A 144179-nucleotide genomic window follows, 5' to 3' on the forward strand; every position below is an offset into this window, starting at 1 on the left:
AATCTTAACACTGCTGTTTTGGCCGGCGCAGTGGATTGCTCAGATTTCGGCGCCGGGAATCAACAAGTTGGACGTCCACTCAGAGACCTAATTTGAAAGTCGGTAATCACAAAGACGACAGGTGGATAAATTTACAATGACGGGAAGAAACCAGCATAAAAAGGCTGAGAATACCGAAAATCAGAATGCCTCTCCCTCTGCAGGGGATCACAGTTCCTCATCAGCAATGGAACAAGGCTTGATGGAGAACGAGTGTGTTCCATTAACAGAAGTAGGCTTCAGAAGGTGGATGATAAGAAACTTCTGTGAGTTAAAAGAACTTGTTCTAACCCAATGCAAAGAAACTAAGAACTTTGAAAAAAGGTTTGACAAAATGCTAACCAGAATAGACAATTTAGAGAGGAATATAAGTGAATTAATGGAGCTGAAAAACACAACATGAGAACTTTGCGAAGTATGCAGAAGTTTTAACAGTCGAATTGATCAAGCAGAAGAAAGGATATCAGAGGTCGAAGACCAACTTAATGAAACAAAACGAGAAGTCAAGATTAGAGAAAAAAGGATAAAAAGGAATGAGCAAAGTCTCCAAGAAATATGGGACTATGTGAAAAGACCTAATCTATGTTTGATAGGTGTACCTGAATATGATGAAGAGAATTAATCCAAGTTGGAAAATACTCTTCAGGATATTATTCAGGAAAATTTTCCCAACCTAGTAAGGCAGGACAATATTCAACTCCAGGTAATACAGAGAACACCACAAAGATATTCCTCAAGAAGACCAACCCCAAGGCACATAATCGTCAGATTCATTAGGGTTGAAATGAAGGAGAAAATACTAAGAGCAGCCAGAGAGAAAGGGCAGGTAACCCACAAAGGGAAGCCTATCAGACTTACAGGAGATCTCTCAGCAGAAACCCTACAAGCCAGAAAAGAGTGGGGGCCAATATTCAACATCCTTAAAGAAAAGAACTTTCAACCCAGAATTTCATATCCAGCCAAACTAAGCTTCACAAGCGAAGGAAAAATAAAATCTTTTGCGAACAAGCAAATACTTAGAGATTTCACCATCACCAGGCCTGCTTTACAAGAGCTTCTGAAAGAAGCACCACACATATAAAGGAACAACCAGTATCAGCCTTTCCAAAAATCAAAGAGTGTTAACATAATGAAGAACTTACATCAACTAATGGGCAAAACAGCCAGCTAACATCAAATGGCAATATTAAACTCATATATATTATTAACTGGATAAAAAGCCAAAACCCATCGGTATGCTGTATCCAGACCCATCTCACATGCAACGATACACAAAGACTCAAAGGGACGGAGGAAGATTTACCAACCAAACGGAGAGCAAAAATAAATAAATAAATAAAAAGCAGGAGTTGCAATTCTCACCTCTGATAAAATAGACTTTAAAGCAACAAAGATCAAAAGAGGCAAAGGACATTACATAATGGTAAAAGGATCAATGCGACAAGAAGAGCTAACGATCCTAAATATACACGCACCCAATACAGTAGCACCCAGATACATAAGACAAGTTCTTAATGACTTATAAAGAGACTTAGACTCCCACACAATAATAGTGGGAGACTGTAACATCACATTGTCAATATTAGACTGATCAACAAGATAGAAAATTAACAAGGATATCCAGGACTTGAACTCAGACCCAGAAGAAGTCAACTTAATAAACATTTATAGAACTCTCCACTTCAAATACACAAAACAAACATTCTTATCAGTACCATATCACACCTATTCCAAAAGTGACTACATAATTGGAAGTAAATCACTCCTCAATAATTGCATAGCATTTCCTAGGTTTAAATGAAATATTGGTTGACTGCTTGTTTGTTATTTTCTTCTCTTATTCCTTCCTGTCTCCATTGTTAAGCACAATTATTGACTTAAAAGAGATTTTCAATTCCCATTTTTAGACTGCATTCTAGCCTGGGCAATAAAGCAATACTCCTGTTCTCTCTCCCTCTTTCTCTTCCTTTTTCTTCCTCTTCTTCATTCTTTTTTTTTCTTTTCTTTCTCTCTTTCTTTCTTCCTTTTTTTTTTTTTAAAAAAAAGACCAGCCTGACCAATATGGAGAAACCCTGTCTCTACTAAAAGTACAAAATTAGCCGGTGTGGTATTGCATGCCTGTAATCCCAGCTACTCGGGAGGCAGGAGAATTGCTTGTACCTCAGAGGTGGAGGTTGTGGTGAACTGAGACCGCACCATTGCACTCCAGTCTGGGCAACAAGAGTGGAAATCTGTCTCAAAAAAAATTATATATATATGTATATAAAAATATTTAGAGTTTCCTTTACATCTTACTAGCCAATTCCTTATTATTCCAACCCCATGTTATATTTAGTAATTACTTATATTGGACCCTGACTGATGCATATACACTGTTAATAGATGGAAAATAATACATATTGCTGTATTAATGTAGTGGAATAGAGGAGGAATGAAATCAAATCTTCATGTGTTAACAGAATTTTTAAAAATATGGGTAAAGAAATTTGCAAAGCAGCCAGGTGCATTGGCTCATACCTGTAATCCTGGTACTTTGGGAGGCAGAGGTGGGCGGATCACAAGATCAGGAGTTCGAGACCCACCTGGCCAACATGGTGAAACCCCCATCTCTACTAAAAATACAAAAATTAGCCAGGCATGGTGGTGTGCACCTGTAGTCCCAGCTACTTGGGAGGCTGAGACAGGAAAATCACTTGAAACCAGGAGGTAGAGGTTGCAGTGAGCTGAGATCGAGCCATTGCATTCCAGCATAGGTGACAGAGTGAGACTCCATCTCAAAAAAAAAAAAATCCCAGCACTCTGGGAGGCCAAGGTGGGCGGATCAACTGAGGTCAGGAGTTCGAGACCAGCCTGGCCAATATGGTGATACCCCATCTTTACTAAAAATACAAAAATTAGCCAGGCGTGGTGGTGCATGCCTGTAATACCAGCTACTTGGGAGTCTGAGGCAGGAAAATCACTTAAACCCAGGAGATGGAGGTTACAGTGAGCTGAAATTGCACCACTGCACTTCAGTCTGGATGACAAGAGTGAAACTCCATCTCAAAACAAAAACAAAAACAAAAACTTAGATGGGAAGGATACCTACCAATTTCAGAGTAGTGATTAGTTTTTGGGGGGAATAAGGAAAATGGTGGCAGAAGAAAAGTATAAAAAGGCTTTAAATCAACCTGTAATTTTTTTTTTTTTAGATGATGTCTTGCTCCGTCACCATACTGGAATGCAATAGTGCAATCTCAGCTCACTACGACCTCTGCCTCCCTGGTTCAAGTGATTTTCCTGCCTCAGCTCCCTGAGTAGCTGGAACTACAGGCACGCACCACCACCCCAGCTAATTTTTGTATTTTTAGTAGAGACAGGGTTTCACCATGTTGGCCAGGATGGTCTCGATCTCTTGACCTTGTGATCTACCCACCTCAGCCTCCCAAAATGCTGGGATTACAGGCATGAACCACCACGCCTGGACATGTAATGTTTTGTTTTTAAAGATATGAAGTAAACAACAACAACAACAAAAACCTGTAAGAACATAATGAAAATGAAAGGCGAAAGTCTGTAATCTGCAACTGAAGCAATTTGGCATAAAAAGGTCAGCCTAAATTACACTTGACCATCTTCTCTTCTGGATATTCTAAGCAGGTTAATACAAAGGTAACCTAAGTACACATATCTTGGTAAGAATTTAAGGATAGTTTACCTTATAGTTGATAAGAAAGCCTAAGGTAAGATAAAAATGTCCAGTGCTGAAACACAGGCTCTAACAAGACATTTTATTAATCATTAATTATTAATTAGAAAGGTACATAAGCTATTAGTCTTTTATTCCCAAATAATACCTCGATAGGCTAGCTAATAAGTCCATAGAGGCTAAATGTTGTGTTCTTGAAAGTCTGTAATCAGTGTTTATCTTGCACTACAATAAACTAATGCTTTCACAGATGACCAGAAAATTTCACTAAATCTGAACTAAGTAGATCCATTAATTTTTCTAACTGCTTCAGACAGAAACATTTATACTACATGAAAATATGGCACCTGCAGTTCAAGGCATTAAGCTATTAACACCATATACATGCCAAAATGGTGTTGAAACAAGCAAATGAAAACCAAATGTTAATTAGTTTATTGTTAATAATACACCAGTGTTGGAAAATACTCTTGCTGAAGTACAAAATGCAAATTCTCAATACTGACTCTTTCGGTAGATACAATCCTATGAAATGTGACTTCTAAGTACTACAAATGTACATGTATAGAATCAAGATGAAAAAGAGGGAGGTTGGATGCTGTGGCTTATGCCTGTAATCTCAGCACTTTGGGAGGCCAAGGTGGATGGATTGCTTGAGCTCAGGAGCTCAAGACCAGCCTGGGTAACATGGTGAAACCCTGTCTCTACTAAAATACAAAAAACTGGCTAGCCAGGGCGGCATGCACCTGTAATCCCAGCTACTCGGGAGGCTGAGACAGGAGAATCTCTTGAACCTGGGAGGCAGAGGTTGCAGTGAGCTGAGATTGTGCCACTGCACTAAGACTCCCTGTCAAAAAAAAAAAAAAAAAAAAAAAAAAAAAAAGGAGAGGGTGAGATTTTTTTCAGTAGCAAATTGTAGGAATGCTGTTACAATGTCTGTTTCCATTGAATAAGTCAGAAGATATAATAACTTTGTTGCCATTTTAGGGCGTTGTGTCTCTGCTAATGAGATAAAGATTATATTTTACATTCACTTAATTTTGTTATTAATGAGTTAACCATTTGCAAAATATTAATTCAACACATGCTTTTAATTCTGCTGTGTTATAATATTTAAATAGTTTACTATGGATCAGGGTCAGGGGATGGAAAAAGAGTGTGAATCAATGTATCAAGGGGCAAATATTATCTCTCTCTCTCTCTCTCTTTTGAGACAGAGTCTCACTCTGTCACCCAGGCTGGAGTGCAGTGGTGTGATCTCGGTTCACTGCAACCTTAGCCTCCTGGGTTCAAGCAATTCTCTTGCCTCAGCCTCCCAAGTGGCTGGGATTACAGGTGCCTGCCACCACAACCTGGCTAATTTTTGTATTTTTAGTAGAGATGGGGTTTCACCATGTTGGCCAGGCTGGTTTCCAACTCCTGAGCTCAAGTCATTTGCCCACCCTGGCCTCCCAAAGTGCTGGGATTGTAAGTGTGCACCACCACGTCCTGCCAGAAATTGGATCAATAACTAATAACCTTCCAAGATAGAAAGCATCAGGTCTGGATAGTATTTTTGCTGTTGTTGTTTTGTTTTTTTAGTGGCTTAAAATAACACAAATTCCCCAGGAGTTCAAGATCAGCTTGGGCAATATAGTGAGACCACCATCTCTAAAAAACAAAACAAACAAAATAAAATCACAACAATTTGCTCTCTTACAATTGTGTAGGCCAGAAATCCAATATGAGTCTCACTGGTTAAACATAAGGTGTTTGCAGGACTTTGTTCCTTTTTGGAGGCTCTACAGAAACCATTTCCTTGCCTTTTCCAGTTTCTAGAGGCCACCTGCACTCCTCGGCTCATGGCTGTCTTCCTGTATGTTCAAAGCCAACAACATAACATCCCTCTGACTCTGCTTCTGTCATCCCCAGCTCTTTCTCTTTCTCACTTGCTTCCTTCTTTCTCTTTTATAAAGACCCTGTGTTTACATTAGACCCACCAAGATAATCAAGGATAACCTCCCTATTTTAATGTTTAGCCACCTCAATTCTATGTGTAACTTTAATTCAGTTTTACCTGTAATTTAACACGCTCACAGGTTTTGTGGATGAAGATGTGGACATCCTTGAGGGGCTCTTATTCTCCCTGATACACTATTCCAGCCCCTTCACTATGACTTTTAAGTATATTCCAGTATTTTTGAGAGGCCCAGACAGCTTTACCGGTGAATTCCACCAAACACTTAAGAAAGGATACGTATTCTCTTCCATAGAAACTGAAGCAAAGGGAACACTTCCTAACTCATATCCTATGAGGCCAACATTACTGGAACACTAAAACCAGATACAGATATTACAAAAAGTAAAACTACAGACTAACATATCTTATGAACATAAATTTAAAAATCCCTAACAGAATATTAGTAAATGAAATCCAACAATATATAAAAATACTTATTCACATAGCCAAGAAGGATTTATTCCAAATATGCAATGCTGGTCCAACATTTAAAAATTAGTTAATATAATCCATAACATTAACAGGCTAAAGAAAAAATCATATGATCATATCAGTAAATGTAGGAAATGCATTTGACAAAACCCATTTGTGATCAAAATTCTCAGCAAACTAGGAATACAGGGGATTTTTAACTTAACGAAGAAAGTCTACAAAAAGCTTGTAACTAACATCATATTTGATGGTGAGAAACTAGATGTTTTCCCTTTCTTTTTTTTCTTTTTTTTTTTTTTTGAGACAGAGTTTCACTCTTGTTGCCCAGGCTGGAGTGCAGTGGTTTGATCTCCACTCACTGCAACCACTGCCTCTCGGATTCAAGTGATTCTCCTGCCTCAACCTCCCGAGTAGTTGGGAGTACAGGCATGCGCCACCACACCTGGCTAATTTTGTATTTTTAGTAGAGGTGGGGTTTCTCCATGTTGGTCAGGCTGGTCTCAAACTCCTGACCTCAGGTGATCCCCCCACCTTGGCCTTCCAAAGTGCTGGGATTACAGGCATGAGCCACTGCACCTGGCCTTCCCTTTCTTTAACACTGGGCATGAGGCAAGGATATCCCCTCTCTTATTTGACATTATACTCAAAGTCCTAGCTGATTGGATAAGAAAGGAAAATAAAAGGTATACAGATTGGAAAGGAAGAAATAAAACTGTCTTTGTTCACAGGTGACATGATTGTCAATGCAGAAAATCCCAAAGAATAGGCAAAAAATTCCTGGAACTAAGTAAAGTCACAGAATATAAGGTTAATATACAAAAGTCAATTGCCTTTCTATACGCCAGTACTGAACACTTGGACTTTGAAATTAAAAGCACAATATCATTTATATTAGCATAAAAAATTAAACATTAAGGCATAAATATAATAGTAAATGTACAGGAAAACCACAAAATTCCAATAAAAGAAATCAAAGAAGATCTAAATAAATGGAGAGATATTCCATTCATAGATGGGAAGACTTAATATTGTTAACATGTTAATTCTCCCCAACTTGACTTATAGATTCACTGTAATCCTAAACAAACTCCCAGCAAGTTATTTTGTGGTTATCAACAAACTTATTCAAAAGTTTATACGGAGCAGCAAAAGACCCAGAATAACACCAAACTAAAGAACAAAGTCAGAGGACTAACGCTACTCAAATGTAAGACTTACTATGCAGTAATCAAAACAATGTGGTATTGACAGAATAAAGAGCCCAGACATAGACCCATACAAATGTAGTCAACTAATCTTTGACAAAGGAGCAAAGGAGCAAATGTTACTCAATGGAGGAAGAACAGTCTGTTCAACAAATGGTGCTGGAACGATGGGATATCAATATGCAAAAAAATGAATCTAAACATACAATTTATACTTTTCATAAAAATTAACTCCAAATGGATCATAGACTTACATATAAAACATGAAACTATAAAACTTCTAGAAGATAACGGGAGTATCTAGTGACCTTAGGTTTGGTGATGAGTTTTCAGATATGACAATAAAAGCATGACCCATGAAAGAAAAATTATTAAGGTGGACTTTATTAAAATTAAAAACTTCTCTGTGAAAGGCATTGTTGAAGGAATGAAAAGCTGAAGGAATAAAGAGAAAGATTTTTTTTCATGAAGAATGTGAAAACATATTTGCAAATGTGTATTTAATTAAAAATTTAGAAAAAAAGAAAAAAAAAGATGTCTCCTCTCTCACCTTGTCAGGTGCCAGCTCAAGCTGGTTGGTAATGTTGTCTATGTCTTCTACACCCTTTATGGTTTTTGCACCAGCTGTTCTATCAATTATTGAGAGTTAATTATTGAAATAGCCAATTATTGTTATAAGTTATCTGTCTTCCTTTTAAAAAATTCTTTACATTTTGATTTGAATATTTTGAAGCTCCATTGTTAGGTGCAGATACATTATTTCTTCTTGATGTATTTAACCTGTGTTCATTATGAAATATCCCTTTCATGCTCTCAGAGTAGTACTTGCCTTAACATCTATTTTGCCTAATATCAATATAATCACTTGAATTATATCATAGTTATTGCTTGTATAGTGTCTATAGTTATTTTTACTTTGGGACTATTTGTGTCTTTGAATCTAATGTATGTCTTTGCAGGTAGTAATGGTTGAATTTTTCTTTTTACTCTGACAATTTCTGCCTTTTGATTGCATTATTAGAACTGTAACATTTAACACAATTACATGATTGTACCTAAATTTACCATTTTGCTAATTGTTTTCTGTATTTCCCCTTTTTGTTGTTCTTTCCTTTATCCTTAACTGGCTGCTTTTTTTGTTAAATAATATTTTTTGGCATAGATTTTTAGTTTTTCTGTTTTTGAGTTGTATTATTTCAGTTGTTTTCTTAGTGGTAGTGCTAGTGATTACAATGTGCATATTATCCTATCACAGTCTACTTCAGATTAATACATAAACTTAATTCTAGTAAAATACAGAAACTTGCCTTCAACATTGCTTCACTTTCTCGTCTTTCGTAAGTTATTTTTTTTTGAGATGGAGTCTGGGTCTGTTGCCCAGGCTGGAGGGCAGTGGTGCAATCTCGGCTCACTGCAACCTCTGCCTCTCAGGTTCAAGCGATCCTCCAGCTTCAGCCTCCTGAGTAGCTGGGATTACAGGTGTGTGCCACCATGCCTGGCTAGTCTTTTGTAATTTTATTGCCATATATGTTATATGCATATATGTTGCAATCTATTAATATAGTATTTAATTTATTGTGTTAATAAATGTAATGTCTTTTAAAGTTACTTAGAAAAGAAATTGGAAGATTAACTAAAAAAATTTGTATGTTGTCACTCCTAAGTGGGAGTCAAACAATGAGAAAGCATGGACACAGGGAGGGGAACATCACACACCAGAGATAGGAATATACACACCAGGGACACACAGGTGGGAGCTAGGGGGAGGGATAGCATTATGAGAAATACCTAATGTAGATGATGGGGTGATAGATTCAGCAGCCAATCACCATGGCATGTGTATACCTATTTAACAAACCTGCATGTTCTGCACATGCACCCCAGAACTTAAAGTACAATAAAAAATAATAACTTGACATGTATTACAAACAGTAACATAACAATGACTGGAAAATGGCATTATTCAGTAAGCATTTAAAAGCCAAATTTGTATTAGATTTTATCTAAAACAATGAAATCTAATTGCTCACGCACATAAATAAAATAACATTTGTAACTTAAAAATCAAATGGAACAAACAAGCCAATTAAACATTCACCAAGGAATTTAAATAGACATTTTACTAAAAGACACAGATGGAAAATAAGCATATGAAAATATGCTTAACATCGTTTGTCATATGACAAATAAAAATTCAAACCACACAAACACACACACACACAAATTTGTATCAAAAATATATGAATCCAGCCTGGGTGACAGAGCAAGACTCTGTCTCCTATATATATATTTATTTATATATATGTGTGTGTGTATATATATTTATAAATCTTACTATACATATCATATATATCAAATCTTACTATATATATCATATATAAACCTTACAATAAAATATATATAACAATATGCAAAAAAGAATCTAGACATACAATTTATACTTTTCATTAAAAGTAACTATTGATTTAAAATTTAACATAATTTCAAAAATATTAACTATTTATATATTTATATATACAAAGAACTCTTAGAATTCAATAAGAGCATAAATAACCCAATTAAATAATGGGCAAAGGATCTGAACAGACACCTCACCAAAAAGATTCACAGATGGCAAACAACCATATGAAAAGATATTCAACATCAGATGTCATTACAGAATTGTAAATTAAAACAATAAAATATCACCATACACCTATTAGAATGGCCAAAATTTAAAAAACCTGCCAATACCAAATGCTGGGGAGGATAAGGATAACAGGAATATTTTTTGATTGCTGGTGGGAATGCAAAATGGTAAGCCACTTTGGGAGACAGTATGGCAGTGTCTTATAAAACTGCACGTAGTCACTCTGGCACTCACACTCCTAGGTTATTTACACAATCGGGTTGAAAACTTATGTTCACACAAAAACCTGCACAGAAATGTTTATAGCAGCTTTATTCTTTAATTTTAATTTTAATTTTTATTTTTGAGACGGAGTCTTGCTCTATCGCCAGGCTGGAGTGCAGTGGCGCAATCTCGGCTCACTGCAACCTCCGCCTCCTGGGTTCAAGCGATTCTTCCGCCTCAGCCTCCCGAGTAGCTGGGACCACAGGCACGTGCCACCATGCCCAGCTATTTTTTGTATTTTTAGTAGAGACGGGGTTTCACCATGTCGGCCAGGATGGTCTCCATCTCTTGACCTCGTGATCCGCCCACCTCGGCCTCCCAAAGTGCTGGGATTACAGGCGTGAGCCACTGCACCCGGCCCGCAGCTTTATTCTCAATCACCAAAAACTGGAAGCAACCAAGATTTCCTTTAATGGGTGAATGGATAAACACACTATGCTATATCCATACAGTAATTATTATTCAGCAACAAAAAATGAGCTGTCAAGTCACAAAAAGACATGGAGGAATCTTAAATGCATTAAGAGTTCCACTTATTGCTAAGTGAAAAGAAGCCAGTCCAAAAAGTCTACCTACTGTAGAATTCAAACCAACTACATGACATTTTGGAAAAGGCAAAACTGTAGAGACAGTAAAAAGATCAGTGGTTGCCAGGGTTCGGGGCTGGGTGGGGGCGGGGGTGGGGATGTGTGGGGGTGGGATAAATAAGTGAAGCACAGAGGATTTATAGGGTGAAGAAACTATTCTCTATGAAACTGCAATGGTGCACACATGCCACTATGAATTTGTCAAAACCCACATAACCTTATAACACAAAGAATGAACTACAGACTACAGTTAATAATAAATCAATATTGGTTCATCATTTGTAACAAATGTGCCATACTAATGCAAGATCTTAATAATAGGAAAAATTGTGTGAGGAGGAATAAGGGTATGGGGTGCGGTGGGTATATGGAACTCTATGTATTATCTGCTCAATTATTCTGTAAACCTAAACCTATACTTTAAAAAATACATTCTATTAATTATCTTAAAAAATAAAATCAAAGGGACCAAAATAAATAACTTTTTTGGTTCTAATACAAAGATAATATACATGCCTTTATATCATACAAGAATGATTCCAAACAAATACATAGAAAGTATAAAATTTTTATTTTATTATACTTTGCTACCCTTCTTGACCTTACTATACTCTTAGGTATAGAGCAACATATTGTTTGTAAACAATAAAACATTTCATTAAAAATAATCCATTAATACTTCAGCTTTCCTTTGTACACTGGAGATACTGGATTAAATGCCTTCTTAGAAATGCTAAGTTAACCATTTTTTAAAAAGTTTCTAAAATGCATGTTTTCCAGTGGTTTGGTCTTACTGATTTTACTTGATGGAACTACCTGTGATGCTCTGGGATGTGAACAAATCATCTTATGTCCCCCACTTCCACAAGTAAGTGACAATGCTTTCACCTCTAGTCTTCATATTGCCGATTTTTGTTTGAAGTTTATGGGCAAGATTTAGCTCCGTAGATAAGGACGGAAATGCAGGTCTGACAAGTTACATCAACATCAGGACTAAAAGTCCCAGGACTACAAACCACTGCAGAGGAAAACACATGGAGTAATTATAATTTATAGGTATTTTATGCTTCTCAACTTGGAGGTATTTTATACCAACAATATAAATCTGCCTTCAATATCACACCATTTCAGTACCTATATTATACCAAGTAATGTTCAGCTAATTTAAGTTGTAAAAGATTATTTATGAGTTTCAAACTTTATAATTTGATGATCTTAAAGAGAGGAGAAAGTGAGAATCCTATTTTTTCTTTTACTATCAGCATTTTACAGTATCTTCTGCAGTGCCCCATTTATGAGTTCCTATTTCTAGTTTTGTAGTTCCTATTTCCTAGTTCTCTGCTTTCTAGGTAGGACCATTCTGTTTTTCTTCATTGTACAGTAGCTTAAGACAGAACACTATGGAAATGTATACAAGAGAGTACACCAGGAAGAGTTAATATACATTAAAATAAGTATATTTAGAAATTTGGGCTTTGGCTGGGTGCTGTGACTCATGCCTACCATTCCAGCACTTTGGGAGGCCAAAGTGGGCAGATTGCTTGAGCTCAGGAATTGGAGAACAGTCTGGGCAACGGGGCGAAACACTATCACTACTAAAGATACAAAAATTAGTCAGGTGTGGTGATATACACCTGTAATCCTGGCTATTCAGGAGGCTGAGATTGAAGAATGGCTTAAGCCTGGGAGGCAGAGTTACCATGAGCTAAGACTGTGCCACAATGCACTCTGGCCTGGGTAACAAAGCCAGACTCCATATCAAAAAAAGAAAAAAAGGGGCCAAGTGTGGTAGCCCACATCTGTAATTTCTTTGAGCACTTTGGGAAGCCAAGGCGGATGATCACTTGAGGTCAGGAGTTCAATCGAAACCAGCCTGGCCAACATGGTGGAACTCTGTCTCTACTTTTTACAAAAATTAGTCAGCTGTGGTGGTGGGTGCCTATAGTCCCAGCTACTCAGGAGGCTGAGGCAGGAGAATCGCTTGAACCTGGGAGATGGAGGTTGTGGTGAGCCGAGATCGCGCTGCTGCACTCTAGCCTGGGCAAGAGAGCGAGACTCTGTCTCAAAAGAAATAAAAAATAAAAAATAAATTGGGGCTTTGAATTTTTACTTCCCTTTAGATGAATTTTTTGGTAAGAGAATCAGTGTAAAGATTCTATTCAGTTATGCCAAGTGAATTACTCACGTATTCTTGTGACTATATAACCTAAATATTTAGATATTTATATTTTGTAATTACCACAACAGCTGGCGCAATTACTGTGTAGACCTTCATTTTTTCCAAAGCCTGGTCGACAGCTATCCAGACGTACTACTTGAAAACTGTGGTCCACAAAATGCATTGCTGGTAGAGGTTTATTAAAGTTATGGTAGAAAATATATGCTTGGCTTCGAAAAAATTCTTCTATTCGATCTCTTGCCTAAGGTTTAAAAATACCAGAGAGAGGTACAATTACTAAACCCTGAACCAAATTTATCCTCCAGTATCAGAGGCAATAATGCAGTGTAAGCATGCCATACTTTACATAGATAAATTCCTGAAAAGATGTGTGTTAACACCAAAATTAGTCTAGGCTTGACCTTATCAACTGTTGTCAATTGATATGTGCAATGGTTAAGAAAAATTGGCCAGGCGTGGTGGCTCATGCCTGTAATCCTAGCACTTTGGGAGGCCAAAGTAGGCAGATCACAAGGTCAAGAGATGGAGACCATCCTGGCCAACATGGTGAAACCCCATCTTAACTAAAAATACAAAAATTAGCTGGGCATGGTGGTGCACACCTGTAGTCCCAGCTGCTCGGGAGGTTGAGGCAGGAGAATCACTTGAACTTGGGAGGTGGAGGCTGCAGTGAGCTGATATCGAGCCACTGCATTCCAGCCTGATGACAGATCGAGACTCAGTCACAAAAAAAAAAAAACTTTTCTTTGGTCAGCATTATAAACTGATGATGTGAATTTGGGGTTTTTGACACAAAATTTAATAATAACTAATGTTAACTAAGTGTTTCTCATAAGCCATGCACAACATCAATTCAGGATATGGGCTCAGGAACTAGACCAGAGAGTGAAGGGATTTTTCTTTTTTTCTTCACTGCTTATGTGGGTGTGGAGGGATTTTAAGACTATGTCTTTAGCCTCTGAGGATGGTGGAGGGGAGAGCAACTCTTATGATCAATAGAGATACAGTTTTGGAAGCACCATTGGCTTAACCTAGGGTAACATGTTTGTGAAATCGTCCTTTAAGCTACTATTTAATCATCATTTGAGGAACAAAGACCAGGCATCTGTCTTTCTGTCATAGATAAAATATACAATACTAACCTTGGGAACTATCTAATGTTCCAGATTTACTATTCCAAAATAACACATCTTGATACTCCAGCTCTCTTTTGATAAAAAAAAAAAAATAACATCTTGAAATAACCAAGAATCTCATAATCTCAGTTTAAAAAACTGAAACAAAAAATCAATACTTAAAAAAATCAATGTTAATACTTTATATTTAAAAAAATAATTTAAATTTACTCCTTAGAAATGTCTTTATTATTGATAAATATTCACAAGATAGAGAAATGGATTTTTAAGAAATGTTTTAATAAAACAAAGTATTTACAAAAAATTTTTAAATAGCTTTATTGATTTTCAAATACTTCCACCTTGGCTGAGGCAGGAAGATCACTTGAGCCCAGGAGTTTGAAGCTGCAGTTTGCAGTTTGCTATGGTCGTACCACTGCACTCCAGCCTGGGTGACACCCTGTCTCTAAAAAAAGAAAAAGATAAATAATTCTTCCTTACAATGACAGTCTCACCTGGAGGATATTATGATTAGTGATATCTTCACAGTCAGCAGATCCATTGCAAGCACCTTTCCACCCTGGTGCAAAAGGATTAACTGAAGAGAAAAAAAATGATAGGTTCACAAAGGGATTCTAAAAAGCTTCAAACATTTCAATAAAGGTCCAAGTGCTGAATTCAGTGTGCATGCAGGCATGTTTAGTCCCACTATCTAATCCTAGTACTAAAACAAGGTGCACAATTTGAATAATTTATACTTTATGGTTTCACTCCATCTGGGGGCTAATATAAGTAACTACAAGGCTTTAAAATGAATAGAAATACATTTGGTTTGGTTATTTACTTTTACTAAATTTTCAAAAATACAATTAAAAATTCTATAATAAGTTATAAGTGAAATATTAGCTGCATAAAGGCTGTATTAATAAAATGATAATGATTTTTAAGAAGCAACAATATGCCATATTTGAAAGTAATTAATTAGTGTGTTAAGTTTTAAAACTGTAAACAGGCTAAGATCAACTATATACTTTAGTGCCTAACAAACATTTAAGACCTATTGCTTTAAAAATATCTCATATTAATATGGTAATTAATTTTGAAATTATCATGGTTCAGGACTAAATTCAAAATTAAAGAAATGTTAAAATTTTACCTTGAAATGCTATAAATAGCTCACGTATGAGGCCATGTTCTGGAATTTCAACAGAATGGCATTTATATGATGGCTCTATGACATGGCAGGACAAATCAGATACTAGATTATCCAAGATTTTCTTCAGCACTCTAAAGAGCATATCATTGTATCTCCCTATACAAGACTTTGTGGTAAAACGTACAGCCATCTGATATGAATAATCAGGTTCCCGATAGGCTTTAAAAAAAGAAAGATAAGAGTGAAAACAATGGTGCCTAGCATTAATTTCCTCTACCAAACAATTTTCAAATAACATGTAATACTAAATCCCATCAATCTTGCAATCAGCATAGAAATTTATCTAATAAAATGTTTTATCAGTTAGTCCTCACAAAAATACACCAAACTACTAACTTTAATGAAAAATGTTATTTTCCTCTGATATATTATCTACTTGGCACAAGAGAAATGACTTCTGTGGGACAGCTATATAGATAACAGTATCAAGAAGAAAAAAAGACTTTTTGGGGAGGGACTTAATTCACAGAAAGTATCATTGCCGTCAGCACAGCCCAGTGAAAGAATCGTTAACTTGCTTTTATAGAATTAAAGATCAGTTTTTAAATTACCTGCTAAATTGTGGTAAAGTAGATGTGCTTGCATATCTAGACAGAGGCAAGTAGGGAATTGAAGGAAGATTATTTAGGATAAACTATCTTGATGTCAATTTAAGAGTTTGCCTAGTCAAATACATCCCAAAATATTCTGTAAGTCATAATTAGTGATAGTCACCTATTACAGACTCATTTTCACTAAATGAAGAAACTAAACTTTAATTGTGATCCAAACTAAATGTATAAGTTAAAATGTGCCTAAATTCTTACCAAAGACCATAAAGTCATATCTCTTTTTTACTGTCTTTTCTTCCTGGGTTTCTCCTTTAACAGTCTTATAAGAAAGAGTACATGTGTAAAGTCCAGACAAAGGCTCCAGAAAATCTTTCACCATCAGCTGTCCAGTTTTAGTTATATTTATTCGATTATTTCCTAAACAGAATAGTAAATTACTTATTTAACATATAACATATCAAGCATTATTTAGTAAACTTGGAATTACAAATAGATATAAATTTTTTTTCAAATTAATGAACTATCTCAACTTTAAGAATCCCACAAAATCCCCTTAATTCTGTCATATTACTCTATGGGAGACTACATGATAAAGTATATTTTTGAAATATATTTTGTGTGTTTTTTTGTTTGTTTGTTTCTTGGCATCTAGTTCCAACTGGTTCATACCAATAATTCAGAAAAAGAGATTACATTGTCCTGTAGTGCTATACAATTTCTTCAGACAAGACAGAAACTAATTAATAATACTTATGTTCCAAGGCACGCTAACATCATGAAAAATTATATATTAGATATTTCACCTCCTGTTACTGGTGCTACAATGATAAATTTTAGGTTTTATAAAGACCTTTTAATTAACATAGCTCTGAGAAGTAGGGCACAAAAATTACTGCTTCAGTTTTTGCATGAGGAGAAAATAGGGAAGTGGCCAAGATATAACATGATTTGTCTAAGCAGGGAGCAAGAGAAACTGCCATTAAAACTAAATTTCAATTTGTTCTTTCTAATAAGCAATAGTGATTTTCTAAATATATGTTCGTATCATTAAAAAAGAACATATTAAAATCAGATTTACCTGTTAATATCTTTTCATTAGGCCCAATCCATAAGTAGGTGGGGTCCACTATTTCTTTTTTAGCAAGCTGAAAATCCATACAGGTAAGGACTGGGCTATTTTGATGTAACTTAACATATATTTTCTCTGTGATGAAATAAAATAATGTATAACTACATTATATAGCAAAATTAAATTAAGAAATATACTCCTACCATTTTTGTCCTGAAGACACAAATTATTGTTGGATTTCACTATTTAAAAAATCGATATTTAACATTTAGAATGCTAATATGAAGTTCTTGCTTCTCATAGTAAGTTTTTTGAAACTCTACATTATTAGTCATGAGTCATAACATTTTTCCACATAATTTGTTTATAAAAATATACATTATACATTTAAAGTTCATTTTAATGTACACATTCAGAACTCATTCAAATCATAATTTTTTGGAGGGTTGGTAGAAGCAATTCAAAGTTCAGAAAAGGACTGGGCGGGGTGGCTCACAACTGTAATCCCAACAGTTTGGGAGGCCGAGGTGGCGGATTGCTTGAGTCCAGTTCGAGACCAGCCTGGGGAAAATGGCAAAACCCTGTCTCTACCAAAAAAACAAAACTTAGCTTGGCGTGGTGATGCGGGCCTGTAATCCCAGCTACTCAGGAGGCTGAGGCAGGAGAATTGCCTGAACCCAGGAGGCGGAGGTTGCGGTGAGCCGAGATCGCGCCATTGCACTCCAGCCTCGGTAACAAGAGCAAAACTCCGACTAAAAAAAAAAAAAAAAGTTCAGAAAAGGACTTCAGCAAAACTATTTTAAAGATGATCAGCTGGGCATGGTGGCTCATGCCTGTAATCCTAGCACTTTGGGAGGCCGAGGTGGGTGGATCACCTAGGTCAGGAGTTCGGGACAAGCCTGGCCAACATGGGTGAAACTCCCCTCTCTACTAAAAATACAGAAATTAGGTGGGTGTGGTGGCGGGTGCCTGTAATCCCAGCTACTCAGGAGGCTGAGGCAGGAGAATCTCTTGAACCCGGGAGGGGAAGGTTGCAGTGAGCTGAGATTGTGCCCTTGAATTCCAGCCTGGGTGACAGAGAGAGACTCTATCAAAAACAAACAAACAAACAAAAAAGATCATGATCACCCTAAGGGAAACTTGATGTTTAACTGTAAATTTCCTCCATTGGGAACAATAATTAAGCCTATCTGGGGTATACTAGGAACATGTGTGATTGCTTCTTGTTTCTGGTTTGGTAGAGAAACAACTGTATGCTTGGAAGCACTGCAACCCAGAAAGATACTAATTTTAAAGCCTACTGAATGCCAGGCTCTGAGTACATAAAGACAACGTCCTACAATTTGGTGGGGGTCGGGGAGAGGACCCAAACCTGGAAGGATTCTAAACATAACAAATGCTATCAACTGGCTCAAAGTTATCTAAAATTAGCTATGTGACTAATTTTCCTTGGGAAAGTTTCACTGCAGAGATAAAGGACATTTGAGCTGAGCCTTGAAGGACGCGTAGTTCTTCCAGTTAATAACGGGAGGATTAAAGATATTCCAAACAGAAGGCCTTGGAAATCACTCCTCTGAATGGGTTTCCAGCGCTGCAAAGCAGCAGAGACACCTGGACGTGAGATGGCATCGGAGAAAGAAATTTGGAATGAATCCCAGCCGCTTGGGAGCTGCACCGCTTTAGCAAGGCAACACAACAGGGGTCGCTGTAAGGATGAAAAGATGCGACCTTTGCGAACTGCCAAGCAGATGCTTGGTATAACAGATGCTCAATAAACGCTGACTCGCTCCCCTTCCCTCCAGGTTCCAGGGAAGCTCTTCCGGGAAGAGCTCCGCAGTTGCGGCCCCTCCGCTGGGCCCGCGTGTGCAGACGTCCTTGTTACCTGGGTGTCCTGGCTGGCCATAAATGAAGCCCTTCGTATTGAATAAGGTAGAACGCGGGCATTCGACTGCGGAGGAAAGAAATCACTGACTTTTTAGTTAGAAGAGGAGCGGGGTTCAAGTAGGACAGAGGAGGGCGAGGCGAAGGAGGCAGGGCAGAGGGAGAGGCCTGGGGACCGGGCGGAGGGAGCCCCACCTCCTGGGAGGCACCAGAGCACCGCAGAGAGTAGGACCCACGCTCGCATCGCGGCTCAGGGGCTAGCGTCGCAGGAGGCGTCGAGGGACGGTCTCCTTCCTACCTCAGCCCTGGCCCAACACCTCCCCATCGCCTCCACAGCGCCGAGCAGAACGCCGGGGTCGCCTCCCCTACCCGTCCTTTGCCACCTCGGGAGCGGACGCACAGGAGAGCGCGTGCGTGCTCTGATTCTCGCGCGCGGGGGCGGGGCGGGGGCGCGGGAGGCGAACGCCTGGTCCTTTGGTGCCCACGCGGCCGCAGGCGTGCGAACGCTTCGCGCCTCAAGTCCGGCGCCATTTTCCCGCGCCTGGCGCCCCTTCTCTCTCCTAGCGGAGCGGAAGGGAGGAAGAGAGTAAGGGGAAGGAAGCCACGGCGTCGCGTTCCCGGGATTCCCCAGTCTAGGGGCTGAAGGGATGGAGGAGAGAACACCGCGGGGCCCAAGGACCGTGGTGGGGGTGGGGCGGCCAGGGGATGCGATGAGATTGGGACCTGAGGAAGGCAGAGGCTTGTGACAATTTCCTCCTCACGTGAAACAGAGAGGCCCGCGTGGGGATTTCCTATGCCTCTCATCTCATGAACGCTGAAACGGGGTGTCCAGTCTCTTTCAAACTGACACGCGATTTTTACCTAATTACGTTCTTTACCCGCAAAACCAAGACCCGGAAGAGCCACTGCTGAGCCAAGAAGGTGCCTCCGGGCCTTCCCACTCTAGATGAGCGTTCAATCTTGATTTTCACTACAACTACGAGGCGATGTGAGAGACCTCCCCCAGTGCACACGTATCTAGGTTGGTGAAGTGACCTGGCTTTAAAAATGGGTCCAAGCGTAAGGCAAGAGCCCGATTGACTTTTTCTGTAGGGATGGATGATTAGTTAAGATCAGGGGGCTCCAAAGGGGACCCTGCCCGTGTCGTTGATGGCTCCTTCTTGGCTATTAGTTTGGCGGCCCGAAAGGCCCTGTGTGTTGTCTGTTTCTTAGCAGCGGGGCACCACCCTCAGTAGTGGTTTTGAGTAGGCTGGTTAGCAGAGAGAGCCCAAGGTTCAGACAGGGTGCAGAATGGTTATTTTGGGTGAGATCAAGAGTTTTCGGTTTTATTTCCTTTGAGCCGAGTCAGTACTTGGACTATCTCAGATGGTCCAGGAACGACCTTTGTCAGTAATTTCATTTTTAGTCACCGTTAATTTTACCTATATAGCATAAGCCGTGAAATGTGACTCAGTGAGTCAGATCCACACATTGTCAGTTACCATGTCTGGATTCATGGTCTGGTCTCAACTGTTCCCTTCTTAAGGTAATGATAACGAAGACAGATTTAGGCATTATCTTTGATTCCCTCCAAGTTCATCATTCCAGTTTTAGTCAAAGTACTTTATAAGTCCACGGTGTGTCTTATTGGCTTCTCAGTTATTGCAAGTAATTGATCCTTGTAAATCCTATGTGATAAACTAAATCCTGTGAGAAGAGACTTAACCAAATGAGTAGTAGTTGTCTGTCAAAAGTACCCATCCACTCTTTTTAAATAAACTTTTTATTTTAGAAGAGTTTTAGATTTACAGAAGAATTGCAAAAACAGTACAGAGAGTTTTTACATACTCCCACTCGATTTTCCCTATTATTGACATCTTACATTGGTATGGTACATTGCTTACAATTAATGAGCCAATATTGATATATTACTATTAACTGAAGTCCAAACTTGATTCAGATTTCCTTAGTTTTTTGCCTAATGTCCCCCTGCCACCCTCCCTTTTTTTTTTTTTTGCTCCAGGATCCCATGTGGGATCCTACATTACCTAGAGTCGTCATATCTCCTTAGATTCCTCTTTACTGTGTCAGACTTTTCTTGTAGTTGAAGGTCTTGACCTGGCTTTAACTGGTTAGGTATTTTGTAGAATGCCTCTCTACTGGAATTCGAAGTCTTTCCTCGTGTTAGACTAGAATTATTGGTTCTTGGTAGGAAGATTACAGAGATAAAATGACATCCCCATCACATCATATCAAGGGTACATACTTTTTTTTTTTTTTTTTTTGAGACGGAGTTTCTCTCTTGTTATTCAGGCTGGAGTGCAGTGGCGTGATCTCGGCTCACCGCAACCTCCGTCTCCTGGGTTCAGGCAATTCTCCTGCCTCAGCCTCCTGAGTAGCTGGGATTACAGGCATGCACCACCATGCCCAGCTAATTTTTTGTATTTTTAGTAGAGACAGGGTTTCACCATGTTGACCAGGATGGTCTCAATCTCTTGACCTCGTGATCCACCCGCCTCGGCCTCCCAAAGTGTTGGGATTACAGGCGTGAGCCACCGTGCCCAGTCATCAAGGGTACATACTATCAACGTGCCTTGTCACTTGATGTTAACCTTGGTCTGTTGGCTTAGGTACTGTTTGTCAGGTTTCTCCACTGTCAACTTACTCCCCCACTTTCATACTATACTCTTGGAAGGAAGCCACTATGTGCGCCCACACTTAAAGAGTAGGGATTTATGCTGCACCTCCCTGAGGGTGGAGTAGCTACATAAATTATTTTACCAATCCACTTTTAATCCCCTTAGGTGTCACTCTCGGGAGTCTGAAATATTCAGTTTTGAACTATTTACAGAGTAGTAACATGTTCCACTGTCAAGTATACAGAGTATTGTAATGGAAGATCATAAAGTTTCCTTACAACTTTTTTTTGTTGTTGTTGAGACAGAGTCTTGCTCTGTCATCCAGGCTGGAGTGCAGTGGTGCGACCTCAGCTCACTGCAACCTCTGCCTCCTGGGTTCAAGTGATTCTCCTGCCTCAGCCTCCTGAGTAGCTGGGATTACAGGCATGCGCTACCACGCCCAGCTAATTTAATTTTTGTATTTTTGGTAGAGACAGGATTTCACCATGTTCGTCAGGCTGGCCTCTAACTTCTGACCTCATGATTCTCCTGTCTCGGACTCCCAAAGTGTTGGGATTACAGGCGTAAGCCACTGCGCCAGGCTTACAACTTTTTAATAACCAAATACCTTTTCATCCTCATACCATTCCTGTGAAATTTTACAGTTCCTCTTCTGCTATTTTGATGTGCTATTTTTGCTTTTAGAAACTAACAAACAACAAATTTCCCCTTTCAGTACTAAAATTAGACCTAGTGTTTAGAGTATTTCTCCAAAATGGATATCCTGTATAACTCCCAACTTATAGAGATGCTACCGTGGTGCTTAAAGCCAGTGTAGTTTTTCACCCATTTAAATATATATACACACATCACATAGACTGCCTAAACCAACAACACACTATTGTTTAAAACTACAATTCATAAAATTACAGCATGCATACTTTAACTTGTAAGTGTGGGTTTCTTCTGATATGGTCACCTGATGCACAAATCCTCAACCTTAAGTCTCAAATATATTTGTATACACTAATACGATTTTCTAGTAAGGGTGACAGTGGCCTTTTGAGACTCATTCGTATATTGTCCAGCACACTGGGTGTCTTTAGAAGGGCTCACCTGAACAATGTCCCTTAGACCTCAATGTGAAGAAAAGTTCTGCTTTGAAAACAGTTGTGTGGTCACGTCCCCTTTCCTCTCTCTGCAGTCAAATGTGTGCTTTATCTCTAGACAGTAGGGAGGATGTTGGGAAAAGATGTTGACTGGTACATATCTGTGTACTAACATCTTTAAGTTAATTTTCCTATCTTACTACCCCCACCTTCCACCCTTAGCTCTACTTTCTTTGCTTATTTTTCTGAAACATCATATATGTATTTTTGTAAGGTGTCTATTTGGAAGAAGGCAGGCTGAGAGAAAATAAACACACTCTATTAAACACTCACTCTATTTATGTAGAGTGGGTAGTATTGTGTGAGTGGTGGCAAATAAACCAAGCAGCTCCCGGAGGGAAAACAAAAGTGACATAATTGCTTCCAAAAATCAAACAGTTGGATTGATAAAAGTGCCCAAATCCATTCAGACTGTCTTTCTAAAAACTTGGACCAAAACCTTTTACTATGATGAAAAAGTGAGGAAGGAAAAAAAAAATACTTTGAAAGAAGGGAGTTCCCATGGATACTTTTCACGGCTGTTATCACCAAATCTAGACAAAAAGTTCCAGATCTTCTTCAATTTAAGATAAACGTCTTTGAACTTTAGCTTGCCAAGAAACCAGTGCAGACCCTCCACCCTCCGTGTGATATTACTCTTCTCATCCATTATCCTTCTAAAATAGACATTTTGAGACAATTTAGTGATGCGCCATTTCCATCCTGTCGAGGTTCCTTGGGTTTGACATTCAAAAAGGGGCAGGAGGCGCGGAACCCGTGGCACTCCGCGGACAGCGTCCTTTAAAGCCGCCGCCAGCCAGCGCCGCTGTAACCCCGCGCACCGGCAGGTCGCCGGCTCCTGCCCCTTTCAGTCTGCGCCGACGCGGCGGCCGAATCCCGGGGACTCCCCGCGCCGGGAATCTCCCGCCAGCTGCGAGCTGTGTCCCGGCGACGGCAGGAGCACGTGGAGAGGCCGGGTAGCCACAGCAGCAGCTCCAGCCCGGCCCGGCGGCGACATGGAAGGTGAGCCTGCAGCCCGCTTCTTTTCTCCGGGGTCTTTGAGAAGCTTGACCGGTGCAGGCAGCAGAAAGAGTTTCTTCTGAATCTCGGTTTTGCTTCTATTTATTTCTTTTGTCAAAAGTAAATATGAGGTATTTCCGAGGGCAAAGCTAGACGATTCTCACTTGTCCTTCCTCCGCTCTTTGGAAAGTGATAACTTCTTTGCAATTTTATTTCTAAAGGGTTGTCAGACATGGGGGGTCAACCCTACGTCTGCAGAGGAAGAGCACTTAAGGGGTGTCCCTGAAATGGCTGCAAATCTGGGGTGGAATAACCAACCTTTTGGATATTTTTTTCCTTCGTATAGCCTCAGTGTTCATTGGAATTAGGCTAATCTGAGTGACTTGTTTTCTTCCAAGGGTAAATGGTGTCATACGGGAAAGGTACATTTGAAAGGGCTTGGCACTTACAGTTCCCTTGGAACTTGATCTTCTAATGAGTCTTCTTTACCCAACGCAAAAATCAAGTTCACATCAAGAGTTTCATTTGAATTAATTTTGAAAGTCGTAAAACTGTCCTCGCTTCTCAAACATTTTTTATTCTGTGCTTCCTTGGGATACCTAAAATTTCACACTGCTTCTGTAAACTCTTCAGTGATCTTTTCAACAAGTGTTTCTAAAACCTTGAAAATGGCTAATGCATCTCAACTCGGGGGGATGGTGGTATTTAGAAAATCAGAATTTCATTCTATTAAAAATGAGATATTGACACCTAACTAAAAGGTTACTTTGATAAATATGAAGATTGTGGATATTTTCTTCATAATAATGGAAGGATCTCTAACAATGAACTGATCTTTGGCAGCTTTTTTTTTTAGAGTATATGAAGTTATTAAAATATCAAAAACTTTATGCTTTTAAATTTTTTAATTATTAGGGTTTAAAAACTTAAAAATGTTTGCATTTTATATAGTCTGATTACATTCACTGTTTGTAAAAAAAATTTTTTTTTGCATTTTAACATTTAAATAATGGTTTATTGAAGTGTAACTTTTAACAAAGATTTTATTGGCCAATAGCAAGGGGGAAAAATCGGGCTGTTGTATACTATGGGAAAAATAATTGTTAAAAAGCTCTTATGCTTTATTACAAAATGATTAATTTGTATTTATGAAATTTTAAATCAGTACTTCGACACTATTTTTCCTAGTCTTAACCATACCACTTATTAAGGATAATGTACAGAATCGTGTAAATCCATAGAAACTGGAGTATTTCTTTATAAATGTTAATACTTCCAAATTCGTTTATTTAATGTAAAATAAAGAAACTAAATAGCATATCTTAGGTTATTGGTGTACTAATACAGATATTTAATAAGCCTGGATGAAGACTCCCTGAAGAAGAAAAGAATGAAAACTTGTGTAGAATTTAATTCAGAATGTATAAACTATAAATGGAAAGAGAACATAGATCAGTGATTTTAAAAAGTTGTGTTTACATGATTAGATTAAATTTATAGGTCCATGGAAATAGATAGTATAGAGTATACTTAATGCAAAAACTTTAACATTTAAATTTTAAAAAGAGGTTAATTATGTGAATTTGGCTGTTTTAATGTCAGGTCCTTGAGGATAGAGTATTTGATGTGGTAAAATATCTAGTTCATTATAGCTACCAAAAATTGACTAATCTGACCCATGTTTTTGATATTTAAAACAAAGTATTTTTATATCATCTTGTTGTTTTGATCTCAGTGTAGAATAGAGATTTGGTCTGTAGTGTATACCTCTCTTGGCAATGTAAGAAAGTAGAATACTTCATGGAATACCTTTATTTTCTGCTCAATTTGGAGATCACATTGATTCATAACAGTTTATTGTGCAGTTTATTAATTAATTCCTTCAGCATATAAAGTCATTTAACAAATTCATTTATCTTTTAATTAATTTATTGAGACTTTGTATGAAGATATCAGATGAATACGTTTTTGAAATAGAAATCTTGTCATGTAGAAATGAAGATTTTAATGCATATACTAAATCAGAAGCTGTAACTTTTTAATTTTAATTTCTTTTTAATTTTCTCACAACTTTGACTAATTATTTTCTACCCAAAGATTCTTTATGAATCACTAAATTTTATTATTTGTACTATAACATCTCTTCTGTCTGGTCTGGTTGGGAAATGAGGTGGTTCACAAACATGAATTTCACAGGTAATGGCAGACTTCCTATTTAATGTAAAGCCTTTTTATTTTTAACAATATTGGGTAAAGATTTTTCTAAGTATATTTATTACACAGTCGCCTGCTTTATAAGCAAGGTACACAAGAGATAAGTTTATCTCAGCGACTCTGAGTCACTGTTCTATCATATCATGTATTATTCCATAGTATATTTTCACAGGGGTTTTGAGCTATGTAAAGCTGAATGCCCCTACACCAAATATTCCCAGGATATTGTACAATTTTTGTCTCCTTCTTGATGTCAGCTTCTATTTCTTACCACATGGATTTTGTAGTAGCAGTTTTTTGTTTCAGGTCCCTTTCCATGTTCTGGATGGTTGAGATTAACAGAGATAAGTCCTCTAGCTGATGGAATTTGTTCCCCCTCCATTGTGAGCATATAGAGGATGAAATATGAAGGTTTTAAGGACCAAAAGCCAAAGAAAGGCCATGGGATCCTGGTAGAACATAAATTTTCAAAATTCTTGCTTGTGCTTCCTATAATCCAATATGCTATTTCACACTTCCATGTCTTTGCTATTATGTTCACCCATTCTCTGCCTGGTTATACCTACTCATCTTTCAAGACTGCTCAGACATCATCACCACGAAGGCTGTACGATGACCTTCTTCTGATGACCTCCTCCTAGTGCCTTCTGGCGATCACCCCTATCCAGTCCCTCATGTTCCTCTACCTCGGCTAAAGGCCTCTTCTTTCTGTGGATACTTCTACCACATTGTGTTGAAATTATTTATTGATTTAGGTGTTTATTCCCCTTCTGGCCTTTAAGCTTCTGGAGAGCAGAGACTATGTCCTGTTTTTGTACACTAAGTGCCAAGGACAGTTTTTGGTTCATAGAAGGCCCTCAGAATTTGTTGCATTCAATTAAAATAGTACTGAAAAAATACTCTTTATTATGTTTATTGTGATGAATTTTATTTAAATAAATTTTTAAAGTAGGAGATTGGGGCTAGTAATTCTTCGATAAAAGTCAGTAATTTTTTAATCACCTAAATTGTATAATTGAAAAAGAAAGCTTGGGAAACAAAAATGTTATTGGATATTTTTTGCTAGACTATCATTTAAAGCCAATTTTTTTTTTTTAGATTTAGGAGGTACTTGTGTAGGTTTCTTACATAAGTATATTGTGTGATGCTGAGGTTAGGGCTTCTATTGATCCTGTCACCCAAATAATGAGTGTCATACCCTATAGGTAGTTTTTCAAACCTTGCCCTCCTCCCACCCTTCCCCCTTTTGGAGTTGCCAGTGTTTAATTTGGGGTCACATTAATTCATAACAGTCCATATGTACCCAATGTTTAGCTCCCACTCGTAAGTGAGAACATGCGGTATTTGGTTTTCTGCTTCTGTGTTAATTCACTAAGAATAATGGCCTCCAGCTGCATCTATGTTGTTGCAAAGTATATGATTTCATCTTTTTATGTAAGGCCAAATTTTAACTATTAAATTTACATAAGCAGATTTCAGGATCACAATTAGTTCATTAAAATATCCATTGAATATGAGCAGAATTTGTTTTCTCAATCAGTAAGATATAGATGATGCCATAAAATTAGCATACACTTTTAAGTGATACTTTTAAAATACATTCTTACAAACTTTTCATTTATATATAGATGTATATATATACACTTATTTAGGACTAAAAGATTATTGGTAGATCTTTTATCAGACATCTAACTTTGTTTTCTTTTAGAGACAGGTCTCGCTCTGTTGCTCAGGCTACCACAAACTCCTAAGCTCAAACGATCCTCTTGCCTCGGCCTTTTGAGTAGCTAGGACTACAGGCATGCACCACCATAACCTGCTAATTTATTATACAAACTGTCATGACCCGCTGATTTATTATTTTTTATTTTTTGTAGAAATGGGGGTCTTGCTATGTTGCTCAGGTTGGTCTTGAACTACTGGCCACAAGTGATCCTTCTACCTCAACCTTCCCAAGTGCTGGGATTACAGGAGTGAGCCACTGCATCTGGCCTAGATAGATGTCCAATGACAGTTGGCTCACATGTCAAGCTATAGTTCCAGACCACGTATGAGAAGAACTGAGTGATTAACACAGAAACTTGCCAGTAGTAGGTGCTCAATGAATGTTTTTTGTCCTGAGGATTCATTAATTATTTTGAAAAGAGACCCTACACATCACAAGGGCATAGAATGTGCTCTGCTGTATAGGCTTTATTAAATTTAGCTCCATATTAACTGATACATTTATGATAATTAGAAATCATAAGGATGAGGCTGGGAGTGGTGGTTCACACCTGTAATCCTAGCACTTTGGGAGGCTGAGGTGGGCGGATTGCTTAAGCCTAGGACTTTAAGACCAGCCTGGGCAACATGGTGAAACCCTGACTCTACAAAAAGTACAAAAATTACCCAGGCGTGTCAGCACATGCCTGTAGTAACAGCTACTTGGCAGGCTGAGGTAGGAAGATGGCCTGAGCCTGGGAGGTCAAGGCTACAGTGAGGCATGAGCGCGCCACTGCACTCCAGCCTGGGCAACAGAGTGAAATCCTGTCTCAACAACAACAAAAAATTTAAGTTCAAAGTGGTATAGAGTAAATAAAAATAATATGGAGTTACCATATTATATTAGATACCAATGCCATATGACCATATTATGTTAAATATGTGTCCAATCCAGGAGATATTTTAAAACTAGATACTTGATGGTGGCAGGTTCCTGTAGTCCCGGCTACTCAGGAGATTGAGACAGGAGAATTGCTTGAACCCGGGAGGCAGAGGTTGCAGTGAGCCAAGACCTCGCCACTGCACTCCAGCCTGGGTGATGGAACAAGACTCCGTTTCAAAAAAAAAAAAAAAAAAAGACTAGGTACTTGATAATGGACGTGAAACAAAGAGCATTACTCTTCCTACTTATTATCAGTACTTAAAATCAGCTTACCGTGTGATTTTTTTATAACAATGGAATTGGCGACATGTCACAAATTGTACTTAGTAATGTTCTTAGAGATGAAATTTTTGGCACATCAGGTTATTTGTGGGTTTACAAAGGAAACTTCTTTCTTTCTTTTTTAAATAGAGACAGGGTTTCGCTGTGTTACCCAGGTTGGTCTTGAACTCCTGAGCACAAAAGATTATCCTGCCTTGGCCTCCCAAAGTGCTAAGGTTATAGGCATGAGCCACCAATGCCCGGCCAAGGGAAGAAACTTTTAAAATAAGAAATAGAAAACATTTCAATAGTGTCCTGATGAAACAGTATAAAACCATTATTTTTCTACTCTTTTAACTAGGTTTCTTGTTTATTTTGGTGATTAATACACCTGTAGCCCCTTCTAGACTGTTAATTTCCAAAGTTTAGGGATCTCTCTTTTTTAAATTATTTGAGGTGGGGGTCTCTCTACATTGCAGACTGGTCTCAAACTCCTGGGCTCAAGTAATCCTCCCACCTCATCCTCTTGAGTAGCTGGGACTAAAGGCATGTGCCACCAAGAATAGCTAGGGATCCCAGCACATAGTAGGACTGCGATCATATTTGTTAAATAAATTAATGAATGAGTTGCCTGTGTGTTTGGTCATTTGACTCTTTACTTGCCCAGCTTTTATGAAGGGAAGAAGGAAAATAAAGACATTGAAACTGGTAAATTTCACTGATTAATTTGTTAAAGGTACTGTTAAAGGTTTAGTAGAAGAGATTGAAGTATTGGCTAAATCCAGCAGGTAAATAATGCCATTTTTCTAATCCATGCCCCCCACATAACACAATGCCTTCTAACTTTTGGCTTTATTTAATAATTTTGGTACATTCTTTATTTTAGTGAAGTACAGTTTCCACAATAAACCTTTTCTTCACAATAGATGTTTTGATTCTTAAAATTGTTGAACATAACTTCACTTAATTTGAATTCTCGATCACAGCAACATCAGTTCATTTAAGAAGTAATGTCTATTAGAGAGACTATTAATTTACCAGAATATTTGGCATGTCAGAACAATTTCCTGTTTCCTAGGGTAGTCTGTGGATATGAGAAAAAGATCACTCTCACCAACCTATAACATTTTTATGGATATGGAATTAAATCATAACTGATGGGAAATATTGTCCAGTATGAAAACCGAAAGTAACTAATTTTTATAATATTTAACAAGTAATCATTTTTGCTGTCATCTACCTCTGTGTCTTAGTTAAGAAATCCCTTGATCTAAACTGCTAACAATCACTAATAGTTGATTTTTATGCTTGCATACAGTGTAGGCAGTTCCACAAATATGCTTCAGGGGCCAACTTAATTTAAATTTTATTTGAATTTCACATAAAATTCCAAACTTTAAAGTATTGAAGATTATCAGTGTATAAATTTATCCTCTGACCTCAAAATGAGATTTTTTGCCAAATATTAAAATTTTATAAACATAATGAGTAAAATTGTGGTATTGTACTGGTATTTTTTCTCCTGTGCATATTTTCTCATGTAAAATTATTATTATTATTATTTGAGACAGAGTCTTGCTCTTGTCACCCAGGCTGGGGTGCAGTGGCACGATCTTAGCTCAGTGCAACCTCCGCCTCCCAGGTTCAAGGGATTCTCCTGCCTCAGCCTCCCAAGTAGCTGGGATTACAGGTGACTGCCACCACGCCTGGCTAATTTTTGTAATTTTAGTAGATACAGGGTTTCACCATGTTGGCCAAGCTGGTCTCAAACTCCTGACCTCAGGTGATCCACCTGCCTTGGCCTTCCCAAGTGCTGGGATTACAGGCATGAGCCCCCATGCCCAGCTGTAAAATTATTTAAGTAAGAATATTACTAACAGTTTGTGACCAGCCTGGCCAACATGGTGAAACCTCGTCTCTACTAAAAATACAAAAATTAGCCAGGCATGGTGGCACAAGCCTGTAATCCCAGCTACTCAGGAGGCTGAGACAGGAGAATTGCTTGAATCTGGGAGGCAGAGGTTGCAGTAAGAGATCACATCACTGCACTCCAGCTTGGGCAACAGAGCTAGGCTCTGTGTCAAAAAAAAAAAAAAAGGAATATTACTGTCTAATTCCCTGTACTTAATTAAGTGCCTATAAAGGCTCAGGCTCAGGTGCTTGGGACATACTTTTGTCACAGTATGGTAATCAACTACTCACTAACAAGGACATGTAACATATAACCTTACAAGCATTTAAAAGATTTATAATATACTTGTTATGTACATACAATATACATTGTATATTATAATACATGTTACATCATCATTGTATACTATAAATCTTTTAAATGCTTATGATAAGGTTGGGGCACTTCTTATTTGATTTTTATGTTCAGAATTAAATAAAATGAATGTTGAATATTTGTGTGATTCAACTTTGAAGCAAAGATTATTTATCAGCATTTCTCAAGTTTCTGGGAATAGTTTAATTAAAAACTATTCTGAAATAATAAGGTGAAGCACTCCTGCCTCAGCCTTCTGAGTAGCTGGGATTACAGGTGAACGCCAACACCATCTGGCTAATTTTTCAGTTTGAATTAGTAGGGCTGGGAGACCAGGATGAACAAACAAGTACATAGCTTCTAAGTGTGCCAAGCCAATAGCATAGTATGCACATCTCAATAAAAGGAATTTGGAGATTCTCAAAGGACTTGCAGATATCCATTGCAAATATCAATGGCCTAGTATGGACTTAGTTGCCCAGACCTAAACAACTAGAAAACGTTTACACATAATCCAATTTGGGAAGAGAGATCCAATCTATATAATAGGACAAATCATGATTGAACAAGTTGATATTAGGAATTCATGTAGTGCTTATAGCTTTTATAACTACTACTCTACACAGTGATACTTGATGATTATTTGATGACCTTGAGGTATTTCACTGTTAGTCTCACATTTCAACAAGTATTAGGACTAGACGCAAAAACAAGACAAAAACTTGTGTTTTGCAACAGAACACCATTTACACCAAAATCTTATGTGGGATCAGATGCAAGTGTAATGTTTCAAATGAGAAACTGGAGAAGGAACAAGAGACCACTGCTAAGCCTGTCTTCCCCTTGTGATAGTTCAGCACCTGTGGCAGCCGTCTGCAACCCTGGATTCCATAGAACACATTTTGAAAACTACTGATTTAGTCATGTTTTTCCTACTAGTAACTCTGTAGCTCGACTTGCCTTGCCTCTTTTAATCTGTTTTGAGGATTGCTGCCAGAATGATCTTCCTAAAATATCAAGTTATTCTACTAAACACCATTTTAAATATTTTTTAGTTGGCCATTTAAGATACTCCACAAGGTAGCTTCAGTACCTTTCCAGTGGGATCTTCTGTCCTCTAATGTGACTCTAGACTGCTTAGTGTTCCCTGTTCAGGTATTGCTTTCCGTCACTCCCCATTTTTCTAATGCTGTTCTTCCAACTCAACAAGTCCAAAATTGGACTAGTTTTCTCTCCAACCCAAACCAACTTCTCCTGACTTCCCGACACTGTAATTGCACCACAATCATGCCAGCTAAAATCCTCATTTATTATGGTCTATTTCAAATGGCATCACCTTTAGGAAGCCATCCCTCATTCTAAGAGGAATACCTCCCTTTTCTGAAAGATAGTGAAATTTTGTGCTATCTAATGACTTCTAGGCTCTAATTCCATTTTATGTTCAAACATGAAGCATTTTTGCATGGGTTTCTACACTCTAAATTGTCTAGGATTGCAATTACCATGTACATTGAGAAAGGATGATTTTTTTATTTAGAGCTTAGCCCCTTTTACCATTATTATTCTTGTTTTTCATTTAATCCATGGCTTTATTTTCTTGTTTTTTAAATTTTATTTCCTTGTTTTTTTTTTTAATTGATTCAACATGCATCCTTCTGCATTTAGTTGTTGCATTCATGGTGATTCTACAAATGCATCTATCTACCTTATTATTCTATCTTCTGGAATAATTGTGGTGCATTTACATTTTGAAATACAGAGTATTATTTACTTTGATTTATTTCACCTTTATGTTACAATTGAGAGTTTGTTTATTTTAAATAAAATTTTTTGTTGAAAAGCATTGCCTACAGTTTGAACAGTATCAGCAAAACCTATCATCACTCTGATAGCATACATTGCATCAGTGGTGGGTCATCTTCACATATGTACTTAGCCTATGTTTTTTATTGTTTAATATTCTAAAAGATAGTTCAACAAGACAGTTTTATAACATTTGATTTTGATTAATTTTGTAATACAACATTTGTTATACAATATAATTCAAAAGTCAGAAGTCTTCATTCTTCATTCTAAAACTGTTTATTGAATACCTGTTTTGTGCCACATATGCAAAATACTGGCAATACAGTGGTGAACAAGGCAGACAAAGCTTTGGCCCTTATGGAATTTAAGGTAAGGAAGACAGACCAAAGAACAAATAATAACAATTGAAATAATTAAATTTATGCTAAGTGCTATGAAATAAATAAAAAGAATGCTAACATGGAGAGTAATGGAAGGAGGCAGGGTCAGGGACCTCTCCTCTAAAGAAGAGGTCTGGCTAGTGATAGGAATTTGGCTGTCTTCAGCACATAGATGATATTTAAAGCCAAGGGAATGGATGGGATCACCTAAACAGAGAATATATTGAGAGAAGGGCACTCAGGATAGTGCCTGGAGGCATGTCTCATTTGGTCGGGTAGAGGAGAAGAAGCCAGCAAAAGAGAAAGAGCAGCCACTGAGACAGTAAGAAAACCAGCAGCAGAGTGTGGTATAACGGAATTCAAGAAAGGAGAATGTTTCATGAAGGAGTGGGTGATCAGCTATGTTGAATGTGGCTGAGAAATCAAGCAAGATAAGGACAAAGAGTGTGGTTGGTTTTGGCAACATAACACTTGCTAGTGACCTTGACAAAGTGGTTTCTGTGGAGTGGTAGTGATGGAAACCAAATCGAAGTGGTTAAAGCGGGAATGGGAATAGAGGAAGTAGAAACGTTGATTACAGACCATTTTTTCCAGAAGTTTAGCTATGAGGGTGAAGAAGAAAAATCAGTGGGATGTTGCTGGAGGGAAATGTGGATTAAAAGAGGTTTTTTGTTTGTTTTTGTTTTCCAAAGATGAGTGACATTTATACTATTGGTAGCTTAAGTTTATTGAAAGAAAAATACCAATATTGAAACATTTTGAAATCCCAGTTCGCCGGGAAGTTTGGGGAATTAGTGATCACTGAAAAAATCTTCATATTTAGTTCGTGCATGACATATAAATCAATTTCCATACCACATGATTTTTAAAGCTATATATGGAGCCCATTCAGTTGTTGGTTGGTGTAGATGCAACTTATAAAAGTTCTGTAGCAGAATCATGAGAAACTCTTGAAATTCAAAGTTTTTTCAAAAGCAAGAAGATACTGTTATAATTGCATTTCTTGGGTTTAGGATTTGGATATTTGGGGATGTATGAGTGTTCAATGGATTTTTTAAAAATTAAGGAATAACATACAATTGAAGTGCACATATCTTTTGTATATAGCTTTATTATTTTTCATCTTTATACAACCTTCCAGATCAATATATGAAACATTTGCATCACCTCAGGTTTCCTTGTGTCCATTTATTGTGAATTTCCCCCTTTGCCCCAAATTAATCACTATTCAGACTTCTATCCTCATAGATAGTTTTCCTGTTTTTGAATTTCATGTAAATTAATTATACAGTATATGCTTTTCTGGGGTCTAGCTTCTTTTCCTCAGTAGATTTTTGAGATCCATCTGTTGTTATTTTTATTAGTAGTTCATTCTCTTTTATTATTGAATAGTATGAACATACCACAAGTTATACCTTCTGCCATTGATGGACAATTGATTGTTTCCAGTGTTTGACTGTATTACAAATATTCTTATGTATGTCTTTTGGTAGATATATGTATATTCATGTCTCTTGAATATATACCTAGGTGGCCAGGCATGGTGGCTCATGCAATTCCAGCACTTTGGGAGACCGAGGCAGGCAGATGACTTGAGCCCAGGAGTTCAAGACCACCCTGAGCAACACGGTGAAACCCTGTCTCTACAAAAAAAGTACAAAAATTAGCCAGGTGTTGTAGTGAGGGCCTGTAGTTCCAATACTGGGAGGTGAAGGCTGCAATGAGCCATGATCATACTACTGTACTCCAGCCTAGATGACAGAGGAAGACTCTCTCCTTTTCTCTCTCTCTCCACACACACACACACACACACACACACACACACACACACACACACAGAGAGACACCTAGAACTACTACTTCTGGGTTCTAACGTAGGTGTATGTTTAGCTTTGATACGTATTGCCAAAGAGTTTCCAAAGTGGTTGGATCAGTTTACCCTCCCACGAGCAATGTCTGAGAATTCCACTTGTTCTACGTCTTTTTGTTAACACTTGCTATTATCAGCCTTTTTAATTTTTGCCATTCTTTTTCCCCCCCCAAGTATGCCCTACATATTTGCAAATTTTGCCATTCTTATGGGTGTGTAGTGAGTGGTATTTCATTGAGGTTTTAATTTGCATTTTCCTAATGAGTAACTACATTCAGTGTCTTATGTTTATTGCCATTTGGATATCCTCTTTCCTGAAGTATCTAAGGTCTTCTGGTCATTTAGGGTTTGGTTTTGTTTTGTTTTATGAGATGGAGTTTTGCTCTGTTGCCCAGGCTGGAGTTCAGTGGTGCAATCTCAGCTCACTGCAACCTCCACTTCCCAGGTTCAAGCTATTCTCCTGCCTCAGCCTCCTGAGTAGCTGGGGTTACAGGTGCCTGCCACCACGCCCGGCTAATTTTTGTGTTTTCAGTAGAGATAGGGTTTCACCATGTTGGTCAGGCTGGTCTCAAACTCCTGACCTCAGGTGATCCACCTACCTTAGCCTCCCAAAGTGCTGGGATTACAGATGTGAGTCATGGCACCCAGCTGGATTTTTTTTTAATTGGGTTGTCATTTCTTGTTGATTTTGTAGGCATTTTTATATTTTGGGAATGTGGGGTTTATTTATTTATTTTTTTGAAATGAGGTCTCACTCTGTTGCCCAGGTTGGAGTGCAGTGGCATGATCTCTGCTCACTGCAACCTCTGCCTCCCAGGTTCAAGTGATTCTCCTGCCTTAGCCTCCTGTAGCTGGGATTACAGGCACCTGCCACCATACCTGGTTAAGTTTTGTTTATGTTTAAATAGAGACAGAGTTTCAGCATGTTGGCCAGGCTGGTCTCGAACTCCTAACCTCAGGTGATTCACCCGCCTCGGCATTCCAAAGTGCTGGTATTACAAGCGTGAGTCACCACACCTGGCCAGGAATGTGTACTTTGTCAGATGTGTAATACAAATACTTTCTCCCAGTCTGTAACTTGATTATTTTTCTTAATCCATTTGATGAATAGAATTCTTAATTTTAATGAAGATTAATTTATCAGCTTTTTTTTGGTGACTAAGTGCTGCTTATATCTTGATAAAGAATTCTTTCCTGGGCACAGTGGCTCCCACCTGTAATCCTAGCACTTTGGGAGGGTGAGGTGGGAGGATCACTCAAGGTCAAGAATTCTAAGACCAGCCCGGGCAACATAATGAACCCCATCTCTCCAAAAAATTTTTTTAAAATTAGCTGAAGGTGGTGATGCATACCTGTAGTCCTAGCTACTCAGTAAACTGAGGTGGGCAGATTACTTAAGCCCAGGAGTTCAGGGTTGCAGTGAGTTACGTATGTCAATGCATTGCAGCCTGTGCAACAGAGTGGGAGTCTTCCTGTCTCTAGAAAGAAAAGAAAAATAAATCTTTTTTTTTTTTCTTTTTTTTTGAGACGGAGTTTCGCTCTTGTTACCCAGGCTGGAGTGCAATGGCGTGATCTCGGCTCACCTCAACCTCAGCCTCCCAGGTTCAGGCAATTCTCCTGCCTCAGCCTCCTGAGTAGCAGAGATTACAGGCACGCGCCACCATGCTCAGCTAATTTTTTGTATTTTTAGTAGAGATTGGGTTTCACCATGTTGACCAGGATGGTCTCGATCTCTTGACCTTGTGATCCACCCGTCTCGGCCTCCTAAAGTGCTGGGATTACAGGCGTGAGCCACCGTGCCCGGCTAGAAAAATAAATCTATACCTACGCCAGGACCATGAAAATGTTCTGTTTTTCTCTCCAGAAGTTTGATTATTTTAACTTTCATATTTAGCTCTGTTGCCCACTTCAAAATTGATAAATTTTACAATTACAAAACTAGGCATTTTACAGTTATAAAACAAGTCTTCATTTCAATATGTTGGATTCAATCATTTTATCAGAAACATCTTTTTAAAGTAGCAATGACATGGAATGCCCATTTTTCCTTTTCTCTCTGCATGTTCATTTGGTAGCATGTGATATACAAGGTAAAATTGGAATATATATATTTTTTCTACAACTTAAGGGTAACTGACCTTTTAAGGAAAATAGCATTAGACACTGACTTTGTTGTTTTAACTACAGTTGTCAGCAATTCACCTATGCCTCACAGTCTACAATTTCCTCATTAAACACTTAATCTAGGAGACAAAATGGAACACTTTAATTTTTTTTTTAAGTGGGGAAGGTAGGAAGAACTGGAATAGTAACATGGTTGTATTTGATCTGGTATTTTTAAACAAGTAGTCTTGATGTTTCTTAACATTTACCTTAGTCTAAGGAAATAGGGAAGGAAGTATTTCATGATCGAAGGGATTACTCTCACTTTAACGCATGTCTTTGTTTTTGTTATCTTCCTTTCCCCTCAATCAGCAATAACGCACAGTCAGTTGAGGTGTTTGAAATTAATTGGATCTAAAATCTCTTCTAGTTCTGGCCTTCTAAAATCTATAACCTATATAGGAAGGCATTTGAAATATGATTTAAATTCTCTGAAGCAACAGTAAAACTCAAGAGACAAATCCTGCTTCTCTTTTCAATGTGTCACTGACTTTGTGCCCTCAAGCAATTACTGGCTTTTATGTTTTCTGTCATTATTTGTGTCTTGGATTTTGTCTGTAAAATGGGGAAAATGATAAATACCATTGCCCCTATTTATCGCCCAGAAATGCTGTGAGAAAAAAATCTCATTGCACCATTAGGCCGAGTGCTTGATGCCACGTTTTTGGAGAGCCACAGGCAAATAAAAACAGGTTCAGAAGAAAGTTCTCACCATGGTCAGGAAACTGAGTGGTAACATCTGAGCTATGACTTATCCTGTATGTTCCCAGAAAGCTGAACTAGGACCTGAAATAGACATTTCAGGAAATTTGAGTTCAGCTATATTTAAGAAAGAATGCTTTTAACTACTAGAGTTTTTCTGAAATGGAAAGGAATAACTTCTGTATTATTCAAAGTGTTCAAGCAGAGGCTGTACAACCCAAGTAGGGGGATATTAGAGGACATTCAATCATCAGATGCCAGAGGAAGGAGAGGTAAGCTAGTCACTATAATAATTTCAATTCTAACGTGCTGATTTCATTGGTTATAGGGATCATTTTTCATCCTACAGAACTGTTCTTGTGCTGATGGAATTTGAGGAATGATTATTTATGATGGTAATAAAGAGAACTGATAAAGGATTTTGTAGAAATAACAGCTAACACTTCTCTGCCACATTTACAGTCCCAGGTGTTAATGGTGCAGTTGTGAAAACATTCTTGTAATCACTGCCTCAATTTCTAAAACTTTTAGTTAAAAAGTAAAAGTAAACATTTTAGATAAGAGAAATTTTTTCTTTTTTTAAAAGAGGTATGGGTATAAAGGACACCATTTACTATTATAAAGACAGAATGAAATATCAACATTCAGAGACAGCTTTCTGGCAGCTGTCAGACACCAGAGGTGCTGGCAGCTGGCAAACTCAATACAGGATTCTTTCTGAGACTTGACATTTTGCTTTCCTTTAGTGCTTATACTTCCTAGTGGGAAAACAGACCATAGAGTAGAAATCTGATCTCTGAAATTAAGAGGAAAATTTTGTTAGCTAATATTCTTAATTGAATGGTAATTATTTAATAGTACAGTAGTAGAAATAAAGGCAACTTTATAACCATTCGAATTTAAAACATGATTGCACATTTTTGTTGCTAATGTAAATATTTGGTTTTGTTCATAGATAATTTATATTTGAACTTATAGGTAAAGCATTCATATGTGAACTTTCATGAAATCTCAATTAACTAGTCTCCTGCCATTTCCAAGTTTAAATTCTAATTTATTTTTGAAACAGAGTTTTGCTCTTATTGCCCAGACTGGAGTGCAATGGCATGATCTTGGCTCACCGAAACCTCTGCCTCCTGGGTTCAAGCGATTCTCCTGCCTCAACCTCTCGAGTAGCTGGGATTACAGGCATGCGTTCCCACGCCCAGCTAATTTTGTGTTTTTTAGTAGAGACAGGGTTTCTCCATGTTGGTCAGGCTGGTCTCGAACTCCCAACCTCAGGTGATTGGCCCACCTCGGCCTCCTAAAGTGCTGAGATTACAGACGTGAGCCACCGCGCCAGGCCTCAATTTTGTTTGTAATCTGTCTCCTTTCATTTTACAGCACATGAAATGTTAGAATCTCTGAAAAAAAATACAACTTTGGTATCCTAAAAAAACTAACTGGTGAAAAAATTTATATAGTATTGTTGTCAATGAAAATAGAATCTAAAAGCCTAAAAACAAATTTGAAATTGTCATCTCTCAGTAAGCATGTGATAAAGGCTTGTTTTCCATAATGGTAGAAAACAATTTGAGATTGCTAGTATGGCTGCGAATAGCTACGAATGGGACAGTGCTGTGGAACACTGAAAAGAATTAACCTTTAACTTTTACAGTCTAATGTATATGTCAGCTATCTCAGTAACAGAATGAATAGTTGCGTCCTTTAGAAGATGTGTTAAAGTGTTAATGAAAAACACTTACGTTTTAATTAAACCTTAAAACATACCAGGAGATTGGTTATTTAGTTGTGGGAAGAGCAGACAGACAAATGAAATAGGTGTTAACTAGAGTTTTCTGCTAGATTACAACTTTGGCTTTTAAATGAGGTAAGAAAATGGTTTTATCTAATGATACCAAAAACTCATGATGAAAACATGATGCTAAGTATATATTTGTGTACAAACATGTATGTTCATTTTAAAATATTTTATCTGGATATTTGGCATACTGTGGTGAATATTTTTACCCTCTGAAAAGTCACATTAATTTTTCAGTCAGTGACATTTGTAAAGTGCTTTGTATGAAAGGTGCTGTCTAAATTCTTTATTTCTTTGATTACTGCATCAATGAAAACCACAACTTTCTCTTGAAATTCCAATGCAGGGTTTTGAAAGTAACCATTTAAGTATTAGTAATAGACCTAGAACAGGGCTCCATAAGCCTTTTCTGTAAAGGACTAAATAGTGAACATTTTAGGCTTTGCAGGTCATATAGTCTCTGTCACAACTACTCAGTTGGCTGATACTGTAACAGTACAAAAGCAGCCATAGAAAATATGTAAATGAATGGGTTTAGCTGTGTTCCAATAAAACCTTTTTTTCTGTCGGGGTGGTGCAGGGAACGGAGTCTTGTCCTGTCACCCAGGCTGGAGTGCAATGGAGCCATCTCAGCTCACTGCAACCTCCGCCTCTGGGGTTCAGGTGATTCTCCTACCTCACCCTCCTGAGTAGCTGGGATAGGCGCCTGCTACCAAGCCTGGCTAATTTTTTGTGTGTGTGTGTGTTTTTAGTAAAGACAGAGTTTCACCATGTTGGCCAGGCTGGTCTCGAACTCCTGACCTCAAGTGACCTGCCCACCTCAGCCCTCCAAAGTGCTGGGATTACAGGCATAAGCCACCGTGCCTAGCCTCCAATAAAACTATATTGATAAACACTGCAATTTGAATTTTATAAAATGTTCAAGTGCCACGAAATAGTCTTCTTCTCATTTTTAAAAACCATTTAAAAATGTAAAAACCATTCTTAGTTCACAGGCAGTACAATAACAGGCAGTGAGCCATAGTTTGCAAACCTTGATCTAGAGTGTTTATAGGGATCAACAATAGAGATATAAAACTTCACTTGTTCATTCAACAAATACTTATTGAGTATGCATCATGAGCAGGCACTAGTGTGGGGGCTGAAGATACAGCAATACAAAACAGACAACATCCCTGTTCTCATGGAGCTTACATTCTGGTGGGGAAAGACAGATTTTAAAAAATGAACAATTGTGATAATAAAGAAATTTTATGAGGAAAAATAAAGCAAGGTAAGAGGAAAGAAAATGACAATGAAGGATGACATTTTACGTAGGGTAATTAGGTAAAGCTTGTTTGAAAAGGTGACTTTTAAGCAGATACCTGGATGAAAAGAGAAATTGAGCCGAGTGGCTTCTAGGAGGAAGGCATTACAGTTAGTAGGGAGGGTAAATGCAAAGGCCTTGAGGCAGGAGCATGCTTTCCCTGTTCAAATAACAGGAGAAATGTAGAAAATTGATGAGATTGATATTTCAACAAAATTAACCCCCTCCAAGATTCTTCCATCATTTGCCCCAGATATGTATGAACATCAGTACAGGAAACTATATGTCTATCAAAAGTAATATAGAGACTCTTCCTACTTAGCTTTGTAGAGTATTCTTTTGGAAAATATTTCAAAGCTATGTTGACTGCCTGCACATAAAAAAGACCACAGTAGACCCCATCAAATGGAAACTTTTTGTGGGTTTGTTAGGGGGGACTGAAATGTAAAGAAGCTACAAAATGATTTATTGAAAACTAAGACTTTTTGCTGCATTTAGAAATATCATCAAGTTTCTGGTCTTCAGCTGGGAGTTCCTTCACCATCGATCCATTCCTATCTTTGAATGGGCTTCATGTTCTTAAAAAGTCCTTGAAATTTGGTGGGGAAATGTACTTCAATCTATCTTGTCATTGTGTTTTAACTATTTTTTAGTAGCTAAGAAGAATATTCACGTGGCCTGATCATAGATGGTTTTCCTATCCCTTCTAAGTTATGAATGCTAAGGTAGTCAGAATCTCATTTTTCTCTTAGAAACTACACTCAGTTTCTTCTGGTGTTATTTACAGTACACAAAGGACACTTAAAAATTACTGAGAGCTATTTAAATGTCAGAGGGTTTAAAAGGTTCAGGCGACCAAGACCTTTTGCCTTTAGTTTACCAAATCAAAAGCCATCTAGCTGTGTAGTGACTAAAAGATGTTCCCACATGAAGGTTGCTCATGTGAAAGCTTTGAGCTAGTTTTCTTTCTTTTTTCCCTCCCATTAAGAATCCTTTTAGCATGCAGTTGAAAGTTTCATAGTTAGCGTTTTTAAAAAACACTATCAAACTTATAGAAAAGTTGCAATACAGCACAAAAAACTTTTTTTCTGTAAGTTTTGAGAGTAAGTTGCTGACACGATGCTCTATCCCTCTCCTATGCGTTAGAGTATGTGCCCTGCCTTCACAATAAAATCATCAAAACCAGGAAATCAACACTGATACATTACTACCACTCAATCCTCAGACCCCATTCAGATTTCTCCAGTTGCTTCAGTGATGTTCTTTAACACAAGAGATTTCGGTTCAGAATCACACATTGCTTTTAATTGTCATGTCTCTTTCCTCTCCTTCAGTCTGGAACAGTTTCTCAGTCTTTCATGACCTTGAAACTTTGGAGGATTATAAGCCAGCTGCTTTGTAGAGTATCCCTGCAAATTCAAGTTTGGTTGTTTCTTCATGGTTTGATTGGTGTTTTGCATATTTGGCAGGAATATCACAGAAGTGATGCTGTGTTCTACTCACTATCAGAAGGCACATAATTTTTATTTGTCCCATTACTGATGATGATCACATGTAACTTCATCAGTTACAGTGATATCAAACAGACTTTTCCATTATATAGGTGATCTTTTCTTTCAACCTTGTAATTTATAAGTATTTTTGGAGAGAAGCACTTTGAAACTACATGAATATCCCATTTGTCATCAGACTTTCAATTTATTTAGTTAATATCAGAATGGACTCATGAATTTCTGTTTTTTAAATGGGTCATAATCTAATATTATTATTATTATTATGCTCCCTTGTCCCAGATTTGGCTAATGGAAACCCCTTCAAGATGACTGATATATCCTTTGAAGATATCTTTTTCATTTTGTGAGCACTTCCTTGCTTTCTGACAAAGCAAAATGTTTCCAACTCATACTTTTCAATTCTCATGCCATAGCCACCTCTGTAGCTGGGACTACAGGCATCCGCCACCATGCCTGGCTAATTTTTGTATTTCTAGTAGAGATGGGGTTTCGCCATATTGGCCAGGCTTGTCTTAGACACTTGAGGCTGAGGTGGGCCTCAAATGATCCACCCACCTCAGCCTCCCAAAGTGCTGGGATTATAGGAGTAAGCCACTATGCCCAACTTGGAGTAAACCATTTCTTCAAGGAGCCTGGTTCTTTTAAATGGAGAATAATATTTAGAAGTTAATATCTAGAAACTATTGTAGTTTCACTGTTCTTAAGTGCTCTCAATGGACAGGGAAAGGGACTATATTTATGTATACTCATATGCACACATTTACATATATATTTTATATCTTTTTTTTTTTTTTTGCTTTGTTGTCATCTGGGCTTTAGTGCAGTGACACCATCATAGCCCATTGCAGCCTGAAAGTCCTGGGTTCAAGTGATTCTCTTGCTTCAGCCTATTGAGTAGCTAGGACTACAGGTGCACTTCACTACACCCTTCTAATTTTAATTTTTTTTGGTAGAGACAGGGTCTCACTATGTTGCCCAGGCTGGTCTTGAACTCCTGGCATCAAGCAATCCTCCTGCCTTGGCCTCCCAAAGTGCTGGGATTACAGACATGAGCCACCTTGCCTGGCCTATCTTTTTATACATAGTAGAAGCCATGAGTTCTTGCTAGTACATCCACTTGCAATAGAGTACCACAGGTTTCCATATTTGTAAGTCCCTTCTCTGACAGAGAAACCTGGTTCTCATTATCCTTATTGTATTTACTTCTTTGAGCAGTCCTCCATTATGTAATACAACTAGTTACCCATTGGCACGTGACATCTCCTACTCAGCACAGTTGCTCTCCTTGACTCATTTGGTTTTGATAATCCCACACTGTGGTCTCCACTCTGTGTGGACATTCTTCTCTACTGCTTGAGCTCTGACATCTCCATGCAGGACTGCCCCTGAAATGTAGATGCCCTCTTCACTGCACTCGAGTTTTGGTACTTTGCACTGGACTACTCTCATGCATTGAAGTTCTCCTCATTCCATTTAGGCTCCAGTGGGGGTGGCTGCCCCGACTCTTCTGATGTGGGTGCCCTGCTCACCCTGTTTAGCCTCACCAGACCTCCCCCATAGATGCATAGATGTCCTCCTCACTGTGTTCAGGCTCTGATTCCCCATGCTGACCTATTCCTTAGCTTGGATGCCCTGTTCATTCCCTCTCAGGCTCTAACAGTCCAGGTCAGGCAGTCCTCCTTCCTGCATTTCCTCTTACGCTGGTTGGGCTCTAACTTTTCATGCTGTCTGTCCTTCTACGTGGAAACTTGCTTTTTTTTTGGACAGAGTCTCTCTGTTGCCCAGGCTGGACTGCAGTGGCACCATCTCATCTCACTGCAGCCTTGACCTCCCGGGCTCAAGCGATCCTCCCATCCCAGCCTCCCGAGCAACTGAGACTACAGGCGTGTGCCACCATGCCTGGCTGATTTTTGCATTTTTTTTGTAGAGATGGGGTCTCGCCATGTTGCCCAGGCTGGTCTTGAACTCCTGGGCTTAAGCAACCTGCCCACCTTGGCCTCCCGAAATGTTGGGACTACAGGCATGAGCAACCACACCTAGCCTGAAACCCTCCTTACCTCATTCACACTGCCTCCCATGCATGGACACACTCTTCATGCTGGCTGGTCTCCTACCCTGGGCTGCCCCTATTCATTGCATGGATATTTCTCTCATCCAGCTTGGATTTTGACACCCCATGCCAAACTGCCCCTTTGCTTATTTTAAAACTATATCGATTTCTTCTGCCTTTATGCTTTGTTGCTAACCTCTAATGGCTAGCATATTAAAATTTTTAAATTAGAATACAATGTAAATACAGTGACTGTATTTTTTTTTTTTTTTTTTTTTTTTGAGATGCAGTCTTGCTTTGTCACCCAGGCTGGAGTGCATTGGCACGTTCTCGGCTCACTGTAACCTCTGCCTCCTGGGTTCAAGTGATTCTCCTGCTTCATCCTCCCATGTAGCTGGGACTACAGGCAAGTGCCACCACGCCGGCTAATTTTTTGTATTTTTAGTAGAGACAGGATTTCACTGTGTTGGTCAGGCTGGTCTCAAACTCCTGACCTCGTGATCCACCCACCTTGGCCTCCCAAAGTGCTGGGATTACAGGCGTGAGCCACTGCACCTGGCCAGTGATTGTATTTTTTAAACTAAAAGTTGGAGTATGACCTGATTACTCCATAGACCATTTTAAATCCATACTATTCTAAACAGTTTTGAGTAAATGATCACAGTCAAAAGGAGAGTTTTAATTTCTGTAATGGAATAGTACCTCCTATTGAACCAACCTTTCCACAGATAACAATGATCGATTCTGGACAAAATATTTAAAAAATTATCACCTGAAAGCATTGGAAAAATGACCAGAAGCAGCCTGTTTTATGTCCTTTTATCCAAGGGCAGGCCCTCATTTCAGCTTCCAAGTGGCTAAAACTTTGATAGAAAATCCACGGTTTTATCAAACCACAGCAACCACAGCAGCTTGGAAGTGAGGGGAGACATCCTAGAATGGAGAAAGCCAGAGAGGGCTCTTTAGGATATAAGTTCTTTGGCTGATCCACTAATGTGTGGAGTAACACTCTAAATAGCCCATCTGAGGCTAAAATAACTAAACAGATTTATATTTCTGCAAAGGTGACTAACTCATCCCAGTTTCTTTGGGATGTAGAAAGTTCTAGAAAACCCCTCAATCCAGGCTTATTGGAACATTTGGTCACCCTAGCTGGTGCCCACCACAGATGAAACAGAGTTTGAGTTTAAACCAAGGCAAGTTAGTTGCATGGTTTAAAAAGTAAGAAGTCTGGCCAGCCATGGTAGCTCATACCTATAATCCTAGCACTTTGGGAGGCCAAGGTGGGAGGATTACCTGAGGCCAGGAGTTCGAGACCAGGCTGGGCAACATGACGAGACCCCTTCTCTACAAAAAATACAAAAATTAGCTGGGCATGCTGATGCATACCTGTAGTCCCAGCTCCTTGAGCGACAAAGGTGGGAGGACCACCTGAGCCCAGGGAGGTCAAGGTTGCAGTGAGCTGTGATCGCATCTATAGTCCCGGCTACTCAGGAAGCTGAAGTGGAGGATTGCTTGAGGCTGGGATGCAGAGGGCTCAGGTCATACCACTGCACTCCAGCTTGGGCAACAGAGCAAGACCCTGTCTCAAAAAAAAAATAAAAATTATGCTGTCTGAAGGTCACAATGATGTTACCATATCAAGCTGAAAATGTCACCACTATCTGGAGAGTTGGACATGTTTTATTGGGAATATATATATTTTTTCTCTAAATCTGTTATGAACATGTTAGTTGGCTGGGCTCAGTAATAAATATGTGAGATCTTTCATTTCAAAAAAGAAAAAAGAAAGAAAATTAAAACCAAAAAGTCTAGGCATGATGGCTCATGCCTATACTCACAGCTCTTCTTTGGGAAGCTGAGGCAAGAGGATTGTTTGAGGCCAGGAGTTCAAGGCAAGCCTGGGCAACATAGTGAGAGTCTGTCACTACAAAAACTTTAAAAGCCAGATGTGGTGGCACACACCTGTAGTCCTAGGTACTCAGGAGACTCACGCAGGAGCATTGCTTGAGTCCAGGAATCTAAGGTTACAAGAGAGCTATGATCATGCCACCGCACTCAGGCCTGGAAAACAGTGCAAAATCCTACCTCTTAAAAAAAAAATGTAGGGCCGGGCGCAGTGGCTCAAGCCTGTAATCCCAGCACTTTGGGAGGCCGAAGCGGATGGATCACGAGGTCAAGAGATCGAGACCATCCTGGTCAACATGGTGAAACCCCGTCTCTACTAAAAATACAAAAAATTAGCTGGGCATAGTGGTGCGTGCCTGTAATTCCAGCTACTCAGGAGGCTGAGGCAGGAGAATTGCCTGAACCCAGGAGGCAGAGGTTGTGGTGAGCCGAGATCGCGCCATTGCACTCCAGCCTGGGTAACAAGAGCGAAACTCTGTCTCAAAAAAAAAAAAAAAAAAAAAAAGTAAAACAAAGAAAAATTCCTACATGCTTCAGAGGACCAAATATAATTCAGAATTTATGTAATATATAATTTATGATATCCAGCATAAAATCAAAAATTATGTGGTCATATGAAGAAGCAGGAAAATGTGACCCATACTCAAGAGGAAAGGAAATCAATGGCAGCTGACCTCAGGATGACATACGTCTCAACTACACATGGCACATTCACCAAGAACACAAGTCTTAATACCTTGTTTTTTTTTTTTGAGACAGAGTCTTGCCCTGTTGCCCAGGCTGGAGTGCAATGTATGATCTTGGCTCACTGCAACCTCCATCTCCCTGGTTCAAGCAATTCTCCTGCCTCAGACTCCTGAGTAGCTGGGATTACAGGCACCCACCACCATGCCCAGCTAATTTTTTATATCTTCAGTAGAGATGGGGTTTCACCACATTGGCCAGGCTGGTCTTGAACTCCTGACCTTGTGATCCACCTGCCTCAGCCTCCCAAAGTGCTGGAATTACAGCATGAGCCATCACACTCGGCCAAGTCTTAATACTTTTAAAAGGACTACAATCACACAGACTGTGTTCTCTGACTGTAGTGCAATGGAATTTGAATTCATAACAAGTTAGCTAAAGATCCTTGAATTCCCCCAAATATTTGGAAATTAAACTTATAAATAACCAGTGGATCAAAGAAGTCACAAGGGAAATTAGAACTGAATTATAATGAAAATAAAACAGCATTTTTGAGATGCAGCTAAAGCAATGCTTACAGGAAAACTTATAGCTTTAAATGTTTATAATCAGAAAAGAAGAAAGCAATAAAGTCAGTCACTAAAATTTCACCTTAAGAGGGTAGAAACAGAGCCAATTAAGCCCAAAGTGAAAGGAAAAATCACTTTTGGGGCTGGGCGCGGTGGCTCAAGCCTGTAATCCCAGCACTTTGGGAGGCCGAGGCGGGTGGATCACGAGGTCAAGAGATCGAGACCATCCTGGTCAACATGGTGAAACCCCGTCTCTACTAATACAAAAAATTAGCTGGGCACGGTGGCGCATGCCTGTAATCCCAGCTACTCAGGAGGCTGAGGCAGGAGAATTGCCTGAACCCAGGAGGCGGAGGTTGCGATGAGCCGGGATCGCGCCATTGCACTCCAGCCTGGGTATCAAGAGGGAAACTCCGTCTCAAAAAAAAAAGAAAAAAAAAAAAAAAGGAAAAATCACTTTTGAACAAGTTCTAGTTTAACTGTGTTAAAAATAGATGTATGCCTCCTACCCTCTAACTCAGTAATTCACACCTAGGTATTGACTCAAGAGACACAAAAGCATATGACCACAGAAATACTTGTACAAGGATGATCATACTCTGGTCTAATCATGAGAAAAACAAATCACAATTGAGGGACATTCTACAAAACACCTGACCAGTACTCAAAACTGTCAAGATCATCAAAACAAGGCAAGTCTGAGAAACCATCCCAACCAAGAGAAGCCTAATGCATTTCATTGTATGTAAGGAGGCAAGATGACTAAATGTAATGTGGAATCCTGGAAGGGATCCTGCAACAGAAAAAGGACATTAGATGAAAACTAAGGAAATCTGAATACTTAGTAATAATGTATGAATATGTGTTCATTAATTACAACAAATGTGCCATACTAATATAAGATTTTAATAATAGGGGAAATTGGGTGTGGGGTATATGGGAACTCTCTGTGCTATCTTTGCAATTTTTCCATAAATTTAAAACTACTCTAAAATTTAGAAGTTTATTCGTTCAAAAAGGAATATCATAATAGTTTGATTTATATATAGCCCAAACTGGAAACAGTCTAGGTGTCCATCAACAGGAGAAAGGATAAACAAACTGGGACATTCATATGGAATACTACTTAGCAATAAAAAAGAATGAACTACTGATAAACATCACAGAATGGATGTAACTCAAAACATTATGTTGAATGAAAGAAGCCTCAGGCAAAAGAATTTATACCTTATGTCTGTGTGATTCTGTTTTTATGTAGTTCTAAAATAAGCTAAACTAATCTATGGTGGAAAAAATCAAAACAGTAGTTGTCTCTAGAGTTTGTGGGTGGGAATTGACTAGGAAGAGATGTGAGGAAACTTTTCTGGGATGATGGTAATGTTCTGTATCTTGATAGGGGTTTGCATTACATGAGGATATGCATTTTTAAAAACTCATTGAATGGTACACTTAACATCCGTGCATTTCATTGTATGTAAATTTTACCTTTTAAAATCTTGTAATCAGATATTGAATTCTAGTTAATAATAATCATGCTGAAATGTTAGGACTAAGGTATACTGATATCTGCGACTTATTTTGAAATGCATAGAAAAAGCTGGATCGATGAATGGATTGAGTGATGAATGGGTAGAAAGATATGTGATAAGGAAAAATAGCAAAATGTTAGTTGTAGAATCCAGAAGGTGAGTAATGGGTGTTCAACTATGCACTTTATTTTATTTTATTTTTTATTTTACATATTTATGGGGTACATGTGAAAGTTTGTTACATGCATAGAATATACAGTAATCAAGTCAGGGAATTTGGTGTGTCTATCACCTGAGTATTTATCATTTCTATGTGTTGGAAACAATTCAAGTCCTCTCTTCTAGCTATTTTGAAATATATAATACATCGTTGTTAGCTAAATATATAAATACATCGTTGTCACTCTACTCTGCTGTCGAACATTAGAGCTTATGACTTCTATGTAACTATATGCCTTACCCATTAACTAACCTCTCTTCATCCCCCATTCCCACCCACATACCCTATCATTCTACTTTCCGTCTCCATGAGATCAACATTTTTAGCTCTCACATGTGAATGAGAACACATGATATTTGTCTTTCTGTGCCTGACTTATTTCACTTAACGTAGTGACTTCCATCCATGTTGCTGCAAGTGACATGATTTTATTCTTTTTAATGGCTGGATAGTATTTTATTGTATTATATACCACTTTTAACTCCTTTTTTCTATGTGTTCAACAGTGTTCATAATAAAATATTGGGGGAAGAATAAATATATGAAATTATTTCTAATGGGACCCACTTTTTTGTGTATTGTTCTTGGTATAAGTAGATCTCTGGCAGAAAGTTCTTAGAGTAACATTGCTGCATCAATTTTTTTGTTTCATTCTCTTTGAGAGGCTTTTAGGGAGAGTATAGAGAAAGAGTAGTCTTGCTCTGAAAGAGGAATTCTGCTGCTGAGGTTTCTGAAATGGTATTCCTTATTAAATTTGGAATGCTCAAACTTGTAGAAATGTACCCTAAGTAGCTAATATTTATAACCTCTTTCTTTTCAGATCTACAAACAAATGTGGAACTGAAAAGCACTCAGGAGCAGTCTGTGCCCACAGGTAACATCAGGTCTTTCCTCTCTAGAAATATACCTTTACTAAAAATACCAAAGAAAGAAGAATGTGCTTATTCTGGTTGTAGTAAAAATGCTATGGAAATGTGTGTTTTTTAAAATATGGTTGTCTCTTGCTGGTGAAAAATAACTCATCCATTTAGATCATGTAAGTTCTTTAGCATCTTAGGGCCAAACATATGCTACCTAATGTTGATCACTGCTTTTTTTTAAATTTTTCAGCTCATTGCTCTGAAGACAGTTTTTGTTGAATAATATAGTAGCTTGTATTTGAACGACTTGCAATTTTTACTCTAGAACAGTGGTCTGCAAACTTTTTTGTAAAGGGTCAGATAGTAAATATTTACACTTTGCAGGCCACATATGATCTCCGTCCCACCTTATTCTTTGTATTTCTTACAACCCTTAAAAAATGTAAAAACCATTCCTACCTCCTGGGCCCACACAGAAGCAAGCTATGGTCAGACTTGTCCCTCAGGCCATAGTTTACTGATCCCTGCTTTAGAATAAACTATGAACACTTAAAATAATTTATTTCCTAAAAATAACTTCTGTGTCCTCCATTGATTAACTTACTTTGTGCATTAAAACTTACATTATATTACAGAATTTATCACTGAAGTGCCTTTTTGTGTTACTGTAAGTTGTAATCAAAAAAATTTTTTTTTTTTTGAGGCAGAGACTCACTCTGTCGCTCAGCCTGGAGCGCAGTCGTATGATCTTGGCTCACTGCAACCTGGCGATTCTCCTGCCTCACTCTGGAGTAGCTGGGATTACAGATGTGCACCACCACACCTGGCTAATTTTGTATTTTTAGTAGAGACAGGGTTTCTCCATGTTGGTCAGGCTGATCTCGAAATCCCGACCTCAGGTGATCCACCCACCTCGGCCTCCCAAAGTGCTGGGACTACAGACGTGAGCCACCGGGCCCAGCCAATCATATCTTTTAATTGAACCTAAACCTGGCGTTAATTGTTCAGGTGTGCACTGTATTTTAGCCATTTCAGGTTTGAGAAAAGTGAACCGTTGTTTAGTACAGTGTCATAAAGGTCATAGAGTATATATTATAATATGCAGAAATTAGAAACTTTAGATATTCATAAATCAAACACTGAGTTTGTGGTGACCACATTAGTGATGGGTTTTGTGAAATGTGTTTCTGTTTCACTCCTGTGTGTGTTTGGTCATGGCTCAGCTGAAAGGAGTGCCACTGCAGAGCTTCTAGTTACCTCTCTACTTCAGCCCAGCCTCAGTGCTACAGGATTCAGTGTCTTTGACTATTTTTGTATTAATAGTCAAAAATTAGGAACTCAGCAAATATTTTATTGAAGATTGGGAAGGAGTTAGATAGAAAGAGGGTAACTTTTCACTTCATTTCTTCTGATACCATCTTTTTGTTAAGCTACTATGCTTATATGTGAAAATAATTTCAGCTCTATTGTTCCTTTTTTCTTCTAGTATTATCAATATTTATTATACATTGCTCTTAAATTTATTTTTTAACAAGTTTGCTGTTTATTTAAGCATGTTTTTATTATGTCTGCTCTCTTTCACTTATGGACTTTCATAACACTTTATATTTCCTTTATTTAATCCCTTGTCTGAGCCTACCATGTGTTAGAGTGTGAGGTTCTCTTATCTATATCTCAGAGTATGAGCTCCTTGAAGACAGGCCTAATGACTTATTCATATCTGTAGCCTTGTCAACATTTAGTAAATGTTCAAACAAATAAAGGAACTTGGGGTCCAGTATGTTTTCCACAGAATCACATTTATAATAATGTGAACAGAAGGGGAAAACAGAATTTGGCATACAGAAAGCTTATAGATCTTTCTCTTAGGAAAGCATCTTTCCTAAATTAGATTATGCCAGTGTGTGCAGGCTCAGTATTTCTCATCACTACATATTAGTACTTCTTTGTCATAAATAGCAATGGCATTCTACTGAATATCATGAGATATAACAACAGAGAGATAATTTTTCTCTAGAAGGAACATGAGTGCCTTTTAACTCAGATGAAATAAATATTCAAGAAAGTTGTGTATATTCAAAGGGTACATGAGCCCTGGGAATATTTCTTTTCTCTTTTCTTTTTTTTTCAGATGAAGTCTTACTCTGTCACCCAGGCTGGAGTGCAGTGGTGTGATCTTGGCTCACTGCAACCTCTGCCTCCCAAGTTTAAGTGATTTTCTTGCCTCAGCCTCCTGAGTAGCTGGGATTACAGGCATGCACCACCACATTCAACTGATTTTTGTATTTTTGGTAGAAATGGGGTTTTACCCTGTTGGCCAGGCTGGTCTCGAATTCCTGACCTCAGGTGATCCACCCACCTCGGCCTCCCTAAGTGTTGGGATTACAGGCATGAGCCACTGTGAACTCTGGGCATATTTCTAAACCTCAAGAGTTTTCATGTATATACCCTTTTGCGTATATGTGAAGGGGTACTATCTGTGACTAAAGGATTGCATTAGGCTGAAAGTTAAATGGGGGTCTACTTAATACATATTTATAAAAATCCTTTGAGGTTGAACCACATACTTAAAATTCCCTTTATCTTTTAGAAAGTCCAGCGGTTTTGAATGACTACAGTTTAACACAATCTCATGAAATGGAAAATGTGGACAGTACAGAAGGCCCAGTCAATGAAGATGAAGACATAGGAGGTGAGCCATAGTGTGCAAACTAAACTCTGGTGCTGTAGATATGGCAAGGCTTAGTGTGGAGAAGAAATCAGCTCCAAGGAAAACTTGCATTTGTGGGTTTAGTTAGGAGTAATTCTGTTTTGTTAATTTCACAAATATTTGCATTTCATAGTTGTAGATTATCAGCAAATTTCGAGAATTTAAGGTGCTTATCCAGTGTTCCAATTATATTAACTTCACTTAAAACAATGTTTATTTTACTATTTTTCATTATAAAAGTAATACATGTTTATTGTAGAAAGTTTGTCTGGGTTGTTTTCTGATACCAACAAACCGGTTTTTCAGTTCTCCAGACAATTACTTGGTGTCCAACAGTTAAATTCCTTTTTTTTTTTTTTTTTGAGACGGAGTTTTGCTCTTGTTACCCAGGCTGGAGTGCAATGGCGCGATCCCGGCTCATCGCAACCTCCGCCTCCTGGGTTCAGGCAATTCTCCTGCTTCAGCCTCCCGAGTAGCTGGGATTACAGGCACGCGCCACCATGCCCAGCTAATTTTTTGTATTTTTAGTAGAGACGGGGTTTCACCACGTTGGCCAGGCTGGTCTCGAACTCCTGACCTCAAGTGATCTGCCAAACTCAGCCTTCCAAAGTACTGGGATTACAGGCGTGAACCATCATGCCTGGCCCAATTCAATTCAAATCTGATTCTAATTCCTGATGTTTGTGTAGATCCCACAGGTTACAGGCTCAGTTCCACATTACTGCACAGTACTGCCCCTGCTTCAGACACCAGTCTCAAGTACCAGGTCCCCGAGTTACCTGCACTTCAAAATCAGAGACTCCCCTCCACATGTTTAATAATTTGCTAGGATGACTGACAGTACTTGTTACATAACTCTTTTATTCATTCCTTTACTCTCAGCTACTCTTCCTCCTTCTCACTGTTTATGCCCAAACTTTCCCACCTTTGGGAGGAACATTAGGCCACTGAACCGGTTTAGATCGTAGGCAGCAATACTAGTCTAGCAAGTACCTCTCCCTCAGTCAACTCCCATACATACAGTGTAGGGTTACACAGGTACAGAACTGGTGGGCTATTTCTACAACTAGGCAATATAGCTGCATTCACTATTAACCCCAATTTTGCCCGATGGGGTAAAGACACAGCCTGCCTCATCAGGCCCTTAGAAATTCTGACATAGGCCGGGTGCAGTGGCTTACGCCTATAATCCCAGCACTTTGAGAGGCCGAGGCGGGTGGATCACGAGGTCAAGAGATCGAGAACATCCTGGTCAACATGGAGAAACCCCGTCTCTACCAAAAATACAAAAAATTAGCTGGGCGTGGTGGCGCGTGCCTGTAATCCCAGCTACTCAGGAGGCTGAGGCAGGAGAATTGTCTGAACCCAGGAGGCGGAGGTTACGGTAAGCCGAGATCGCGCCATTGCACTTCAGTCCGAGTAACAACAGCGAAACTCTGCCTCAAAAAAAAGAAAGAAAGAAAGAAAGAAATTCTGACATAAATGTTTAAAGCTATGGATGCAGTTTCTTGCTTTAGGAATCATCTCTGTTTCTGGCACTTGTAGTTGCAGTGCTGGTCTTGCGACCACTGCATCTGGCAGGAAAGAGAGAGCTATGGTGATGATGTAGGGAGGGAAAAAAGCCGTCACACCAACATCCCCCTCTTTGGCGAGAATTGTATAGTCTTATCAGCATCCTCGCCTACCTCCTCTTCCCTAATCCCCCAGAAAAACAGAGGAATCTACCTAGTGGGGACACTCCCTTAGCTCATTTGAGTGTGACCTCACACTTGTGCAAATGCATAAACCAACCCTACATGTCTGTACCTCACCCTGTTTTAGACAACCAGTGTTACAATTGACTGCTCCACTTCTCTATCAAACTATTACTCTGAGGAGGATAGCTCTTTGTCCATTGTTTGACATTATGGGCTGTAAGTAGAGTACTCCTTAGTATGAAGAAATGTGGCTCAGCCATTCAAATTGGTGCAATATCTTCTGTTCTGATTCTTTCATGGTACTGACCATTTGTGTCTACCACCAGATAAGCTAAGTCCTGTCCAGAGTCAGTGTTTATCCCTGTCAAAACCAATTTGTAGGATGGGTGCAGTGGCTCACACCTGTAATCCCAACACTTTGAGAGGCCTAAGCAGGAGGATCACTTGAGCCCAGGAATTCAGGACCAGCCTGGGCAACATGGTGAAACCCTATCTCTATGAAAATAATAATAATAATACAAATAAATTAGCCAAATGTGGTGGTTTGTGCCTGTAGTCCCAGCTACTTGGGAGGCTAAAGCTGGAGGATCACTTGAGCCTGGGAGGTTGAGGCTGCAGTGTGCTGTGATCCCACCATTGCACTCCAGCCTGGGCAACAGAGTGAGATCCTGTCTCAAAAGAACAAAAACAGGCCTGGCGTGCTGACTCATGCCTGTAATTCCAGCACTTGGGAGGCCGAGGCAGGTGGATCATTTGAGGTTGGGAGTTCAAGACCAGCCTGGCCAACTGGTGAAACCCCATCTCTACAAAAAATTCAAAAATTAGCCAGGTGTGGTGGTGCTCTCCTGTAATTCCAGCTGCTAGGGAGACTGAGGCAGGAGAATCACTTGAAGCCGGGAAATGGAAGTTGCAGTGAGCTGAGATTGCAACACTGTGCTCCAGCCTGGGTGACAGAGTGAGACTCCATCTCAGAAAAAGAACAAAAACAAAAATGATTTGTTGTCCTTGGGACTACCAGCATTGGCTCTTCCATGCAATCTACTGGCCAGCCATGTTTGGGATCTTCCCCCTGGGGGTCTTCCCCATAGTCATCTACAATAACTGTCTCTCTTACTGGCAGACAGAATAGTTTGTTGCTATTTTATGCCTCAGGGGATGCAAGAGAAGTATGTCCAAATTCAGCCCATCTTCTGCAGTGGCTGTAGCACCCCTATCCTGCTACTCATTTTATGGACCCACATGCTCACCTCAAACAAGCACACTGTGATACCTACTAATTGGTTCTGATCATCTTCCAATCTGGAAGGAGGGTCTTTTGCTGGGCATTGACATGTCTTACTTTAATGCACCCCTCATTCCCATAGTGATTTCCATAGGGCTTTGTCCCATATGAGAGTCCCTTTAATATGCCAGATTTCCATTGCACTCTTGCCTTACCACATGGCCAGGCTGTTGGCCATTGCCCATGAATCAGAAACTGAAAGATATGAGCATTTATCACTGTTCAATTCTTCCATCACTTCTAGGAAAACAGCAGATTATTCAGCTCACCTAGCTGATTTGTTTTTACCTTCCTTAATTACAGTCGTGATGTTCCAAACAGGATGTTGTCCATTTACCTTAAAACTAACATCCACAGCCCCAGGCATGGTGGCTTATGCCTGTAATCCTAAAACTCTGGGAGGCTGCACAGAGCAGGGGGACTGTGGACGCAGCCCAGGAAACCATTTTTTCTTCCTAGACTTCTGGGCCTGTGATGGGAGGGGCTGCTTTGAAGTCCTCTGATAAATCCTGGAGACATTTTCCCCAGTGTCTTGGTAATTAACATTAGGCTCCTCATTACTTATGCAAATTTATGCAGCTGGTTTGAATTTCTCCTCAGAAAACAAGTTTTTCTTTTCTATCATATTGTCAGACTGCAAATTTTCCAAATTTGTTGCTCTGCTTCCTCTTGAATACTTTGCTGCTTAGAAATTTCTTCCACTAGATGAGTGTAAATTAGTTCAACCATTATGGAAGACAGTGTGGCGATTCCTCAAGGATCTAGAAATAGAAATTCCATTTGACCCAGCAATCCCATTACTGGGTATATACCCAAAGGATTATAAATCATTCTATCCCATAAAGACACATACACACGTATGTTTATTGTGGCGCTGTTTATGATAGCAAAGACCTGGAACCAACCCAAATGCCCATTGATGATAAACTGGACAAAAAAATGTGGCACATATACACCATGGAATACTATGCAGCCATAAAAAAGGATGAGTTCATGTCCTTTGCAGAGACATGGATGAACCTAGAAACCATCATTCTCAGCAAGAACAGAAAACCAAACACTGCAAGTTTTCACTCATAGGCAGGTGATGATCAGTGAGAACACTTGGGCACAGAGAAAGGAACAACATTCACAGGGCTAGGTAAGGGGGTAGAGGGAAGGGGAGGGGAGGGACACCAGTGGGGGGTAGGGAGGATGGGGAGGGATAACACCAGGAGAAATGCCTGATGTAGGTGATGAGGGAAGGGGGAAATGGAGACAGCAAACCACCATGGCATGCATGTACCTATGTAACAATCCTGCAGGATGCAGGACGTGCCCATGTACCCCAGAGCCCAAATACAATAAAAAAAAAAAAGAAAAGAAATTTCTTCCACCAGATACCCTAAATCATCTCTCTCAAGTTCAAAGTTCCACAGATCTCTAGGGTAGGGACAAAATACTGCCAGTCTCTTTGCTAAAGCATACAAAAAGTTACCTTTGCTCCAGTTCCCAAGAAGTTCCTCATCTCCATCTGAGACCACCTCAGCCTGGACTTCATTGTCCATATCACTGTCAGCATTTTGGTCAAAAGCATTCAACAAGTCTCTAGGAAGTTCCAGGGTTTCCCAACATCTTCCTGTCTTCTGAGCCCTCTAAGTCTCTAGGAAGTTCCAAACTTTCCCACACTTTTCTATCGTCCGCTGAGCCCTCCAAACTCTTCCAACCTCTGTCTGTTACCCAGTTCCAAAGTTGCTTCCACATTTTTGGGTATCTTTATAGCAGCACCCCATTCTGTGGTACCAATCTACAGTATTAGTCCACTTTCACACTGCTATGAAGAAATACCCAAGACCGGGTAATTTATAAAGAAAAGAGGTTTAATTGACTCACAGTTATGCATGGCTGGGAAGGCCTCAGGAAACTTACAATCATAGCAGAAGGCATCTCTTCACAGGGCGGCAGAAGAGAGTGAGTGCCAGCAGGGTAAATACCAGATCTTATGAGAACCCACTCACTATCACGAGAACATGGGGAAACTGCCCCCATGATTCAGTTACCTCCCACCAGGTCCCACCCATGACATGGGATTATGGGGCTTACAATTCAAGATGAGATTTGGGTGGGGACACAGCAAACCATATCACCTGGGTAATGGGCATATTCAGTGTGTGAATCCTGATTATCACAAAGCCAGGTCCACATGGTTTGCATATGAAGCATATCAGCTGCTTCATCTGGGTTGTTCCAGTTGGCATTGAAAGGGGAAGTCAGATAGTTCCCCTTCTCAGGGTAAATAGACCTTATAATGGCTCATATCTGGTCCACTAGGTCAGCTGTTCCCTTGGGAACAACTTGCTATGTGTCTGGATTGTGTGTAGCCATCTGTGATTGTTCCATAGTGAGCTGTGGATCCTGTATCAACCCAAACATGCTCTTCCACTCTGAGGCATTTAAAAGCCAAGATACTGCCCTTAAATTAGTTATTCTCACAATCCATTTTAGTAAAAATTCTTTAAGAAGCTGATGGTACTGACCTACAAAATAAAGTAACTCTTTCACACTATACCCCTGGTTTCAGTAGTTTCTTGGTTTTGCCCTCTCCTACCTGGACCCTCTTTTTGGTGACCAGAGATCTTGGAGGTATTTTCTGTTTTTTTTCCTCACATATTTTTTCCCATTAGAGGCAGCTTTGAGTCTAGCATCCAAAGTTCAAGCCCACTGGAATCTGAGCTTGGTCCAACAATAAGTTCCAACCCAACACTCTTTTTAACTTTCATTTTAGCTGTTACAGATAACAATAACCATTGGATTGTGTATTTCACTTTTTTCTTATTAGTTTGCACTTCCTTAAGCATTCAGTGAATCACTTCCCCAGGAGTTGGGTTCATTTCTAAACTTCATTGGTAACTTTTACCTTTAGTAACTGGCCACAGCCCAGTTGCTGCTCCATAGGTGACTATATGGCCACTCAGGAATCAAAGTTTCCTCATTCCCTACCCTTTTATCTTTATCCTTCCAAACTACATGTTTCTGAGTTCCAGGTGACCCACACTTCTTCCAACTTGGACAAATTTGAGGGTTCCCACACCCTTTATCAGGTTTGATAATTTTCTGGAATGATCCACAAAACTCAAAAAATTTCTTTACATACCATTACCAGTTTATTATAAAAGATACAGCTCAGGAACAGCCAAATGGAAGGGAAGCATAGAGCAAAGTAGGGAAGACATGGAGTTTCCATACTTTCTCTGGGCATGCCACACCCCCAGCTCCTCTCTGTATTCACCAACCTGGAAGCTTTCTGAATCTCATTGTTAAGGATGTTTATAGGACTCAGTCTCCAGCCCCTTTCCTCCCTCTTCTTCCCTGAGGTCAGTGGGTGGGGCTGAAAGTCCAACTCTCTAATTACCAGGTCCTTCTAGTGAACAGCTCCATTCTGAGGCTATCTAGGGGCCAGCCTCAGCTACCTCATTAGCATAATCTAAGGTGCTATTGAAAGGGGCTCATTATGAATGCAAAAGACACTCCTGTCCTTGCTACTTAGAGGCTGAGGCAGGAGGATCTAGTGAGGGGAAAAAAAAGACACTCCTATCACTCAGAAAATTCCAAGGGCTTAAGAAGTTCTGTGCCTGGTCCTGGTAGCGGGAACAAAGACCAAATATGCTTTTGTATTATACCATAGTTTGGAAAGTTTATTGAAATAGAAAGAAAAAAAAAACAACCCACCTCTATCCTACCACCCAAAGATAGTCTCTATTAGCATTACAGAATACTTACTTCCAGGCTCTTTTGTGAGTTTTGAGCATTATATTAATATTATTCACATTTTATGGTGATATTTATGTTGATAAATCTAATCACTTTTGCTTTATGAAAGTTACTCCGATCTCATCTTAAATGTCATTTCTTCAGAGAAGTTTTTCCTGACAAAATTCGGTCACTATTTTAACACAGTCCCCTATTTTAATTCATTGCATGACACTGAACACAGATAACTTTGGAGTTTTGTTTAGTGTCTGTTTTCCTTCCAGCCTTGGATCTTGGGCTGTTTTTTAACTTGTTAGATATTTACAGCACCTAGAACAGTACCTGGCCCTACTGTGGTAGGTATGCAATAAATATTTGTTGAGTAGGTGACTAAATGAAAGCCCTAGGTTAGTTATATGTGTGTATATATGTGTTTTTTAAAGGAAGAAAAGAAAATAGGCTGGGCGCAGTGGCTTGGCTTACCCCTGTAATCCCAGCACTTTGGGAGGCCAAGGTAGGTGGATTACTTGAGATCAGGAGTTCAAGACCAGCCTAGGCAACATGGCAAAACCCCATCTTTACAAAAAAAAAAATTTTTTTCCTACACATAAAGAATTGTTTTAATTGGTCAAAAGAATTTTTTTTTTTTTAATTAGCTGTGTGTGTGCCTGTAGTTCTAGCACTTGGGAGGCTGAGGTGGGAGGATCACTTGAGCCCAGGAGGCAGAGGTTGCAGTGAGCCAAGATCGCACCACTGTTCTCCAGCCTGGACAACAGAGTGAGACTCCATCTCGAGAAAAGAAAATCATTTCTCAGAGTCTTTTTCTTTTGTCTTAAATGTCTTAAGAGATCAAGAAATGGAGTTCTTTGTCTAAAACTTCTGAGATTCAAATCACAGCTTCAATTAACATTCCAGCTGTGCCGAGCTATACATTAATTTGTACCACTTTTTAACCACAGAGACAGAAAAATGCTGTGTGGCACAGGATGTGGTCATTTCTGCTGAGGAAAGGCATATGATGTTGTATCAGCTTCATGTAACTTCTTGAAGGTGACATCCATGGAGTCTCACTCAAAATGAGGCAAATGATAGCTGTGCCTGTGGCTCGTTTTTTTTTTTTTCTGAGTTATGGTTTCTGACTTCTGGTAGGTAATACCATTAAGTTTATAGTTGAAATAGTGATCCCTATGCTACTGTTGGTTTGAGAATTTATAATTTATGTTATAAATTTGCTTTGGGTTTAGAGGTAGCCTATGAGTTTTGTATTTTCAGGTAGTTTGTGGTTAATTAAAAAAAAAGATTAAATACCCAAACATAAACAAGAAACCAATAATTTCCATTCAACAATAGGAATTTAATATTGTAAAGACCCAAGTGGTGAAGCACCTTGTTCGGAACCCATATGATAGTAGCACCTTACCTCCAACTGCATCAATGGATTAATAGGATGTCTGTGTAGAGAAATATTTTTCCCAGTTGCTAGGGGTCTGGGAGTGTCATGAGTTCTTGATAGAGAATAGAAGATATGATCAATCATTCTAAATAATTTGGGAAAGAGAAGAAACCGTTATTTACTTTAAGCTTTACTTGGAAAGAAATGAATAGGCTAATTTTGTTGTTGTTTTTGTTGCTGCTCTATTGCCCAGGCTGGAGTGCAGTGGCGCGATCTCACTGTAACCTCCGCCTCCTAATTTCAAGTGATTCTTGTGCCTCAGCCTCCTGAGTAGCTGGGACTACAGGCATGTACCACGATGCCCGACAAATTTTTATATTTTTAGGAGAGACGGGATCTTACCTTATCTACTAGATGGCCAGACTGGTCTCAAACTTCTGACCTCAAGTGGTCTGCCCGCCTTGGCCTCCCAAAGTGCTAGGATTACACCACGCCTGGCCTGAATAGGCAATTTTAATGCTGAAAAATCATTCCATTATTTTGTGATTAATCTGCAAACACATAATAGTAGTCCCCCTTCTCTGCGGTTTCACTTTCTGCAGTTTCAGTTCCATGGTCAAACATTATCCCAAAATAGGTACGTACAGCACAATAAAATATTTTGAGAGAGAGTCAATAATCACATACCTTTTATTATAGTATAATGTTATAATTGCTCTGTTTCATTGTTAGATGTTGTTATTAATCTCTTACTGTGCCAGATTTATAAATTAAACTTTATCATAGGTATAGGAAAAAACACAGTATTCAGTCTTATACCACGTAACATTTTGGTCAATGATGGACTGCAAAAACAGTGGTGGTCTCATAAGTTAAGACCTATTTTTGCTGTATCTTTTCTATTTTTAGATACACAAATACCATTGTGTTACAGTTGCCTACAGTATTCAGTACAGTATTGATATACTGTACATATAACATGCTATACAGTCTAGGAGCAATAGGCTGTACCATATATCTGGGGGTTGTAGTGGGCCATACTGTCTAGGTTTGTATAAATACAGTGTACTCTATAATGTTTGCATAATGATGAAATCACTTAATGATGCATTTCTTAGAAAGCATCCCATGGTTATGGAGCGTGTGACTATATATAGGGTTTGGTACTATCTTCAGTTTCAGACATCCACTGAGGGTCTTAGAAAGTATCCTCTGTGGATAAGGGGAGACTACTGTACTGTACTATTAATCTGGGTCATATATGTTTGGAAAAGGTGGTTACCAGGACCCTACTTTTATAAAATATATAACGTGATCAGTATATATAAATTATACACACTAAATTATAAAAATAGTAGAATTTAAAAACAGCATTGACCAATAAAAGATATACCTGTTGCATAATAAGGTACCACTGCCATATGCAGCACAGGAAAACATTAAGACTAGAGTTGGGCCCAGTGCGGTGGCACAAGCCTGTAGTCCCAGCTACACAGGGGGCCGAGGCAGGAAGATCACCTGAGCCCAGGAGTTTGAGGCTGGAGTGCATTATGATCACACCTATGAATAGCCAGTGCACTCCAGCCTGGGCAATATAGCGAGACTCCATCTATAAAAAGAGAAAAGACTAGAATAAGAATTATACTTTTAAAGGTAATAGGGAAATTTAGCTATAATGTAATAATTATTTAAAAATATGCTTTAGAGAATTCTATTCTGTTTAAGTTTAATGGAAACATTTATTTTTTAATGTCATTTTAAAGGTTTTAGGAACCAAGTTTGTTTTCTCCAGGAGGCCTTTTTATACTATCCCACCTCCCACCGTGTGGTCTCAGAGCTGAATTTTTAAGGGCATGTTCAATTAGTACTTGTTTAAACACCTAATTATATTCTATTCAAAATTGTTTGTGCATGACAAGTTTTCACCCCATTATATCATAAACTTTTTGAAAAAAGGAGCCCTAACCTATATTTACATCTTTCTAAGAATACTTACCTATGAAGTGGTATAATCCAGCCAGATTGGAAAACACAAGAAATGAAGAAGTTCAGAGTTCTTTTTCCAGCCTGCTCATTAACTTCTATGAACAGTTACTATTTCTCCTCCTCTTAGTGACCAACTGTAACTATCTTCAGACTGAACTTGAGCCATAAGAAATATCCCAGAGAGCAGCGTCTTTATTTTTGTTTAGCATCCAATGAGTGCTGGGAATATTACATGCACTTTGCTGAATACAAAAGATTTGGGACCTTCTACTTGGATCTAAAATGTCAGTGAGATACTGTGATGTCAAAAGCAAGAGTTAAAACAATACTACAACATATCATGAGAAAGAATATTCTTGTTGCTTATATCTTGGCCTGTGATCACAGAGCAACACAATAAAATAAAAACCTCTGAGTATCAAGGCTAGAGAGAAGATGTGTTTCATGCTAGTGTACTGAGGGATATTAACTTGGTAGAGATAAGACGAGATGGTGGCATGTCATCCCAGCAAGGCAATTGTCATGTACAAACAATTTCAGATAGAATGTAATTAGGTGCTTAAACAAATGGAAAAGACATGGCCTTAAGGGCAGAATGACTGAAATGGAATCTTGCGGCTTTTTGTTTCAGTCCTTCTTCCTCTGAAATTGGATTCCCATCTTTGCCATTTCCCACTTGGAAAATAGAAGGAAAGATTCTGTCATGAGCATATATGTTATGAGGTTTGTGATGCATTTGCTGATAGTATTATTTTTCCTCTTTGAATAGTTGAGGAATAAAAGTTTGGCTACTGACTCCCTGTATTTAGCACTCTACTGGCCCTCGATTTTTCAGCAGCCCCATCAGCCACTATCTCTTTCTAGTTACACAAGCCATTTGTCCTGGAGCTGCCATAGGGGTAAAAAGTACATAATATACCTTGATACCCATCAACACTAGCTGTTTACCCTGCCCGAGTTGCACATTTACCCTTTGTCTTAGTTTCCCAGGGCTTCCATAAAAAATTACCACAACAGGGTGACAAAACAACAGAACTTTTTTCTCTCATTGTTCTGGAGGGTAGAAGTTCAAAATCAAGGTGTCAGCAGGACCATGGGAAGGGCCTAGGAAAAATTCTTTTTTGCCTCTTTCTAGCTTCTGGTGGCTTCCAGCAATGCTTCATATTCCTTGGCTCATGCCTCTGTTGTCACGCAGGCTTCTTCTCTGTGGGCATCTCTTGTTTCTCTTCTTCTCTAGGGAAACTAGTCATTGGATTTAGGGCCTACCCTAATTCAGTGTGACCTCATCTTAACTAACTACATCTACTATGATGGTATTTACAAATAAAGTCACATTCTGAGGTTCCAGGAGGACATGAATTTAGAAGGGACACTATTCAACACAGTACACCCTTCATCTCCTGACTCCAACTAAATATCAAATAGATCCGATACTCATCATGAAATAGATTTCTTTTTTAATTAATTGTACAGTGGTGATCAATCAGTATATGCATTTAATTATTTCTGTCCTGTAAGAGCTATGGGTCTTGCCAGATTTCATGAGAAAAGTTGAATTTGATCATTTTGAAAGGTCTTACATTTTCTCTGTTGTGACATCTTGTGCAGTGTAGATGCTTAGATCAAAGATAAGAACTTTAATTAGAAAGTTTGCTGAAAAAAATAATTCTTCCCCCTCTTAGGAGACAGCTCCCATCTTCAGTAGCTTTCCATGGCATAGTCTCAGGCCCTTTTGAGGTGTGCAACTCTTTGGTGCTTATAAGAAGTACTAACTACTTTGATGCTTTTGAAAGGGGGGAAGGGAAACTAAGCCACATGTGTGGTTTATGGATGCTAATTACCGCCACATTTAGATGTGTGAAGAAGGGTGGCTGGAGCGAGCTGGGAGAGACCGAGTCAGCCTCGCCTAGGCACTGGCTGAGGCTCCCGCGGTACTGCTCAGCACACGCAAATATATGCTTCAAAAGGAAGTGCCGTTTTTTATCAAAATATTACATCTCTCAAGCCCAGATCAAGACCTGTCACTCATGGGATGCAGGGGTTAGCTTACAAAATCAGCAGTGCTCTGCTGCAGAAGTTCACTCACAGGGGATTTCTGTAAGTGCTTACCATGGGTAGAGCTTTTCAGCTTGTACTGTATCAAACAGGTAAGTTCTGTTAGTGATAAAACCGAGACATCTCTCCCTGAATCTTTTTTTTTTTTAAATCACTCTGTCACTGAGGCTGGAGTGCAGTGGCACGATATTGGCTCACTGCAGCTTCAACCTCCTGGGCTCAAGTGATCCTCCCACCCCAGCCTCCAGAGTAGCTGTGACTACAGTTGCATGCTACCATGCATGGCTAATTTTTTTTTTTTTTCTGTAGATATGGGGTCTTGCTATGTTGCCCAGGCTGGTCTGGAACTTTTGGACTCAATTGATCCTCCTGCCTTGGCTTCTCAAAGTGCTGGGTTTATAGGCATGAGCCCCTGTGCCTGGCCCTTGAAACTTTTTAACAGAAAACATCTCTGGATTTATTTTTTTATAACTAAGCTGGTAGCACAGCAAACTAAAAGGAATGTATAGGAAGGTATTTGACATCTGCAAAAGAGCCATAGGCAATTGCAATGGTTAACAGAAAAATTGGGTGGCCCACTGTCCTTAGTGGATCCTCTGGAGAGTTTTCTCCCTTCTTTTTGCTTTCTTTATCCACGAAGCAGTAGTGTTGGTGCCTCCTTTCAGCTGGATTAAGAGAATGCATAAACACCCTTATGTACCTGCTAACTTTTATAGCAGCTTTTCTTGCCAAGTGAGTTCTGCTGTTCAAATAAACTTTGGCACCAGGCATGGTGACCCGAGTCATTGTATACCTTGGTGCAGTTTGATAGCTACAGAGAGATACCCTGCTGAGGGATAAATGAGGAGTCCCAGTGGTATGCCAGAATCAGCTCTTAGTTACTTGTTAAATTTTCAGGAATTTTGTATGCTGGCTGACTCCATGTTGGTAGCTTGACATTGGCCATGGTGGAGTATTTATACCACTGAGATCAGTAAATGCCACCAATAAGCCCTTCCCCTATCCTGAGCTGGTTATTAAGCATTTACCAGTACACCACTGGACTGAAGACTGAATGAAATCCTGTCCTGGCTCATGAGAACTATCTTTTTTTTTTTTTTTTTGTATGTCAGCCCAAAGGGATTTTGGGTGTTCTGTTTTGTTTTTGTTTTTATTTTGTAATTCGCATGAAAGAGAATAGTGTTAGAGATGAGAAGAGTACATGAGCTCTCTGCACAACATTGTAGATGGGATCCAGAAATTTTACCTTGTAAAATATGGGGGGGGTCACATTATTACAAGTAAATGAAATATAGTAAATATAGTAGATGGGTTTTTTTGTTGTTGTTTTTGGCAGGGTTTTTTTAGTATATACTGTTAACAAAAAGCACAAATCAATGACAGTGAAGCTTAGACTGGACACAATTGACCATACATTAAACCTTAAAAGACCGAATGATCACGAGGCAGTTACTTCCTATCCATTCCCATAACATAATAACTTTAGTTTGCTCTTGTCAGAGAAGTGGGCAAGGGTAGACAACTGGAGGCAATCAGCAATCCTGTTACATCCAAATTTGTACACACTGTATTGTGGCCGGGTCTTACTATGCTTGATTGCGTCCCAAAGACATGGCAAGGACAGTTTATAGTTGTATTCTTTTATGCCAAAGTTCTGGGAATATAGTAAACATTCAGTGTTTATCCATTTTTCTTTCTGCTTTTCCATCCAACCATTCATTTATCCATTTATCCCCTGCAATGTTCACAAGTGCTCACTAAGTAAGTATTGGTTCATTAAAGTGAAGAACAGCATGTGAGTACATTTTGGCAATGGGGTCTTTTATTTTAGTAGTGTTCTTCAAATGCTGGGAAAACTTTTCAAGGATTGCATGGGAGTAAATGATTTTAAGAGAATCAGTTTCCAGGTCCACAACTTCAGTATATTCTCTTCCTCTCTTCCTAAAACTGATCTGCCTAGAAGACTGCTGCCATTGAACTAGCTTGCTTTCTTTCTTCCTCTTTCCTTCTTTCTCTTCTTTTCTTTCTTTTTCTTTCCTTCCTTCCTTCTTTCTCTGTCCCTCTCCTTCCTTTGCTTTCCTTTGTTTTCCTTTCCTTTGCTTTCCCTCCCCCTCCCCCCTCCCCTCCCCTCTCCTCCCCTCCCCTCCCCTTCTTTTCTTTCCTTTCTTTTGACAGGGTGTTGCTCTGTTGTCCAGGCTGGAGTGCAGTGGGATAATCACAGTTCACTGTAACCTTGACCTCTTAGACTCAAGCAATCTCAACCTCCTGAGTAACTAGGACTACAGGCACACACCACCATGCCCTGCTAATTTTTTAATTTTTTAATTTTTTGTAGGGGGGTCTCACTGTGTTGCCTAGGCAGGTCTTGAACACCTGGGCTCAAGTGATCTTCTCGCCTTGGTCTTCCAAATTGCTGAGGTTACAGGCATGAACCACCATGCCCAGCCTTCCTTCTCCACTTTGTGAAAGAAAAGAACATTTCTCACCCATCTCTAAGGAATAAGTACGTCCAGGATGCCAAACAAAAGATCAGTTAGATAATTTCTTTTATCAAACTTTCATAAATTATTTCCCCTCTATCCTTCTCATTAGGAGATACATTCCCAACAAATTTTACTTTTTGCATTTGGTAATTATTGATCAAAAATTATAATATACTTATATTGTTCTACTCAATTGTATGTTAATAATTGTAATGCTAATTCAATCCAGAAGAAAACACATTTTGACACATAGCACTTTATGTTAACAAAATTACTTTATTGGGTTTTTTTTGTTTTGTTTTGTTTTGCTGCAGATACATATAATGGATTGAACAATAGATGACTCAAGCATATAAAGAGTACTACATTAGGATAAAATTCCTTGGGGGAAGTGAAATGGAAATACAAGTTCAAAGAGAAATTTTCTGATTTTCTTGAAAAGCTTATTATGTATTTTTTAATTTATGATGGAGTAAATCAAATTACAAATATGTATATATTCCTAAGTAGATACATTTGAAAGGGTGTGGTAACAGTTTAAACTATCATTATTTACAACACACAAACTGTATGCTTTCATTTAAAAATATTTAAACTCGTGATAAAAAATTATAGATATCAACCTAGTATGTACTTAATGTCTGCTATGTATAAGAAAGCTATATAATTTTTCAAAATTCTTTCAAGGGTGCTGGAGCAAAACATTAGAAAAATACCTACCACTATTATATGAAGTGTATAAAATGTAGCACAGAGGTGTCTGTAAGCCTGAGCCTATTTAAAGGTCAAAGGCAGAGATTCTCAAACCTGAGATCTCAGGGTTTGAGAAATCGATCAATAGTATGTGAAATTTTGTGTTTATGGGTAGGTGTACCTTTTTCTAGGCAAAGAGTACAGTTATCAAAGATGTTCATAACCTAGAAAAGATTAAAAAGATCTGACCAAAGCATGTAAAGTCTTAAGACATTTGACTTTGCTGTTTTCATAATAGTTTTATATGCATTGGTATGTGGAGTTGCTTCCAACATAAAAAATTTTGGTTCAGTTGTTTGTATACAAAAGAACACTAATTATAAAAAATAATGTAATAGATACAATCCCCCTTTCTTCATCGTCATCCCTAAATCCTACATCAATCTTTTAATTTTATTCCTTGCTTATTCAAAGGCCTTTTCTTTTTCTTAATTTTGAGGGAGAAAATTACAGTTGCTTCATCCATAGAAAAATGCTGAATGGAAATTTGGAAAACCGTTTTTAAAAGAATAGACATCATCTGCCCCTGACAGTTCTGTCCTGTGGTTTCTCCTGGGATCTAATCAGCAGTCTAGCAATAGGTTGACATAGTATTCAGGCTCAGAATTAGGAAAATTACATTTGGAAGTGACTAATAACACAATACTTTCAAAGCTTTAGATTTTAAAGTGACACACACACAGCAGGTGAATGAAGATGTCAGCGCCAGGCCTAAAGGAGGACCCTGGTAATCCAGCCCTTGGTGTATAACCTTCAAACACCAATAAACAAGATTATCTGGATTTAACATGTGACCTTTCTCATTTTGACTGGTAGGTCCAGATGTTTTCTCATTTAGCTGCCTGGTTGAAATCTGCTTTAACTGACTGCATTTGGATCTAGATTTGAGGTTGCAGAAATGACAGTCCTGAAAACTATATTCTGCAGTGGGTGATGCTGTCTAAACAGTAACATATGGAGAGCCACGGCTTAATATTCAAAAATAATTTGTGACCTTACCCTTAATAGATTTGCTAATTACGTCAACTGAATAAGTAAAAATGGGATCATGATAGATATTTCACTATATTTATCAGTCTGGGAGCATTAAAGACATTGACAAGATGTATTAGAACCAGCCTTTTCTGCGCCTGCGTCTACAGAAGCAGAAATCTCAGCCAGTGCTTTTGTTACCCTTTCTTACTCCTCAAGTAAGTTCATAGCAGCCCTAGAGAAAATAGGAAAGGCTCTTTGTTAACTTCTTTTAAGTCAGTCTAGGCTGTGGTAATACCTCCCATCCACCGACATTTGAACAAACAACATTTAATGGTCCTTATTACCTCTCTTCTTTACATGGAGCCCAGAACTCTCTCTGGCATTTTTATATGACCTATTCCTTATTTACCATCAGCTTGATTTTCTGGTTCTAGTCCTTCAGGTTGTACTAGTTCTTTCTCTCTCTGAGATTATATAAAAAAGATAATTCTTTATTTTCTTATTTTGTCTTAGGAGACAACTCACCTTCCTGAATGAACCCTCAGAGAACTTCCCCAGGTGCATTTATACCACTGCTGTTTTGCAGTTCAGAGATAGTGCTCGTTAACTAATTAATAATCACAGCCTAGTAAAACATACTAACATTAACAGAATAGAAAGTGGGACAGTATGGTCCATAAAAGCACAAAATATGACAAAGAAGTAATACATCCTTATGTATCCAGATCCTTATGGATTTTAGCCCAATTTAGAAAGAGCAAAAATCAGTAGTTAGGTATTTGTCTGAAATTGATAATAAAATAACTAAGTATGGGAAATGTCCAATCAGGCCAACTCTTCTATACTTGAGTTTTTTAATCCTCTTTTCCTACTGTCAAGTAGCAGGTGCCCTTGTGTTTTTCAATGAGCTAAATCCTGTTAATTTTGTTGAAAGGGAATGAAATCAGTAGCACAGGAACAAAAGGAGTTAAAGATAGTCTTCTGAGCATTTGTCATATGGAAGTAATCATAGTTCAGAAACTATACTTGTCACGATGCTTCTTGTAATCATTGGTGAATGGGTAGCTAAACATTCTCCTTTTGAGACAGAGTCAGTATCAGAGCTATCAATTCTATTTTGTTTTGTTTATCTGTATAGATTTCTTTTTAAAACAGCTTTAATGTGCTTATAATTTATGTGCCTTTAAGTGTTCAATTCAATGACTTTTCTAGAAAATTTACAGAGTTGTACAACTACCACCACATTTTAGAACATTTCCATCACCCTGAAAAACCCTTTGTACCTGTTTGTAGTTGATCCCCATTCCTGCCTGCAGCCTCAGGCAACCACTAATCTTACTTCTGTCTCTAAAGAGTTACTGTTTCTGGGCATTTCATATAAATGGAATAATACAATATGTAGTATTTTGTTTCTGGCTTCTTTTACCTAGCATCAAGTTTTTGAAGTTCATCTATGTTGCTGCATGTATCAATAGTTTGTTTCTTTTATTTTTTCTTAAAATTTTTGAAATGGGATCTCACTATGTTGCCCAGGCTGATCTCAAACTTCTGGGTTCAAGTGATCTTCCCACCTCAGCCTCTGGAGTAGCTGGCAACATAGAGAGGCCCCATCTCTAGAAAAAAAAAAAAAAATTAAAAAATAGTACCAGCTAGTCAGGAGGCTGAGGTGGGAGGATTGCTTGAGCCCAGGAGGTCGAGGTTGTCTAGTGAGCCATGATCGTGCCACTGCACTCCAGCCTAGGCAACAGAGTGAGACTCTGTCTCAAAATAAAAAAGAATTCAATTGTATTCATATAGTACATTTTGATTATCAATTCACTGTCTGATGGACATTCAGTTGTTTGCATTTTTAGCTTCTATGAACATTTTATGTACAAGTCTTTATGTGGACATAGGTTTTCACTGCTTTTGAGGAGTAGAATTATTGGCTTGTATGGTAAATTTATGTTTAATTTTATAAGAAACTGCCCTTATATTAGTTATTGATTGCTGTGTGACAAATGACCGCAAACCTTAGCAACTTAAAACATATTATCCTGGGAATGCAGGCACAGCGTATCTGAGTCCTCTGCTTCAGTCTCTTCCAAGGCTGCTAACCAGATACTGATCTGAACTATGGTCTCATCTAAAGACTTGACTAGGGAAGGATCAGCTAGCTTCCAGACTCACTCATGTGGTTGTTGTCAGGATTCAGTTTCTGAAGGCTGTTAGACTGAAGGCCTCATTTCTTCACTGGAGGTTGGCCAGACACTGCCTTCAGTTCATTGCTCTCCAGCTTACTTCATCCCAGAAGCTTGCAAGAAACACCAGAGAGAGAGAGAGAGAGAGAGAGAGAGAGAGAGAGAGAGAGAGAGACAGTCTTTTGTAACCTAACACAGAAGAGATACCTTCCATCACTTTTCCATGTTTTTTTCATTAGAAGCAATCACCCAGGTCTAGCCCACACTGGAGGGGAACATTACACAAGGGTGTGAATGCTAGGAGCAGTTTTAGAAGGCTGCCCACCATACTGCCAAACTGTTTTCCAAATGACTGTATCATTTTACACTCCCACCAGCAACAGATAAAGTTTCTATTTTCTTCACAGCCTTGCCAATGCTCTTTATTGTGTCTTTTTCATAGTAACCATTCTAGCAGGTGTGAATTCGAATCTCATTATGGCTTTAATTCACAGTTCTCTAATGACTGATGATGATGAGTGTCTTTTCATTGGTCTGTTGCCCATTCATTTAATTTCCTTGGTGAAACGTTAATTCACATCTTTTGTGCATTTTTTAAATTTTATTTATTACCTTAGAAAAGCTAAAGACTACTTTTGTGCATTTTAAAATTGGATTATTTGTCTTATTATTGAGTTGTAGGATATTTTCATTTATGAATCATGTTTTCAGTGTTATAGCTAAGAAATCTTTGCCTATCTCAAGGTCATGAACATATTATGTGTCAGCTACTATGCTACGCCTTTATATACATTATTTTGCTTGGTTTCATTATTGTAACAGCCCTATTAGATATAGATATTATCATTATTGCAACACAAATGAGAAAATTCACAGAAGTCCAATAACTTGCTGAGGTCACACAGCTAGTTAGTACAACTTGAACCTCGGTTCTGTCTTACTCCAAAGCCCATGTTCTTTTATCAGAAACTTAAAAAAAAAAAGGCATTCAACTCTACTTTCAGTGGAAAAACTAAGTGAAATACCATATTGTCCCTTCCCTGTAATTACTGATACCCATCTGATGTTACTTGAATATTGTTAGTAGAAACCTCTCTGTGATCATTAGAAGTTGCCGTTTGAAATAGAAAGGACATAGATTCTTAGTTGGCCAGATTCCATTCTAGTTTTATTCTGCCAGACAATATTTCCTCCACAATTTCTGGTAAAGCTAGGATGTATCTTTGCTTGCAGCCTTGAAGTATGTTACTGGGTAGCTGTTAAGCAGTTGTTACACTTCACCCCAGGGATGAACATGTTCCAGTGACAAGATAGCTTATTCTCTTGTGTGCTTTTAATGTTGTATATTCACCTAGGAGAAGTCAGTGCTGAGTTTCTTCCATTATCTCTCAGTGCTCTAATTCCATTATTTGAAAACCAGGGGGGGAGGAAGGGAAGAAGATGGCAAATGTTAAATTATTTTCTTATATTTTTAATTTTAATTTAATGCTAAAAAGAGCAAGAATCTTCCAATTCTTAATCCTTATACTCATTTCCTTCTCGTCCAAGAATCCTTTATACCTTTTGGGTCTGATTGTTATAGCTTAAGTTAGAAATACAGTTCATTGTTTCCCTCTATCCTGGGCTAATATACTAGCTTTGGGCAAAATTGCAATCTCTGCAGTTTTTTAAAACACTGTCAACCGTAATTTTGTATTTGAAGCAAATAACAGTATAGTTGTTCATGCTTTCCTTTCTTTCTTCTTACCTTCTTTCCTTTCTTACTTCCTTGTTTAGTAAGTAGTCACTGAGCTCTGTATCAGCCACGGTGCTAAATGTTGATAGAAGCAGAATAATGTACAGACATTGACATCAAACAGCCACTATGTAGAGAAGACAACAGAGAATATTATAGGAAGAGTAGATTTGGAAAGAGAGAAGAAATGGGAGAGATAATGAGCTTGTTTGCAACTTGTTTTGTGTGAGATAAGTGTTGGAAATTCATGAAGTGATTGTATATGTCAGGAAGTATATGTCTGGGGCTTAGGAGGGAATATGTCAGGAAGTATATGTCTGCAGCTTTCCAGGCCTTGAGAGTCAATAGCAGTAAAAACTTGGATCAGGAAACAGAGTATGTAAAGCGAAAAGGCAAAAGTTTCGAGAAATAGGCCCCGGGAGATAATTCACATCTAGGAGACAAAGAGAGAGAAGTAAATAGAGGGAATAAGTAAATAAGTGAGGTAGGAGTAGAACCAACAAAGAATAAGCTAAGGAAAGAGGTTTTAAAAGCAGGGACTGGCCAGTGGCATCCATTGCAGAATGGTGGAGTGGGAAGGGCAGAAGCCAGACCACAGTGGGCAAAGAAGTCAACTAGAGGACTGGCTATCACTGTCGGTCATGGGCCTTATTCTGATGCATTAAGAGAAACTACATACTGCATGACAGCATCAGAATTCTATAGACAACTTAGGGGTATATTGTGATTTACTACTTCTTCTCTGCCTGACCTGGTTATTATCACTAAACTGGTTGAGGCTGCCCAAATTCATTCATTCATTCAATTTCTTTTTTTTTTTTTTGAGATGGAGCCTCACTGTTGCCCAGGCTGGAGTGCAGTGGAGCGATCTTGCCTCACTGCAACCTCTGCCTCCCGAGTTCAAGTGATTCTCCTGTCTCAGCCTCCTGCATAGCTGGGACTATAGGCACGTGCCACCACATCCAGCTAATGTTTTCTATTTTTAGTAGAGATGGGGTTTCACCATGTCAGCCAGCCTGGTCTTGAACTCCTGGCCTCAAGTGATCTGCCTGCCTTGGCCTCCCAACGTGCTGGAGACCTGGGATCACAGGCGTGAGCCACCGCACCCAGCCCATTCATTCAATTTCTAAAGTAACTCCGCCCTTGTCAGGTTCTGGGGACACAAATATTATTTAAACCTGCTCCTCACCTTGAAAATATTCCTAGTCTATATGGGAAATAAATACACTAACTGTGATATAACACAAAACATGCTGTATACACCAAGAACTACTTATGCTCCAGATATAGAAGACATTTTCATTCCTTCCTTTACCTGTGACCCTGAGTTTGGTATTGTGACAGTCAGAATGTTTTTTAGCCAATTTAATTGTATTTGGATGACAGTTTTTACATTTTACTAAGAATTGTATCTTAACATGCTTTAAAGTTTTTCATTGCTTTTTTAAAAAAAGAGTGAATATTCTATGCAAGGGAATTTTTAATGAAAAGGAAGTTTTTTCCTTTTGGATTTATAAATGAAGTTCCTACCAGGTGCATACTTTAGTCTATGCTTTGTTTAGGCAAATCCAAAACTTCAACCTCTTAAAATGTATTTTCATCCATTATTTTTTGATAGGTAGAAGTTATTTCTCAAAAATATAAATACAAAAGAGTTTAATATGTAGATGAAAATAGTAGAAAAAGTAATTGTTATAATGGGCAGAAATGAAACAATATATTTGTAGACTCTTTATAGTTTAGAAAGACCTTTCATATATCATGGCCTTCAGTCCTCACAATTCTAGATAAAGAATTATACCTGGCCCCATGACATCTGAAGAGCTTAGCCCAGCTGAGAAGCTGGAACCTTACCTACTGCTGATGTGTAGTGTCTTTCTGTTGTAAAAGTAGTAAATCTCCTGTTGTTCTAATGGGGAAGTAAAAAATTGCACTGAAATTATTATTTTTTAAATATTATTATTATGCCCATGAATGAGCTATTTGATAGTCAGATAAGGCAAAGATTAATGTTATTAGTAAAATTGAGGGTGGTTCCTTTGAAACGGAAGCTTTTTATATGCTAATATCTTGCGATTGAAGTGATGTGATTTACTGATAGCCAGTTTAGATTTTTTTTTTTTTTTTTTTTGAGATGGGTCTCACTCTGTCACCCAGGCTGGCTGGAATTCAGTGGCATGATCACAGCTTGCTGCAGCCTGGACCTCCCCAGGCTCAGGTGATTCTCTCACCTCAGCCTCTTGAGGACCACAGGCATGTGCGACCATTCTTGGCTAATTTTTTTCGTGTTTTTTGTAGAGATAAGGTTTTGCCATGTTGCCCAAGCCGGTCTTGAACTCCTAAGCGCAAGCGATCTGACTGCCTTGGCCTCTCATAGTTTAGATTCTTTAAGGGCAAATTTTAAAGTCCGATGACTTTAATTTTTTTTTTTTTTTTGAGACGGGGTCTCACTCCAGGCTGGAGTGCAGTTGCATGAACATAGCTCACTGCAGACTTGACCTCCTGAGTTCAAGGAAGTCTCCTGCCTTAGCCTCCTGTGTAGCTGGGACAACAAGCAGACGTGACCACACCCTGGGCTAACTTTTTGATTTTTTGTAGAGACAGGGTCTTACTTTGTTGCCTAGGCTGTTCTCAAACTCCTGGGCTCAAGCAGTCCCTCCTCCTCTGCCTCCTGAAGTGCTGGAGTTACAGATGTGAGCTATTGCACCTGGCCAAGAATATATTACAATAAGAACTTAAACCTATAGAATTTTATCCAAACCTGTATTGAGATGTCAGTATTTTGTCTCTTGTTAGCCTGGTTCACCTTTTTTACTTTTTTCCTAATTTAAAAATAGGCATTTTCAAAATTAACAGATGTTCATTATTTTCAATTTTAAAAGATAAAAAAGAAAACATAGGCCGGGCGCTGTGGCTCACGCCTGTAATCCCAGCACTTTGGGAGGCCGAGGCTGGTGGATCACGAGGTCTAGAGATCGAGACCATCCTGGTCAACATGGTGAAACCCCGTCTCTACTAAAAATACAAAAAATTAACTGGGCATAGTGGCGCGTGCCTGTAATCCCAGCTACTCAGGAGGCTGAAGCAGGAGAATTACCTGAACCCAGGAGGCGGAGGTTGCGGTGAGCCGAGATCGTGCCATTGCACTCCAGCCTGGGTAACAAGAGCGAAACTCCGTCTCAAAAAAAAAAAAAAAGAAAAGAAAAAGAAAAAGAAAACATAATGGATTTTATAAACCGATGACCAAAAGTTTAGTTTGCATTGAAGCTTTATAATTTTACTGGTTAGCAAATATTAAAACTTACCTTACTCTTTAGTTCTCAAAATATCATCGGTTTCTCGCTCTCATTACTTTACATACAAAAATGTAAATTAGAAAACAAAAATGACCCATCGTTTCAGTGTTCTTGTTCCTAATACAAAGAGGTCATTGTGGGAAAGAAGTATAGATATTAATTTTATAAGGAAAACTGTTCTAGTTCATCTGTTTGCGCTAGATTGGGTGACAGTAACAAACTTTGTAGATGGAATACCTACAATACATATATCTCCCATTTTGCTCTTTAGTACTTCAAGCTTCTAAATCCTATTAACAGCTGTCAAAACCTGGTAAACTATTTAGATGCTTTCACAATTTGTTTAATTGGATAGTTAGAAAATGGCATGCTAGAAAAGCCCATCCCCCCCGCCTTCTTTTAGCCTGGCTGAACATCTGTAGCATTAGGGCCTCATTATCTCTGAATTGGCATAGCAAATCAGTGGCATCATTAAAATGCCACATTAAGATGATTAAGCTTCTTTGTTATCCAGTTGACTTTTGCATGTGCTGAGGATTTCATGGTTATGACCCCCGATCCTTGTAAAACACTTTAATAACATCACCCTTTTGTGCCTTCCCTAACATCCTCTATCTTGTTTTGTCCCTTCTTACAATATCTCTAGCAAACCTGAAGATATTACTTTCAACTTTGTTCTTCTTGGAGTTGGATTCTCAGATCTCATAGTTTAAGGTGGAAATTCAGAACCCCTTTTTTACACTGGGAAATTCCTAGTAACAACATGCTCTCCAAGATACCCAAGTTGTCTGTTCTGTTTGCCATCTTTGATAGGTTCTTCTCTCCAACTGAGCATTTTATGTGCCTGTAAAAACAAACTGAGGCACAGTTGGCTGAGACTGCTATTGCCCCTGAAGGATTTAGATGTTGGATCCTTTCCAGGACCCATTGTTTTTGCAGTGTCTCAGGTGAAACCAAAAATGTCTACTCTGGAGTGCAAGCCTTTCATGTGATAACCATCACCCCAGGAAATGAAACCATGTGCATCAGCCTCAGTGAGCCAAACCTTTGTTCTCTTCAGCCTACAAAATTCTCTCTGGGGTGTGTGTGTGTTCGTGTGTGTCATCTTCCTAAGAGGCCTCCAAAACATAGACAAAGATGGGAACAATTGTACCCTAGAGTAGCTCCTTTAGAAAGAAGTTTAGTTTAATCTAATTTCCTATGGGTTAGATTCAATTTAGACATCTTTTCCCCGCCTCTGGGAATGTATAGCAATTACCTTTATCAGCAATTTGTGGTTTAGTAGGGTTCTTTTCTCCACAAGTTCAGTTATAAAAAATGTATTCAGGAAACCTTTAACTTTTTTTTATTATGAAATAGATCATATGTACAAAAAGGCAAGTATAATTGCAGTTATAGTTTAAAGACTAATAAGAAAACATCCATACACCCACCACTTGACTTAAGAAATAAACTTTTGCCAGTGTCTATGAGGCTTCTTGATAGTCTTCTAAGTGTCAACTTAAGATGTATGTCTAAGAAACTTGATATATATTATAAAAAGATTAGAATTGAACCTGGGAGGCAGAGGTTGCAGTGAACCAAGATTGCACCACTGCACGCCAGCCTAGGCAACAGAGTGAGACTCTGTTGAAAGAAAGAAAAGAAAAAAGAAAAGAAAAGAAAAGGAAGGAGAGAAAAAGAAAGAAAGAAAAGAAAGAATGAACAAACAAACCAAATGTGAGATTATTCATACTATAAAAGGTTTATTCACTTTATAAAAGACCAAAAATATAAAGAAGAATAAGACAGGTGTATGAGAACAAAGAAATATAATTTTTTTTCTAATTAAGGGTATCAAGGAAGACTGCATGGAAGAAGTGGCATTTAAACTACATGTGGTAGTTTGAAAACACTATTGAAATGGTAGGATATTTTAGGTGTGGGAAAGGCTGGAGAAGAGGCTTGGAGAACTGTGATTCTCAAACTTTAATGTGCGTAAGAATCTTGAGGATCTTGTTAAAATGCAAATTATGGTCCAGTAGTTCTAGGTTGAGGCCTGAGTACCTGCATTTCTTTTTTTTTTTTTTTTTTGAGACAGAGTATTGCTCTGTAGCCAGGCTGGAGTGCAGTGGCGCAATCTCGGCTCACTGCAACCTCTGCCTCCTGGGTTCAAGTGAATCCCCTGCCTCAGCCACCTGAGTAGCTGGGACTACAGTTGTGCACCACCACGCTCGGCTAATTTTTTGTATTTTAGTAGAGATGGGGTTTCACCATGTTGGCCAGGATAGTCTCGATCTCCTGACCTTGTGATCTGCCTGCCTCGGCTTCCCAAAGTGCTGGGATTACAGGCGTGAGCCACCATGCCCGGCCAGAGCACCTGTATTTCTAACAAGCTCCCAGGGGGTTGCAGAACTGCTTATCCAAGGACCTCACTTTGAATAGTAAAGTTCTAGTATAGAGAGAAAGGTGACTCAAGAAGGCTGAGAAATGAGATGATTAAGTAGTCCTGGGGTAAGTTCTGGACAGGTGCTTGAATGCCTCATTAAGGAGTTTGGACTTTATCCTATAAGCAAATGAAATCACTGAAAGTTTTTTTAACAAGAGTTTCATTGCTACGGCATGATTATTCTGGCAATAGGATGCAATATAACAGAAGTCACATGTACTGTGGGCCAGTTAGAAGGCAAATGCAATGATATACTCATATACCAGGAATTTATTGGATGTCTACTTTATGTAGGGCATTGTTTCAAACTCCAGGCAGTGGCTCTCAGACTCCATTGTGCATAAGGTTTATCTGGAGAGCATGTTTTCAAATACCTATTTCCAGTCTCTACCCCCAGATTAGTAGATCTATGGTAGGAACCCCAAAATTTCTATTTTAAAACCATATAACCTCTGGTCTTACAGATACAGGTTAAGCAGTGTCAAAGGGAATTCTGAGTTAAACACACACACACGCACACATACACACACACACACACACACACACACACACACACACAGTATAGCTTCTGCCCTCAGCTAGCTTACATGTTTATGGGGGAGACTAGGGGAGGTGAGTTTGTAAGTAACCCAGGAAGAAGGAGCAGAGTATTTTCCAGCTGGGGGATCCGGGAAGGCATAGTAGCTGGGAGATAGCATATTAGTTTGACCCTAAAATAAATATGTGTAGGACTTGGACCTGTGGCCATGTTGGGGAAAGATCTTTTAGGCAGTGGAAATAAATTTGGACAAAACTAAGACTACATAGAAGTTCTTTAGTTAAAGATCTAAGTAGTCAAAATAATTATGCCAAAGATAGGTTGGGGCCTTTTAAATTCTTTGTTTTTGAGTTTGGACTTTATTTTCTTGGCAGTGGAAAATATTGAAGAATTTTGGCAGGGCTATGACATGACCAGAGCTAGAACTTAGGAAGAACAAACTTGTAGCAATGAGCAAGATGAGCTGGAAAGGAGAAAGAAGGGAGGCAGGGAGAACAGTGTGGGGGCTACGGCAGTAAGTAGATCATGGGAAAGTCATAGGGTCTGAGAATTAGGTAATGGGCATGCCAAATAGTGGAGTGGAGAAACAAATTAGTGATTGGACAGAGAGAGAGAACCACTGAATGATTGAATGTGGGGCCCAATAAGGAGAAAGGAAAGATGATCGTAAGGGTTCTAGCCTGAGTAACTGGGAAGATGCCTAGGAAGTCTTTGGAAATAGAGGACTAAAAAATATACACCTAGAGTTATATATTTGGGGATTAATCATATAAGATGTTAGGTGAAGCCTTAAGGATTAATGAAATTGACATACAAGAGGGGTATAGAGGGAAGAAAAAAGAAAGGTAAGGACAGTATTTAGGATGCAGAGGGAAGAAAAGGGGCAAGAAGGAAGCAATGAGAAAGGCAAGGAAAGAAGGTACAGTTTCATTGAAGAAATAGGAGTGCAGGGGCCGGGTACAGTGGTGAACGCCTGTAATCCCAACACTACGGGAGGCCAAGCCAGGTGGATTACCTGAGATCAAGAGTTCAAGACCAGCCTGGCCAACATGGTGAAACCCTGTCTCTACTAAATATACAAAAAATTAGTCAGGTGTGGTGGCATGTGCTTCTGATCCCAGCTATTTGGGAGGCTGAGGCAGGAGAATCACTTGAACCTGGGAGGCAGAGGTTGCAGTGAACCAAGATCACGCCACTGCACTCCAGCCTAGGCAACAGAGTGAGACTCTGTCGAAAGAAAGAAAAGAAAAGAGAAAAAAAGGAAGGAGAGAGAAAGAAAGAAAGGAAAGAAAGAAAGGAAGGAAGGAAGGAGGAAAGGCGTACAGAAGAACAAGGAATGGTGAGTAGTCAGTAGTGTCGAGGACTATAAAGAAGTTGGGAAGAGTGGCATACAAAAAGGCATTGAATCTAGGATTCAGGAGATTATTGTTGGTGATCTTCAAGGGAGCAGATTCAGTGAATTGTGAAGGCAGAAGCCAGATTACAGAGAATTCTGAGTCCTTTTTGAGGCTGTAGAGGCAGTAAGCATAGCCTACCTGTGTCTTAAATCTGTCTGGAAAGGAATGTTGAGAGAGGATGAATTTAGGTATGATGCAATGAAAGGTGAAACCAAATTGCAAAAGGAAAGGAAAAGAAGAGTTGGCCCCTAGAGAGCCAGATGACACAGAGTTGATAGATCTTGGAGACCGACTTGATGTGGAGATTGAAAGAGAAAAGGTTCCACGGTTTCACGACTTGGAGACTAGAAGAAGAGAGATTCCATTTGTCAACATAAATAAGTCATAAATTAGAAGGAAGTTTGGGTTCAAAGATGACAAGCTTGATTTTAGACATGTTCATTAGTATTTTCTAAGTAGAACACCCCTTTTCTCTGCTCCAGTAAGTCTTCCAGGGAATGGAATGAATCTCTTCATTAGAGCAGGCTAGTGCCTTTCCTGGTTGTTTTGGTGGACTGTATTTGGAGGCTGAGTGCTAAGCCCAATATCTCTCAGGAATCTCATTCATACCTTAGATTCTAATTTATTGGTTTTGTTTTGTTTTTGAGATGGAGTCTCACTCTGTCGCCCAGGCTGGAATGCAGTGGTGCAATCTTGGGTCACTGCAACCTCTGCCTCCTCAGTTCAAGTGATTCTCCTGCCTCAGCTTCCCCAGTAGCTGGGAGCCACCATGCCCAGCTAATTTTTGTATTTTTTAGTGGAGATGGGGTTTTGCCATGTTGACCAGGCTGCTCTCGAACTCGTGACCTCAAGTGATCCACCTGCCTCAGCCTCCCGAAGTGCTGGGATTACAGGTGTGAACCACCATGCCCGGCCAGCAATTTATTATGGTTTACCTTGAGTAGGTAACAGAGTTGATGTTAGAATGAATTAGAATCTGGTTGGGTGCAGTGGCTTATGCCTATAATCCCAACACTTTGGGAGGCTGAGGCAGGTGGATCACTTGAGGTCAGGAGTTCAAGACCAGACTGGCCAACATGGCGAAACTCCATCTTTACTAAAAATACAAAACTCAGCTGGGCATGGTGGCACGTGCCTGTAATCCCAGGTACTTGGGAGGATAAGGCAGGAGAATCATTTGAACCTGGGAAGCAGAGGTTGCGGTGAGCTGATCGTGCCACTGCACTCCAGCCTGGGCAACAGAGCAAGACTAGTTCTCAAAAAATAAAATAAAATAAAAATAAATTGCTGATCCCCAGTAACCATGCAGAGAGGTCATCCAGGTCATTCATCTAAAAGTGGTAAGACTCCAAAGGCAAACCAGCAACTATGTAAGCCCAAGGGACTTCTCCAATGCCCTGTCCCTGTGTCCTTATGTCCCTGGGTCTCAAATACTGTCTTTCTTGCTCTACAGCTGACTCTTAAAGGGCTAAAGCTAAGATCTGCTCTTGAGCCAGGATGATGTAGTATTGAGTTCCAGGTCAGGCCAACTAAAGCCAAAATCCTGAGGGAAGGGAGCAGCTCTCTTATTTCCTCTGTTTTCAGAATGACCCAACACATTGAACTTACTATATTTTAAAGTTCAGTGACCATGGAGTGACCTGAGTCTGGTCATGTTCACATTTTCTAACCAAAATGGAAAGGATCCTTTTCTGCTGGCCTTTTCTATCTGCTGTTTTTGGTTTTCAGTAGCTGAAATTTTCCGTTGAGGTTCTTTTAAACGCCTACATGCAAACTGAAGAGCACTCAAGCTTTGGTGGGATATTACCCACAGCTGGAGTGATGGAGGAAGGGAGGCGGGTACAAGCCTCAGGTGCATCCTTCTCTTAAAAAAAAATTAAAAAAAAAAACCGCTTAAGCAAACAAATTCCATTTGAAATCAGGGAAGACCTATCCAGAGAAAGAAGGAAGTGAACCTCTTTCCAAGTAGGAAGCAGGTATCATTTCTTATATAACCAAGATCCACGGGGTGGGCAAATTTGAAACATGTTGGACTTATCCTACAGCCCTGCATCTTTGCTAGTCAAAGAGTGAAAAGTTGTGAACCATGAACTGTGGTAGGAAGCAGTGGAACAGTGTGGCAGCCCTGGCTCCTCTGATGGTGGTTAGGCCCTGTCTTGCTCTATTAAGCAAACACAGTTAATATAGATGAAAGGTAACCTTGATAGAAGTGAAAATTGAAACTTGGGTTGAAGGTAGCAAGCTAGGCACAGCTGCAGTTGTACTTCCTCCTGTGTGGCAAGAGGAGCAACACTTACTGATGTTTTTTGGAAGGGATGTAGTTTTTTAAAATATCTTTTTCAGAGTGTTCTGGGTTTTAACATTTACTCCATTGATGGTAGGATGTGTAATATAGTTGGTAAGAACCCACTTAGGCCTTATATGTCTAGTGTGTGCGGTCAAATCCAAGTAATTGATAGTTCAAGGATAAGTTTTGCATTCTAATCACACCTCTGCTAGTAACTAGATGTGTAACCTTGGACAAATGACTGAAAACATCTCAGATTTCCTCAGCTCCCTTATTTCCTCATCTAAGAAACAAGAGGGTTGGATTAGATGATCTTAAATTCCCTTCTAGCCCTACACTCCATTGATGTGTGATTCTTCATGGGGAGTACAACTTTTGATTTCTAAGGACCAATGTTCGAAAAAGTAAGCATTTATATAGCATATTTTATACACGAAAAATCCCTTACAAATGTTTATTATTCTTCATCAGGCAAATTTTTAGGTTTTGTTAGTCTCAGTGAAAGTACTTAAATTTGTCTTCTTTGTTTCTTATGTTCTTCTTATTTTCCCATGTTCTTCATATGTTCTTATGCTCTTCATTAAGAGTATTACAGCTCTTCTTTTAAATTTCATTTATTTACATTACAGCTCTTAAGATAGTAATTGGTCAGCCAACTCACTTGAGCCAGTCCCTCCTCTCCTATCCAGTCCTATTATACAATCCTTGAGTCCTTGAGTTTAGTCCTCCCTAACTTGGGACCTAAGGGTCCTTCCCCTTATTTAGACTGAGCCCCATTTACCTGTGTCGATGAAAGTGATTCCTTAGGTTATATGAAAGAATTACTTTTCCTTTTGTCTTTGTCAACACTATTTCATTAGTACTGACAGCTTCCTCTACATTCAATGTTGTGCATTTATCAGCTCCAAGAGAGACAGAGATAAGATGTGTTTTAGCAATTCATATACGTGGAAGAGGAAGAGGCAAAGCATGGCTTAAAATTAGAAAAACTACATTAACTATTCAACTCTTAATCTTAATGGCTTACACTGGATGCATTTGAAGGATTCGAACAATATTTTCTCCTTGAAACAAGGTTACATCACCTTGCCTTTTTAACTGCAGCCACCAAAAAAAGTACTAGATCTGAGAACCCATCCTCTCCCCCAGTACTGGAGAAGAGTTGCTCAATGTTTGTTTCATGGCCACTTTGAGCAGACTTAGCTAAAATCTATTATCTGTATTTTTCTGGATAGCATAAAACACTATCGTCTGTTTTTATGTGTGTAAGTATGTGTGTTTTCCTCTGACTGTGGTTCTGAATTTAAATAATGTGCGCTCATGCTAATGGTGCTTTCTTGTTTTGTAGATGTACAGTGTTTTGTTAGCTTCATTTGGTATTTAATTGTCAGTTGTGGGTCTCTGCTGTTTGAGCTGCTTTGATAGCTTCAGGTATAGTCATTGTTCATTTCTTGCATTTTTTTCCCTGCAGATGATTCAATGAAAGTGAAAGATGAATACAGTGAAAGAGATGAGAATGTTTTAAAGCCAGAGCCCATGGGAAATGCAGAAGAGCCTGAAATCCCTTATAGCTATTCAAGAGAATATAATGAATATGAAAACATTAAGTTGGAGAGACATGTTGTCTCATTCGATAGTAGCAGGCCAACCAGTGGAAAGATGAACTGCGATGTGTGTGGATTATCCTGCATCAGCTTCAATGTCTTAATGGTTCATAAGCGAAGCCATACTGGTAAATAATCTGCTTTTTGCATTCTTCCGAAAACTGTCCTAATGCAGCCATGTGAGAAATGAAGTGGTGGAATTTGGAACTTTTGGTTACTTCCATTGATTTTTGCTATAATGCTGATGTATCTCTTTCTCTCTGCATTGCCATTAACTCGGTGCTTTTTATTCCTGCCTTGCCATGCATTTGGCAAACATATTGCAAATTCTATGAATAAAAAAAGACTGTAGAGAGCACAATGTTCTAGGTCAGCCAAAAACTTTTTCTTCAGTTTCTAAGTAGGAGTTGAATTGTGTGATTTGCTTCTTAACCATCTTTCACATATTTTTGCATAACATTTTTAATAAGAGCAGATCTTCTTATCATATTGGGTTCCAATTTGGTAAATGAAAGGTTATAGTTTTTATTTCCGGTTTAAAAGAATTTATCTTCAGACAATAAACAGGCAGTCTATAGAAATGCAGACAAATGCAAGCATCGCACTTGAGCCAGTAGATTCCATCCCACATCTCATATGAAGACTTTAAAAAGGAGAATTTCTAGCCCTCAACACCTTGTTAGGACTTTAGTTTGTGACTCTTTTTTCAAAGGAGATTATATTCAAAAGGAATACTAAAAAATTAGCCAGGCATGATGGCAAACACTTGTAGTCCCAGCTATCCTAGAGGCTGTGGCAAGAGGCTCACCTGAATCCAGGAGGTTGAGGCTTCAGTGAGCCTCTTCACCACTGCACTTTAGCCTGAGCAAGAAGACCCTGTCTCAAAAAAAAAGGAGTACCAAGTAATATAAAAACTTACATTTAGGGCCGGGCACAATGGCTCAGACCTGTAATCCCAGCACTCTGGGAGACCGAGTCAGGTGGATCATGAGGTCAAGAGTTTGAGACCATCCTGGCCAACATGATGAAACCCCATCTCTACTAAGAATACAAAATTAGCTGGGCACGGTGGTGCATGCCTGTAATCCTAGCTACTTGGGAGGCTGAGGCAGGAGAATCGCTTGAATCTGGGAGGCAGAGGTTGCAGTGAGCCAAGATCATGCCACTGCACCCCAGACTGGGCAACAGAGCAAGACTCCATCTCGGGGCGGGCGGGGGGGGAGAAAAAACTTGCATCTAGAAAGCACTTCTAGAGCTACTCTTGTTTCTTTGCTCTGATTCAATATGATACCTAAAATAGCCTTGCTAGGTAGGTGCGTTTTCTCTTCTAGAGAGGAGATTTCGTAAGTCTTATGCTTGCCTTGAAATGCAGCTCCCAACTGATCCCAATGTGAACAGTAACTGTTTAAAAGATGAGCTTTTGCCCTAGGCATCTAATCTGTGCATATCCTTCTCCACTTGCCTGTGATCAGAAATCTCCTTTTCTGTCCTTTTTAAAGGTGAACGCCCATTCCAATGTAATCAGTGTGGGGCATCTTTTACTCAGAAAGGTAACCTCCTCCGCCACATTAAACTGCACACAGGGGAAAAACCTTTTAAGTGTCACCTCTGCAACTATGCATGCCAAAGAAGAGATGCGCTCACTGGGCATCTTAGGACACATTCTGGTAAGTGAGAGAAATGAGCATTCCATGTCTAGTAACTGCATTCCTCAGAGCCCATGTGGAAACTAGAAAGAGTTAAGTATGAAGGTTTCAATCTGTCATTCTTGTTCTGAAGGGTTACAACAGCAGAGACCTCTAGGGCTAATTACACTACCATTAAGGCATTAATTGTTCTCCATCTGCCTCAGTGGAGATGATCATCTCCTCACCATCCTTGTACCCCTAGAGAACACCACAGTCAGATAGGAAGAGCCCACCCTATAAAAATGTCTTTTTAATTTTTGTGAGAAAATTATAGCCATCAGTATTTTCTTCTGGTAAACTTTATTAAAAGATTATTTTCCTAACACACACACACACACACACACACACACACACACTTTCCATTCAAAAGACTAGACAAGCAAATGATGTACAATTTTGTAAATTATGAAAAACTAATCTAGACATTGTTTGGGGGCTACTTTTTGGCCATTAGGGATAAATTTCTTAAATCCAACTTTCCTGTTGATCAGCCCACTTTTTTTTTTTTTTTTTTTTTTTTTTAAATAGACATGAGGTCTTATTATGTTGCTCAGGCTGGTCTCAAACTCCTGAGCTCGCACAATCCTCCCACTTTGACCTCCCAAAGTGCTGGGATTACAGGCACGAGCTGCCATGCCCAGCCAACCTACTTATTTTAAATCTCTAAAAGATGAACAGCAGTAAGGATTCATAAAAAGCTATGGGCTGTCTTGATGTTTTTACTCTTTATTTTGACCAAGATAATACTTTCTTTTTTCAAGATTGAGAATTTCCTTCCTAGAAAAATAAGACTGAGTTTATTTTCAAATTTGGGACCTCATGTTCTTGATGTTATCTGGCAAAATTTTAATTGGAAAAAAAGATTTGTTTTTATATCAGTTCACATCTACTGCTTTGACTAAAACCTAGACCTGAAACTTGTTATAATTCAGCCACTAGGATTAAGCAAATCAACCCCAACAAAACCCACCATGAGAGATCCTAATTGGCAAATGAAGGGTTTCTCTCTTTTACAGCTCATTTTTCAAAGTAATGAATTAAGGATGAGTTTGGTTCGAAAAAATTAGAATAGTTCTCTACTGTTGCCTTTTTCAAGTAAGAAACAATAGCAGGCATTTTAAAGACAGATTCTAGAGGACCCAATTTATGCAGAAACTTAACATTTTTAGCCCTAGCAAACCTGCATTTGTTTTAATTTAGGATTCCATAAGGATCTTTTAGTGAGTTAAATCCCAAAGCCTCTGTTTTAAACAGAACAAGAGGAGTTCAAAAATAAAAATTTTAGCCCATAAAACTGACAAATGTATTGAGTATATTTTATCAACAATCAGAAAGACCAGCCTTGAACAGATAGTTGAAGTTATTACTTACATATTTCAAGCAATAAAGCATTTGGGGAGTTGGCAGAATAAGGTTGCCTGAATTGTATGGGTGAAACTTTTCCTTCATTTTAGACATTTAGATGAAGTCATTTTTACAATTCATTTTTATTTCTTTTTTATTTTCGAGACAGAGTCTTGCTCTGTCACCCAGGCTGGAGTCCAGTGGTGCGATCTCGGCTCACTGCAACCTCCACCTCCTAGGTTCAAGTGATTCTCCTGCCTCAGCCTTCCTGGTAGCTGGAATTATAGGTGCCCACCACAACTCTCAGCTAATTTTTGTATTTTCAGTAGAGATAGGGTTGCGCCACGTTGGGCAGGCTGGTCTCGAACTCCTGACCTCGGGTGATCTGCCCTACTTGGCTTCCCAAAGTGCTGGGATTACAAGTATGAGCCACTGCACCCAGAGTATTTTTATTTTTATTATTCAAAAATATCCCAGCCAGGTGCAATGGCTCACACCTGTAATCCTCTCACTTTGGGAATCCAAGGTGGGAGAATCACCTGAGCCTGTGAAGTTGGGGCTGCAGCAAGCTGTGATTGTGCCACTGCACTCCAGCATGGGTGATGGAGTGAGACCCCATCTCAAAAACAAAAAAATACTTAATTAATTAGCTCAGTTTTTATTGTAGCCTAAGACTTTGCTATAGCCACTTGGCAAGGATGAGCTCAATTTATTCAAATATGTCAATGTTCTGAAAAGGCCATCAGTTTCTAGCCGAATGGCTAACTCCCACAAACTACAGCAATCTTTACTTACAGCCAGATGGATGTCCAAAATAAGGAATCCTTTCCTATTTCATTGCTTATACTACATTAACCTCGTTAAAGAACAAAAGGGCCCTATTTTCTTTTTCCTAAAGAAATAAGATTTGACCTGGATCTAAAACACTATGCTAAGTGGTAATCACTAAATCCAAATTCTTTCATTTGTGATAGGAGGCAATCCTTTTGAAGAATACTCTGACATAATAATTATAGACCATAACCTTATTTAAGCTTACCAAATTTAAAATATAGATTCAAAAGTATTTAAATACTCTGGCTTCACTCAGCAGTCTCATTTCTAATGAACAGCTGTCACAGAGCCCCAATACCTGACCTATATGGAACCCCTGAGGGTCACTGAGTGCCCCTTATGTTCTCCTTCTAGTGGAGAAACCCTACAAATGTGAGTTTTGTGGAAGGAGTTACAAGCAGAGAAGTTCCCTTGAGGAGCACAAGGAGCGCTGCCGTACATTTCTTCAGAGCACTGACCCTGGGGACACTGGTGAGTTCACGCAACACACGTTTAGTGAGCATCTGCTGTCCTGGATGGTGGGATACGATAGGAAGTAAAAAGACTCTTGGAGTTTATATTTTACTGGGGGCAGATAGATTCTAAAGAAAGTAAATGAGCAGACTGTATGTTGGAAGGTTAGAGGGTGGTAAGTGCTATTGAGAAAAATGAAGCAGTTACTGAGGAGTGAGGGTGAGAATCAGGGAAGGCTTCAGTGAGGTAACATTTTAACAGGTTTCTTAACAGGATGAGTGAGCCTGGCAAGTAACTAGGGAACAGCAAGAGCAAAGGTCCTGGGGCACAAATTTGAAGAAGTGTACATAGTCCTGTGTGGCTGGAACACAGTGAGTAATGGGACCTGAAGTCAGAGAGGAAATGGGAAACCAGATCTTATCAGGCCTTGCAGGCCATTGTAAAGGCTTTGGCTTTTACCCTGAGTGAAACTGAAAATCTTTAGAGGGTTTTGTATAAAGAGGTGACATCATTGGCCTTCTCATTTGAAAGAATCCATCTCCTTGCTTTTGAGAAGAGATTGTATTTGGGGCAAGGTTGGAAATTGTGGGGTCCAGTTAGGAGGTCATTGCAATAGTTCAAGCAAGAGAAAATTGTATCTTGTTAGTAGTAGAGGTGGTGGGAAGTACTCTAAATCTCTATATATTTAAAGGTAGAGTCAACAAGATTTCCTAACAGATTGATGAAGAATGGAGTTACTATTTATAGAAATGGCAAAGACTGAGAGTAGAAGAGGTTGGGGAGTGGCTAGGGAAGAGTCAATGAAAACTACAAGAATTTTCTTTGCACAGGCCCCAATTTATATCCTTGTCTATTCATATTATTTATTGTGATGCTTCCATTTGGCTTTGGGGATTTCTTGTTTTATTCAGTGATTTGAATTAGATGCCTACTGGCACTTGGTTGAACCACTAGATATTCTTCTATATCTCGATTGTGTTTTATTTTCTTTTCATTCTTTAGTTGAAACAGCCTGAAACTTTTTTGTGTCACATCTCTGCAACTGTCCTTTGTCCCATGGAGTTGGCTATCAGCCTGGTTCTGCAGTTTGGGTTGTCTGACATTTTTATTTGGTGACTTGTACCGATTGCTTATTTAGAATAGGTACAAATCCTCATGGGATTTAGTGTTTGACAGCAATTGTTGAAGTTGAGTAGTTTGAAGAGCCTAAAGCAGAAAGATTACAAAAATATGACAGAAATAACATGAAACTCAGGAAAAATGGAGTAGAAATGACTAAACTGCCCTCATTTTGCGTGAGAGAAAACTTGTGTTTTAGATAAAACATATTGTATGATGTTAGGAGCTGGCCAACTGAATTCTGTTGGTTTGCACTGCTTCTGCTTTTTATCCTAATGGTATCTCTGGTTTTATCAAGGAGTTGGATTTCTAACTTGATAAAGGAAATCCAACTTATTTGGATAAAGCATATCCAAGTAAAAAGAAGTGTTTACTCCCTTATAAAAAAACAAACAGGCCAGACACAGTGGCACACACCTGTTGTCTTAACTACGAAGGAGGCTGAGGCAAGAGGATTATTTGAGCCCAGGAGCTCAAGCCCAGCCTGGGTAACAAAGTGACATCCCCATCTCTAAAAAAAAATTAATTAATAAAATAAAAAGAAAAACAAACCTAATATTTGGGTTTTGACATCTTCTTCTCTTTGTTTTGTTTTGTTTTTATCTGAGTCTGCTTGCTAGGAAAGGTTTTGACATCTTAAGTGACCTACTTCATGGGAGTCAGGCAGTACTTGTTCAAGAATAGAATGTAGGCATCTTTACTTGCAGTTCTGTATTTAAGACAATAGGCAAAGTTCTTATTGTGAGAGATCCCCAAGCTATGAAAATCTGTCATATTCCAAGTAAAATTAATTACTAATATTTAAAGCTAGAATGAAAGAGAGCATCTGACCCTACCTCTTCATTTTAGAGATGACAAGACTGAGACTCACCTAAAATTCAGTGACTTACTTAAAATTCACCAGAATTTTGTGACTAGTATTTTTTTTTTTTTTTTGAGACAGAGTTTTGCTCTTGTTGCCCAGTCTGGAGTACAATGATGCAATCTTAGTTCATTGCAACCTCCATCTCCCAGGTTCAAGCAATTCTCCTGCCTCAGCCTCTCAAGTAGCTGGGATTACAGGCATGCACCACCACGCCCAGCTAATTTTTTGTATTTTTAGTAGAGACAGGGCTTCTCCATGTTGGTCAGGCTCATCTCGAACTCCCGACCTCAGGTGATCCACCAGTCAGCCTCCCAAAGTGCTGGGATTACAGGCGTGAGCGAATGCGCCCAGCCACAATTAGTCATATTTTTTAATTTTCAAAAATTTGAGATATAGCTCACATACTATAAAATTTACCTTTTTAAAGTGCACATTTCAATAGTTTTAGTATATTCGGAAAGTTGTACAACCATCACCACTATCTAATTTCAGAACATTATCACCACTAGCAAAAGCAGTGCTGTGCCCATCAGCAGTCACTCCCTATTCCCCCTCCCTCTAGCTCCTGGCAGCCACCAGTCTACTTTCTGTCTATATGGATTTGCCTGTTATGGACATTTCACATAAATGGAATCATACAATATGTGGCCTTTTGTGTTGGCTTCTTTTACTTAGCATAATGTTTTTGAGGCATTTGTATATGCTGAAGCATTTATCAGTACTTCATTTCTTTTTATGGCTAGATAATATTCCATTGTTTAGATTTGCCACTTTATATTTATCCATTCATCAGTTAATGGACATTTGGGTCTTTTACACCTTTTCCACTTTTTACCTTGATTAGCTATATTTCTTAAAGGTTATCTATTATCTGGCTTACAAAAGAAATATAGTAACACACATACTAATAGACACACACATATATGCATATATGTGTGTCCTGATTCTCCTGGAAGGAGGGGGGAAGATCAGAAGACTACACTCTATAAACAGTAAGTTCAAAATTACAGATTTTGAAGTAAGGTCACTGCCTTACTTCCCATTCTCACAATCTTTTTTAGGAATTTCAAGTAAGGAAAATATCAAAAGTAATATTTTAGCTATCTTCGGTGGTATTAAGTGATTCAGGAAATGCTGAAATACAGAGGTTGGGTCAATTTGCATTTCATAGGGTGGTTTGGTGGATGCGTGCACCATACTTTAAGTCTCAGCAAAAAAAAGATAAAGGGTTAACTAAGTCAGCAAGTTTTGATTTTTTTTTTTTCGAACAAATATGTTGTAATGGTGGTTTCAGGTTATAAATGTGTAAAGTCACAGCTTAATCAAGTTACTGCATCTCAGGCCATATGTTAGTCTATCTTTTATGTTTCAGATAGTTTCTATAATTTTTCCTGAGGCCAAAATTTACAGAATATTTAATCCAACATAAGCCAGTTAACTATTTTGCACCCTTCCATGTATGATTTCCATTTGTTTTCTTCTTAAAATTGGGAGTCCAGTGTGGACATGGGGTTCCATTCTGAGCCTAGCCAGTATAGTGCATCTTATGCCTTCATCCCTCACTTGCAAAGAGATGATGCTCCATTGCTGTTGTGCCTACAGCACTCATTCTTCAAATGCTTATTGTAAATCGAAGTGCAGTGTAGTGTGAGACCCAAGCCTGTGGACAAACCTGCCTGCATGGGGAAGCAGGACTTTCTGGAAGCAAGCAGATGGATAAAAAGGCCTTGGAGTGAAGACCAGCCTGTAAAAAAATGCAGGTGTTGGGCAACAGGACTTCAGGCCTTGCTAAATCATTTCTTTTATCCAGATAGCATTTATTGAGTTCTCTATGTTCCAGGCCCATATCAAAGCTGTTTATAAGATGAGTTAAGGTCAAGCCCCTATACTTTAAGAATTTACGATCTGGCTGGGCACGGTGGCTCACGCCTGTAATCCCAGCACTTTGAGAGACTGAGGTCAGCAGATCACAAGGTCAAGAGATGGAGACCATCCTGGCCAACATGGTAAAACTCTGTCTCTACTAAAAATACAAGAATTAGCTGGGCATTGTGGTGGGCACCTGTAGTCCCAGCTACTTTGGGAGGCTGAGGCAGGAGAATCGCTTGAACCCAGGAGGCAGAGGTTGCAGTGAGCCGAGATCTCGCCACTGCACTCCAGCCTGGTGACAGAGCAAGGCTCCGTCTCAAAAAAAAAAAAAAAAAAGAATTTACAGTCCAACCACCAACCAGATGCTTGATCTATTAAGATAATACAGGGGTCTAATAAAGACACAAGTGATATTGCTACTTTAGTCCAAGTTTCTACACCAGACATCACAAGTAACACCATCAAAATATTCCAATTCTGTCTTAATGGAGTATATATGAAAAGAAGAAAAAATACAGAAGACCATGGACTTCATTTTCTCATTAGCTTGATTCTTATTTCAGAAAGAGACTAACAGCTGGTATAGAGATTCATTTAGCCTCATTTCACACAAATTATGAATACTTGGAGCAGGAAATATTTTTGTGTAACAATGAGTTCTAGCAATAATAATATTTTTAAGTAATTGAATAATTTATGAATCTAGGATACTAAACCTTTCATCTTCAATAGCTCTTCAAGCTAATACAAGCATGAGGGTTTCAGAATAAAAATATTTTTAGCAACTTAGCAGACCAAAGAAAATGTTTAAAAATTTTTAACTTTGTTTTCCCAACCTATTCTTTTTTTTGAGATAGAGTCTTGCTCTGTCACCCAGGCTGGAGTACAGTGATGCCATCTCAGCTCACTGCAACCTCTGCATTCTGGGTTTAACCAATTCTCCTGCCTCAGCCTCCTGCATAGCTGGGATTACAGGCGCCCACCACCACGCCCCTCTAATTTTTATATTTTTAGTAGAGGCAGGTTTTCACTATGTTGGCCAGGCTTGTCTCGAACTCCTGACCTCAGGTGATTCCCCCCCTCCCCGCCCCCAACCTCGGCCTCCCAAAGTGCTGGGATTACAGGTGTGAGCTACTGCTCTAACCTATTCTTTTTAGAAATTAATATTATCTCACAGGTAGTATGTTCATTTTACTGGTTCAAAAAGGCAACAGTTTTATGTAACTTTTTTGTTAGAACCTGCCTCTATCTTTGATAGCAATCTCTTGTTAGACAATTCCTATTGCATAATAGCACCACTTTGTTCCACTCTCCATTAGCTACTGACTGACCACACCATAGAAGAGACAGGAAGCGATAGCTCTTATTTAAGCTCCACTTAACACTTCAAGATCTAATGAAGGATTTTGAATAAAAACAAAAGCACAGCACAATTACATAGTTAAACCTTCAGTGACTTTCAGATAGAAATTGTATCATGGAAACAGTTAACTAAAACCAAATATTAAGGCTTATACAGGGAATAAAGGTAGTAACCTATTCTGTAATTTTGACTTTGTACTACATTTTATTATTTATTTTTTCAGCACATCTTTAAAATAACTTTTCTAATGAAAATTAGTATATCTACTATTTAGCAAGCAAGCAATATGAGGGGAAATAGATCCACAATGACTGTCCTACTCATTCTACTCTCACTCATGAGCCAAATGTGCAAATTGTTCCTTGCCACCATTACATATTCCCCACACCCACCCCTTGTAGCATTAAACCGCCAAACACCACCCAGGAACGGATTTCCTATTTCGTCTTTTAAACCCATTATCTTGTTCCCTTACTATCTTGCCAAACTGGTTTCTCTCCACTTACATTTCTGAGACGTGATGTGGCAAGATAACAAGTCTAGACTGTTTGTATAAATAGACAGTTGGGTCCTAAAGTTGGAGAAAAGGACCAAAAGCCAATAGTCCTCTTTTTTTTTTTTTTTCTTTTCAATGCACTGCCTAAACCACTCAGTAATCCCAAAGAACGTGTCCAGTTACAAAGCATTTTTTTGTGTATGTGTGATGTGTGTGTTGTTGTTGTTTACAGACAGGGCTCACTCTGTTCCTCACGCTGGAGGGCAGTGGCAAGATCATAGCTCCCTGGGCTCAAGCGATCCTTCCACCTCAGCCTCCCAAAGTGCTGGATTATAGGCGCAAGCCATGGCACCTGGCTCTTCGTGTTTTAAAGGGTGCTCATTTCATGGTATTGTTCATCAGCTGTCCAACAAGTGCGAGGCAAAGACTAGCGGTTTAGGAAAGAAAATAAGAGTACTATCTTCAGTTGAAAATTAGCCTTTGCCTAACTTATCAACTAGAAAACAAGGTTAACTCAGTGAAGATCAACTAAATCACTAGAGTGTTCACGTACAATGAAGGTTAAGATCTTGTAGTTAATATTTTGAGTGAATGATCCAGAAAGAGGGTGTGAGTGAACAGGAGTCCTCTAGATTAGTTTCAGAGGATTTCTTTCAATCTAATCAGAGTTGTGGAAATGGAGAAGTCTCCATACATGCCTCAAAATATGTCCATCCATGAACAGTGCAGAATTTTATGTTAAATGCCAGGTATTTGGTCACTGATTTACAGAGTAATGTTCATCTGGAAATGACTCTCAAGACCAGTTTGGTGGGTAACACGGAGTAAAAGGTGATGTTATCTCAAAAGGTTGCCATTTAGTGACCTGCCCTAATTACAGTTATTTAGGTCAATGTGTCCACGTTTCAGCATCCTCACAAATGGAGAGGATGTTGATTACGTGTCCTCAGAAAGCTGCTTGTTGTAACTGACATTGACTTTGGTAAAATGTAGACAGTAACTGCTGAGAAACAAATGGGAAAACTAGATGGGCAGCACCATGCTTGGGGTAATTCCTGGGTAATGATTTGGCAGTGAGAGGAGGGACCACAAGAGACTAATAAGAACAGTGGTAAAATGGGCATAAAACGTAAACATTCCCTGAGTACTGTTTTTCATTCTTTTTTCACTATAAATCTTTTTGTTAATAACTACAGGGTTGAGGGGAGGCTTACTTGGATTTAGTCTTCTCAAAGTTGTTGGAACTAGGATGAATGTTCTAGTCAAAGCACAAACTTAGCTGCCTCTCCCATGATTCCAAGATAAAAGTCTCCTTCTAACAGCCCCAGTAACTTACTGCAAATTCCAAGCTTTGACTTTCATCTCTATGCTCTTGGGGCTTTGGGTAGTGCCACATCTGGTGGCGGTTTGTGTGAAAGGAAATAATATATATAAATAATTTCCTGTTTGGTCATTGAAACCTATCCCTGTACTGGACAGAATTTGACCCGCTTCACTCAATAGCAGTGTCTTGTGGTTGAAGTGCCCGTTATTTACAACTGTTGGTCAGCCAGAGTCTATCAAGTGCTTTCACACTAGCCCAAAAGCCACTCAGTCCCCTTATTCTGACCCTTACTGTTTTCCTTTACACAGATAGTTGTTAATAGCTTCACTGAAGGCTATGATTTATTTCTTTAGAGCCTAGAATTATTTTTGACAAGAAACTCACCAAGTCCAGTAAATATTGTCATTATTATCACATTATTTATCATCCTCTTCTCTTTCTCATTTTTGGAGTCGGATTTCTTTTTCTTTTTCTTTTTAAGAGATGGGATTTCACTGTGTTGCCCAGGCTGAACTTGAACTCCTGGCCTCAAGCCATCCCCTCACCTCAGCCTCCTGAGTAGCTGGGACTATGGGCTGGTGCCACCACATCTGGCAGAGCCAGATTTCATTTTATTCCAGATTAAAAAAAAAAAAGCTGAACTTTGGCTGGGTGCAGTGGCTCATGCCTATAAACCCAACACTTTGGGAGGCTGAAGTGGGAGGATTGCCTGAGGCCAGGAGTTGGAGACCAGACTGAGCAATATATTGAGACTAATAATTTTTTTAATTAGCCAGACATGGTGGCTCTGGACTGTAGTCCTAGCTACTTGGGAAGCTGAGGTGGGAGGATCACTTGAGCCCAGGAAGTTAAGCCTGCAGTGAGCCATGAGCACACCACTGCAGTCCACCCTGGGTGACAGTTGAGACCCTGTTTCAAAAACAAGTAAATAAATTAAATAATAAAAACTGAGCTTTATAATGTATTGTGTAATGACATACAGTAACATACTGTAACATACAGTTTTTTAATGCCACTAATAAAATTAAAAATATTTTAATACTTGGGCTTATTTTTGTTTTCTTAAACAGAGTCTCACTCTGTCACTCAGGCTGGAGTGCAGTGGCACGATTAGGTTGGTACAAAAGTAATTGCAGTTTTTGCAGTTACCTTTAATAGTTCACTGTAACCTCAAACCTCTGGGCTCAAGGAATCCTCCCACCTCAGTCTCCCAAGTAGCTAGGACTACAGGCACATGCCAACATGCCTAGATAATTTTTTAAAATTATTTTTTGTAGAAGTAGAATCTAGCTATATTGCCCAGGCTGGTCTTAACTCCTGGCCTCAAGTAATCCTCCTGCCTCGGTCTCCCAAAGCACTGGGATTACAGGGGTGAGCCACCATGCCAGCCACTACTTGCTTTTTACCCTAATCCTTTAAACTAATTTCAATTTATTCTTCCATAGACATAATAGAAATGTATGGATAATTCATTTTAGTTTGGATCTCCTGAAGTGTTTATGAGAAAACAGAGAAAAATGTTTACAGCATCACAAAGTGTTTGCCCAGGGCAGGTGTGAGCAAACTGTGGTCCTCTGAGCAAATGCAGCTAGTGGCCTGTTTGTGTACAGGGGTTTTTACATTTTTAAAAGGCTGCTGTGGGACAGAAAAACAAAACAAAACAAAACAAAACAAACAACAAAGAATATAAGATAGGGACTATATGTGTCTGGCAATTTTTTTTAATTTACTGTCTGGCCCTTTACAGAATAAGCTTGCCAATCCCTGGCTCAGGCTAGCATCATGTGTTAAAATGTCAAGCCTTATATTTAGAGCAGCTGGTATCTCTTTGAACTTTAGACATAAAGTTGAGCACTGCCTGCTGAATTGAGGTAAATTATATTTATTACAGTTTACTATTTTAGTTGATTAGATATTGGCACTATTTATATACTCTTCTAGTAGTTCTCAATTCTGGCTTCATTTAAAAATCATCTGGGGAGCTTTGAAAATATTCTTGCCTAGGCCCCTTACCAGAAATCCTGATTTAATTGATCTGAAGGGGGGCCTGGGCATAGGTATTTCATACATGCTCTTCAGGTGATTCTAATGTCCAGCCAGGTCTGAGAACCACAGGCCCACCCTACTCACAAGTCTGTTAGTGGATGGGTAGTTAGCCCACATTCATAGGCAGTTTTTATTCACATTTTTATTAGAAATTCAATAGAGATGTGTTATACAAATTGTTCTTTAATTTCAAGGCAGAAGTGTTGCTCAGGGAAATTATAACTGAGACTATTTTGAAATGTGAAGAGCATATGAAACAGATAATGCAGAGCACAGAGAAAGAGAATATGAAAGATAGGAACTGAGAGGAGCGTGCTGGAAAAAAATGAAAAAGAGAAACCACTCAGAATTTCAATACACAAATCACTGAGTAGATGTCTTGCTATCTGTGTGAGTGTATCTATTTTCAAAAGTGCTGTTAACATAAACAGAGCAGTAAATCTGGGGCACCATGCTTTTTTTTCAAAGTTGTTAAGAAGAATTATTTCAGTCTGCAGGTGTCACACGCAGTTACTCAGAATCAGAAAGAAGGCTGATCAGGGGTTAGAAGATCTCCATCTATCTGTCTTTTTGCAACCAACCACGTCCAGGCTGTTTATTTAATACTTCCTCTTGCTAATGAATGTACTGGTTGGGGATGGGTCGAGCTTTCCCGTCTCGGCATAAGACTGCAAGATTTGAATGTGCCCTGGTGTCGGCTTCACTGACCACAGCAGGTACCCCAGGCAAGAATCTGAGCAGTCATAACAGGTAACAACAGCAGAGTGTGCATCCAACTTTGGACACTTCTCCTTCCAGTTTATTTCCTTTTCTCCCCATGTACCAATGTGTTCTTTTCCCTCTTCTTTTTATATTTTTCCAAACCAGCAAGTGCGGAGGCAAGACACATCAAAGCAGAGATGGGAAGTGAAAGAGCTCTCGTTCTGGACAGATTAGCAAGCAATGTGGCAAAACGAAAAAGCTCAATGCCTCAGAAATTCATTGGTAAGAATACAAACCTTTTTCCTGCTGTTGTTAGCAGACAGTTTAAATGAAATACCATAGGATGCTTGCTACACAAGGCCCTTCCTAGCTTAACCTCTGTTAAAATAATTAGTTTTTCATTGTGTACTTTTATTCTTCGTGGTTCATTTTGATAGCTCTAGAAAATAGAATAAAATACATTAACTAAAGCATCATCGTGACAGAAGATGGGAGTATTTGATATCCAATTTCCTAAATGGATGTGATGTTTAAAATCCTGTTCCTTCCTCTTTACTCTGAATGACATATGTTGCATGAGAGAGTTTATGCAATTTGTACCAGTAAGATGTTCAAGATAGCATTTTTGTAATCTTTTGTAATTATATTTTACAAGTTGGTTCGTTAGCATGCTCAAACTTTTTCCATGCTCTAAAACATATTGCTATATTTTCTTGAATTTGATTGAGAATTGGCTTTAAGGGAAAGCGGTCGGGCAAACATAGATTTAAATAACAAGGTTTGATTTAATCATTTGTCTTACTGGAGTTAATTTTTATGCCATTGGTTTTCACATTGTCGAAAAATACAGCAGAATAAGATGGCTACAAAATAATTATGTTCATTAAAGTGTTAGGACTTCCAAATGGCAGAGATATTTTGCTGAACTCTCCCAGATATTTACATAAATGTGACCATGATATTTAAAATAGATTTGTATTTGTGAAGTAGATAGCTGAAATGGAACATATCAGTTTTGCTATAAATTGAAAGTTGGTGATATTGAACAAAAATAGTTATCACATGAAAATAGACCTCCCTCAACATCAGTAATATTTTAGAAACCTGTCTGTCTCTTTTTCCAAAGCTGCTTCCAGCTGTTGATTTTTTATTTCAGTCCTTTTGTATTTATTCTTCTCAATAGCTCTTACAGATAATAAGTGCCTGCCTGGTTTTTAAATCTGACTAAATTTGATTATGGTATAGATAATGTTTTTACAAGCAGACATTCTATGTGAATTATAGAGATATATTGAAAGAATTCGTATATTTCAAAATTACCTACTTTGGTATTTCTGCCTATTTATTTTACTTTGACTAACTGAAAGATTTTTGTGCACTTGTAGTCACTTTAAGAATAAATTGCGTCAGAGTAAAGTTGGTGTATTTCAGTTTAGGGAGGTCCCCTCCTCCCTGCTGTCCTCCCTCCCCTTGGTGAGAAATGTCAGGGGAGTACGTAGTGACTTCCATTTCGAGTTTAGGCACAGTAAACAAATGGCGAGTTTAAGACGTTGTCTACAAATATTGCCCATATATCTTTTGGGCTTTGCTTATATGAAGAGGTTCTGACTGGAGTATAAAAGAAAGCTTGCATCATTATTCTATGCCATGAGTGTATTTTAGTTTGGGGAAAGTAATGGGTTTTTGGTTGTTTTTGTTTTTGTTTTTGTTTTTTTTGAGACAGGGTCTCACTCTTCTGCCCAGGCTGGAATGCAGTGGTGCAATCACACCTCAAACTCCTGGGCTCAAGAGATCCTCCTAACCCAGCCTCCCAAGTAGCTGGAACTATGGGCAAACACCACCAGGCTCAGCTAATTTTTAAACTTTTTATAGAGATGGAATCTCTTTATGTTGCCCAGGCTGGTCCAGAGAAAGTTTTGACTCTAGAAATGGCTGAAGCTGATATGGGGAGGGACATCACAGGGAGAGCTGGGCAAGAAAAAAATGTAAAGCGACTTAATTTCAGTCCAGTTGTGGTCGATGCATTTTGGTCTAAGAGAACTAAAATTTGAGAGATAGTCCCTAGTATTTACAGTTGCCCTAAACCTATAGTTGAACTAAAGCCCTACTTAATAAAAGTTGCTTTGGTATTTCATGGGTTCAAAAATACAGCATGTTTCATATGTGCAAATTCATGCCATTTAGCCCATTGCCTGGGGGATCTGTTTCATTTGTTTACTACTCTTGCAACCAGAGGATTTTCACTTCACCCTTCCAGACTTGTGAGAGATGCTGATCTTGTAGGTGTTGATTTCTCATCTTCTGAACCATCACATTCTCTCTGTGCTGGAATCAGAAACCTAGTAGAGTTAGCTCTTTATCAAGCTGAGGTAGCAAATTCAGGGCTTCAGGGCCCAGAATAACTGGGGATTTTTTTTTTTTTTTTTTTTTTTTTGTAAATTGTGGTGTAGTGCAATAAGAAGAGTACTGGATTAGAAGCTAAAAGACCCAGGTTCTGATCCTAGCTCTGTCATTTCTTAACTGTGTATGTTTAGACTAATCACAGAACCTTTCTGGTTCTCTGTTTACTCACCTGTGAAATGAAGAGACTGAATAGGTGATGAAGTGCCCAGGAAGGTACCTCCCATCTGCAAGTCTGTGAGATTAATTAGAAAAGAAATCGAAGTCAGCAGCTATTGATATCACTGTGTGTTTATAAAGCCCATCTGTGTAACTTCAGATAGTCTTTTTCTCAAGGGTATACAGATACGGTGTTCATGTTATAAACCATATCCTAGATTTTTAAGAGTTTTTGTTTTAAGACAAATGGTATAAATCTGAGAATCTAAAACACAGTTACATTAGCCAAACATTCATGTGTTTTGCTTAGGGCAGTACCACTTGTTCATTCACTCTTTTGTCCATTCCTCCATCATACAGAAGGCTAAGAGTTCCTGTCATATACATGACATTCTTGTTCCTGGGCACTGTTCTAATCTTCTTGCATTAACTTATATCCTAAACCTTTGTTTGAAAGGCTTTTAAAAAATAAAAATAAAGAAATCCCTTAAATTATTTAACTGAATCAACTTTTGTAATAGAAAATAGTAATGTCAAGGGAGGGAAAAAGGAACATTATCTGTGACACTGTGCAGTGTATGAGATGAAGTGATATAAAACGTGGGGCTATTGTCCTCTCGTCTCCTCTCATCTACTCTCGTCTCCTCTCATCTACTCTCGTCTCCTCTCCTCACCTCTCCCCTTCCCTCCCCTCCCCTCCTCCTTTCTCTTCTCCTCTTCTCTCCTTTCTCCTATATTTCCTCTCCAAGGCACTGTTTTTTGAAGATTCAGCTGCCAGGGTAATGGCAATGAGTAAGGTGCGAAGGAAGACTGAGTCATTCCGTTTAATCCTTGCTGACGATTGTACAGCACTCAGACCAGCCTTGACTTCCCTGGCCTCTTGTACTATGAGGGTAAAGGTGAAATTAGACCATCAGGTCAGCCTGTTGCTATCTCAGGCAAGCTGGAGATAATTACCAGTAGGGAGCATTTTGCCTCTGTTAGAGATGAACTGGGGAAGAGGGACAGATTGGATCAAGTCTAAATGTATTTTGAGACACAAACATGCTCTCAAGTCGGAGAAAAATAATTTTTTTTCTAATTCTCCAAGAAACTGTGTATGGCTTTGTTTCAAATAGGAAAAAAATTGACACACATCTATCAGGAATCGACACCTTTACATTGTCAGAATAATTCTGTTTAAGTTGTTCTTTTCAAAGGACAAGAGACCTTCCTTTGCACATACAGTCCTTTAGGGGTTTTCCTCCCTCTGAATCTTGTTCTCCTCTTCTAAACTTGTTTGACTACACTTCAAACTAGGCCATCCTCAAATACTTGGCTCAAAATGGATTTCTCTCTTGGATGGAGAAGAAAAATGACTACATTTCTGCATATTTCTCCTGATTTTTATTCTTTCCCAAAAAAAACAGATGTTATTCAGACCAAAGTGGTTACCATAGCATCTCCTTATTTTGAAAGTTTTATGTATTACTTTATTAAAGGAAGTTTTCATATTGAAAAGAACATTAAAAAAAGATCTCACTCACCTGTGGTAAACATGTTAATGAGGTTTTGACACTTCAACAAACCATAGTTCTCCCTGTGAAGTAACTAATGAGAAATTGCCTGCTTTGGTTAACAGCAACAGGAAGCAGTTTTAATACCTGTTTCTAAAAGAAAAAAGTATTTTTCCAACCCCTTCCCGAAGGCCTAAAGTCCATAATCCTGTAAGCATTATAATGCCATAGCATTTTAAGGATATTAGGAACCACCAGTGAGGCTCTTTCACCATGGGAGGAAGGAGAATCAGAGAGGTGGAGCGACACAGCTGGCAGGCGACAGAGCAGCGCCAGACCTTGGCCTATAAGCACTGCAGTCCAGGCCCTTCCTTCCCCAGAAGGTGACCAAGAGCAGTGCATGTCATGTGGGGGGTTTTGGAAAGTGAGGAGTCGAGTCGTTGAAAGTTGGTGGGAGAGGCCAGGTGCAGTGACACGCTTGTAATCCCAGCACTTTGGGAGCCCAAGGCAGGTGGATCACTTGAGGTCAGGAGTTCAAGACCAGCCTTGGCCAATATGGTGAAACCCCATCTCTACTAAAAATACAAAAATTAGCCAGGTGTGGTGGTGGGTGCCTGTAATCCCACCTATTTGGGAGGCTGAGGCACAAGAATCGCTTGAACCCGGGAGGCAGAGGTTGTAGTAAGCCAAGATTGCACCAGCCTGGGCCAAAGCAAGACTGTTCCAAAAAAAAAGAAAAAAGAAAGTTGGTAGGAGAAAAAAGTCCCTTGAAGAAGGGCAATTGTTCTCCCTCAAGGGTGATTCTCTTTAGAAAAGAAGTCTTCCCTGGTGACTCCATGAGAACAGATGACATCCATATAGCACTTCCCAGTGTCTCACAGAGGACAAAGACTTCAGCAACCAAATGTGGTCTCCAGCTCAGCTTTCCCCAGCACCGCCCCCACAGCTCTCTCTGTTCTTCCCTCCTTCCTGTTTCTTCTTGTACCCTGTCTGGCTCCTCTCTGTTTTCCACCTCCTGCAAGAAGTGTTAGTTTCACCTAGGTTGAGATCAGAGCCATGATGATGCTTGGATATTCCATTTTCTCTACTTACCCGCTTTTTTTGTTCGTTTGCTTATAGATGTGTGCTGATAGTAAGTGAGCGATAACATGTGTGGGAAATTATATGACACAGCAGCAAACACATTTAAGTGACCTGAAGAACCTTAAGACTTAAAACCTGAATATTTCACCTTACCAGAAATATTGGATTTCTGTTATTTTTCTAAAGGTTTGATCATTTTGCCACCCTCTTCCAAAAAACCTTTCAATGACTCTCAATGGAATAAAATCCAAACCATTCAGTCAGGCCTTCTGAGCCTTCCACAATCTGTCTCCAACTTACTTCTTCTAATTTTATCATTTTAGCCATCCAGTTCTTTGCTTCAGCCACTGTGAACTCCTCCTCCCTCTTTTGTATAATATCTCACTCTTTTCTGAATTCCATTCCTCACGTCTGCCCTTAAAAGTACACATTGTAGGCTGGGCGCAGTGGCTTATGCCTGTAATCCCAGCACTTTGGGAGACCAAGGTGGGAGGATCACTTGAGCTCAGGAGTTTGAGACCATCCTGAGCAACACAGTAAGACCCTGTCTCTGCAAAACAAACAAACAAACAAAAAAATCAAAAAATTAGCCAGCAGTGATGGCATGGGCCTGTAGTCCCAGGTACTTGGAGGGCTGAGGTGGGAGTATCGCTTGAACCCAGGAGGCTGAGGCTGCAGTGAGCTGTGATCACGCCACCGCAATCCCACCTGGGCAACAAAGTGAGACCCTGTCTCAAAAAAAAAAAAAGAAAAAAGAAACACACATTGTCCACCTTCCCATACTCCTGTGTTCTCTCTCTGCTCCATCCTCCCTCTGCACCCCAGGCAAGTTTATTAGTCTGCTTCTTATTATAGATATGACTGTCTCCACCACCACCACTACCATCACCTTCGATTTCAAGGAGACTTTGAAGAAAATAACAGATTAATATTTGCCCCATATTAAGTGTGGCATATTTGAGAAGTAGCTCATTGTTTTCTCTTTCCACTCTCTTGGGTACTCTATGCTTTGTTCTACCATGTACCATTAAGGATACCAATTTGTCATGAAATGATGTAAATGCTGCATCTCCCCTATTGGATTGCAATTTTATTGTATTCCTCAAATCACCTAACATGGTGCTAAGCAAATCATGAGAATAGAGTGCTTACACATGCCTGGCACTGTGAAGCACTTTATAGACATCGTAACAACTCTGTGCAGCATATACTTCTTGAATGTGTGTGCTGGTCCATGTGGAAAAAAACAGTTACTGCCACTAAGCCCCCTTGCCCTCTGCTATGGGAACCATTGCAACAGAAAATCTGAAGTCAGTGCTGGTGGTGGGGCTGTGCAGCTATGGGCAAGGTGGCAGCCGGGAAACAGCAGTTAATACTCAAACATATACTGGGATATGTGGGCTCTTGGATTATATCCTGGTTCTCTGTTCACCAATTGGGCAATCTTGGAAAGTGAATCAACCTGTTTGTGCTTTAGGTTCTTCATCTAAGAGATGATAATTCATACCTTAAAAGGTATCATACAAAAATTAGCCATACACAGTGGCAGGCACCTGTAATCCTAGCTACTCAGGAGGCTGAGGCAGGAGAATCGCTTGAATCCAGGAGATGGAGGTTGCAGTGAGTGGAGATCATGCCATTGCACTCCAGCCTGGGTGACAGAGCAAGACTCCGTCTCAAAAAAAAAAAAAAAGTAGCTCTTAACAGGCTGGTAAAATGAGACAGTATGCAAAGTGTCTAGGATGGCACGGTACATACAGCAGGGGCTCAATAAATCGTACTTATCATTATTGGAATTATTGTATATAAGGCACAGTGCTAGGTACTGTGAAATATAAAGACCAGAAGTAAACATATTAGGGTGGTGGGTCTTGCCCCTCAACCCTACAGAGTTCTGAATCCACATGCTCAGTTAAGGGCCCTTTTAGCTCTAGCCTGTGATTCTGTACTTACAGGTTGGCACTTAAAAGCCAACAACCATATGTCCTCAGCACATTGCATCAGTTCAGGTCAGGTGGTTGCTTAGTTTAGAGTTAAAAAAGCCAAGATATGAGAGATTGATACCTTTAGAAAGAATCACATGTAGGGAACGGCCCAACCAGGCAGCCTTGGTTTCTAAACTTCGGACTTACTATTACTGTGTGCATTTTTGTTGGAAGAAGACCTCCAGTTCAGCCTGAAGCTGGTATCATGAATCACTCAAAGGTGTGATGTGATTGTGACTAGAAGCTGGACCAGATGCTCTGTGCAGGTTTGGAAGCAGTTACGCTCTTGTGGTTTGACTAACCTTTTTTATGAGTGTGTTACTAAAGAAACGTGAGCTGTTGGCTTTTCAATTACTGTAGTTTACCCTTTCTGAGTTTCATACACATTGAGTCATCGTGTCTACAGGTGACTGATAATCATCTGCACTGCTTAAGTTACCGTAACTCAGAGACGAGGGGATCTGATGATTACAAGTTGCATGCACGTGAACATCTGAGGCTGCCCCATCTCCTTAACAATGAACAATGGTCTGTGTTAACTACAGAATTTAGTCACATATTTCCACTCATCCAGGGGTTTATTTTCCTCTTAATGTTTGGCCTTTTACAATTTTAGCACTCACTGTTTTCTGACATGTGCTGCAGGTGGTATAGATTATGAAATTGTAGGCCTCATTAAGTAAAGCAAACTCTTGGGAGAAAGGATAAAAGCAGAGTTTGTGATGTGCCTACCCCATCCAGAAGCCTTCTGGAGCCTCTCTGTTAGGTGAAAAGAGAAAAAGTTTCTCAAGGACCTCTGTTTTTTAGGGACTTGAACAGAGGTGGCCACACTGTAAAATCACCAATAACCTTTAAAAAGCCAAGAAACCAAAGTTCATCATTTCTGTGTCACATTCTAGGGAATGGGTGTCTGTGACCTTAGCTGGCTATCATGTTCTAAGTCTTCCAGATGGCCTTGACCAAAGATATATCCAATCTGGAAATTGAAAATAAAACCCATTGATTACTTTGGCCAAGGTCTACTCTGCTGTTGCTTCTTACTGAGTTTCCAAGACAGGTGTTTTTCTTTGCATATATCTTTTTTTCTCTCAGGTATTTGTCTAGAAACTCAGGTTGGCCTTAAGGTCAGCTGCTTGCGGGGATGCAAGGACAAATTCATCTCATAGGAATAGATCTTTTAGCTGTTCTTCTGGCTCCAATTTCTGAATATTCTGGTCTGCCTTACACGTTACTGTTACGTTAACCACAAGCCTGTCTTTTTCAAGGGCAGGTAGCCTTAGCTCTTTGTTCAAATTCAAACCCTACAGTGAGCCATTTGGAATGCCCATCATTTGGTCCTATCATGCATTATCTTTTTTCAGTGTTTCCCCAAATGTAGGATGCAAATTGCCAGCAGGCACACGGGGCCATTTAAAAACCTGGGTCCACAAAGCAGGACAATTATTTTCTTTCCAGTTTTCTTTCAGTCTCCTAGATTATACTAAAGAGAAAGATTTAGACTTAATTTGATACCAATTGTCTTTAACACTAGTCTCACCCTTGGTAATCTCTGTGTTTAACAAAGGGGGAAGGGATCTTAGTCTCCAAGTACTCACAGTAGTATCTGATCAAAATGTTATGAAATGCTCTGTTTCTTTTTTTCTTTTCTTTTTTTTTTTTTGAGATGGACTTTTGCTCTTGTTGCCCAGGTGCAATCTCAGCTCACCATAACCTCCGCCTCCCAGGTTCAAGCAATTCTCCTGCCTCAGCCTCCCGAGTAGCTGGGATTACAGGCATGCGCCACCACATCCGGCTAATTTTGTATTTTTAGTAGAGACAGGGGTTCTCCATGTTGGTCAGGCTGGTCTCGAACTCCCGACCTCAGGTGATCCTCCCACCTCGGCCTTCCAAAGTGCTGAGATTACAGGCATGAGCCACTGCACCCAGCCAGTGCTCTGTTTCATTGTCTTTATTTTTCATAGTTACCTTCTACTTGAAAAATAAATGATTCTGGTTTTCCATTTATGTTAGTGATATAAAGTTTCCTTAAAAACCACATTTATTTTAGAAAAAAAAAAGTGAACCAAATCAAACAAAGAAAAAGCCCAAGCACTTACCAAGTGTTTTCCATGTGGCAGGACCTGTTCTGAGCGCTTTCCAGTGACCCTGTGAGGGAGGTACAATTATTATCTTCACTTTACATGAGGACACGGAACAGACAGGTTAAGTGACTTGCCCAAGGTCACACAACCGGTGACCAATGGAGCCAGCATCAAACCCAGCCCATCTGACTCCAGAGTTTGTTTTCTCAACCACCATACTGCACTGGTGTGTAGATATTGCAGAATATGAAAGAAGAGAGAAGCCTGAGAAATCCTGCGTTTCATACTTTTTGATCTAGTTTCACTCAGACTCCTACTGTGCATGTTCCATGTAGTCCCGCCTTTCTGCCTTCATTCCTGCACTCCCCTCAACTAGGATGTCCTCTCCCCTCTCTGAAGATCTAAATCCTACCAGTTCATCAAGACCCTTCTCAAAATTTAGATTTTCCAAGAATGCTTTCCCTTCCCCAAGTACTTCTGAAGTTTCTGCATTCCCTTAATGACTAAATATACAGTTTATACCAAATCGTCTTTCCTGTGCCTATATGTTACCTTATTATTCTTTTTACAGAACACATGTTACTTTCCTGCCTAAATGCCTCAAATGTGGGCATTTAGAATAAAAGCAAAGACCTCCATAGAGCAAAGCAGTCCTTTTACAACTTCTTTTTTTTTTTTTTTTTTTGAGACAGAGTCTCACTCTGCCACCCAAGCTGGAGTGCAGTGGCACCATTTCAGCTCACTGCAACCTCTGCCTCCCAGGTTCAGGTGATCCTCCCACCTCAGCCTCCTGAGTAGCTGGGACTACAGGTGCCCGGCTAATTTTTGTGTTTTTTTTTTTTGTAGAGACGAAGTTTCTCCATGTTGCCCGGGCTGGTCTCAAACTCCTGGGCTCAAGTGATCCTCCTGCCTCAGCCTCCCAAAGTGCTAGAATTACAGGCATGAGCCACCACACCCAGCCAACTTTTAACTTATACTTTTTCTCCAGTTCCATATACATAGGTCTTATTTTTCATCCACTAAGTTGGAAATGCCTCAAGAACAGGAACTGGTTCTTCCAATCCTTTTGTTTTCTCATTTTTTTTTTCTTCTTTATTTCATTGCTGTATGGCAGTGACAAATTTTGGAACCTCAACATGCCTAGGAAACATTACAGAAGGATATGGTTCAGCAAATCTCTCCAGAATCCAAGCTGACAGAATGGAAAGGATCAGCAGTGACCTCAGCCTCACCTCCAGCACTCGCCTCGCCTTCCTAGCTTTCTCTCCCCTCTCCCCACCCCTCACCACTGAACACATCTGCCCTCACTGCCGTTCCCATCCCTGCCTTCCCTGTGACCAGAGAGCCTCTGTTTTCTAACACACAACACCCACACGCCCTGAAGGTGGCTAAACTCTGTTTTCAAAACTTCTCAGCAGTTTGACATGAGAAGAAGGAGAGGGTGACCACAAGTATATTTTTTCAGTTAAGTGTGAGATAGGCCCTAATGATCACGTGTGTATCAGAGACATACTTGCCAAGCAAAGGAAGAGAAACACACTTTAGGAAAGGGACAAAGACCATGATCTCTTCTCAAAAAAGCTTTTCTATAAATTTCCACATTTGAAGTTCTTTCACTTCAGTTTCAGTCCGCTAGGACTGGTGAGTCTGGGGAGTAGCCAGTTGGAGTCTGGGGGGCTATTTTCTCTGTCTCTGCAGCTATTTAAAAAGCTGCTGAGGTGAGGCACTGAGTGTCCCCACTCTTTGCAGCATTTCCATGCCCCTGGCTACCTAATATTGCAAGCAGAAAATAACAAACAAAATAAGAGTTGGGAGTTGACTCTGTCTTAAGAGATCACGAACTATGGCAGAAGCCCCAGACTCCTGCAGGCTGGTAGCTCCCTTGTCCCTCTAGCCCCATCCTAGTGTCCTGCTTCTTTCCCTCCTCCCTTGAGGGCTCCCCTCTGACATGCACAGTGGGCCTACCTTACCACATGGCCTCAACTGGACCACATCTCTGCCCCTTCCTTCTGCCTGCTGGCTTTATTTTAACCATCCAAACAAGGTGCTGCCGACCAGCATCCCCTGAGACTTCAACACCATGGGGAACCATTCTGCCAGGCTTAGTCTTCTTGAGCAGCGGACAACTTAACTTTCCTCCCTTTTTGAGGTCTCTAGAAAATATTTACATACTCTCTGCCTTGGCAGTGTTCCCTTTGTAACCCTTTCTGTCACTTGTTCCAGGTGAGAAGCGCCACTGCTTTGATGTCAACTATAATTCAAGCTATATGTATGAGAAAGAGAGTGAGATCATACAGACCCGCATGATGGACCAAGCCATCAATAACGCCATCAGCTATCTCGGTGCCGAAGCCCTGCGCCCCTTGGTCCAGACACCGCCTGCTCCCACCTCCGAGATGGTTCCTGTTATTAGCAGCATGTATCCCATAGCCCTCACCCGGGCTGAGATGCCAAATGGTGCCCCTCAGGAGCTGGAAAAGAAAAGCATACACCTTCCAGAGAAGAGTGTGCCTTCTGAGAGAGGCCTCTCCCCCAACAATAGTGGCCACGACTCCACAGATACTGACAGCAACCATGAAGAACGCCAGAATCACATATATCAGCAAAATCACATGGTCCTTCCTCGGGCCCGCAACGGGATGCCACTTCTGAAGGAGGCCCCCCGCTCTTATGAACTCCTCAAGCCCCCGCCCATCTGCCCAAGAGACTCCATCAAAGTGATCAACAAAGAAGGGGAGGTGATGGATGTGTATCGGTGTGACCACTGCCGCATCCTCTTCCTGGACTATGTGATGTTCACCATTCACATGGGCTGCCACGGCTTCCGTGACCCTTTCGAGTGTAACATGTGTGGATATCGAAGCCATGATCGGTATGAGTTCTCGTCTCACATAGCCAGAGGAGAACACAGAGCCCTGCTGAAGTGAATATCTGGTCTCAGAGAATGCCGCTAAGTGTTCAATATCATTTCTAAAAATTGATAACCTCACCTAACAGATTGCTCTCAAAACATACTCACTTCCAGACTCCTTTTCATACCATTTTTAGCTGTGTTCACATAGGGAGCCAGAGATACACTGTCTTCCTTCAGAAATTATTCACGGATCCAGCATATTATTTACTTTTGTGAAACCTTTGTTTTCCCATCAGGGACTTGAATTTTACGGAATTTAAAAGTCAAAAAGGTATTTGGTCATTATCTTCTACAGCAATAGAACGAGTGGTCCCGGAGATGTGCTACATGAGACATTCTTTCTAAGATATATCAACCATATATGGAAAAGCCTTTCAGTCAGATGTGCAAATCCACAAAGAGGAAGAGCTGACCAGCTGACCTTGCTGGGAGCCTCACCCTTCTGCACTTCTTCACGGGCTGAAGGGTTAGGATATCATCTCCCTCATCTAAATGACAGGCTAAGAGTAAGAAAAAGAACAGCCATAAACTAAGTATCTGTTACGAGTTAACTGAAGACCCCATCCTTCAAGCATCAGATTCATTTCCTATCACAACATGTTTTTAAAATGTCATCTAATGGCACTTCTGCTTCTACCCTTTACCCTCCCATCTCCAGTGAAAAGCTGAGCTGCTTTGGGCTAAACCAGTTGTCTACAGGAGAAAATCTATGCCAGAAGAACTGATGGTTTTAAATATAGACCATGGTTGAAAGTCCGGAAGGTTGTCCACTCTGGATAATGGCATCCCTTTCCTTTGGTCAAGGTTGGAAGAGCAAGGGTATGATAAAGGGGGAAATGGTTTGGCAGCACCAATAGAAAAAAAAACAACAACAGCTACCTAAAAGTTTCTGAAAGAGTTCATGGAGAATTGGTAATACAGACCCAAAGCCAATTTGCCAATGATTTTTTTCCATTAAAAAATCCAAAAAGTGTGGCTTAGCCTCCCCCTCCCCACAGGAGAGGAATTGGAGATAGACGCCATGTATGTTTAGATTGGAGCTGCGCTCCAGGATGGGGTGAAGAGGGACACCTCTACTGACAGGCTGTCCTTGATCAGGCAGGCTTTGGCCCATTTTTACCTATTTAAATGGAATTGCTGTATTCCATGAAAATTCCTGAAAGTCTGATCACGGTTCGGCAGATGTGTAAGTCATCTTTGCCACTCACGATGTGGACATACTATCAGGAGGAGTGCTGTTATCATTGTAAAATTAGCACTGGAATAGGGAGTCACAAAATCTGTTTGCTAATTAGCTATGTGACTTTGAGTAAATCATTTAATATTTTTTTTAGACAGGATCTCACTCTGTTGCCCAGGCTGGAGTGCAGTGGTGCAATCATGGCTCACTGCAGCCTTGACCTCCCCAGGCTCAGGTGATCCTCTCACCTCAGCCTCTTGAGTACTGGGACTACAGGCACGCACCACCATGTCTGGATAATTTTTGTACCTTTTGTAGAGACCGGGTCTCACTATGTTGCCCATGCTGCTGGTCTTGAACTCCTGGGCTCAAGCAATCAGCCTGCCTCAGCCTCCTTAAGTGCTGGGATTACAGGTGTGAGCCACCACAACCAGCCTCATTTAACTCTTGAAACTTCATTTCCTGCCAGGCTCAGTGGCTCACACCTGTAATCCCAACACTTTGAGAGACTGAGGTGGGCACATCATTTGAGGTCAAGAGTTTGAGACCAGCCTGGCCCATATGGTGAAACGCCGTCTTTACTAAAAATACAAAAATTAACTAGGCAGTAGTGGCATATGCCTGTAATCCCAGCTATTTGGGAGGCTGAGACAGGAGAATCTGGGAGGCAGAGGTTTCAGTGAGTGGAGACGGCCCTTCTACACTCCAGTCTGGGTGACAGAGTGAGACCCTGTCTCAAAAAAAAAACAAAAAACCTCAGTTTCCTCATTCATAAAATAGGAATTGGATTTAAATGTTCTCTTAGGTCCCTTCTAGCTTTAAATTATTATGTGATTATGCAGTAACCACAGGTTATTGTTTAAACCTCCTAATGTATGGATATTAAGCAGAGGAGTATTTATATGAATACGTGTTTCACATTCCTTTAGTATGAAAATGGTGTGTTAAGTTTTTCCTTTAATCACTGAGTTGTGAATGTGAAGAAGGTGGTGGAGAGGAACAAAAAACAGAAAGGTATTTTGATCTTGCCCCAAAGCGTACACACAAATTGGCAAATGCAGCTGTTTACCAAAGCCTTTTTTTTTCCTTTTTAAGAAATTATGTTAGGGAAAATAAATTCTGCTTCCAGAGACAACTTCATGGAGCCTATTTACAAATTAAGAGTCAGCTTTGTGAACATTTCTACCAGAGCCAAGAATCCCAAATTCCTGGTAGATTAAGCGTTTTATTTCTAAAGGGCTTATGCATTCGGCTCAAACTCAACTCGTCTGTGTGCTGCCAGTAATTAAAATGCTCCACCTCAGACTGCACAAATGGCTTATCCTTCTTTGTGGCATGGCGTCTGTCTCAGGAAAAAGGGTTTTATGAAATTCCATGGCAACAGTCCCAACATGTTTGAGATTTCAGCTAAAGGAATGGATGTATTTTGGTGTGTAGTCTTCAGTATATCACTGTATTTCCATAATACTAGACTCCAAGCTATGCCAGATTGCTTATTCCCATTGTGAAAGAGGAGTTGCTCATTATGTTCTTGAAATATCACACATCCTGTTGGTTCTTTAGGGGACAAGAGAAAGAGAATTTGGAGGCAGGGATTAGTAGAAGAGAAAACTAGGGAAAGGAAGCCTTTCCATCAGATTAGTGTTTAAGTCTTTGCAGAGGAGATCAACTTTTTTTTTTTTTAGACGGAGTCTCACTCTGTTGCCCAGGCTGAAATGCAGTGTCGCGATCTCAGCTCACTGCAACCTCTGCCTCCTGAGTTCAAGCGTCTGCCACTGCTGGGCACTGAAGCCCTGGAGCAGCGCCAGGCAGGACCTGTAGTTTCTCATGCAGACTCCCTCTGAACACAAGCTGCATAGGCCCCTCTGCTTCATTTCCCACCAGCCTTCCACCATACACCCAGGAGGCCATGATCTGAGGAACAGCCAAACCCATGAAAAGTTTCCTTGCAGCCAAGATGACAGAATTGGGCTGAGGGTGGAAAAGAAACAGAACCAGTGCTCCAAGTGTTTTTTATTTTTATTTTTGTATATATATATTTTTAGAGGACAGGATCTCACTATGTTGTGTAGGCCAGACTCAAACTCTGTGCTCAAGCAATCCTCCTGCCTCAGCCTCCCAAGTAGCTGGAATTACAGGCAGGCGCAAACCGTACCCAGCTTTCCAAATGTTTTCGGTCACTGAAGTGTCGCATCGGTACTTCCTATGGAGAGAGAACTAAATAGAAGTGTCTCTCCCATGAACCCCCACCACCAATACCAGGAAAAAAAAAGAGAGAATGAACTCATCAGTTTTTAGATTCCTCAAGTCATTCTCCCAAAAAGACATTTGCCTTGGCTCAGATAAGCCAGCTAATCTTATGCTTTGTGACTCATTCTAAGCTGTTCCTGACACAGCTTCTGACTTTGTCAGTGACAACATTTTTTACCTTTTAAATGCAGTGCTTAAGATTTTGTTAGGCCCATACTCAAAATGGTCCAGATAGAAAATGACCTCAGATTTTGACCTCCTAGGCTCAAACAATCCTCCCACCTCAGCCTCCCAAGTAGTTGGGACTATAGGCATGCCACCATGCACAGCTAATTTTTTTGTACTTTTTTGCAGAGATGGTGTTTCGCCATGCTGCCCAGGCTGGTCTTGAACCCCTGGGCTCAAGCAATCCACCCACCTCAGCCTCCCAAAGTGCTGGGGTTACAGGCGAGAGCCACTGAGCCCAGCCACAGCCAGATTCCTTTGGCAAACAGAAAAAAAACACAAAATTTTGCTCAGTTGAAACACTGTGTCAAATCTCACATCAACATAAAGTTTTTCTTTTTGACTTTGTTTCATGAACAGACAGAACATAAAGTTTTTCCAGGTAACATCTGTATCACTATTATTCTCCTATTTCCTGCCCCCCCACCTTCCCACCCACTATCGAATGTGAGGTTTAGAATGTTTTAAGGAGGGCCAGGCATGAGGGCTCACGCCTGTAATCCCAGCACTTTGGGAGGCCGAGGCAGGCAGATCACGAGGTCAGGAGTTCGAGACCAGCCTGACCAACATGGTGAAATCCCGTCTCTACTAAAAATACAAAAATTAGCCAGGCATGGTGGTGCGCGCCTGTAATCCCAGCTACTCAGGAGGCTGAGGTGGGAGAATCACTCGAACCCAGGAGGTAGAGGAAGCAGTGAGCTGAGATCGCACCACTGCATTCCAGCCTAGGCGACAGAGTGAGACTCCGTCTTCCAAAAAAAAAAGGTTTTAAAGAAAAAAAGCAGTACTTCTGTTATATATAATCCCAGGTGGTAAGACCACAATGGAACTGTTCCTTTAAAGTCCTCATTTTAAAGTGTACCCCACTGAAAGGAGGCATGTTGGACTCTAGCAGAGATTTGGAAACTCTGGGACACTCAAGATTTGTGAAGGAAGTTGGCCATCTGAGGACTCAAAGCCTCAGCATTGGGAATTGTGAGCTTAAGAAGGGAAAAGAAAAGGGAGTGGTGAAACTTTGTCCTAAAAGTTAGCACCAGGAACAGAAGAAAAAAAATGACATATAGTGATACCTCATCTTTTAGAGAATTGGAAACTATTTTTGTGTTCACACAGAAAGTATAGTTCAAAAAACCTCTATATCCAGAGGTCAGACAAGGAGAATGATTTGGGATATAAGTGCTGATAAAGGAGGACAATTTTGATCTGAAACCAACGGCTAGACCTGGGCCATCTCAGGAAAAGGACTCTGTTCTCCAAGGCTGCACAACTGAATGGTTCTGAGAATGAGCCCAGGGTTGGGACTCCTGACCCATTAGGACCGTGGACTCAGAAGAGCCTGAAGGAGCATTGTGGGCTTTAAATTTCTGAAAGCTTGTAAAGTAACACAAGACTGCGCCTCTCCCTCGCCCCAGCTGTAGATAGTCTGTGCCCCACCAGCGTTGTGAAGATACACAGGTTTTTGCACTTTGAAGAAACTGGATGCAAGTTTCTTTTTTTTTTTTTTTTTTTTTTTTGAGACAAAGCCTTGATCTGTTGCCCAGGCTGAGTGCAGTGGTGCAATCATGGCTCACTTGCAGCCTCAACCTCCTGGGCTCAAGCAATGAGCAATTCTCCAGTCTCAGCCTCCCAACTAGCTGAGACTACAGGCATGCACCACCACACCCAGCTAATTTTTGTACTTTTGGTAGAGACTGGGTCTCACCATGTTGCCCAGGCTGGTCTTGAACTCCTGGCCTCAAGTAATCTACCCACCTCAGCCTCCCAAAGTTTTGGGGTTACAGGCATAAGCCTCTGCAGCCAGCCTGAGTTTCTTCTTAATACTGTATTACAATAGTGGACTGTCTTATGTGTTGATATTGATTGAGCTATTTGAAATAGGAATGTTAATGAGTATATTAAATTTTTGTAAGGATATACCTTCCAAGGATGTTGTGAGGTTTTCCATAATTTTGTATGAGAGCTAATATTACCTTTGAGAGGTGGTGTGGATTATGTGGGATGGTTGTAAATTTTCCACTGTATGTACCATGACCTAAATTTAAAGACATGAAAAATATCCAAAGACCATACTAGATCACAATAGTAATTCCTTTACAAATGAATTATGCAGGTAACTGATCTCTAACACAGTTTCTTTCATGTTGTTTTAATGCACAAGGGCAGAGGATCTGCTGACCCTTGGAACCAATGTGAGCTAACCACGTGCTACAGACACTTCATGGTGTCGCACCCAGGGACGTCGAAGCGCTTTGCTCCCTCACTGTCTGTGAGTCCTCAAGAGTTAGTTCCCCCACAGAACTTGAGCTTCTTCAAATGGTTCTCACTGTTCATCTCTCCACGGACCCCACTCCAGAAAACCTAGAGATGAGTCCCAAGATGCCACCCACCTTCCCCAAGCCCTTGCCACACATCTATGAGTTCTATTTCACACTCTGAATGTAAGTGCAGCTCTGCTTCTTCCTCTCTTGAAAAGACTGAGAACACATGTTTTAAAATGTTAGGAAAATGGGGCAGCCTTAAAAATGACTGATCCCACCGCCAGTGACTCATGTATCCTCCAGGCTAGCAGACAAGGCCCTTTTTGGTGGGCCTGCTTCTGTGGGTTCACAGAAACCAAATTACTGTGGGTTGCAAAGAATTAGCAGGTCATTTACAAAGCAGACATCCCTTCCCCAGACTGTGGTTTTGCATGCTCAGGTTCTCAGTCTATGAGCTTTGGTGCAGGATCATTTTGGCTACTGGAAAAACCATAGCTTATTTTAAATTTCTGGTTGCCAAAGCCACCACACGTGTGGTCTGTGGATGACCATTGTCTGCAGAATGACGAGAGAGGAACAGAATGTGGTTTGGGGCTCAGGGTGGCCTTCCCACTGGGAAGGAAAGCAGGAGGGAGCCCTTACCCTGTGTTTTGACACAGCCTGTGCTCACAGCCTCTCCTCTCATCTTCGTTTCTCAGAAATGCCCTCCCTGCCCAGTAATGACTTTCCCTTGTCACTCCTATGGAGTTCTACCCGGGGTCCGACCATGTGTAGCACTGTGAAGTTTACTCCTTTGTAAAGATGGTTTAAAGAAAGTCAGCTTCTGAAATGTAGCAATGCTAGCCCTTGCCAGAACCCTGTAAGAAACAGCCCTGCTGATAGTTTTCTAGGTTTATCATGCTTGATTTTTACACTGAAAAATAAAAAAATCCTGGTATGTTTGAAATGAGTCCTTGTGCATCCTTATCGTTTGTAGCTGCTGCTGGCAGGATGAGGAAGGTTTCATCCTGCCCCAAGGAATAATTTCTTAATTTTGCTCCTGTATTTCTTAAAGTCCAGTTATCAAGAACAATGAATTATCACTGAAATAAGGGTTCTCACCTGACACCTTGCTGAGCCTACCACTGGGATCCTGCCGCTGACCCCTGAACCCACATGATGGGGTTCCTGGTCCCACTGGTCCTTAGTTCACTAAGGAAACTGGAGGAGGTTGGGGACCTGGACTTAGCATGATCAACACATTCAGCACGGTGCACCCCTCTTCCAAGCCACTGCTCTGCCCTCCTCCCTCAACAGAGATAATACAGTCAAGTTCCGACTTTTTCATGTCTAGGGCTCATAGACATCCACACTGGGAAACTTGAGTTGCAGTCCTTAAACGCGACCCTATTTAAATACAATCTTTAGAAACCTGGAGACGCAAACCCAAGGTGTTAGGGGGAAAAGTCCTGGGAGAGTGGCATCGGGATGGGGCCGCTTTCTCCCCATCTCATGATTGCGTTCTCTCTTAGAAAATGTTAGAGAAGGTAGAGAGAGTGGCCTCCTGCTCAGCCTCATCTAAAGCACCCTCCATTTTCCCTCTTCTGTGGAAGAGGCATGAGAAAGATGGTCTGAAGTTTAGGACTAGCAATGTGGAGCCAGGCTGGCGGCAGCGTCCTCTGGCTCTATGATCAACACCATCTCCCTCCCATCAGTACCCCAAACTGTCCAAGCAGGCTGAGGGGTTTCCCAGGCTTGCTCAAGCTGAGGAGGAGAAAGGAATGGCATGGCAGCCTGCCTTTGCATTTTAGCACTGAATACATTCAAAAATGGCCCCTCAGTAGCTGGTTTTCAGCCCCGGAGAGAGGATTATATGGACTTTCCCATCCCCAAACCCTTTCCAAAGCAGAAGCAGCTCAGGCAGAAGACAGGGAGACAGGGAGACCCTGACCCCCTTTGCCACTGTGCAGTGGCATTGGGGCCAAATGGACTCCTGGCCTGAGAAGAGTTTTCCTTCCTGATCCTTGGGAGCTGATTCGATGCCCTAGAGGGTGGTGAGTGGGCCTGGCAGTGAAGGCCACCCCACACCTGCACCCGCCTCCTCCCCCTCCCCCATCACGCAAAACCAGAGCCATTCACTTAGGCTACTGTGTCCAAACCTCCACCTGCAGGCAACTGCCACCCGAGGGCAGGCAGGGGGAAAGGACCTAGCTCCCTGCCCTCATCTCCTGTTCTTCAGAATCCAGGGTCTGAGGGAGAGTGGAGGTGACAGCTCCCAGAAGACCAGAAACACTGGCCTGAGGGATGGTGGAGGGGCACATTCAGTCCAGGCCACAGTTCCAGCTGCGGAGCATTCCGGGATCAGACGGTTGTTTGCATAAAAGCCAAAAGCCACTGCACCTGGGGTGGGGAGGCCCTCTAGGGAGGTGCTCCCTGGCTTGGGGGAGATGGGGGAAGGAAGGTGTCATGGAAAGTCCCTGAAGGACACGGGGTGTTGAATTTGCTGTGGTTTTGTTTTTAACTCTGTCTTGACCTGTGAAGTAGGCAGCTGCCTCCCTTCACCCCAAATAACAGACCTTCCCCCAGAATAACACACACATACCCAAGGAAAGGGCTGCAGTGGAAAGGCCTGCGGGTGATGTCAGCTGCCCCCCTTCCCCAGGAGTGAGGGGGCAGGAAGCCCTGAAACAGCCTTTCCCATCACCTCGCCTCTCCACCCCAGTCCCCTGGCCCCCTGGCCCAGAAGAGCTGCCTAGGCAAATAAACCACAGCCCTGAGTGTGGCGGTGGATGGGAACCAGGGGGGCGATGCCACCTCCTCCCCCGGGCTTGTCCTTCCATCCCCCAATCCCCATCTCACCCCCACTGGAATTGCATTCTCAGTAACTCACTGAGAATGTCTCACTCACAGACCTCAGCTGCCCCATAGACTCCTGGGGAGCTGTGTGTCTCTTTGCGTGTGCGTGTCTGTCTCCATATGCACCTGTCTCTCTCTCTCTCTCTCTGAATGTCTGTCTGTGTCTGTGTGTGCGCGTGCACGTGTCTCGTGTGTGCGTATGTGTCCGTGTGCACGTGCACGTGTCTTGTGTGTGTTGGGGGAAAGCAGGCAGAGTCAGTGAATCCAGCAAAGCTCTTAAGTCCCAAGCAAAAGATAGCCGGGTGCAGACTCCTGCGAGTATCTGGAGTCCTGGTTCCAATCCCAGCCCTGCAGCTCTCAGGATGACTTTCCCTTCTGAGCGCTGATTTTCCCCGGAGTCAGGGATCTCTGAAGGGCTTTCCAGCTGGTACTCCTAAGACTGGCCTCAACCTCACTGCAGCAGCCGGGCTCCAGGCCTTCCCTCTCCCTCCCCTCCTCACTGGGCGCTGGAGCTACAGTAACAGTGGCCCTGCCCATGACTCTCTCAAGAAGTCACTTTCCTAACTGCTCTATCAAATTCCAATCCTGGCCCCCAGGGGTAGGGGACACCTGTGGAACTGTAGGAGGCTCAGAATATGCGCGCTGAGGCTGAGTCTGAAGCCCAGGCCCCTGCCCTTTCTCAGGTTCTCCTCTAAATTCTGCGTAGACCCCAACCCCAGATTCCCGGCCGGCCGGGGTGCCTGGGAGAGGAAAGTGAGGCTGGCGGAGATGGGGCAGGGGTGCGGCGCGCGGTGGGAGTGAGGGGGGTGTGAGGGGAGGGGCAGCTGCACTTCTGAGAAACAGCTCGGCGTCTCAGCAGCCCGCAGCCTAAGCCCCTGCCTGCGGCTTCACAGCTCGCTCCTCCCGCCGCCCACGCCGCTCGGGGCCTCTCCGGGGGTCGGCAGCCCCAGCGGAGGTGGTGGCTGCTGGGGAGGAGGGCAGCTCTGGGGACAGCAAAGTGGAACCCAGGGGGGATGGGGTGGACATGGAGGAAAGCGTGGGTCGCCTGACACCCCGAGAGGAAAACGCCTCCCCTCATCAGGGTCCCGAGCGCCGGATCTCGGTGTGCCCGCGTGTCCCCCTGCCGCCCCCACGCTGTCCCATCACAGCCCGAACGGGATCCAGAAGTGAAACTGTCCGGGTCACAGCCCAGCGCCGCCGCTGCGCCCCGCCCCGCCCTTCCGGGCACTGCCGCGGCGCAGGATCTCCCCGCGCTCGGGCGCCTGCCAGAGAGGAAACGGGGGAGGGGCAGGGGAAGTGCCCCGCGGGCATCTGCAGCGCGCCGCCGCTCTCTTCGGGGGTGTCCGCGCATAACCACGGGTGGGAACCTCGAGAAACCCGAGCCCGGGGGAGGCCAGGCCGCGGCGCCCGCACTTCCCGCTACGGCCGCTGGGTGTCACTGCAGCTGCGCGGCTGAACCGGCTCGGCGCCGGCGGGAGGCGGGAACGCTGGGACTCCGGGATTAGGCCGCCGCGCCGCACGCCGGTCCCGCCCGCCCGCGCCCGGAGGCCCCGCGACGCTGGAACCCGGCTCCTACACCTCCACGCGCCTGGCCAAGGGAGCACCCCCCGCCCGGCACACCGACCCTCAGCGAGGCCCGGACTAACCAACGCTCTGCGGCCACCGGCTCGTTGCTGCAGCGCCACGCAAGCCGCGAGACCGACTGCGCATCCCCTCGCGGCCTCGCTGGGCCGAGTTCAAAGAGCCGCGACCCCGACACGCGCCCCCTGGCGAAGCTGGTGGCCCTCCCTCCGCAGAGGTGCGAGGAGTCGCCACGATCGCGGGTGGCTTGGTGGAGCCTGGCACCCGTTAGCCCCGGCGCGTGCGTGTGACCCGGGTGGTGGCGGAAGGGCGGGCGACGGGGCAGATCGCCTGGCGCACTGGCCTAGAACAGCTGGGAGATGGATCCCCGGTGCATCCTCCCCTACCCCAGCCTGGCCTGACAAGACTGGGGTCCAGCCTTACCCAGCCACCCCGCTGGCCCCAACACTAGGCTCATCCAGTAGATGTGTGGGGCAGGGTACCTCAGACTGGAGGAAGGAACCCAAAGATGGGGAACCCGAGTCGGGACTGATGGGTGGAAGAGAGCCAGGCTGGGCAAAGAAGAGATTCCCTGGATGGCCAGGCCCGGTGGCTCATGCCTATAATCCCAGAGCTTTGGGAAGGCAAGGCCGGAGGATCACTTGAGGTCAGGAGTTCGAGATCAGCTTGGCCAACATGGCAAAACCCCGTCTACTAAAAATACAAAAATTAGCCGGGCGTCGTGGCGCACGCCTGTAATCCCAGCTACTCGGAAGGCCGAGACAGGAGAATCGCTTGAACTTGGGGGGCGGAGGTTTCAGCAAGCCGAGATGTGCCACTGCACTCCAGGCCGACAGAGAGAGACTGTGAAATTAAAAAAAAAAAAAAAAACTACAGAAGGGTCTGGAAAAAAAAAAGGAGAGATCCCTGGAATCTTTTGGGAATTGGGGTAGTGCCAGTAGGAGTGTCCTGGAGTACAGGACTCGGGCCCGGGAGTTGGGCACAGCGGTGTGAGGCTGCCTGTGGCCTGTTCCATCCCTGCATACAGCTTTCCCTCCAACTCCAAGGTCACAGGGCCCAGTTCCACTACCCAGACCCTAAGGGGATCCACGTGGTGGCTCTAAGGGGGTGGTTTCTGCCTTCCAGTCTCTCTCAGTCTGCCCCAGACCACCCCAAGATAATCCCAATCTAAGTAAGAACAAACTGCTTACAACAAAAACGCAGCTCCAGCTAGACAGCCCCCCAGGTGCCCAGCAAAGAAAAATTTGCCCCTTCCTTGGGGTAGATGCAACTCTGGGAGAAGGTGTCAGATGACATCATAGCTCAACCCACATGGGATTGAATTTCAGACCTCATCCCCACTTCCCAACACCGCCCCTTCCTGTATGGAGAGCCTGGGGGACCCTCAAGGAGCAGCCTCAGCCCCTGGGATCACCCACTCACCACGCCCCCAGGCTCTGGAGTCCAGTCTGCAACATCCAACTCCTCTAGGATCCAACTCCCTCTTTTTTTGGAGACAGAATCTCACTCTGTTGCCTGGGCTGGAGTGCAGTGGTGCGATCTCGGCTCACTGCAATCTCTGCCTCTTGGGTTCAGGTGATTCTTCTGCCTCAGCCTCCTGAGTAGCTGGAATTACAGGCACCTGCCACTACGCCCAGCTAATTTTGTGTGTGTGTGTGTGTGTGTGTATTTTTTTTAGTAGAGATGGGGTTTCACCATATTGGCCAGGCTGGTCTCAAATTCGCCCTGACCTCGTGATTTGCCCACCTCGGCCTCCCAAAGTGCTGGGATTACAGGCGTAAGCCACGGCTCCCAGCCCCAATTCCCTCTTTTCTCTCCTCTCCCAACTCAACTGAGAGCTCAGAGTCCTTTGTTCTGATTGCCACTTCGTTCTCCCCTCCAAGCCCCAAAGCTGAGGTTCTGCCAACAGCACAGGACGGGAGAGCGGCCTCTGCAGACCCCACCACTGTGCGAGCTGGACCAAGCCCTGAGCTCTCTGGGCCCTCTTTTTGTCTGTTGGACCAGATTAGTGCTTCAGTGGTGCAAGCTTTTTTCATGAATACACCGTAAGGCTCAACTGCCTCTTAGAAAGGCAGTGCATCCCCCATCACCACTCCAACCTGTCCCTCAAGCCCCTGCTGGAAGCCTGGGACTCTGGGAAGCAGTTAGAAAACTGCTTATGTGAATAGTTTGAAAGCAAGAATCCTTCCCAGTGGCTTTGGACTCCCCTCCCTGTGTCCTGCCCTTCCTCTCTTCATCCCTCATCAGGGTGCCTGGCGCTGGGGCCCAAGGCAGAGTCCCTGACCTGGCGTTGAACCCTTGCGCCTGTGCACCACCCGTGAACTTGGATGCTGCAGAACTGGCCAGGGCTTTGTCTGGATGCCCTGCCCAGGGAGGTGGGCACCCCTAGAATCACGCCCACCCCATTCCAGAGTCCAGAGCATTGGCAGCAGTCCTCCCTCCCCTCCACACTTGAGCAGGCAGAGAGGCCCACACTGTAGCCACACCGGCCACAGAACCCCTACCCTACAGGCCCACAGTGCTGCCAAGGATGGCAGCGTACCCTGGTGCCCAGCTCCCACCGGCCACGCTGGCCCTGGGCAGCCGGAAAGCGTGATGCACGGCACACGGCACCTTGGGTCAGCTCCCCAGATGTGGGCCCTGTCAGCCCCTCTCAGTACTGGGTCCTCCTCTGCGTGGAAAGATGATGAATTTCCCCTTTGCCCTCAAGTTCTTTTCTGAAATGTTTTTAATAAGTACATATAATTTTAGGATCAAACCCAATAAATCAATTTTGAAAAGACGGTATCTGAGGTCCCAGGCCCCTCCCTATCCACCGGAGAAGCCCCTGCTTCCCCTCCCACCAGCCCAGGTTTTCTCAGAACCACAAGCCTCCCCTATCTAGCACTGAAGCTGTCCTTGGCAGTCCTTTCTGCTGTCTGACCACTGTAGGTCATGCTGCAGTCTCTGAGGTAGAGCAGCAGCCTTCCCACATCCTCGGAGGTAGGGAATCTTGCCCAGGGGTCCCTCTATGAGCTGGCTCTGAGAGGATCCCTGTCCCCCAAACTTTTAGCAGCTACATCTCCAAAAAGCCAGAAATCTCAGACACTCACCAAGAATGGCCTGCTGCCTGTCTCAGGGAGCCAGATCAGGGCTGAGTGCTGCCCCCTCTAAGGGCTCCCAGCAGCCTCACAGTGGCCAGCACTGAGAAGGGAGGGGGCAGAGAACAAAGGCCAGAGCAGGGCAGGGCTGCATTTCACCGCCTGCCACTGGACTGAGTCTGGCCTCTGTCCTGAACTCCATGACCCCAGGTGAGTCGCTTTCTCTGAGCCTCAGTTTCCCATTTGTAAAGTGGGAAGGATATCTGTCTCACAGTCTCCAATTCGCTGTGAAGGGACACTGGGTCCTCTTTTTGTGCAGTCTGAACCCCTGGACATGCTGCAGAGGTGACTCATCCTGACCCCTTTACTCTCACCCCAGCCTGGAACCCTGACACCCACACCTCAGAAGTAACCCTGGGTACCCACGGCCAGCCACATGGCCAACGCTGCCCCATTTGGTGCTTGAGCCGCAACTCGTGGTGGGGATGGCTCTGGGGACCTTGGCAGGTGGCAGGCAGCAGGTTGCACTGGGCCCTGCCTCCAGTCCTGCTAAAAAGAAGCAAAATAGCTGGGTGTGGTGGCTCATGCCTATAATCCCAGCACTTTGAGAGGCCAAGGCAGGCAGATTGCCTGAGGTCAGGAGTTCAAGACCAGCCTGGCCAATATGTTGAAACCCGTCTCTACCAAAAATACAAAAAAAAAAAATTAGCCAGGCATGGTAGCAGGTGCCTGTAATCCCAGCTACTCGGGAGGCTGAGGCAGAAGAATTGCTTGAACCCAGGAGGCAGAGGTTGCAGTGAGCCGAGATTGTGCCACTGCACTCCAGCCTGGCGACAGAGTAAGACTCCGTCTCAAAAAAAAAAAAAACTCTGCCATCCTTCCTGCACTTGGGCTGCAGTAAGGGCTTCCGGCAGATTCCCAGGAGGTCCGAGCTAGGGTGTGCATGAGATCTTTCTGCCCACCTCTGCCTGCCAGGCCTGGCTCCAAGCTTCCCAGCCTGAAGTTAGCCAAGGATTGGGGGGTGCCTTGGTCAGGAGTGGCTGCCAGGGCTGCCAAGCCCAGCCCAGGGGCTCGTTGCAGAGGCTGGACCGTCTCAAGGTCACCTGAGGACAACCCTCCAGGCCAGAGACCCAGGCTTCGGGGAAGGCAGGGGCTTTCTACGAGAGGAGCCCATAGGCCATGATTGCTGTCACTGCGGCTGAGGAATGCCACCTGGAAGTCAGACAGACAGGGGGAGCAGAACATGCCCAGACCTGGTCCTCAGACCTGGGCTGGAATCTCGGCTCTCCCACTGTGATCTGGGGCCAGGCTGCCCTCTGGGCCATCAGTCTCCTCATGTACAAAACAGCATCTCACCACCTCCTACCCAGTCAGCCCCAAAGATTTGAGGAAAGGCTCTCCATTAAAACATATCAATATATAATAGAATATCCAATCATATACAAAGGTGGAGAGAATAATTTAACAAATCCCCACATACCTAGTACCTATCACCAAGCTTCAACCAATGTCAACTCATGGCCATGCCATGACTATGACCACACCCTCTCCCTTAGCCTCTGGATTTTATTTTATTTATTTTTTGAGAAAAGCTCTTGTTCCGTGACCCAGGCTGAGTGCAGTGATGTAATCAGGGCTCACACAAGCCTCAACCTCCTGGGCTCAAACGATCCTCCCACGTCAGCCTCCCAGGTAGTTGGGACCACTGATACATGTCACCACACCTGGCTAATCTTTTATTTTTTATTTTTGTAGAGAGAGGACCTCACTATGTTGCCCAGGCTGGTCTCAAACTCCTCCCACCTCAGCTTCCCAAAGTGCTGGGATTACAGGCATGAGCCACTGTGCCCGGTCACCGCTGGGTTGTTTTAAAAACAAAGCTTCAGCATCACTCAGTATACCCAGGAAATAAACCTGCACATGTCCTCCCTGAATCTAAGATAAAAGTTGAAAAAAAAAAAGAAAAACAAAGCTGAGACATCTTGTGATTTAACCTTTAAATACTTCACAATAAATCTCTTAAAGATAAAGACTCAGAAAAAACCATAACCACAATACCATGACTACACCTTAAAAAGTTAACCATAATCCTTCAATATCATCAAATATCTATCTCATCAGAATTCAAATTTCCCCCAATTGCTCATAAACGCTTTTTAAGTTAGTTTGGATTTGAATCAAAGGTCAACACATCATTTGGTTGACATATGTCTAAATTTCTTGAAATCTAGAGATTCCCCATCTTTTCTCGTAATTTTGTTGCTATTGAAGAAGAAACTGGGTTATCTGTTCTGTAGAATTTCCCAATCTGGATTTTTGTCATTGTTTCCCTTGTATTTCCTGTAAACTAGTTGTTGAATCCAAGGAATCAGATTCAGGTTTGGAGTTTTCACAAAAGCAATGACTGGTTGAGGTTCACGTGTCTGGCGAGAGGGTCTGTCTCCTGAGCTGAGCAGCAAGTTCAGGTGCAGCCAACCTGATACAATCTGATACATTTAGTGAGGAGTTCTCATCAGGTAAGAGCTGAAAACTCTTAGACAACACCGGGCCCGGGGCCCACGCCGGTAATCCCAGCACTTTGGGAGGCCAAGGCGGGTAGATCACTTGAGGTCAGGAGTTCAAGACCAGCCTGGCCAACATGGTGAAACATCGTCTCTACTGAAAATACAAAAAATTAGCCAGGCATGGTGGCAAGCGCCTGTAGTCCCAGTTACTTGGCAGGCTGAGGCAGGAGAATGGCTTGAACCCGGGAGGCGGAGGTTTTAGTGAGCCGAGATTTCACTACTGCATTCCACCTTGGGCAATAGAGTGAGACTCCATCTCAAAAAAAAAGCTCTTAGACAAAAACATAGACTGGCATGAGCAGTGGGCAGAGGCCAGACCCTACACTGTCTATGTGGGCTTCATTGGAGGCACAGGGGAGTGGTGGATTTCCATTTGGGAATGATCACTCTGGGTGTTGAAGGACATGTTGGAGAGGGAAGCCAGACACAGAGGGCTGAATGGTAGCAGGCTCCATTTGTATGGTTATCTGGAAGGGACAGAACTAGGACAGAGAGGTTTCAGGTCGGGGGGCAGGGAGAGGGGCTGGCAGTAGGGGGCACAGGGACTTGTTGGGGGATGCGGCTGTTCTGTGTCTTGGTGGTGGGGCTAGATGCATAGCTGTGTGCGTGCTGGGGCCGACCGTCCCACCAGCTAGTCCAGGACCAACTGAGGACAAGCATGCTATCCGACTCACCTCCAACTCCCAGGCCCTGCTAGTTACCTCTCTAGGCTTAGACTGTCAGAAAGGCTCTCTGGGATCGTGGTCTCTTGTGCATTCACTTAATAACTAGCAGTGACTGGGCACCCACCATGTGCCAGGCTGCATGGGGGGCACTGGAGACTCTCAGATAACCACGACCAGTCCTGCCCTCAGGGAACATCCAGGCCGGCTGGGACAGCCTTTCACCAAGGCCTCCACAGGTGCCCACCTTCCTGGGTCGCATCCACTTTTTTTTCCAGGCAGGTTCTCACTCTGTCACCCAGGCTGAGTGCAGTAGCACAATCTCAGTTCACTGCAGCCTTGACATCCCAGGCTCAAGGGACAAAGGATCCTCCCACTTCAGCCTCCTGAGCAGCTGGGACTACAGGCGCACACCACCACGCCCAGCTCATTTTTTATTTTTTGTAGGGACGAGGTCTTGCCATGTTGCCCAGGCTGGTCTCAAACTCCTAGACTCAAGCGATTCTCCTACCTTGGCCTCCCGAAGTGCTGGGATTACAGGCATGAGTCACCACGCCTGGCTCTGGTCCCCTTCTTGACTTCAGCCAGCCAGGCCTTGCCAGACACAACTCATAGGTATATCAAAAAATAATCTTTATTGTCACTAGTATAAAACAGAGCAGATCAACTGGCCTCTCAGTCTGTAAAAGTGTGGGGCATGAGACCACCTGGGCTGCCACCACTTCTCCCATAATGCCCTGCCCTTCAGCAGCACCCCAGGAGCTAGGAGAAGGGGAGGGGGCCACCCCAGGCCTTCCCTTGAGGAGAGGGTTTGAGAGTGGACTGGAGGGGGTGCTGTTTTCTACCTGAGGGAGGCGAGGAAGCAGAGGAGAAAACTGGAGTGAGGGAACCCTCCCGCTCCTCATCCCGTCCCCCACTGCCACACCCAGAGTTCACTAGATGTATGGAGGGGTGGTGGGCAGCCTGAAGGCGGCTGAGGCGTGAGCCAGCCTGTGGCCCGGTCAGAGGGCCACCCGCGTGCAGCAGTGGCGCAGCAGGCACGGCAGGATGCCACGGTTCAGCTGGTGGAAGTCCACGAGCTGCAGCAGGTCAGTGAAGCGGGTCTGGCCGTCGTCCATGCTGAAGTACAGGCGGCCCTCCTCCTCGCTCTGGGGTACAGTAGAGGGGGTGGGAGGTCAGGGAGGGGCCCGAGGCTCCCACCATATGGAGCTCCCTCCATTGCCAGGGCCCCATCCATTCCCTTTTGTTCTCTTTTTCTTTTTTCTTTTTTTTTGTTTTGAGGAGTCTTGATCTGTCACCCAGGCTGGAATGCAGTGGTGCAATCTCGGCTCACTGCAACCTCTGCCTCCTGGTTTCAAGTGATTCTCCCGACTCAGCCTCCCAAGTAGCTAGGACTACAGGCTCACACCACCACGCCCAGCTCATTTTTGTATTTTTTAGTAGAGGTGGGGTTTCACCATGTTGGCCAGGATGGTCTTGATCTCCTAACCTCATGATCTGCCTGCCTCGGCCTCCCAAAGTGCTGGGATTACAGGCATGAGCCACCACACCAGCCTTTTTTTTTTTTTGGAGACAGGGTTTTCTCACTCTGTCATTCAGGCTGGAGTGTGATGGTGCCATCATGGCTCTCACTGCAGCCTTGACATGCTGGGCTCAAGCATCTCAGCCTCCTGAGTAGCTGGGATCACAGGTGCACACCACCATGCCTGACTAATTATAAATTATTGTAGAGATTAGGGAGGGGGTCCCTCTGTGTTGCCCAGGCTGGTCTCAAACTCCTGGGCTCAAACCATCCTCCACCTTGGCCTTCCAAAGTGCTGGGATTAAAGGTGTGAGCCATGGCACTCGGCCTTCCACTTCTTGTGCAGGGAAAAGGGAGATGCACTGGGGGCCAGGGAGCCTCTGGAGGGGCCTGGTGAGGAGGACAGGTTGCTGGGAGTCCCGTGTCTCACTGCAGGACTCCGGGGATTGGGAGGATAAGGGGACGCTCACCGGCAGGATGAGATAATGCTTCACTTTCTGCAGGTGGCACAAGGAGAGGACAAAGCCCTGGGGGTTCCGCTGACTCTCCCGGACCAGGAACAGGCTGCCAGAAGACAGGAGGGGGGCGGCGTTACCCGAGGGCCCTTGGCTGCCTCCTGAATCCCGGTTTCTCTTATCCCTGGGTCTGCTGTCCGGCCGTGCCCCTTACCCGTCTACCAAGCCCTGCTGTCCAATGAGCCGCTGGCTCTCCTCACGGGAAATGCGCCCGTGGAACCAGAGTTGGGTGCGGTGGATGGCTGCAGTGGGGGAAGCACATGGGCGGTCACTTTGGGGAGAGGACCCCTATACCACCTGCTCACCCTGGGAATGCTCAGAGAACTTGAGGCAGCCCCCGCCCAGGCTCGGGGCTGTCACCCACCTGCACTGAGGCTGGCGCCGGAGGCCGGCATAGGCAGGCTGAGGCGGTGGTTTGTTTTCTTCTGCAGAGCAGTGGGAGACAGGAGAGAGTCGGGGTGCATTTGGGGGCATTATCCAGCACCTCTCCCAGCTGGTGCCCCCCACACCCCCTCTTCCTCCCTATTTCAGGGATCCTGCCCAGAAAGTGGGTCCCCCACAGAAACACATAGCCAGGCGCAGGCCTCACCCTCCAGGCCTGGGCCTCCTCCAGGGCCACACTCAAAGCCTCCCGGGGGTTCTCAATGACGCGCCCAGCATGGCCAGAGAAGTCCATGGCCACCAGAGTATTATCTGAGACACTTCTCTGGAGAGGGAAGGAGAGGGGAGAGGTCAGGACAGGGTACAGGTACCCCTGGGACGAGGCCTGCGTGCCCACCCTCCCTTCCCCCTGTGCGCACTCACCAACGGTGGGGAGCCCAAACAAGACGGACGCAGGTGGCGAGACTGTGCCTGCTGGTAATTCTTGTACAGCTGCGCCCCGTACTGGGGGTGGGGAGAGAAAAAGGGCCTGAGATTGAGGTTGGGGGGGCGCAGCTGTGACACCCCCCACAGAACAGGACTTGCCCGGGGCAGGGCTGTGTCTGCCTTGGATGGGCGCTTCCTATAACATCAGGCTTGGACAGGGGGTTATCAGAGAGCAAGGCTGTGATGCCCTCCTCATTCCAGAGGCTTCCTGGGGGCAGAACTGGGGATCCCCCTGGCCAGGCCAGCCCACCAGGCCACTCCCAGGGCCTCACCTTGAAGAGGCGGAAGGCAGCCAGCCAGCAGGTGCGGCTCTGCTCGTCTTCACTGCAGAAGATCCGAAGCCCCTTGTGGCCATTTCGAAGCTTGTTGGGCTGCAGGGAGAGGAAATTGGCTGGTCCTGTATCTGCCTGTAGGACCACGTGTCTGTCCCTGCTCCACAGAGCAGAGCAGGATGCAAGGAGTTTCCAGCAGGGCAGGGTGCAGGGAGAGGAGTCTGGGCGTCTGAATTGAGGCTCAGAAGCCCCAGGCAGGATCCAGAGGCCTGAGCAGTTCCTGCTTCCCCCAAGGGCCAGGCCAGATCAGGTCTTCACCTTGACACAGAAGCCAAAGTCTGTGGGCATCCCGTAGAGCTTGCGGCCCTGAGTCACCACATACACGTTGGACTCATTCACATCTGCCACGTACTGCAGGTGCCTCGGATCCTGAGTAGCACGAGAGAGCAGGACTTGGCACAGGTGGATCCCAACCCCTCTTACTGCCCCTCCCCAAGCCAGGTGGGGCGAATTTAGGACCAGAGAGGGGCAGGGGAGTGCCCAGGGTCACACAGCAAATAGAAGTAGAGTCAGGACTTAAACTCGGGTCATCTTTTCTCCTGCTGCCTCCCTGGGCAGGTGATCTGGGCAAGGCTGTGGGGAGGAGTGGTAAACTGGAGGTGGCTGGCCTGGGGGCGCCTGGGGAGAAGGGCTCGGGGGTTCCAGCAGAGAAGGGGCAACTTCTAGAAGGACCAGGGACTGGTGGGACTGGAGGGGCTGGGACTGGCACCCTCAAGACCTCACCTTAGAGGTGCCCTTGGTGGAGTAATAAAGGCCAGATCGGCGCAAGAAGCAGAAAAAGCGTTTCCAAAGCTTCCGTCCTGATCCCCGAAGCTGCAGGAAGCCCTGGATCTCAGGGAAGCTGCCGACATTCAGGAAGTTCTGAGCCAGAGAGCAGAGAGAGTGAGAGGTCTGATCTCCTCCCTTCCCCTCTACCACCAAGATCTTTTTCTTTTTCTTTTTGAGACAGGGTCTCACTCTAGTGCAGTGGCACCATCACAGCTCACCGCAACCTCGACCTCCCAAGCTCAACTGATCCTCCCACCTCAGCCTCTCAAGCACCTGGGACCACAGGCTCATGCCACCATTCCCGGCTTCTTCTTCCCTTTTTTTTTTTTTTGTAGAGACAATGTCTCACTATGTTACCCAGGCTGGTCTCAAACTTCTGGGCTCAAGTAATCCTCCCACCTTAACCTCCCAAAGTGCTGGGATTACAGGCATGAGCCACCATGCCCAGCCCACCCTCGGGTTTTTACAAGGAGATGCTCCACATGCATTTCTCGCCCCCATTCAACAGAAGAAACTGATGCTCAGGCAGGAAAATGACCTGTCCACAGTCACACAGGACTGCGGCTGGGCTGTTTCTACCACAGAGAGGAGGCACGGGACTTAAGGGCAGAGAAGCACTGGCCAGTTCTGGGGAGCCGTGAATATGCAGTGAAATGTGAAATGGGGGGTCCCCCCACCTGGATGAGGTCTTCATGGGATACACCAGTGTGTGCATCGAGACAGCTGGAGACCATTTTTTCTGGGAACAGGGAGTGCTGTGGGTGGAAAAGGGGCAGGGCTCAGGGCTCCAGTGCCCAAGTTGAGGATCAGGGCGTCCCGGCACCCAGACAGCCCGAACACACTCACTGGGGAGCTCGTGAACAGTTCGTACTTGGCGAAGTTTTTCCGGAAGACGAAGCGGCTATCTCCGCCGACGGGCCAGGCAGCCTGCACTTCCACCACGGACTCGTGGTCCTCTAAACCCCGCTCTGAGGTCAAGGGCAAAAAACAGGGGTTACTGGAGATCAACCAGATCTCCTGGATGAGCCACATGCCTAGCCCAAGATGCGAGGCATTGCCTCCCGGCCCAGTCGGTTCTGTACACCTGACTCACCCAGTGCTAGGTGGGGGTGGCACTCCACCAGCCCCCAGGTCTCGTCGCTCAAGGCGTGAGTTCGCTGCACCAGCATTTCACACACGTGGCGAGCCGTGGCGCCCGCCGCCACCTCCACAGACCTGCAGGCCCCATCCTCACTGTACACCTTTACTACCTGTGCCCCAGGAATTACAGATGACTTGAGGGGAAGCAAAGGGTGATTCCTTCCCTTTCCCCACCTGCTAGACCCTCAGGGACCTGACCAAGATCCCCCGCCTCCAGGGAACCAGCTGTGTATCTCCAGCAGACCCAGAACGCTCCCGAATCCCTGCCTTCCCTTCTGAGGGACAACTCACGTGGGGGCAGCTGGCATCGCGTGGGAGCAGCCCCCGTACACTGGAGGGCCCCCCGAGAATGGGGCTCTGTTGGGGAGGACTGCAGAGCTCAGGGAAGGGGTTGGGGATGGAGGGGAGGGAGGTGGCACGCCGTTCCTCCTCTCGAAGTTTCCTGGGGCAAAAAGAAGGGAGAGAGGTGAGGGGAGGAGGAGGTGTGGCCTGCAAGCCTCTGTGTATTATCCAGCACTGACCTCCCCCAAGTCACACGTCCCATCATACCTGCCAGTGGTTGGGATGAGGAGAGGCTGGGACCTCTTTACCTCCTCAGGCACAGGGGCCTCAGGGGGCCGGGGACTCCCAGGAGGGGTCCCGGGGGCTGGGCAGAGGTCTTCCGGAGAGCTGCCAAGATGAGGTGGAGACAGATCCAGCTCCATGGCGTCTGAGGGAGAGGGGCTGAAGGGAACCAGTTGTGTGGCCTTGTCCTGGGGAGAGGGGACGAGAGAATTCAGACCTCCTGACCTCACAGGGCGGTTAGGGTGCCCCTCAGAGTTTACCTAGCACCTCACTGCTCTAACTGGAGTTTCCCTGAAGCCCTTAGGGAAGGATAGTATGAGCCTCATTTTACAGAAGGGGACATCAGGTCTCTGAGAAGGAAGCATTCTCGCCCTCAGTCACGGGTGAGCCGGGGTAGAACCTGGTGTCTGGGCTCCGAGTCCAGTGCCCTGGTGCTCTTTCTGCTTCTGTGTTTTGTTTGTTTGGTTGGTTGGTTGCAGTGGCTCCATCTTGGTGTGTGCACACCACACCCGGCTAATTTTTGTATTTTTAGTAGAGACAGGCTTTCGCCATGTTGGCCAGGCTGGTCTTGAACCCCTGATCTGCCTGCCTTGGCCTCCCAAAGTGCTGGGATTACAGGCATGAGCTACCACACCCGGCCCCAGAGCTCTTTTTTTGAGACGGAGTGTCTCTCTGTCACCCAGGCTGGAGTGCAATGAAACCTCCGCCTCCCAGGTTCAAGCGATTCTCCTGCCTCAGCCTCCTGAGTATCTGGGATTACAGGCACGTGCCACCACGCCTGGCCCCCGGTACTCTTTCTTTAGCACAAAGTTGTTCACAGGAAGAGCTGAGGGTCCACCCACCACAAGCCTGGTGGTCACAACAGATTTCACCACCCACAGCTAAGGCCCACTCACTCCTTTGCCTCCACGAGTGGGCCACTCACTATGCCGGGCGTTGCCCGGGTTTTCCCAGCGCTTTGCTGCCGGAGCCTGTTCGTACTTGGCAGAGTTTGGCCTGCCCAAGTGATGAGTGATGCAGAAGGAGAAGGAGGCGGGAAAGGATGGGAGCCAGGAAGGCAGGAGGGCTGGCTTGGCTGCAGTGCAAGGGCAAGAGCAGGTCTGGGGTGGGGACCCGGCCCTAGCAGCCCACAAACCCGTGTACCCTCCCCAAGCCATCCTCCTGCCCAGCTCTTTCCTGAAGCCCCAATGCTAGAGCCACTTCCTCTGAGAAGCCTTCCTAGCTTTCCACATTCAGACTGAACAACTCCCTCTCAGCACTGTGTGGGGCCGCATCATCCATCACTGTGCACCTGTCTTAACTGCCCACTTGTCCGAGGGTACCTGGTAGCCCCAGCCAAGGCCAATCTCTCACCCATGTCTTATCACCTACAGAGGCTAATCAGACACTCAGGACCAGTAAAGACAGGAGGGTGGCAAAGACGAGCCCTAGAGGTGGAGGCGGGGCTGACCCCTCCTCCGCAGGAACCCAGCAGACCCCTTTCGCTGGGCTGAGACCTGGGAGAACCTACAATCCCAGCCCCCCGCCTGTTCTCCGAACACTGGGCCAGTACTATAAGGCCACTTGGGGCCCCTGGACTGACCCATCAGGATGGAGCGGGCACCTGACCCTTCACTGAGGGCACTGGGGGACTTGGGAGACAGGTGAGTCAGGACAGGCGGGACGACACTGCCTAGGGCTCTCCATTCAACCTTGACTCACCACACAACTTCCTGGCTTAGGAGAAACAAAAACAGCCCTGCCTCTACCCTCCCCCCAACTCCCCAACCCACTGGTAGCCGGAGAGAAATGGGGGAGGCAAGGGGCTGGGAACAGGATGGGGGAGGAGGATGTGGGGCCTGAGGCTCTTCTGACGTCACCTCCTCCTCCCTACCCTTGGCCTAGCTCCAGGCCAGGTGGGACCCACGATCTGCTCTCACCCCCAGTCCCAAACCACCACCTGGCCAGGGAGTCCCTCCCCTGGGAGGGAGAGAGGCAATGCCTGGCCTGGATTTGAGAGAAGCCGGCATCCCAGCGGTGCTCCTCCCGACCCAAAGCATCGCTCAGAGCCCCTGCCCTGTATCTGGGGTCTACCAGGTCTCACCCTGCTGCTGGGTGCCCCAGTACTGGGGGACGCATCTGGCCCAAGGGACTCGTCCGCTTTCCCCTAGGGGATGAGGCTCCTCCTGACACATTCTCCTGGGTGTCCCGGCCAGAGGGATACCACAAGAGCAGGCATGGAAAGGGAAACACTCAAGATGCCAGACAGGGCAAAAGGCCAGGGAGGGGCTCAGGGTCCTGCCAGGAGGGGCAAGACACACCTACCACCCACTGGCAAGAGACCAGCACGTCCACACCAGAACACACTCCCCCACTCCCACCCCTGTCTAACCTCTCCAAACAGCCCTGGTGACTTCATTCCAGGCTGCAGGGGGCCACACCTTCCACGAAGTCACAGACTAATAGTGAGGTGGGAGAGGAGTAGAGAACTTGGGAGGGCAGTGCTTGGAAGGGGTTAGAAGTGGCTTCGAATCACATTAGCACCTGGCCTCAGAGATCAGAGAGGGCCGGCCCAAGGCTGGGAAGTACCTTCAGATCCCCCACCGTGTCTTTCCGCCCCTTCTAAGGCTGGAGGCGAGTGGGATCGTCAAGACCCATGGCGTGAGCAGGGAGGAGGAAGAGGTCCTCGCCGTGGGCCTGGCAGCTCAAACTGAGGCCCCAGGAAAGCTTCGGTTGGAAAAACTGACACCCAAAATCAGTATGTCCCCTCAGGGAGGCCACTCCGGCCGTGGCTTTCCAGCTGCCTCCTCCCCTAGTGGCTCCAGCCCCACCAGCATTCCCATCCTCCCAACCTCCTTGTTTACTTCCTGAATCACGCCCCACCTGGCTGGCCCTAAGGGCGGGTGGCGGGGCCCAGTGTTCAGGGCCAACAGAAAACAACCCTGCTTCCCAGAGCAGGGGGAAGGGCTGGCGGCACTGAGGCCGGGCCCGGGGCCTGGATGAGGAGGGAGAGCCCCGGTCCCCACAGCACTCCAGCCCCACCACACAGGAGAGGCTTATAACCTTTTAGGGTGCAAGGCCCAGGTGAGAAGGTTAAGAAACCCCTGGATGACTCCGAGTAGAAGGGAGGACCCAGGACTCTGAGGCCCGGCCCGCTCTCTCACTCAGGAAAAACACCCAATGGGAGAAGGCGGGGCAGCTCTTTTAAAGTTGAATTCGGGAAGAATGCTCGAGTGTCTGTGCGGTTAATCATTACAGGCTGCTCGCCTCCGGGAGGTCCCCCTGCCCCGCACACAGCAGAATATCAGGAGAGGAGAGAGCAGAGTCCAAGACTGGCGGACCAAAAGAGCCTTCCTGGGGGGCAATGCGGCTGGCGGCAGGGGGGGTCCCACCTTGCTGGCAGGTGCATTCTCTGTCCCCAGTCTGCCAGGGAGACCCAGACTGGGAACCAGGGTCTCTCTTTAGCCTCATCAAGCAGAAGAGACCATCTGCCACCCCCCTACCCCGCTCTCCCCAGGCCCCACCGCACTGCAGTCCCCCATCCACCCCTTAAGCCTTCCTGCCCACTTCATGCAGAAGCCAGGAGGGGCCCCGCCCCACCCGGCCTACACTTTCCCATCCGAGGGCCAGAGACGGTGTTGCTGAGCAGCGCATACAATCTGGAGAGATGGAGCCTCAACAATATAGAGGATCCCTCTCCTTCACTGCCCTCCAAAGTGGAGGGGACCCTCCCCACAGCCCGAGGAGTCGCCTTGTGTTAGAGACTTGGGGAAACCCAAACTGGGGTAAACTGGGCGAGCCGGGCAGTGAGGGCGGCTCTCTCCGGGTGTGCGGGGAGGGGCTAGTTTCAGCGGGAAAGCCAGGTTGGAGGAGAGAATCAGGTCTTCCTTTCCACTCTCAGCTGCTGGCTGCCGGGAGGTGTACAGGGAGGGAATGAGGAGGGCTGCAAACCAGGATGGGTACGAAAGCGGGCGGGCGGGGAGGAGGGGGCGGGATGGGAGACTGGCGGAAAAGAGAAAAGTGGGAGGCCCAGCAACCCAGCAGGAGACCCAGCCTTTCCCTACCGGCCCCCCGACCGGCCGCGCCTGCCCCCAAAGGATGAACGCCCGCTTGGGTCCTTACCTGAACCCCAGGCGTCAGGACACCCGGCTGGGACCACGTCTTTATGGAGGGAGGTAGAGGCCAGGCCCTTAACTACCTGTCCCCCTTCGGCCCCCGCCCCGGGCCTGACATCACCGAGCGGGGGGAGGGGGAGAGCCAGGTGGCCTCCAGTCCGCCCACCTAGGCCGCCGGCCAGTTCAGCCGGAAACGGGCACAGCCTGGGGCCCTGATGCGGCTGGGGGTTGCCTGGCAAGCTGTCGTCTGAGACCGATCTCGGTCTCCTTACCTGGAGGAGTCCCAGCAGGAGTAGCAGGACACCCGGTCTGAAGTCTGGCTCTGTCTAGGAACCTCCAGATGCCTGGATTTTATTTCAGATCCACTCTACAGGTGGCAGGAGGGTGTCCCGACTTCGGATGGAGAAGTCAGGGGCAGGGGGAGCCCTGTGTGTCTAGATTCCAGGCCCAAGGAAACTAAAATTATCTTGGGCAGATGGGGGCGGGTCGGGGGAGGCGCCTGGGAGGAGGAAGCCTAGGAGGAGGGCGGAGACTCCCTGACACTCTACGCCAACTGGGATTGTTTTTGCCCTTCCTAGCCTGGCAGCAGGTGCCAAGGGAGGGTGCAGGTGCCTGGGAGAGGCAGGGAAGACAACCAAAGAGACAGCACCGAGAGCGAAGATCAAGAGTCCCGACCACCTGGGAGGGAGGGGGGAGGGCCTGGGGGCTGCAAGGTAAGAAGAACCACCCCGTCCACTCTTCCCCAACACCCTCCCCAAACCTGGTCTGATCATTGGCCAAGCCAGGGGGCCCATCTACAGCTCTGGTTCCCACCCCTTGGAGCAAAAAGCACCTGCCAAGGAGGGATGCCAGCCAGGGGGTTGCCGAGCAACATGGCCAGCCCCTCTACCTGCAGCCACCCATTCCATGGTGGCTGCACCCGGCCCCTCGGAGACACCCAGGGTACACCCACCCCCACACAATTCTGAGGAAAGTCCAGAGTCTCAGCTTCCCCTTTAAAATTGAGGGGTTTAGGCAGGGTGGCACAGTGGAGGAGCCATAGTGATCTGCAGAAAGCTCTGGCCTGGGCACCTGGGGATTCCTCTTAGAGGGATCACTTTGGCTCTCTCACTCAGCAGTAGGCAAACACAGGGTACTTGGGAGAGGGGTTGGGAGGCAGAGATCAAAGACTGCGGCCACCACCCAGCTCGATGTGGGTGACAGGAAAACAAACAATCCCCTGGGTGCTGGGTGCTGGGCGCGGTGGCTAACGCCTGTAATCCCAGCACTTTGGGAGGCCGAGGGGGGGTGGATCACAAGGTTAAGAGATCAAGACTATCCTGGCCAACATGGTGAAACCCTGTCTCTACTAAAAATACAAAAACTAGCCAGGCGTGGTGGCGCGTGCCTGTAGTTCCAGCTACTCAGGAGGCTGAGGCAGGTGAATCGCTTGAACCCGGGAGGCGGAGGCTGCAGTGAGCCGAGGTCGTGCCATTGCACTCCAGCCTAGGCGACAGAGTGAGACTCCATCTCCAAAAAAAAAAAACCAATCCTTAGAGGGATAAGAGGTCCACCCTGGGGAAGGACAGAGGAGTGGCTCCTGCCTCAATTTTCTCCAAAGTTTTTCTCAGAAAACTGGTAAGAGTGAGCCAAGCAAAGAAGTTGGGGAGGAGGCAAGTTCTCCTGAGCAGTTTGTGCAAAGGCAGAGTGGACAATTCTCTCATTCATTCAACTCTCTGTTCAGTACCTACCATATGCCAGCCCCATGTTTGGTGCTGGGGATACAGGGGTAAGCGACAAAAACAGGCCCCACCCCATCCTCACACAGCCAATCAGGGAGATTGATGTTAATCAAAGAATCACACAAATAAGAAATGGCAGGTGACAACTATGCTGGGAGAGTGACTCACGTAGGGAGTCAGGAAAGACTTCTCTGTGGAGGTGACAGCCGAGCAGAGGAGAAGCTGGCTGACATGGGAAGGAGGTTGGAATCGTTAGATGGGAATTGGGAAGGGGGCCACAGTCCCCAGTAAGGAAACCAGTACCAGAGCTCTGGGCAGGAGGGAACGCAGCATGCAGAGACAGAGGGGGGTTGGAGGAGAAGGGAGGCAGCAGAGGCAGCAGGGGCCGCGCAGGTGAAGCTGGACAGCTGTGGAAGGTGTGAAGAGAAGCAGCTGTGCTTCTGCAAATGTGGCCTGTGACACACCTGCCTCCACACCTCCCTAAGCTTGTGTGAAAAACAGATCCTTGGGCTCCTCTCCAGCAACTGAATCTCAGTCTCTGGGGCTAAGACCCAGGAATGTGTGATATTGACAAGCCCTCAGGTGGCTGTTCTGCAAGCCAGGTTTGAGAGCCATCCATCCTGTTTGTCCAGATGGGCAGGAGTAGCAGTCAAAGGCCAGACCCTGCAAGTTGTATTTAGACTTGAGTAGAAGCACAGAGGAGAGGGCATACCGACATTTTGGAAAGATCATCCTGGATGCTGAAGGATGGGATGGAAATGAAGCCACACTCAGAGGGCTGAGTGCTGTAGGAATCAACTTATATGACTTTCTGGAGGAGGTGAAACTGTGTGGACAAAAAGCAGGCCTGGGGTTGGGGAGGAGGGAAAAGGATCCACAGCAGGGGGCACAGGGACTCATGGGAGGTGATGGGACCGGTCTGTATCTTGATTGTGGAGTTGGATGCACAACTGTGTGTGTTTATTAGGACTCATAGAAAGGTACCCTCAAGAGGATGAAATTTACTGTGTATGAGTTGTATCTAAATTCAGAAACAACAACAATAAGGCTGGGTGCGGTGGCTCATGCTTATAATCCCAACACTTTGAGAGACCAAGGCAGGTGGATCATGAGGTCAGGAGTTTGAGACCAGCCTGGCCGACATGGTGAAACTCCATCTCTACTAAAAATACAAAAATTAGCTGGGCGTGGTGGTGTGCACCTGTAATCCCAGCTACTCGGGAGACTGAGGTAGGAGAATCGCTTGAAACCAGGAGGCAGAGGTTGCAGTGAGCCGAGATCACGCCACTGCACTCCAGCCTAGGCGACAGAGCGAGACTCCATCTAAAATAAATAAAGAAATAAGAATGTGTTTATAGGTCAGTAGAACAGAATCCAGAGTCCAAGAAGAAACCCTTACATTTCTGGTCAATTGGTTTTTTACAGGGTGCCAAGACAATTTGATGGAGGAGAGGATGGTGCTGTGATCAATTTGATATCCACAGGCCAAAAGATGAATTTAGATCTTTTGCTCATAGGATGCATTAGGAAAAAAAAAAAAAAAAAAAAAAAAAAAAAACTCAGATCATATACCTGAGTGTAAGAGCTAAAACCATCTAACTTCTAGAAGAAACCATGGGAGATAGTCTTCATGACCTCGGGTTAGGCAGAGAACTTAAATTGAACAGCAAAAGACAACTGACAAGAGAAAAAAAACTGATGTCAGACTTCATCAAAACTTAAAATTTTTGTATTTCAAAAGCCACCATTAAGAAGAGGCCGGCTTGGTGGCTCACACCTGTAATCCCAGCAGCACTTTGGGCAGGTGAATCGTTTGAGCCCAGGAATTTGAGACCAACCTAGGCAACATGGCAAGACCTCATCTCTACAAAAAGTATAAAATTTATCTGGGTATGGTGGTGCAGGCCTGTAGTCCCGGCTACTTGATGGGGCTGAGGTGTGATAACTGCTTGAGCCTGCAAAGCTGAGACTGCAGTGAGCTGTGATTGTGCCACTGTGCTCCAGCCTGGGTGACAGAGCAAGATCCCATCTCAAAAAAAGAAAGGAGAAAAGAAGTCAGGTGAAATAGATCATGCCTGTGGTCCCAGCACTTTGGGAGGCTGAGGCAGGCAGATCACTTGAGGCCCAGGAGCTCCAGACCAACCTGGCCAACACAGCAAACACAGCCTGGCCATCTCTACTAAAAATGCAAAAAATTAGCTGGGCCGTGGTGGCGCATGCCTGTAATCCCAGCTACTTGGGAGGCTTGAACCCGGGAAGCAGAGGTTGCAGTGAGCCAAGATTGTGCCACTACACTCCAGCCTGGGTGACACTGTGGGACCCTGTCTCAAAAAAAGAAAGAAGGAAAAAAAAAAACGAGTCAAAGATTGGGAAAAAATAGTTGCAAATCATATACAACCACATATGGTTGTATCTATTTTGGTTGGTATCCAAAATATATAAAGAACTTTTACAAATCAATAATAGACAAACAATCCTAATAAAAATGAGCAAAACACTTGAATAGATGTTTCTTCAAATAATATGTATATGAATGACTAATAACTACATGAAAAGATATACAACATAGTCGTTAGATAAATGAGGATTAAAACCACAATGATATACCATGACATGCCCACTAGGATGCTTATAATCAAAGAGACAGAAACAAGTATTGGTGAGGATATAGAGAGACAAATCCTCATATACTGCTGGTGGGGATGTAAAATGGTGTTGCCACTTTGAAAAACAGCCTGGCTGTTTCTTTTTCTTTCTTTCTTTTTTTTTTTTTTTTTTTTTGAGATAGAGTCTCACTTTGCTGCCCAGGCTGGAGTGCAGTGGCTCGATCTCGGCTCACTGCAACCTCCAACTCTGGGGTTCAAGCAATTCTCCTGTCTCAGCCTCCTGAGTAGCTGGGACTACAGGCGCCCACTACCACACCTGGCTAATTTTTGTTTTTTGTTTTTGAGATGGATTCTTGCTCTGTCTCTGGAGTGAGGTGGCAAAATCTCAGCTTACTGCAACCTCCGCCTCCCGGATTCAAGGGATTCTCCTGTCTCAGCTTCCTGAGTAGCTGGAATTACAGGCATGCACCACCACACCCAGCTAATTTTGTATTTTTAGTAGAAATGGAGTTTCTCCATGTTAGTCAGGCTGGTCTCGAACTCCCAACCTCAGGTGATCTGCCCATCTTGGCCTCCCAAAGTGCGGGGATTACAGGGGTGAGCCACCATGCCCGGACCCTAATTTTTGCATTTTTAGTAGAAACGGGATTTCACCATATTGGTCAGGCTGGTATCGAACTCCTGACCTCAGGTGATTTGCCCACCTCAGCCTCCCAAAGTGCTGGGATTACAGGCGTGACCCACCGTGCCCCACCCTGGCCATTTCTTAAAAAGTTAAACACTAGCCTGAGAAAATGGCAAAACCTTGTCTCTACAAAAAATACAAAAAGACTAGGGGGGCATGGTGGTGCGTGTCTGTAGTCTCAGCTATTCAGGAGGCTGAGGCAAGAAGATAGCTTGAGTTCAGCAGGTCGAGGCTGCAGTGAGCTGTGTTTGCACTGCTGCATTCTAGCCTGGGCAACAGAGAGAGAGCCTGTCTTAAAAAAAAAAAAAGTTAATCATAAACCTACCACACAATCCAGCAGTTCTACTCTTAGGAATCAACTCAAGAGAAATGAAAACACACATCTATACAAAGACACCTAGATAAACATTCATAGCAGATTATTCAAAATAGACAAAAACTGGAATCCTAAGTATACATCAGCTAGTGAATTAAGAAACAAAATGTGGTGTAACCACACAGTGGAATACTACTCAGCAATAAAAAGGAACAAGCTACTCTAGACGCTACAGCATGAATGCATCTCAAAAATCATATTGAGTTAAAGAAGCCAGAAGCAAAAGACTACATAGTGTATTATTATAGTGTATATGAAACATCCAGAAAAAGCAAAGTTAGAGACAGAAAGCAGATCAGTGCTTGCATAGGACTGGAACTGGGAGATAGATCGACCAGCAACAGGCAGGAGGAACCTTATCAAGTTGACAGAAACGTTCTGTAATTGGATTGTAGTCATGGTTAGGCAATTGTGCAAATCACTGAATTTTCTTTCTTTCCTTCTTTTTTTTTGAGACACAGTCTCACTCTGTCACCCAGGCTGGAGTGAAGTGGCACGATCTCGGCTCACTGCAACCTCTGCCTGCAGGGTTCAAGTGATTCTCCTGCCTCAGCCTCCCGAATAGCTGGGATTATAGGCATGCGCCACTATGGCCAACTAATTTTTGTATTTTTAGTACAGACGGGGTTTCGTTATGTTGGCCAGGCTGGTCTGGAACTCCTGACCTCAAGTGATCCTCCCACCTTGTCCTCCCAAAATGCTGGGATTACAGGCGTGAGCCACCGCGCCTGGCCTGGTTAAATTTTTTTTTAATTTTTTTAAAATTTAAAATTAAATTTTTAAATTTAACCTCGGCCTCCCAAAGTGCTGAGATTACTCACGCCTGTAATCCCAGCACGCTGGGAGGCCCAGGTGGGTGGATCACCTGAGATCAGGAGTTCAAGACCAACCTGGCTAATATGATGAAACCCCCATCTTCATTAAAACACAAAAATTAGCTGGGCATGGTAGCTGGCACCTGTAATCTCAGCTACTCAGGAGGCTGAGGCAGGAGAATCGCCTGAACCCGGGAGGCAGAGGTTGCAGTGAGCTGAGATCGTGCACTGCACTCCAGCCTGGGTGACAGAGCGAGACTCTGTCTCAAAAAAAAAAAAAATTGAATAGCCTAAAGGGACACTAGAGTGGGTGGTGTGTTAGAATACCATAGTGGGGAGAGAGATCCAAGATGGCTGATTACTAGCAGCTCAGGATTGTAGCTCCCAGTGAAAGCGCAGACAACTAGAGGACGCCACACTT

The 144179-nt window shown here is 42.5% G+C and overlaps 3 protein-coding genes across 7 annotated transcripts; 1 reads left to right on the forward strand and 2 right to left on the reverse strand.

The window, feature by feature from the left end:
• Positions 1 to 11646: 11646 nt before the first annotated feature.
• Positions 11647 to 19156, reverse strand: ZPBP2 (zona pellucida binding protein 2). The gene is made up of 8 exons (XM_012452076.3): positions 19050 to 19156; positions 18856 to 18921; positions 16983 to 17108; positions 16160 to 16321; positions 15294 to 15512; positions 14653 to 14735; positions 13083 to 13263; positions 11647 to 11861 (listed from the first exon to the last, which is right to left on the reverse strand). Exons 1-8 carry the CDS (start codon positions 19096 to 19098, stop codon positions 11767 to 11769), a joined length of 981 nt encoding a protein of 326 aa, XP_012307499.2. The 5' UTR covers positions 19099 to 19156; the 3' UTR covers positions 11647 to 11766.
• A 4388-nt stretch (positions 19157 to 23544) lies between these two features.
• Positions 23545 to 117980, forward strand: IKZF3 (IKAROS family zinc finger 3). 3 transcript variants are annotated; one of them, XM_012451980.2, is made up of 8 exons: positions 23545 to 23622; positions 50330 to 50383; positions 52960 to 53061; positions 84765 to 85025; positions 86397 to 86564; positions 89118 to 89234; positions 99166 to 99282; positions 110428 to 117980. In XM_012451980.2, exons 1-8 carry the CDS (start codon positions 23616 to 23618, stop codon positions 111129 to 111131), a joined length of 1530 nt encoding a protein of 509 aa, XP_012307403.1. In that variant the 5' UTR covers positions 23545 to 23615; the 3' UTR covers positions 111132 to 117980. The 3 variants fall into 3 exon arrangements, with proteins under 3 accessions (XP_012307403.1, XP_012307404.1, XP_012307406.1); XM_012451981.2 differs by lacking the exon at positions 86397 to 86564; XM_012451983.3 differs by lacking the exons at positions 23545 to 23622; positions 50330 to 50383; positions 52960 to 53061; ... (1 more) ...; positions 86397 to 86564; positions 89118 to 89234 and adding an exon at positions 98474 to 99048.
• A 10391-nt stretch (positions 117981 to 128371) lies between these two features.
• GRB7 (growth factor receptor bound protein 7) lies at positions 128372 to 138015 on the reverse strand. Of its 3 annotated transcripts, none has more exons than XM_012451977.2 (15): positions 137828 to 138015; positions 133447 to 133649; positions 133189 to 133339; positions 132851 to 133007; positions 132604 to 132725; positions 132435 to 132512; positions 131713 to 131850; positions 131248 to 131358; positions 130930 to 131028; positions 130595 to 130675; positions 130380 to 130496; positions 130155 to 130215; positions 129945 to 130032; positions 129746 to 129839; positions 128372 to 128901 (listed from the first exon to the last, which is right to left on the reverse strand). In XM_012451977.2, the coding sequence occupies exons 2-15, from the start codon at positions 133599 to 133601 to the stop codon at positions 128755 to 128757; spliced, it is 1599 nt and encodes a 532-aa protein (XP_012307400.2). In that variant the 5' UTR covers positions 133602 to 133649; positions 137828 to 138015; the 3' UTR covers positions 128372 to 128754. The 3 variants fall into 3 exon arrangements, with proteins under 3 accessions (XP_012307400.2, XP_012307401.2, XP_064225770.1); XM_012451978.2 differs by lacking the exon at positions 137828 to 138015 and adding an exon at positions 137563 to 137628; XM_064369700.1 differs by lacking the exons at positions 128372 to 128901; positions 129945 to 130032; positions 137828 to 138015 and having other exon boundaries at positions 129766 to 129839; positions 133447 to 134156.
• Between the last annotated feature and the right edge of the window lie 6164 nt (positions 138016 to 144179).

This window comes from Aotus nancymaae, unplaced genomic scaffold (assembly GCF_030222135.1).
Source record: "Aotus nancymaae isolate 86718 unplaced genomic scaffold, 86718_ANA_hifiasm-v0.15.2.pri h1tg000089l, whole genome shotgun sequence".
NCBI lineage: Eukaryota > Metazoa > Chordata > Mammalia > Primates > Aotidae > Aotus > Aotus nancymaae.

Bases quoted from the DNA above. Each gene is read 5' to 3' on its own strand.
- ZPBP2 (XM_012452076.3), bottom strand. From the start codon at position 19,098: ATGCGAGCGTGGGTCCTACTCTCTGCGGTGCTCTGGTGCCTCCCAGGA. The intron at 15,513-16,159 runs GTAAGAATTTAG...CTTTTTTTAAAG, and splicing joins ATATGACTTTATGGTCTTTG to CCTATCGGGAACCTGATTAT. The intron at 13,264-14,652 runs GTGAGACTGTCA...TTTAAACCTTAG, and splicing joins CTAATCATAATATCCTCCAG to GCAAGAGATCGAATAGAAGA.
- GRB7 (XM_012451977.2), bottom strand. From the start codon at position 133,601: ATGGAGCTGGATCTGTCTCCACCTCATCTTGGCAGCTCTCCGGAAGAC. The intron at 132,513-132,603 runs GTGAGTGTGTTC...TTCCACCCACAG, and splicing joins AACTGTTCACGAGCTCCCCA to CACTCCCTGTTCCCAGAAAA. The intron at 130,497-130,594 runs GTGAGTGCGCAC...TTCCCTCTCCAG, and splicing joins GTTTGGGCTCCCCACCGTTG to AGAAGTGTCTCAGATAATAC.
- IKZF3 (XM_012451980.2), top strand. The intron at 53,062-84,764 runs GTGAGCCATAGT...TTTTCCCTGCAG, and splicing joins TGAAGATGAAGACATAGGAG to ATGATTCAATGAAAGTGAAA. The intron at 86,565-89,117 runs GTAAGTGAGAGA...TTCTCCTTCTAG, and splicing joins GCATCTTAGGACACATTCTG to TGGAGAAACCCTACAAATGT.